General features: G+C 46.5%; 1 protein-coding gene across 2 annotated transcripts; it reads right to left on the bottom strand.

Moving 5' to 3' along the window:
- Positions 1–12,636: 12,636 nt before the first annotated feature.
- LOC135905880 (uncharacterized) lies at positions 12,637–106,063 on the bottom strand. Of its 2 annotated transcripts, none has more exons than XM_065436991.1 (11): positions 105,929–106,063; positions 93,973–94,227; positions 92,493–92,700; positions 86,832–86,938; positions 81,199–81,401; positions 79,293–79,467; positions 69,218–69,389; positions 62,216–62,316; positions 49,510–49,651; positions 39,371–39,637; positions 12,637–13,512 (listed from the first exon to the last, which is right to left on the bottom strand). In XM_065436991.1, the coding sequence occupies exons 2-11, from the start codon at positions 94,105–94,107 to the stop codon at positions 13,364–13,366; spliced, it is 1,659 nt and encodes a 552-aa protein (XP_065293063.1). In that variant the 5' UTR covers positions 94,108–94,227; positions 105,929–106,063; the 3' UTR covers positions 12,637–13,363. The 2 variants fall into 2 exon arrangements, with proteins under 2 accessions (XP_065293063.1, XP_070384847.1); XM_070528746.1 differs by lacking the exon at positions 105,929–106,063 and adding an exon at positions 105,744–105,853.
- Between the last annotated feature and the right edge of the window lie 12,259 nt (positions 106,064–118,322).

Genomic DNA, 118,322 nt, shown 5'->3' with positions numbered 1-118,322 from the left:
CCTGACGACTGGTTCATTTGATCGCGTGAGCCGTGCTGCTCAGCAGCATCCGTAGCGCCATCTAGCCCCTGATTGGCAAGTGCATAGAGTAACTCTCTGCGTGCACCCTTCCAGCATTCCTCCCTTGCGTGAAGATGCCACCGCACCAAGCCACACTCGCATGCTTTCCCTCGCACCTACAGCATGCGGCAAGCAGCCGCGATCTTGTCGCACGTCGACTTTATGGAAACGACACGGCGGCAGTGAGGAGAGAGTTTCGCTTGGAGTGTCGCTAATAACAAAAAAGTCGCAGTTTTACCTGAAAAACGAAACATCGATTGTGATAGCAAGTTAGTAGATAGCTATAAAAATTAAGGATTGTAGTCTTACCGGTCGTATAAACTTGGAAACATTCGCTTACTAACTAGATAAACAAGCACGGTGTCACGCGTGCGCAGGTAAACATGAACACATCTCTCTCCATGGCTGCGGAAACTCGCTGTCGAAACGCCGAAGTGAGGAATCGCGGCAGCAGCAGCGAGCAAATTTGCCTTCGCGAACCTCTCGTTTCAACGCGAATGAAATGTCGAAACCACAGCGCACACGATGCTACTGGCTCTACCTGCACTCCGCAAAGCTCGAAGACCGCTTTGAAGATAAGGCCCGCGCGGGCGCGCAATTTGGCACGTCGCAGATCCCTTTAAAGATAGGGCGCCAGCATGGCCGCGCCATAGGCCGCAGCCGTCGGAGAAGAACGCCCCATCTCCCTTGCTTCACCCTCGTGCCTCCCGCGCAGCAGAAGAGGGAGCGCTTGCGAGCTGCCCCTCGCACGCTTTCGCTTGCAAGTACAGCACACGGCGCGCGGGGACGACTTTATCGCCCTAGGACTTTATATGGAAGCTAACGGTGTCAACGACGGCAGTTGTGCGCCTGGAGTGTCCGCTTAATTGCTAGAGCAATTGCTAGAGTACAAGTAGACGTAGAAGGGGCGGGACGGACGTCTCTCTGTCGCGGACACCTTATGCCATGCCACCGCCAAGTGCCATCTAAATTAGCTTCTGCGCCTTCCGACAGATACCGTCGAGTTCCCGAGTTACTGTAAGGTCGGCGATATATCGAATGGTAATGCAAACCATAGAATTAGAACTGTCAAAGTAGATGGAGAAGAATGATATTGTCCGGGAACTACATAATGGGCTCATACCAGGCAGACGCTTAGTGCATATTTTTGTACGAACTCAGTGCAGAGAGCTTACAATAGATCAGAATAGACCACTATCGAGAGAATTTCTAGATATTAAGGTAGCCTACGGCATTGTTATGGTATATTCTCAAGCGCTGATGCATGGATGGCGATATTGTGGAGCTGCTGAGAGAGCTATATAGGGACAACAGATTGCAATTTTTATGGGAAGTCCAGAAATGCAATGAAGTGGTGGAAATCTTCCAGTGGCGTAAAGCAGCGTCTGCTCTGTCTCTCATTTTCCCTCTTTATATTAACGTAATAGAAAGACGACTGGAAAACAGTGAATTAGGATTTGGTTTATTTTACATTCGCCTTTGGCAATGGGTGCAACAGAAGGTCATTAGACTGATGTATTCGGACGACATAGTGACAGCAGGCAATACAGGAGATTTACAGACACTTGCATATATGTGTGGCAACGCAGTAACAGATCTAGGCCTTAAGTTTGGCACAGACAAATTGGCAATTATGATCTTTAAGGACGTGACAAGTCATAACGTGGTGCCACTTCAACAGCGTCATGCTCATAGTGAAGCAATGTAATTAGCTAGACCTATGCATAAATGAAGGAAATACCCAGACACCACTAACATAATCTGAAAACAAAGGGGAAGCGGAAAGAAGCAGCAATAAAACATGGAGCGCTTTGGTGATACACAAAATAGGAGATGGTGCACGTTATCTGGCAGAGGAATAATGCTTCCAGCGCTAACGTTCGCAAATGCCATTCTGTGCTTAAAAGCGAATATCTTGTCGGGGATATCGAAGTTGGCGAAAGATCGGTAGGCCGGTTGGCTTCGGGAGCGCGTGGTAAAATCAGTAATGAGGCTGTGCACGGTGACATGGTTTGGACCTCTTTTGAAGTTGAAGTGCAGAGCAAGATTAGATTTGAAGTTAGACTCAAGAACATGGGTGTGAATAAATGAGTGGCCAAATTGCACAGGTGCCTATTCCTGAAAAGCTTCGACGCAATATTGAGGAAGAGGTCCAGAAAGTTGGCAAACAAGTAAAGCTTAATTGAAAACATAAATAGACAATCAGCAGTCATCAAAAAGAAAATGATAGAGAGAAATAGAGACAACGAATTGGACGAAAAGTTTGCGAACAAAAAAGACGGAGATTTAAACTGGGAAGAAAAAAATTGAAGCTATTTTTTACAGTAACGCAAATGGCAGTGCCTTGCTACTTGAGGCTTGAGCTGGTTGCCTAAAATCAAGAACATACCGGAGCAAATATTGGCAACAAGATGACGCGTGTGTCTTCTGCAGCGAAAATCCGAAGACCACTCATCGCATCGTAATGGAATGCGAAAGTATTACACCAGTGAGATCCGTAGGTAAAAGAAACCTTCAAGAAGCAATTGGACTTAGAGTGGAAGGAAGCATGAACAGGTCAGCAGTCGAGGTAAGGAAGATACCTTTAGAGTATTCGTGGAAAAAACCGGGGATAGATTGATACAGTCATACAGTCAGAAGGCAGATAGCGAAGTTTTAAGAAAGGCAAACAGATGGAGATGTTTGCAAAAATAGTAGAATGAAAATGTATGAAATGTATAAAATGCCAGATACACTCAAGTAGGCTGGGTAACTATTTGGCGCTGCTCCGTTTCAGAGCTGATGCAAAAAAAAAAAACAACTCATCAATACTGGTTTTCTTTATGCTTCCAAAGGGAGCAAATTTGCGCCGAGCTTTTTCCTTCGCCGCTTACGCCACTACTTGTTGAGCGTCATCACATGGTCTAAAATGTCAAATGTTCCGCCACGCTGTAAAGAAGCGAACTTAATGGACGCGACGCCGTCTTTTCGATACCTTCAAATCCTCAACATCGCCTTCCGCCGCTTCCGTATTACGCGTGACATTACGTGCAATGTCATGAATGAGATACGTGCCATGAATGAGATGTAATGACATTAATGAGATGTATGTCATGAGATGAGGAATCGCGTGCATGCATACATGAAACGCAGAGATTACGTTTATTACATACATGAACGACATAGCATACATTACATGTCATTTTATCATGTCATGAATGATACGCACCTATGGCGTGTCATGACAGTGACATGCCTCCATATGGTATTACTTGTCAAGATATGAACATTAATAACATTTGCATTACATTACGTGCATGAAAAGAAATTATACACACTCACTAAATCGTTTGCGTTGCACATGGTCCAAACGTTTACCCGTTTGAGAGTGTTTTCTTTGTTTGCTCCAAAAGCGAACCAAGCCATGTCAAGGTTATACCCAAAGATGTTAAAAGCGGCATAAAAATTTCTTTTCCGGTGCACCATAGACTCACAAGGCGCACGCATTGATTGTACGACTTTCCTCCGCTGTAGCATTCACTTTGCGGTAAGCCTGTGGGAACATTGTATGTACATACGAAGACTGCGTGCTCTTCGCGTACGAAGCGTACGAAGCGTGCTCTTCGCGTACGAAGTGCACGCTACAAATTTTCGGGCATGCTGGTGGCTTCCGTTCCATTAGGGCTTCATGCACTTAAACAAGTGCTAAACACATGGCTGATCAATGAGTTAGCGGTAAGAGGGAAAATAGAAGAATTCCGGATCAAGCTACAGAGCAGGTATTCGGCTCTAACCCAGAAAGAGGACCTTAGTGTCGAAGATATGCACGATAATCTTATGAGCACTATTAAGGAGTGTGCAATAGAAGTGGGCGGTAACTTCGTTAGACAGGATGCCAGTAAGCTATCGCAGGAGGCGAAAGATCTGATCATAAAACGTTAATGTATGAATGCCTCTAACCCTAAAGCTAGAATAGAACTCGCAGAGCTTTCCAAGTTAATCAACAAGCGTAAGACAGCTGACATAAGAAAGTATAATATAGATAGAATTGAACATGCTCTCAGGAACGGAGGAAGCCCAAAAGCAGTGAAGAAGAAACTAGGAATTGGCAAGCATCAGATGTATGCTTTAAGAGACAAAGCCGGCAATATCATTGATAGTATGCATGAGATAGTTCAAGTGGCTGAGGAGTTCTATAGACATTTATAGCGTACCAGTGGCACTGACGACGATAATGGAAGAGAGAATAGTCTAGAAGAATTGGAAATCCCACAAGTAACGCCGGAAGAAGTAAAGAAAGCCTTGGGAGCCATGCAAAGGGGGAAGGCAGCTGGGGAGGATCAGGTCAGAAATGATTTGTTGTAGGATGGTGGGCAGATTGTTCTAGAAAAACTGGCCACCCTGTATACGCGATGCCTCATGACTTCGAGCGTACCGGAAACTTGGAAGAACGCTAACATAATCCTAATCCATAAGAAAGGGGACGGGAAAGACTTGAAAAATTATAGACCGATCAGCTTACTGTCCGTTGCCTACAAAGTATTTACTAAGGTGATCGCAAATATAATCAGGAACACTTCATACTTCTGTCAAACAATGGACCAGGCAGGATTCCGTAAAGGCTACTCAACAATAGACCATATTCACACTATCAATAAGGTGATAGAGAAATGTGCGGAATACAACCAACCCTTATATATAGCTTTCATTGCTTACGAGAAAGCGTTTAATTCAGTCGAAACCTAATCAGTCATGGATGGATTACGGAATCAGGGTGTAGATGAGCCGTATCTAAAAATACTGAAAGAGATATATAGCGGCGCCACGGCCACCGTAGTCCTCCATAAAGAAAGCAACAATATCCCAATAAAGAAAGGCGTCAGGCAGGGAGATACGATCTCTCCAATGCTATTAACAGCGTGTTTACAGGAGGTATTCAGAGACCTTGATTGGGAAGAATTGGGGATAAGAGTTAATGGAGCATACCTTAGTAACTGGCAATTCGCTGATGATATTGCCTTGCTTAGTAACTCAGGGGACCAACTGCAATGCACGCTCACTGACCTAAAGAGGCAAAGCCGAAGGGTGGGTCTAAAAATTAATCTGCAGAAAACTAAAGTAATCCTTAACAGTCTCGGAAGAGAACAGCAGTTTACGGTAGGTAGTGAGGCACTGGAAGTGGTAAGGGAATACACCTACTTAGGACAGGTAGTGACTGGGGATCCGGATCATGAGACTGAAATAATCAGAAGAATAAGAATGTGCTGGGTGCGTTTGGCAGGCATTCTGAGATCATGAACAGCAAGTTGCCATTATCCCTCAAGAGAAAAGTTTATAACAGCTGTGTCTTACCAGTACTCACGTACGGGGCAGAAACCTGGAGGCTTACGAAAAGAGTTTTACTTAAATTGAGGACGACGCAACGAGCTATCGAAAGAAGAATGATAGGTGTAACGTTCAGGGTTAAGAAAAGAGCAGATTGGGTGAGGGAACAAACGCGAGTTAATGATATCTTAGTTGAGATCAAGAAAACGAAATGGGCATGGGCAGGACACGTAATGAGGAGGGAAGATAACCGATGGTCATTAAGAGTTACGGAATGGATTCCAAGGGAAGGAAGCGTAGCAGGGGGCGGCAGAAAGTTAGGTGGGCGGATGAGAATTGGAAGTTTGCAGGGACAACGTGGCCACAATTAGTACGTGACTGGGGTAGGTGGAGAAGTATGGGAGAGCCCCTTGCCCTGCAGTGGGCATAACCAGGCTGATGATGATGATGCTGATGATGATGATGATTTAAATATATAAAGGATCAGAAGAAAACCGCTTGGCACAAGACAGCGATGTCGGGGGACCTGTAAATTTCGGTATGAGAGAAAAGTGCGCAGCACCACCATAAACTGAGTAGTTGAATTGTCGCATCTCTTTGTGATGGTATGTAATGTAATAAGAACATACTCATGAGTCAGCGGCTATAAATGCGTTCCGTGAAGTGATGCAAGTGATTATACTTACACTAGGCTCCGTTTATCAAGACAAAAGCTGCACTTTTCAAGCAGAAATGTCTTCACTATATGAAACCGAAAATTGTATGCATAGTTGATTTAATCATATTGCTTTGATACCCTAAACCGGGCACGGTGCCATTTTGACAGAGCCATTGAGCTATTAGTCATTGGCATAAGTTAATTTATATTGATGTCCTTTACAGGTACTACCGAAGAGCCGATTTGGGAGGCAGCAGCCACGGAGCACCTTCCTATTCCAACCAGAGGATGGGCATCCCGGCTACAGTTCTAAGGCGCGCACAGCTTTCGCTCATAACGTCATTCCCACAAATTAGAACTTATTTGAAGAGCGAAACTGCTTGTTCCTTTGTTAAAAAGATTATTTCCTTATAACATGTTTTCACAATTGAATAATAAAGACAGCAGTTTCAGTTGCTGCCAGAATGAATAATCGCATCCGTATTAATATGCATGCAGATAATATGGTGTTTTCATTACTTATTTATCATCGTCTCACTCTACAAGTACTACCGAAGGGCCAATGGTGGAATCCTCATCAACAGGTGCCAGCTACATGTAGAGCCGGGGCAGTCCGGGCTACAGAAAGGTGCAAAAGGCTTTCCTTCGTATCTTTAATGCGACTAATAGGCGCTAACTTGAATACACAAACTGCTCAATCGTATGCTGTAGATTGTGGAAAAGTTCCCATTACGAAACGAAGCTTTGAAAGGTTTTTTCCCAAATAAACAAAAAGCATGGGCAAAGCATAACAGGCAATTCTTTAACATCTAAATTTGATAATACTACAAGTGTAGTAAACCCAATGCCCTGTGAAATTCTTCCACTCAACTCATGTTCCTTTTCTCCTCAAAATGCTCTCTATGTGGCTGTGATGATGCTGTCTCCTGGGCTTGCAAAGCTACCCTGTAGCAAGAGCGATGTGTTGTCTTTCCTTAACTTTGAGCAAGCGTGTTTACGTGGAACATGGAGTGCTTGTTTCAAGAAGTACCGTAGCTAATTCATGGCACACGTACCCACGCTGCAACAATTCCTGACGAAGTGTGCCTCTAGTTGACCGGTGCTTTCCCGTCTCCTACTGATTTTCGGTTTTTGCCACGTTTATCTACGGGACATTGGTTTCCCGCTGGCAGTGAAGAAAGTGGACACTGCCCGGCTTTCTCCAGATCCGGCCTCGCATTCTGCGGTCCCATCGCAGAAGCGTAGCTGAGCAATGAATCATACGGCCCGTGATAGCACGGAACACTACACGGTCAGTGGAGAAGACTCCGAAGACGGCTTCGAATCCCTTAGAAGCCGTAAAGTGAAGCTGAGGAGCCTCAGGACATATTCGCCTTCAAGTACTTCCACAGTACAGAATACGAGCCATCCCCGGGGCCCCCGCCATACTATTCATGCAGGTGGTTCCCTCGGGAAATCTGTGCCATCTGAATAGGTAAGCTGTCTCCACGCTCCTTGAAAGATTAGTACTAAATGAGATAACCGACATAAGAATGAACAATCGCAAGAATATACTTGCCGTAAATGTCGTGCATTCGACCGCTTTTGACATCTTGCATAGAGTAACCGATTTCAACAGGATCAGAGTGCGCTCTCACATTCCACTCGACAAGGATACAGCGACAGGTGTAATCTACGACGTAGGTGTTGCAATATCGAAAGAAGACTTGCCTATCCTAGTCAAGACAGCCACTCCTGATGCTACCATCATGCAGTTATGTCGGATCGGCAATTTACGGTGTGCGAATATAGTCTTCAAGGGCGACACCATACCATCTAATACCAAGGGGGGCCATTTTAGGTACCTCGTAAATCCAGTCATTCCGAAACCTCTGCAATGCCACAAGTGCTTTCAGTTGGATCACGTCAGAGGTGTTTCTAATAACACAACAGTACGTGCAAGCTGCGCTGAGTCCCACACCAAGGAATCCTGGCAAACAACTGTATTTAAGTGCAGGAACTGTAAAGGATCGCGTGAATCCATGTCGAAAAATTGCCCCCGAAATAAGAAGCAATGGAGTATGCTTCAGGAGATGATAAGGTGAGGCCGTACGCACTGGAAAGCAGACGATTCTGTTATAAAAACCACGCTCCCGCCACCAGCGCCGATGTTCGCCAAAGAACGCGAAAGGCCCCCCACAGAGCCAACCTAGTGCAGTGGCGTAATCACTTCGAAGTGGGGTAGCCCTTGCACGAGTCCAGATACAAAGTTATGAATGACAAAACAGCCCAAAAAAGTGCTATGACGTTGTCTTTTCAGCACTGCCAAATGAACGCCCACCTGCTTAGCTTGAGCGGCGTATAGCACCTTCATCGAAGGTGCCTCTTGCTTCCGACAAGTTGCCTGAACAGGATGTGCAGATGGTTATATTGCTGAAGTCGCTAATTTCTGCGATTCGCACACTTTTGGGAAATGCAGAAACTTCAACTACTCTATGTGCTTCACAAGTACTGGATGCTCTCGCTCCTGTGCTTGAAAGCTTGCTTTAGAAACATGGCTCCCTCACTTGTGCCGAAGCGACCTTTTCAAGAAGTCAAGAATGCCTCACTTCTTCAGTGGAATGCGAGAGGCCTGAAATCACGTTTTTCCTATTTTTGTCAATTTGTGTAAGTAAATCGGTTCTCGATATTAGTCATCTGTCAAACAAACGTGGAAAACATCCTCAGACTATCCCGATACGAAACTTTTGTTTCCGCTACGTCTGAGCAAAGCGGCACGGTCCTCGTTTATGCTCGCAAAGAGCTCCCCTACGTGGCCCAGGCCTTGCCTCCCCGTGACTACAACTCGTGCCTGCGCCTTAGAATAATGAAGAAGAGGCTTTCCTTCACGCTCGTCGCAGGCTACATTTCCAGATCAAGTCGTTTAGACTGCAGGTTTGAAAATGTTTTGACGCCGACCTCCAGTCCACGGATAATCACAGGCGATATTAATGCTCCTCACCCAATTTCGGGAAGTACAAGAACCAATTTGAGAGGCAGGACTATTGTATCTTTGGCTTCTGGCTGACGTCTGCCTGACCTCTGCCTTTTGAACGATGGCAGCCCAACAATCTTGAAAGGGTCGTCGTACAGCAGCTGCCTAGGTCTGACTTTTGTATCAGAATGCCTTACTTCGAGCATATACTGCTTTAATAATTTGTAAACATTTGGAGGTGACTATATTCCTGCTTACGTTGCCAGTAAAGCTCTAAGCAGTATGTCCTCCCCTATGGTGTCTTGCGCAATTGGTTGGCCAACATTTGAAGCCTATGTGAACGCCAAATGCAAGGGCGGTTCTTTTCACTCACAAGCGTCGCATTCTGAACTTCTTGTCATGCCGATGCGGAAGGAGCAAGCATTAGTGAATGCTGCTCGAAGCCACAGACTATAAACGAGTGTTAACTTCCGTCGCGGTAAGCCTTGCGGAAGGCGGAGCTTTACATGATAATTCGGAGAACAAAGGCACTGGTTTGTAAAGTCTGCCGAATTCCAATGACCCAGTGTAAGCTCGCTTACTAGCGCACAGTGCTTTCACGCTGCATCTATCCCTGCTCAAAAAAAATTTGTGCGTAAGCTACGTAAGCACGCTGTCTCAAGATATGTGGCTGAACGAGCCAACCAAGACGTCATTCCGTTATCGAGTACGGCATACCCTATAGTTTGCCGTAAACCCGAAAAATTATCTTGCCTTGTATACACATTTACACAGTTTACGAATCGACGTCACCTAACCAAACTTTTTTGCCTCATGTGAGAAAAAAGGACATCTTCCAAACTTGCCGTACTCATGTAAAAATTCCAACTCAGGTAAATTCATGGTATTATGTTTCATGGAAAAGTAAAATTATCAATAAATTTTAGCGTCATTATTCTCATTGATACCATTACTATTATCTGTCCCACCCCCCTTACCCCCATATTTCATTGTTCTACAGCGCGCTTCTTCATCAATTCCCTTTGAGGAATAGAAATCAATCAATCTATCTATATTTTTTACGAAATCGAACACAAGATGGGTATAAGTAAACATTCGGAGGTCCCGAAGTAACAAATGTCGGGGGGACCTCCTAAGAAGACATGAAAAGGGGATCGTAGGATCGTGGCAAACAGTGAGTCATGTCATATGTTATACAAATTCTACGTCATCATCGGGAAGAAACGGTAAGAGAGAAAAAAAAATCTATTGAAATATCACAAGTATAATCACACAGCTAAAAACAAGAAAAATAATTGAAGAAATCTTAAAAATTACTCGCAGGAATTCAAACGAGAATAAATGGCACGTAAAACTAACAACGAGAAGTATCAATTATAGGCTAGATTCAGTGACTTGGTAATTGAACAGCACAATGGATAATGGTAAAGCAGGACAAAATCTAATTAATTCTAGGTTCGTTAAATTATACTATGAGTCAGATAAAGTGTTCATGATATGCTCCTTCGTTCTACGCTTGAATGATAATAATGTAGATGACTTCATGTCAGATGGTATCGAATTCCAAACAGAAATGCCTGAAAACGCGATGGTAAATTTCCCATAATTAGTTCTTCTTTTTGGAAGGAGAAGATTGAGTTGCGCTGAAAATATTGTGTTGTTTTAATTGATGAGGCTAGAGCGAGTAAAACGTCGAATATTAAACTCAGTATATATAAGACGAAAGATAAGTAGTGACAGCTTATGATTGAATGGCATGCGTAAAGGTAAAACATTTAGGGAACGGAATATGGGCGCAGAGGGAGATGTGTGTAATTGGAATGCAATTAATCTTAATGCCTCCTTTTGCAAAACTTTTAGCTGATGTTGAGTGGCATATGTATTACCCCAAGATGACCGGTAGTATGAGAGATGACTGTGTATGTACGCATAATATAAAGACATGAGAATGGTTTGCTGAAAGGAAGAGCCGAGGTTTTATGATGATGCGAATACGAAATGCGATTTTTTTAATACCCGCCGTGGTTACTTTGCTCAGTGGCTATGGTGTTGGGCTGCTGAGCACGAGGTCGCGGGATCGAATCCCGGCCACGGCGGCCGCATTTCAATGGGGGCGAAATGCGAAAACACCCGTGTACTTAGATTTACGTGCACGTTAAAGAACCCCAGGTGGTCGAAATTTCCGGAGTCCCCTACTACGGCGTGCCTCATAATCAGAAAGTGGTTTGAGCACGTAAAACCCCATAATTTAATTTTTAATTTTTTGAATAACTGATTGAATATGGCACTGGAACTTTAAGTTCTCATCTAGAACTACACCAAGAAATTTAGTAGACGCGGATCTTGCAATTACATTATTATTTAGAGGCACTACAATGGAGTCAATGTGCAAAGATTTTGAAGAATGGAATACCATAAACGTTCTCTTAAATGGGTTAATGGTTAGCTTGTTTTTTACACACCATGAATGAACATTCGCTAGGTCAGTGTTAAGTTTATCCTGCAATGTGAATAAATTTTTATCAGATGCGAAAATAGTGGTGCTATCAGCATAATGAAGGCAGCGCGTATGTGTTAATATTTCTGGCAAGTCATTATTGAATATGAGAAATAAATGTGGCCCAAGTATTGATCGTTGGGGGACGCCTGTATTTATAGCTTTTGAAGAGAAGACACCATTAACTTCGACTATATATGGTCGGTCTATTACGTAGTTGCGAAATAATTGTAAAGGCAGGCCAGAAATGCCATAAGATTCAAGTTTAATTAAAAGAATATGATGGTTAATTGTATCACACGCCTTAAAGAGAGCACCGACTAAGAGACCTTGATCGATGGCTAATTTAATCCTCTCAGCAAAAATATTTAGCGCTAACTAAGTTGAAGAATTGTCACGAAAACCAAACTGATCAGAAGTTAAAAGATTAAATTTTGATAAGTGTTTAGTTAAGTGATTGTGTATTAGTTTTCCGATCACCGTTCTAAAGAAAGATAAAATGCAGATAGGTCGGTAATTACTCATGCACTTACGGTCACCTTACTTTAAAAACTGGGATTACTTTACCTGTCTTGAGGCGATTAGGAAAGATGCCATCTATAAATATTCTGCTTGCTATATGTCCTAGCGCAGGTGAGACAGAAGGTTAGACAGAAGCCTAATGGTTGAGGCGCGTATCAAGTCGAGGCCTAGACCGGTTGTTTTAAGAGAACTGATGACATTACATACTTCTAGCGATGTTGTGGGGAACAGGTACAGAGAATCAGGACAGCGCGGAAAACTAAGCAACGTTGAATCAGGCTGACTACCGTCTGCAATATTAAATGGTCACTGAAAACATTAGCTATGTCTTGACGGTCAGTAATATTAGCAGAATCGTGGTTCACACACGATATGTGATCTTTAGTTGTACTAATGTTTAAGAATTCTTTATTAACTTGCCAGTTTCGTCTGGTATCAATTCCATTTTTTCTTATTTTATTTTAGTAGTAGTTACGATTTGCATTTTTTTTACAGTAGCTGTTAGAACATTTGAATGTGTAGAAGCGCAGCCGCAACGCATTATTGAAAGGCTGGACTTTAAGTTTCTTACGAAGATTATCTCTTTTTTTTATTGGACCCTAATAAAGAATCACTAATCCAAGGCTTCCTTGGCGAGCTAAACCATCGCGTCACAGTAGTGTTACTTGTCCATAAGGTAGAGAATTCGGATAGTGCCATTATCTGGGATGATAGTCATGGTTTGACAGCGTATGGGGTGTTATTGTGCAGAGCAAGCTGACTGATGTGATTTGATTGCAGATTCTCGTGATTTCTGCTTACATAGAGCCTTCACTTTAGGAGTACTTGAAAAATGGCCTTCGTGGGCGAGAGTAAAAGTGTTCTTAACGCACAGTTCGCATAAACTTTTTCTACTCACCGCGGATGCTTAGCATCAATTTAACTGCATTTTTTCCTTAAGTTCAGATATTTTTTGTAGGCTTAGTATGCTTGTGCGTTTGGAGAACATGAGTGCGCGTGAGATAGGGAAAGGGCTAGCCTCAGTTCCTAACGGTGTCTTGAGATTGCCGGCTCTCCAATGTTGCTTACCTTCCCGTGTATCTACAGTTAATAAACAAACAACAAACCGAGTATGTGCTTTACATCAACAACTATTATGGACAAGTATCCTTACAGAAATAACAAACGGGGCTTCCTTAGATACCTTGAACACACTTAAGACAGGCCAATCATGTTTTTTTTTTAATATTGTAGTCCCACTTTTTAATGATGCTCGTTGTATTTACTTGGGCATATTGTTGGGAGGGGAGGGGGTGCGCTTCTGTACTGCTAAGGCTTCTTCACTGCCGTGTATGCAGTACACGCCGTATACGAGTGATAGCGGGATTTTTCATTTAAGCTCGTTCTTCACTGCTTGGCCAAATTTACGCAAGTAAGAATTCTTTAGGTCTTTTCGCCGGTCTTTACCGCTCCCGGTATGAGGGATGCTCTCCAGGAACTCTACACCCCCATGGAGGTGCTTGTGGTGGGACAGCTTCCCTGAAAAAAGAAAAAGAAAGAATTCGTTGCTGAGTGCAAACGGCGCAGAAAAGTTCTATTTTTCAAGCAGTGCATCGTTAGGCTCGTTATTTACTGTCTTGGAGGTTAAATAGATTGTCAAAGACATAATCGTGCAATGTAGTTGCCGCAAGCACTTATGCACTCGTTCATAGCTCATTTTTGTCCTCTAAGCAATAGAATAGATATATTGAAAGAAAAGTTTAATGAAATAAAATACGACGAAGTTGGGCAGAAGTATATTCCTTTGGAGAGTTACCTTTTAGTGCAGAAAGATGAAGAGGGAAAGAAAAAGCCGCATAACTGATGACAACGTCGAGAGAAGGAAGATGCAAAAAACAGTGGACATGGTGACTCAAAGCCTACAGTGCGGACCCGTACTGTTTAGAAAGTCTATTAAGGCCTGGACGTTCTGAAAACGGAATCTGCCATAACGCCAAGGGCCCGATATCACTTTCTCAGATAAAAGTTGGCTGTCGTGGAGAACAGGATCATGAATCAATATGGTGCGTGTGGTTATTTTTAATTCAAAAGTTTTTCGTTAATGACAGGACAACTCCGGAAGTCTGTACAGAAAGTTGCGTTTTCGCCCATTCGTTTCAGTACAGCCACTCAGACCTACCTGCACAAGCAGCTAGCAGCTTACTGCCTACCGCCAAATTCATCACATCTCAACAAAGCTGCATTGACAAGTCTCACTTTGTAGCTCCCTCTACTGTACGGTGTTCCTCGTAGCCCATTCTGCAGTTTCGGGACGGCAGACCTCACAATTGAAGTTACCTAGGCATTCTGTGTGACTTTTCTACATACGCGTGTTTAGCTGAAATGAAATTGATTTCATACTTTCTGCAGATCCCAGCATAGTGCAGGATGTAGAAATGATAGGAAGGGTAAAGTGCAGTGATCATAGGTTAGTGAGGGCTAGGATTCACCTCAATTTGAACAGAGAAATAGTGATATTGCTCACCAAGAAACAGGTCAACTTAGAGGCAGTAAGGGTAAAAGCAGACAAATTTAGGCTGGCACATGCAAACAAACATGCAGCCTTAGAACAGAGAGATGATGATGATGACATAGAGGTAATGAATGAAACTGTAACGAGGCTGGCTTCAGAGGCAGCACTCGAAGTGGGAGGCAAGACACTAAGGCAACCAGTAGGCAAGCTCCCCCAAGTAACAAAGAACCTAATAAAGAAACGACAAAAAATGAAAGTGTCCAACTCAAGACATAAGATAGAATTCGCGGAACTGTCAAAACTGATCAACAAGGCGAAAATAAGTGATATATATTCGAAATTATAGCATGAGAAAAACTGAAGAAGCCGTAAAAAATGAAAGCAGCCTGAAATCAGCTAGAAGGAAACTTAGCATAGGACAAACCAAGATCTATGCATGCATTGAAGGATAAGCAGGATAATGTCATCAGTAGTATCGAAGGTATAATAAAAGCAGCGGAAAAATTCCATATTGACGTATACAGTACCCAGAGTACTCAGGAGTACTCCATTCGAAAACAATTGTGAACAGCATACAGAAACTCCTCCTATAACTAGAGATGAGGTCACAAGGGCCCTACAAGACATGAAATGGGAAAAAGCGGCAGGAGACGACGGAATAACAGTCGATTTAATCAAAGATGGTGAAGACGTAATGCTAGAAAAACTGGCGGCTCTCTATACGAAGTGTCTATTGACTGAAAGGGTCCCGGAAAACTGCAACAATGCAAACATTTTAATAATACACAAAAAAGGATACGTTAAAGAACTGAAAAATTAGAGGCCATTAGCTTACTCCCAGTATTATATAAAATATTTAACAAAATATTCTCCAATAGAATGAGGGCAACACTGGACTTTAGTCAACCAAGGGAACAGGCTGGCTTCAGGAAGGGATACTCTACAATGGATCACATCCATGTCATTAATCAGTTTATCGAGAAATCGGCAGAGTAAAATAAGCCTCTCTATACGGCTTTCATAGATTACGAAAATGCATTTGATTCAGTAGAGATACCAGCAGTCATAGATGCATTGCGCAATCAAGGAGTACAGACCGCTTAAGTCAATTCCCTGGAAAATATCTACAGAGATTCCACTGCCACCTTAATTCTACACCAGAAAAGTAGGAAGATAGCTATAAAGAAATGGGTCAGACAAGGAGACAGAATCTCTGCAATGCTGTTCACTGCGTGCTTGGAAGAAGTATTCAAGCTATTAAACCGGGAAGGTTTAGAAGTAATTATCGACGGCGAATATCTCAGCAACCTCCGGTTTGCCGATGACCTTGTTCTATTCAGCAGCACTGCATATGAGTTAGAACAAATGACTGAGGACCTTAACAGGGAGAGTGTAAGAGTGGGGTTGAAGATTAATGGGCAGAAGACAAAGAAAATGATGAATAATCGCGCAAGGGAACAAGGGTTCAGGATCGCAAGTCAGCCTGTAGAGTCTGCAAGGTGTACGTTTACCTTGGTCAACTAATCGCATGCGGCAGACATCGTGAGCTCCTGACTGGAAGCTTACCGTTATCATTGAAAAGGAAGGTATACAATCAGTGCATTTTACTGGTGCTGACATATTGAGCAAAACTGGGAGACTGACAAAGAAGCTTGAGAACAAGTTAGGGGCCGCACAAAGAGCGATAGAACGAAGAATGCTAGGCATAACTTTAACAGACCGAAAGAGAGCGGTTTCGATCAGAGAGCTAACGGGTATAGACGATATTCTAATTGACATTAGGAGAAAAACTGGCGTTGGGCAGGTCATGTAATGCTCAGATTAGATAACCGTTTGACCATTATGGTGACTGAATGGGTGCCAAGAGAAGGGAAGCGCAGTTGAGGACGGCTGAAGACTAGGTGGGGCAATGAAATTAGGAAATTCGCGGCCGCTAGTTCGAATCGGTTGGCCCAGGGCAGGGGTAATTGGAGATTGCAGGGAGAGGCCTTCGTCCTGGGAGGCAGTGGACATAAAATAGGGTGATGCAGATGATGTCGATCCACTCAGAAAGAAACTCTGTCGTCAATGACATTGCGCATCAGCCGCTCCGACTTGGAACGTTTTAGACACTGTGATGACAAGCTGAGGGAGCGCACATGTTAGGAAACATTAGCAAATTTTGGGATTTGTCTTCTAACAATAATCGCCATGTATCTTTCGCGGCTTTTCCTTTCTTTAAGGGGGTATGGTAGGGTGCATGAAGTATCTTGGTTTCAGCTTTATATCTCAACAACTGTTCTATATATTAGCGTGAAATTCTGCACGCTCAAGAGCAATAGCGTTGGCCTTAATTGGTGTAATTTTTTACTGCAGGCCTTTTTTATTTTTTGTGTAGTTGAGAACCAAACTTTAAGCTATGATGGAAAATAAAATGTACCTTTTCTCAGAAACAAAAAACAGCATGACCGTGAAATCTCGCACAATAATTCTGTATAATAGTGGGTTTAGCTGGAACCTTTAAAAAATGCTTTGCTAAGTTTACGTCACAAGAAAAAAATATTGCCGTCACAAGTCTCGTACTGTGGAGGGTCTTTCTAATAATCGTTTCTTTTTTTAGTTATAACTGAGTGATTTTTTCACACATTTAGGTTCAGATTACTTGCAAGGGATGTGAGTATATTATGGGAAAATTTCAGCGTAATGGGCTGAGTAGTTTTCCAGAAAAGGTACATCAAGTTCTGAAAATCTTGAAAAAAGTGATTTTGAGAAAAATGCATTTTTATGTTTGCACCTGCACTACAACCGCTCAACATGCTCCAGCAGAGTACAGAAATTTTCTGGCTTTTTTGGTGTGTTCCCCAAAGTCTTTCTTCATGTTTACGTAAACGTAAACATGAAGTAAACATATTTACGTAAACACTGAAAAAATGACGGAAAACAACATGTAAGCCAACCCTCGCGTCTGTCACGTTTAAATACCAGGCGGCGCGCCTTTTGGCCCCATTTTTAAATGGCTTAGAGCGCTCCTACGCGCTCGCCGCTGCACTGTTTTGCTCCCCACAGTGTGTATTATTTTTTATTGATGAAATCAAAAAATCAGTTTTTTGGTCGATTTGCCCTACTATACCCCCTTAAAACGGCCCTCCCTGTAAAAGCACCGGGCGGCCGTCGTAAGGCAAGCAGCGCTCCAAACGCCGGCAGTGAGAACACTGGCATGTGACGCTGATGACGGGGCAAAGGCGCTGAGTGCACCCATGGTACTTATAGTAATCTTGCATTGCGGTTTTCAAGGCCTGAGCAACTGGAAACGCTTTCTCGTGCATCTGATGTCGAGGAAGGTTGCCGCTTGCATGAAGCAAGTCACATAGTACATGACATCAAGGGGTATAATTAAGAAAACGAGTGCTAATTGAGTTGAAAGTGCACTCCACAAACCAAGCTCCACGCGACAAGCTACGATGTGGAGGTAGATGTAAGTAACAACTTCTGTGTTACTACTCCTCCTATAATTTGTTTTTCACTGTAAGCGATAACACTGTCTCCTAAAAATAAATAAAAAAAAATGAATGAACGTGCCGCACTCCTTTTTCTTTTTTTGCACTGCTTCGCCGATTGCTCATGTTGTTCCTAGATTGTAATTTATTTATTTATTATTTATTAATACTGTCAACCCTCATAGAGGGTCATAACAGAGAGGACAATACAATTACATACATCAAATGTGTACAATGCAAATGTACGTAAAGTAGCTCAACACATGTCAATTCACAGTGAATAAGATGTTCACTTGAATGATGTTCAGCACACTTCTGACCTCTATCAAAGTACTTACAATGAACATCAAGTCGCACATATCACTTGGCACTTCAAAGCTAAATTGGAAACTCCCGTAAATACGCCTCAGCAGCATTTTCAAAGTTGGTGGCATCTTTTAGGCTAACAATAGCGTTTGGCAATTGGTTCCACATTTCTATTGCATCCGGGAAAAAAGAGTATCGAAATGTATCTGTGTTGGTACGGTACGGCTTTACGACATAGTCATGGTTAGTTCGCGGGTTTCTTTTGCCTGGAGCGTGTAGATATTTGAGCTTATCAATCTTAAGTTGACCCTGCATTATTTGATAAAGCATCTTCAGCCTACATTTCTTTCTACGCACTTCAAGGAGATCCAAGTTGCAACGTTGTAACATAAGCGTGACCGATTCCTTCCTTCTTTTCTGCACGTTCTCGTTGCCTGTCCGTTTTTATTTTATTTTCGATGCTTCACTGATCCTAATACTTTCCCAACTATTTTAGTCTTCAGTTCTCGTGTACTTCACACAGCTTGACGCGACGAGCACCGTCAGCGGCGGCCAGTGGACGTGTGAGGTTGGCGTCGCGGCGATTGTAAACATGCCACTCCGCTGGTGTTCGCCGTGGATGCTCAGCACACAGAGTCGTGTACCAGCAGCAGCCAAAGCTGGGGAGCACCAGGAAAAAAAGTGTACCCAATAGGAAAAAGGCTCAGTCTCCGGAAAGATGGCACGTCGCGTGAACGTATTAGCGGCTACACTACACTTACTTGTTTCACCGTGGCGCAACGCGATCTTTAAAGCGTTTGTTTACACGAGTTTTTGATGCGATAAATCTCTTCTTACTTTTTCTAGAAACCGATATGCCAGATAGTCTATTCTCCATTCATGTGCTTGAAAACTGTGACACCAGCTGTCCGATGGCGCAGCTATTAAAAACAAAAACAAAGCGTGAGGAGCAAGGAGATCTCGAGCCAGTACTTTCTTCGTGTGTCCCTACCTACACGGCAATTAATTAGACCCGATTCTTTTTTCCATGTTGCAGACACCTCAGGGGGTCCATTAGGATTGTCAGAAAAAGAAAGGTAATGTTTGGAAGTTCCGCATAGCCCAGTACCATATTTAGTGGTGAGGTCGATGCCTTTTACAATGTACAGGTTACTTCTGCGGTCACACATACTTCTGCGGTCACAGCGTGGCACAAGGCAAGGTAGGTGAAACAATTATTTGGAGTCCTGCAGGCTGTCTCTGTATCAGTATTGTTAGTCTGGTTTCGTGAAAAGTCGATATAATGTGCGAAAGAAGGCAGTCGTTGGCGCAGAAATAGGCATGCCTACAGTTAATGCACTAGCCTGCAATGTTTCAATGCTTTTTTCAGAGCTTGCAGAATAACCTCAACACGGGCTAACCGAATCCTGCGTCACCGAGATCCCTCGAAGACCTTGCTGAAAAGATGGTCAAGCAAAAGCGCATTACCACAGCTGCCATATTATTCGCATCAAGCTGGAATCCTCAGGACGGCCATCGTTTGCTTATCATGAAAACGTTAATTTTCATGAGTTAGGATTTGTTGTGAAGGGCAGCCAACCATGGCTAGGTTGTAGTCCTGATGGAGTAATTGAGTGTCCTCGCTTAGAAACTCAGCTTCTTGAGATAAAATGCCGCTACTCGAAAAGGAGCAGAGAAGTTCCTCGAGGGAAAAAGTCTCGCTCACATTACGACGCCTGTCACCTTAAAACATCCCACGAGTGTATACGTAAGTTCAGGTGGCTCTTTATACGATAGGTCTAAAAGCATGTAAATTCTTAGTGTACGTACACTTCCAAACAGCTACTTCTTATCGTTGTGAATCGCTGTAATCAATTCTTGAGCCTAGACCCCACGATTACCTTGCAACCTGAGCTAAAGGTGACAGGCGGGAAACAACGACAGCAACCTGGGAGATGCAGTTCATTAGACGTTTGCCACGAGGTAAACCACCACATATCCATCAGTGCCTATCCAGAGGTAAGCGCAGCATGGACACCGACTCTTGACGGGTCGACTAAAGGCCACTAACACCACCATTACCTGACAGCCTGAACGAAGGATGAAGGGGGCCCCATCCAAATGCTACCGAACAACCACGGCGACCTTGCATTCGCAGGTTGCTTTCATGCCACATATTTCAAATCATCGAGCATCGGAGGCGGGATTACTGCGGAGTGTTGCGAGCGTGAGCGTGCCATCGCAACAGATCCGACGCCTGTGAGTTGCTGCTAGAGAGTCTTCAGAGTCCCTAGTCGACTCGCCTAGGGAAGACGACGGTATTAAAAGCGGAGACTTTTCGAGCAGTGGGACAACAGAGGGTCCTGACATAAACTCGGAGTTTCACTTGCTCTTGCATGGAGTGGGCGTCCGTAACTGGAGCAGTGTAACTAAGCCAATAAATCCTTTTTCCTTCATCCCTACGACCTGACGTAGCAGTCGATGAGCTTCGTGGATTTTTTGCCCTCAACGGCACCTTAAGCCGCAACAAACTGGTTCACAGCGGTGAGATCAAGAAGGCAGTCCTCACGATTTGGGATCGGCGGACCTGGGAACGTGGCTCCTGGAGACACGACCTTCGCAAGCTTTACGTAAGGTGAGTGCTGGAGCGACTACCTTTTGCCCGACGATAAGAACAGGGTTCTATCGGGCAATTAGCTCGGATTGATCGCCACCCGGTGTGCGGGCAATACAGGGGAAGTTGTAGTCAGCTCTTGAAAAGCATATTACAGAGCTCGGTATGAAGAATAACCATAGGTTGAAGAAGCCAGAAATTACGGTGATTAACGAAATGGGTTTCGATGAGGACGAGCTCACAGAGGCCTCGGAAAATATATGTCGCGCAAAGGAAGAAAAGAAGCGCGAGAGGAAAGGAAGGGAGAAAGAAATAGAGCTTGAGAGGGAACGGAGGAAACGCAGCATGAAATTGAGCTCGCAATGTGGCGCCTCCACAAACGGAAAGCCTGAAAAATACGAGTTTGCGTCAGCCGTACAAAACAGGCGATGACATGGGTCTCTACTTTCGTAATTTTGAACGGATTTGTGAGCAATAATTTCACCAAGACACATGGCCGGAACGGTTGCTGGCGTTGTTGTCGGGAGCAGCCTCGCAAGTCGTTGCGCGACTGAGCGTAGCCGAGTCTGGCACGTACAATTCCGTGAAGTCGAGTTTAAATGCAAAATACGAGCTTTCCACCGAGGAATTTCGGAAGATATTTAGGCAGAAAAGAAAGAAGCCTAATGAAAGCTTCGTGGAATTTGGATGTAGCCTGAAGGATAATTTTGCAGAGCTGGTGAAAGGAGCAGGGGTAGATAACGTCAGTAAACTGTCAGATTTCGTCTGCTTAGAGCAGTTTTACGAGACCCTGCCGGATAACGACCGCCGTTGGGTTAAAGACAGGCAGGAACGTGTTTCTGCAAAGAGCGCAGCACATCTGGCCCATAAGTATGTGGTAAGCTGTGGCTTCAGGTCACAGAGCAGTGCCAGACAGTATTATCAAAAGCCTTCTCCACGGCCACAATCTTACCCTCGAGGGCAGCAAACCACCCAAAAGAAACAGGACGACACTAGTCGCACTTGGCGTGCACGGAAGACATAGCGAAAGCATCTGAAAGGAGTAGAAAGCAACCTACAAATAATTCGGAAGAGTTCGAATCCAGAGTTCAGTTGGCATGTTATTATTGTAGGGAAACGGGTCACTTCTCCCGAACCTGCCCAAACAAAAGGCCAGTATTCGCTTGCATAAACAATCATCAGGGTTACAGCGATCTTCTAAAGCCACACATGACCAATCTAATGGTAAATGGGGCAAGTGTGTAGGGTACTCAGGGACTCCGCGGTCACCATGGACGTCGTCCATCCAAACTATGTGAAAAGTGAAGATTACGCGTCCGAATGCGCATAGATAAGGCAGGCCATGAGCGAAGACTCAGAGCACCTACCTATGGCAAAGGTACAAATTGAGGGAGCTTTCGCAGATATCTGGACAGTGGCAGCAGTTTCTAATGGGATACCGGCATGTTACCATTACCTTTTCTGAAACAGCTGAGAGTCGCTATTAAAAAAGGGGGTGTACATTTGCTGAAGCCCAGGTCATGGCTTGGACGAGGTCCAAAGCACGGAAACTGGCTCAGCAGCTGCGTGACGACGAGGAACAAAGTACAAAAATGGAGCAGGAAACGGCTAGCTCCGGAGACGTAGGAAAGTCGGAGGAGCAAATCTTTCCGATTTTCCCGCAACAATATCAGGAGAAGGGTCACGCCGAGAAGCCGCCATTGGAAAAAAATGAAAGGGCACACGAAAGGAAAAGAAATCAGTTTCCACGGGTCAGTGTTGGCATCTATCACGCATATCTATCAACGGATGCTAGGTGTTGACAGGGAAACGCTACGGGTGGCACAGCAAAATGAATGGACGGTAGCGGTTCTAAACAGAGGAAAAAGTGAAGGTGTGTCGTCGAAAAACATTTCTTTCGAAGTGAGAAAGGGTGTCCTATAACGTAAGTACCAAGATAGGCAAGGGCAGTCTTACGATCAACTGGTGGTGCTGGCTCCGTATTACATGGAGTTGCTGAGCCTTTGTCATGACCACTCCTGGGCAGGACACCCAGGTATAAATAGCACGAAAAAAAGACTGCTGCTGGAATTTTATTGGACGGGTTGTTTCAAAAAAGCGCAGGATTTCGTCCAAACTTATGAGACTTGCAAGAGAGCAGGCAAGTCTAACGAGAAATGGAAAGCACCCATGGTAAAGGTGCCCGTATTTGCATGCCCTTCCACAGAGTTCTGAATTGGGTGGGACCGTTGCCAAAATCGAACGCGGGAATCAGATTCGTGTTCAGCTTATTGCGCCCTGCCACAAACTTTCCTGAGGCGCTTTCCTTAAATGAGGCAACATCGGTCGAGGTATTGGATGCTCTGCTTCCCGTATTTTCACGCCCCGGTTTCCCGGCTTAAATACAATCAGGCCAGGAAACAGCTTTCACGAGCGCACTCACGGCAACGTTTCTCCGGAAATGGGGTATTAGAATTTTGCAGAGCTTGGTCTATCATATTCAAAGCAACAGCGTAGAAAGGTGGCACTCTCTCCTCAAAGAAGTATTGAGAACGGTTTGTCATGAGAGGAAGTGTGACTGGGACTGTTGCCTACCGGGCAGACTCTTTGCGTTGCGCACGGTGCCACACGAGGGAACATGGTTTGCCCCGGTAGAGCTGGTATGTGGCCGAAATCTTCGAGGTCCCCTCAGGCTAGTTCACGAGCTATGGCTGAATGATTGGGTGACCACAAGCGTGTTGGAGTATGATCTGGACCTGACGCAATGGTTACATGAGTCTCATGAGATCGTGAAGTGTAACCTAGAGGCAGCGGAAAACGCTTCAAAGCGATATTACTACAGAAATCTGAGGAAGCGATCATATGAGACTGGCGACAAAGTGATCTTGCGCCAAATCGTCAAAATAAACTGGAAGTCCACTGGGATGGACCCGCCGAGATAATTGAACGCATTTCTAAGGTGAAATACACCGTGAGGTTACCGGGACATAGGCGTGAGGTATGGGTTTCACGTGTAAACTTTATGAAACCCTTCTTAGAGCGAACAACTATTGTTAGCATAGCTATGAATGTTTCAGAGGACGTTCCTCTAGAGTTGCCCAGTTTTCGCGGGAAAACGGACCCTAGTATGAAAGAAGTAATAACGCAGGCTGTTAAAAGGAGGCGCTAGGAACTGAGAAAGTGGAAGATTTGTGGAGCCTTCGTTGGGAATGTGTGGATTGTTTTGGAGAGAAGCTAGGAAGGACTCATTTGATACAACATGACATCGAACTAACAACGGAGGTTCCTTTTAAGTCCAAAGCGTAACGCCTATCCCTGCGGCACCTAAACATAATGAAGGTAGTGCTAAGGGATTTATAGCAACGGGCGTAGGCGAATATGCGGCAGTCACAAGCGTTCGGCCAAGGACAGCAACCACGAGCTCATACCGGTACTGATTGTTCTACTCTTCTTCGTTGCAATCGCCCTCCGCAGAAAAAGGCGCCATCCTGGCGGCTTAAGGCAAAGCGACTACAATTGGGTCGTAGTACGGCCTAATGCGAGAACCGTGGACAAGTTCGCGGCCGCGATGGCGTAGGTCCGTCGATCTACGACGTATCTGATGGAGGACGTTTGCTCCAGGACGCGCTACGGTCCTAGGTATTTTGCGACAAGTTTTGCGGAGAGGCCGGGTGGGGTAGCGGGTACCCGAAGCCATACGAGAGAGCCAGGAGAAAAAGTTGGTGCAGAACTGTCAGCGGGGTTGACGGGATTGCTGCTGCCACTGGTCCTCGGTGAAAAAAGAACGGGCAAGCTGGTGGCATTCCTCGGCATGACGAGCAGCTTCAGATGGAGTACTTTCGGACGCGTCAGGTGTATATGAAAGAATGGTTTCGAGCGTAGTAGAAGGTTCTCGACCATATATGAGAAAGTAAGGGGAAAATCCAGTAGTTGCTTGGGCAGTATTGTACACATACGTCACGAAAGGGAGAACTTGGCCCCAGTTTGAATGATCAGAGGCGACGTATATACATCGAGGGCATATCGCGAAGAGTACGGTTGAAGCACTCGGTCATGTTAGTTTGCGGATGGTACGCTGTACTGCTGTGGTGTACGATTCGGCATTCGTCGAGTAGTGCCTACAAAGCATCGGAAAGAAAGGCGCGGCCTCTATCGCTCAGAAGTTCGCGAGGGGCACCGTGGCGAAGAACGAAATGTCGTAACAGAAACGATGCAATGTCGCGGGCGGTGGCAGTCAGTAGAGCGGCAGTTTCAGCGTAGCGGGTCAAGTGATCCACCGCAACAATTATCCAGCGGTTGCCTGCTGCAGTGGAGGGTAGCGTTCCGTATATGTCTATAACAACACGATCAAAAGGCCGTCTAGGGCACGAGAGAGGTTGTGACGGGTAGACTTGTCCGGGAGGCAATTTTCGGCGTTGGCACTGAGCACAGGAGCGAATGAACTTTCGTATGTAGTTATGCATGCCGCGCCAATAAAATCAGATGCGTAGTCGAGCATAGGTCTTGAAGAGGCCGGCATGCGCGCACTGAGGGTCTGCGTGGAAAGCATCGCAGATAAGGTCACGGAAATGGCGGGGTATCACAAGTAGCCACTTGTGACCGTCAGAGAGGTAATTATGAAGATAAAGAAGGCCGTCGCAAATGCAGAAGTGGGTAGCCTGGCGGTGAAGAGCGCGAGATGGTGAAGAGGTGGATGGATGAGAAAGGATGTTGATGAGAGCACTGATGCAGAAATCCTTGCGCTGCTCCGACGGCATGTTGCGCAGTGCATGAGATGTAAGTGTGCGCTCTAGGGCGGATAGGCAAGCGCAGTTAGCGGAGACCGGTGAGCGAGAAAGGGCGTCAGCGTCAGTGTGTTTTCGGCCGGAACGGTAGAGAACGCGGATGGTAGACAGCCAACAATAGGGGTGATGGTCAGTGACGACATCGAAAGGGTGACCATACAAATAAAAAATTACCGACGATTACGTCACTTCCTAATGCGAAATTTGAGCGCAGCAAATAAGCTGTTTCACCTTTTCGATAGATTGAGGCAAAGAAATCGAGCAACACATGTATGCGCTATCACAGAATTTTTTTTTAGCCTTAGCCTAGATAGCGCTTAGCCTCTGCTTCGGCGACGCGCACTCCTGGATCATCTCGACGGCGGCGACGGTAAGCTTCTGCTTCGGCGGCACGCACCTCTGGATTCTGACGGCGACGGCGCTGGGCCTCTGCTCTGGCAGCTCGTTTAGCAGCAGCAGCAGCAGCAGACGGAGGACTTCCATCGGTCGTCTCGCTCATGGCTCAGAAAGAACTGGCAGATAATTTCGCAGTGGCGAACGGCAGCGGCGATTTCGGCTCGGGCGGTGCACATATACAGATCCGCCGCCACCGATCTGGCTCTCTGATTGCCACCGCACAGGGGTTGCACTGGAGGAGGAGCGAAGAAAGGAATTAAGTTCGAGCCGGCGCTTTGACAACCGGAGACTCGCAGGAAGAGGGGGGAGGGGGGCGGCGTGTACACCCAGCGGCAAACGATGGGGGCAGAAGCGCGCGCAGCAAGCGGACAACACGATAAAGGGAGGAGGGAAGAGATAGCAGCGACTGACTGATGCCGCTGACGCCGATAGTGAGTCAACCCCAGCTGCGGAGTTGGTTTCAGGGACAACGCCGCCGATGCCGACACAAACAATATGATACCCTCGCTTCCGCAGCGCTAAGAACCAGGTCTAGCCGTGGGAAGGTGGTCACGTATTCGTCGACGTGCCGGGGCCTACGTGAAATAACCGGCGCGTCGGCAACTGAAGAGCACCCTATCCGCCACACAAGAACAGGGGGGGGGGGACCCTTTCCTCCTCTTTCTGCATGGCGGCGACGGTGTTCTATGCAGTCACGTTATCTTGACTCTCTAGCGGCGTCAGCGGCATCCAGCGGTATCAGTCGGTCGCTGCTAGCGCTGGGGGGATGAAAGGGGGGCGGAGCTGGTTACGAGGCCGACGACAACGCCGACGACGACGCGAAACCCAGGAACGGACGCCAAAGAGCTGCGCTCTAAAACGGAATTTTCCAAGGGCCCAAATCATGGCTAAACACTCTTTCTCTGTAACATAGTAATTAGCCTGGGCCTTTGTTAAAGTTAGGCTCGCGTAGGCAACGACATATTCATCAAACCCTGCTTTTCGTTGCGCGAGCACGTCGCCGAGTCCGACACCGCTAGCATCGGTATGGACCTCTGTGGGGGCAGCAGGATCGAAGTGGCGGAGGATAGATGGCGAGGTTAGCAGGTGGCATAATTCCGTGAAGTCGTCATCACAGGCGGGCGACCAAGCGGAAAGTTCTTTGTCGCCCCTTAGAAGGGCTGTCAGGGGTGCACTTATGGAAGCGACATTCCGAATGAAACGTCGGAAATAGGAGCATAAACCAAGGAAACTTTGAAGCTCCTTTAACTTTTTTGGTTGTCTAAAGTCGGTGACAGCGCGGAGCTTGGCTGGATCTGGAAGGACGCCATCTCGCAATACAACATGGCCAAGAATAGTGAGCTTTCGGGCGCCGAAACGACATTTTTTAAAGTTTAGTTGAAGTCCCGCGTCAGTAAGGCATTTCAGAACGTACTCGAGACGGCTCAGATGTGTTCGTAAATCAGCGGAAAAGACAACTACGTCATCCAGGTAGCATTGATATGTATTCCATGTGAGGTCGCGGAAAATATTATCCATCAATCTCTAAAAAGTGGCTGGAGCGTTACACAGGCCGAAAGGCATTACAATGAATTCGTACAATCCGTCAGGTGTTTTAAATACTGTTTTAAGTCGATCAGATGGTGCCAAAGGTACTTCCCAGTACCCGGAACGTAAATCCAGCGAAGAAAAGAACTCCGCTCCCTGCAAAGAGTCCAGAGCGTCGTCGATGCGCGGTAGCGGGTAAACGTTTTTGCGCGTTATCTTGTTCAGACGTCGGCAGCCGACGCAGAATCGAATAGTGTCATCATTTTTCTTAACGAGAACAACCGGTGGTGGCTAGAGACTGTTGGAAGGCTGCACAACGCCACGTTTGAGCATGTCAGCAACCTGGTGGTCAATGACATGGCGCTCAGAGGCGGATACTCGGTAAGGGCGTTGCCGTAAAGGTGCATGACTGCCGGTATCAATCTGGTGGAAAACAGTCGATGTGCGACCCAAACCGGAAGCGTGGCTGTCGAAAGAAGCGCAGAACTTCTGCAGAAGAGCGATAAGCTGGCTTTGTTCTGGAGATGACGTTCCATTGTCGATGGAGCAGTGGAAAGCGTCGAGGAGTGACTGATCAAATGCAGGGTCACAAGTAAGTGCACCAAGGTCCGCAGAAGTAGAAACGGCAGAAGCGTGAAAGATGCAAAAAGTGTCGACCGGTTGAACAAGGCCTAGGCATTCACCATGAAATAAAGGTAAAGGGCAGGCCGTGGGATTGTCGACAACCATTTTCGTGACGCCACTGCGAAGAGTAAAGAGAGCAAAGGGCTGTGAAGAACATCAGCGGCGAATAAACACCTCAGAGGGCGTAAAGAGAACAGTGCCACCAGAAATAGCGGGAACGACACAGGCACAAGCAGGGAAGAGCTTGGAGGGACGGAATTGTCTTCGGACACACAAAGTTTCGCACTAGAAGGGCCGTTTTCGATAGTCTCAAGGTCAGGAAGTGCAGTAAGTTCGAGTTCGGCGTGACAACAGTCGATAACGGTGTTATTATTTGCAAGAAAGTCCCAGCCTAATATAATGTCATGGGAACACGAGGGCAGCACGACGAATTCGACGGTATACAGTAGTCCTTGAATGAAGCCGCAAACAGTACAGGTAGCGAGAGGCGTAATATTTTGAGCGTTCGCGGTTCGAAGAGATAAGTCGGAGAGGCGTCGAAACCTTTGGTAGTGTGCAGCAGAGTTCGGCGGAAATTAGGGACACGGCGGCTCCTGTATCTACATGTGCAAGGACGGTGATTCCTTCGACAGGCACTTCAATTACGTTAGCTGGAGAGGTACGAGGAATTGGGCATTGCGACGTGGACGCAGTTCATGCCTCGGCAACTGCGGCTAACAGTTTTCCTGCTCGGTGGACACGGAACGAAGCCGCATCGTAGAAAGCGAGCGACGACGGTGAGATGCTGAGCGGCGGATAGACGCCGTTGGGCGGTCATGGGAAAAGGAAGAGGCAGGAAGACTCGAAGGCGAAGAGGAAAACGGAGCGGGGAAAGGTGGCGCTCGCCGGATTTCCCGAAGAGGAAGCATGCAACGATGGCAATGGCGCGCCACGTGACCAGCACCACCAGAAGCAAAACATATTGGGCGGTCGTCGAAGGTGCGCCACTGGTGGGGGCAAAGTCCGAGTCGTGGTTGAGCAGTCGGATAATGCTCTCGGTCGGGCAGCGGCATAGGATAAAAATGCTGTCGGTCGTGAAGCGGCATAGATGGCGGCAAAAATGTCGGCGGTTGATGCACCGAGGGCGGCAAGAGCGTTTGTGAATGAGGTCGGGAAACTGCTTCAGCGTAAGTGAGAGGTGCAGTGACTGGTGTCTGCTCAGCGGCTGGAGGAACGGCTTGAGACACTTGCTCTTGATTGAAGTCGGGGATCATAGGAGGCAAAGTGGCTGGTGGTTCCAGGACCGAAGATATCAAAAATAGCTGGCGGGCGACCTCTGCGCGAACGAATTCCTGAATTTTTATAAACAGAACAGCATGGTTGACGTCGACTCCAAGGCTTGACAGAGAGTCGGCTGGCGGAGTGGGACGTCGGGTGTGAAGCCTTTGCCTGCGCAACTCGTCGTAACTCTGACACAATTTTAGCACTTCCGCGACAGTGTAAGGACTCTTCGATAATAACATTTGAAACGCGTCTTCCTCAATACTCTTCATTATATGTTTGATCTTCTCCTCCTCTGACATCCACGCGTTCACCCGTTTGCAAAGGTCGACAATGTCCTCAATGTAGCTCATGAAGTTCTCTCTGGTCTCTTGGGATCATGTGCGCAAACGTTGTTCCACACGAAGCTTTCGTACTGCTGGCCGACCGAAAACTTGGGTAAAGCTGGTCTTGAAGACCAAACACGAAGTGAGGTTAGCCGTAAGGTATAATGCGACGTTTCTCAACTTGGTAACATCGCCCCACTGGTTATGGGCACTCACTCGCTCATAAGAGGAGATCCAATCTTCAACGTCTTTGTCAACTGTGCCGGATAAGATAGGGGGATCTCGCTGACGCAAGGCACCGGCACAGATCAAGGTGGCCGACGCCGTTGGAGGAGTTGGAGGAGTGCATGCGTCATCGGGCATGATGGGGGGGGGAGGGGGGTAGAGTGCGACTCTGAAGTTCCAGGGCGGTCAAAACCAAGCACGTCCACCACTTGCTAAGAGATTTATTAGCAACGCGCGCAGGCAAATAGGTAGCAGTCACAAGCGTTCGGCAAAGGACACCGACCACGAGCTCATACCGGTAGCGATGGTGCTGTGGCGCAGGCAGGCTACTCTTCTTTGTTACATACGAATTAAAAAGGTTGCTTCGTCTACGGGTGATTAAGGAAGCACATGGTGAACATTGCTCCCCTCTAATGCTAGTTGAGGTACCAGGGAAAAATCCACGGCCATGCGTGGATTATCGAAAGATAAATACCATCACGAAATACTTATCTACCCCTTCCCAAATATAGAGAAGAGAGTAGAACTCATAAAGAGGGCTGCATTAATTTCAACCCTATGCCCTAGTGAGAGGATATTGGCAGGTCCCTTAACAGAACGAGCCAGTCGCTACGCATCCTTCGTGACCCCTTTAGGGGTTTACGAGCCAGTTACCATGAGCTTTGGCTTGAAGAAATGCCAATCTGTTTTTCAAGGCTTATGGATCAGGTACTTGAAGGACTACAAGAATTTGCGCTGCCCTATATGGATGATGTGGTCGTGTTTTCTATTAACTGGGAGTCTCACTTGCAACATACCCGAATGGTGCTTGAAAGAATCCTAGGAGCGAGCTTGACAATGAAAGCCGAGAAGTATCAGTTCGGCCAGGCTCGTGTCACGTATTTGGGGCATGAAATAGGCCACGGGAAGCCGGAACCTTTGAAAGCCACAGTGGCGGCCATAGTTCACTTTCTGCGGCCCGTAACAAAAAAAAAGGATGTGCGGTCATTTCTAGGAAATAACTGCGTATTGCCAGTACTATATTCTAAATTATTCGGAGCTTGCCAGTCCGCTACCTGACAGCCTCCAGAAGCGTGGATTAGAAGGGGTCACTTGGAGCGCCGATAGGGAACAGGCTTTCCAGAATAAGAAGAAAGCTTTGTCTTCATGGCCTGCACTTGTCTTTCCAGACTTTTGCAGAGAATTCTTTCTCCAATGTCACGCCAGCAACCTTCGCCTAGGTGTCGTCCTTGCCCGACAAGACGAACGCGCAGAAGAGCATCCTAGTTGTACCTCAGTCGAAAACTGACACCACGAGAAGAGACGTTTGGCACCTCGAAGAAAGTGTGTTTGTGCATAGTGTGGGCCATTCAAAAGCTAGGATGCTATATTCAAGGCCCTAAATTCACGGTCGAGAGCGACCATTGCTCTCTTGCATGACTGAATCCAATGTCAAGAAAAAACGGGTGACTACTGAGATGGAGTCTCGTCTTGCAGGAATACAACTTCGAGGTCAATTCTTAGAAAAGGAGCAAGAATAAGAATGGAGATGGTCTGAGCCGGGGATTTTAAGCAACCAACTCAAAGTAATTTTTTTATGAGCTTGTTTTGTGCGTATAGCTAGTGATGTTATTGAGTTAGGCAACCTATTTCTGTCTTGTCGAGAGCTGAACACGACTAGAAATGATCAAGACCGAGAGAGGGGCGAAATAATGTAATGCGATACGGCGATCATACCGTCCGGTAGGCGTGTCGCTCGGGCACGCCGACGAGTGCGTGTGTGTGCCTGTGCATTCCCAAAAGAGGTGGACAGAACGAAGCGAGGGCTGGGCCCTCGAGAAGCCCTTGACATCAGCCATCATTACTAGAACGCTCCCCGAGGCCGTGACCGAACATCGACGCTTCGGGAAACCGGACATCTGCTCACCCTCAGGTCGAATCTCTTGGCGGTGGACGTGTTTGTTACGCCCCAACACCAAAAAGCGCTAAGTGGACTTTCGCCCCAAAGCAACCACCCGCCCATATATTATCACCTATCCAGACGTCAACGCAGCATAGACACCGACTCTAGACGGGTCCCAAGAATGGCTACCACGCCACCATTATCTAGTAGTCTGAGATAATAATGAAAGGGGGAGACAACGACGGCGACCTGGGAGGCGCAGTTAATTAGACGTTTGCCACGAGGCAAACCACCACCCATCCATCAGTGCCTATGCAGAGTTCATCGCAACGTGGACACAGACTCTTGACGAGTCCACAAGAGAGAGCGAGTAAAACTTTATTTAATGTAAATAAAATAAGGCACGATGGTTGGAGCCCCTATTCCAGGGCCCCACTGGCACGAGCGGCTCGCTGGGCTTGGTCCAGAAGAGCCAACTGGCTCTCCCGACCCTCGTCCGCAAGCCATGCCTCCCACTCCCTATTCCTGATTAGTGGATGTTCGTGTAATATGGGACTGTCTATGTGCGGAGGCCTCCTGGGGCACTCCCATGTGATGTGTTTTAGTGTGGGTGTGTCTCTGCACCACGGGCACTCGTCAGTGAACCTCGTGGGGTGTATTCTGTGTAGGTGGTGCAGGTTGGGGTATGTATTCGTCTGAATACGACGCCAGTCCCTCTCCTGTTGGCTGTTTAAATTGGAGTGAGGATGTCCAAAACGTCTCCGCTCCTGCCTTTGCTGTAGGAGGATGTCACGAGAATTCGGTGGAAGGTCGTCGCTAGGCCATGCCGTTGCTCGGACGTTCAAACCTCGAGCAATACAGTCTGCCCTAGCGTTTCCTGCCAGTCGCTCGTGTGCCGGACACCAGACGATAGTGTGGTGCCCCTCTAGTTGAGTGCCTAAAATTTTGATTATTGATTTGGGTGCCGTTTCTTGTAAAAACAGGCGGCAAGCAGCTTGTGAGTCGGTTAATATGACAGCCGAATTGGTTTGGCGCTCGGCGTCCTGAATGGCCAAGGCGAAGGCTGCAGCCTCTGCCACGCATGCCGAGGCGGTTTTGAAGGATGCCGTTGTTATGTTGTTGTTGCATGTAGAGACTATGGTGAAAGTGTCTGAGCTGGCTCGACTGGCATCCGTATAATACACCCCCGGTCCCATGCCTAAACGTTTGTGAAGGGTCTTTGCCCTTGCTCTGCGTCGTCCAGGATGGTACTTGGGGTGCTGGTTTTTGGGAATTGAGGCCACCGCGATGTGCGATTGAACATTCCACAAAAGGCCACAAACTCCACCATTACCTCACAGCCTGAACTAAGAATGAAAGGGGGGCCCCATCCAAGGCAAACAAGGATGGTGACCTTGCATTCGCAGGTTCCTTTCTTGCAACATATTCCAAACTATTGGGCTTCGGAGGCGGGGTTAATGTGGAGCGTTGCGAGCATGGTTGTGGTATCAGAACGGATCCAATGATTGTGACTTGCTGCTGGACAGTCTTCAGATTCTCTATTCGACTCGCCTAGGGAAGATGACGGTAACAAAAGCGGCGACATTTTGAGCAGTGGGACAGAGGGTCCTGGTATGAACTCGGTCGTTTGACTTGCTCCTGCATGAAGTGGACTTCCGTAACTGGATCCGTGTAACTATGCCGAAAAGCCCCTTTTCCTTCATTCCTACAAGCTGACGCATCAGTCGATGGGCTTGGTGGATTTCTTGCCCTAAACGGCACCCTAAGCCGCAACAACGGAGTTGTTCGAAAACAAAGAGTCAACCGTTTAGAGAAATCAATGTCATGCCTTGATGAACTGTAAATATTGGAGATGTACTGCCTGGAGATTCCCATGCTGGATGAATCGCTGTACCGGCAGCATGCGTAGATGTTATTGACCGTGAGATCGAGCGGAGACGCCGCCTGGCGGACACGGGTGTAGCCACGATATAGTCTGAATGGCGCGTTGCGTCGTCTGCTGGCCGCACCTTGTTTGCATGTCCTCGTACGGCTCCCATATCCTCTGAAGTCTGTTTATTCTGTGGTTCCTGCTCAGTCGTAAATGGTGGTCTGCATATTTTGACGATATAGAGACTCATTTGGCTTTGTGTTGTGGCCTATACAATGCAATGAAATCAGTGACTGCACGTGTCGAGATGGCGATGTGTGATTATGGCGCCCTCAGTGTGTAGGAATCATAGAAATTTAAGGTTGCATCGTTATTTACGCACTTCCCCAAAAAAATATTTCGGCAACGCTTTAAACAAATGAAGTGCTCGCTGCAATACCCGGACGCAGCGCTTTAACCTCCCGATTCTTTGTGGCGATCATACCTCAATCTTTGTGATACCGGGAAACATCAACGACGTGGTGGGAGATCAGTCAGCAATGAAAAGAAAGTCTCAAGCGCTCATAAGGTGTGGCAGGATACAATTGATCTTAGGCTTATATTTGCATATTTGTGGTTGAGACTGTGGCTAGTGGTTATGCGACCATTCTTAGCTGTTTCTGGCGCGTCCTTCTGTTATGTGGATATCCCACTACGTAGAAATATAACCTGGCCTCGCAAGTAAATTTTTTCCGCTCTGGTATTTTTCGTATCGGCTATAAAGTGGAAATACGGTATTACGAGATGATAATGTGTAGCATTGCAGTCGCTGGACACACACTCTTAAAAAATAAAGGCTGTAGTAATTACAACCTGGTGCCACACGATTTTCTATCTTTGTATAATGGCAGTTGGTAACGATATAGGTAGCAACATAACTGGCTAAACGAGGTATCCACTGTTACTAATGAGTCTCAGGTACGAATTACAAGCGCAGTTAGGACCACCTAATACAAAGTTCTCCTCATGCATTAGACCAGCTGTGGCGTAGTTCACAGTGGGTCCGATATATACGTTATAGAAAAGAAACTACTGCATCCGGTGCTGCGTTTGTAATTGGCAGTTGAGGCCCATTAGTACCAGTGTCTAGTTTTTTTTCTTTTTATTTTTTTTCCTTTTCTTCTTCTTTCTCCTTTTATTCCCTTTACCCCTTTCTCCAGCACAGGGTAGCCAGCCGGTACTTACACTGGCTAACCTCCCTGTCTTTCCTCTCCTTTGCCTCCTCCTCCTCCTTGTTTAGTCAGTTATGTTACTAACTTTGTCATGACCAACTGCAGTTATACTAAGGTAGCAAACGGTGTCACACTAGTAACTACTACGACCTTTTTTTTAAGATTGCAGGACGCCGTATATCGTCACTGGTGGTTAATATAATGCGCTTTTTAGCGTGGTGTTGTTAGCTTGACAGAGGGTTGGTAGCGGTAAATATCTTCGGAAGTAAAGAAAACAACGAAATAAGGTTGGCTCTTAAAAATATTTTAAAGGTTATTCGCACTATTATCATGCACGCAATCATGTAGAACACTGCTAAAATTCTACATTTTTATTGTTACCGCGAAAAAAAAAGAACTGTGAAGCCACGAGGCGATGCTGCCACTGCGCTGTCAGTGACAGTGCCGAGCCTTGTTTAACTAAACTTAGTAACTATCTTGTGTTTGACGGAGAATCGAAAAAGAAGTGAAAGGTAGTTATGTATGCGTACAAGCGGTGAAGTAGAATCACAATAGCTAGGTACATTAACTTCAATGTATAGGAATACAGGCAACTTTATGACCCGCGCAAGAACAGATGAAAGTTGAGTTCCACAAAAGCAGCGCGAACACAATAGGCCGAACGCAAGCAGAACACCAAGAAAAAGCACCATGGATGTACCGGAACAGTAACTGCATTTTGCGCTCCTAGCGTGTATTTAATTTTCCGGTCGTTTCGTGCAAGAATTGGAGAGTAGAGAGAAATATATGATCAGTTGACTGCACTCAGCGGGTTTTATTACAAACAGCTGGCCCACATCGCTCACAGCGAAGCGGCGAGCGGTACATTTCAGTGCGCGCCACCGAACGGCCACGCACACTAACGCAGCGACGGTGCTACCACCTACAGCCCGTCGCGCGGCCAATAGCACCGGACTCTCCACTACATAATAATTTTAATAGAAAACTCTATACACGACTAGCGCGTCGCGATCCCGATTTCAGACTGCCGCCGTGGCGTGTTTTCGATAGGCAGTGGAGTCGTGGGCGAAGCTTTGCGTATATTATCAACTCCTTAACGACGCGGTCTTCGTATAATTGCCGTGTCAGGGGGGCCTATACATGCCACGCGGCCACTGATAGATCTCGTTTTGCCGCAGCAATGCCGTTGATGTTATTATTGTAGGCAATGCCGCTAATGTGGCCATCATGTATGGCGCATCCACGTGCAGGCACTGATGTTTGTTTGCTCACTATATGAGCACGTAAACAAATATGGGAGAATACTTTATCTATGCTCTGGAAAATAAAAGAGAAAATCACGATGCGGTGTGGGATATAGTCGTGATGATTGACTTGTTCGGACTTCTCTCTGTGACCAATTGTGCCCCTAAAAAGGGGGCAGCTAGAGTTGATCTTGCGCCCCCTTCGTGATCAGTCAGGCTATGCCTGTGAATTTGTTCTTCCTCAAATGGTAAGCGAGAGGAAACTTTGCGTACCCTTCGTGGTGGTACAGTAGCTATAGAGTTCTGCTGCACACGTGCTCGCCATATTGCGATGCAGCCAGAACGGAAAATACGCAGGTGTACTTACATTCGGGTGCAGGTTAAACAAGCCCGACGATCAAAATCATTCCGTAGTCCCTCATTATGAGGTCTCATAGTCATATGTGCAGCTTTGTGTGGTTAAATCTATATGTACCATTGTAATAACTTCTGTTCCTTGCGGTAAAATGCAAAATTACATGGTTCAATGTGAAAGAAATGGTGAAACTATATCATTTCCCTCCTACGTAATATGTGCCTTCGGGAAACAACACAACTACGTGCCCGCCGCCTATGGCGACATCGAATATCTTTCTTTTCTTATTTCACTTTTATGCTTGCATCTTTCTCGCGAAACGCACTGCTAACACGGCACTCGTAAGCAGCGCATGTTTGTTCCTCGCATATTTGAACAACTCGTTGGTTTGTGGCGTGGTCTAACAATGAACATAAGTCACAAACCACTTTCTAATATAGTACTCATGCGCGCTAACAAAAAAAATAGCTAACATAGTATTTCCTTTTGTAGGCTCCGCTCGGCGTATGGAACCGGAAAGGGTAATTCTTTACAAATGGCTACGTGCTAAGCGCACTTGATGTATTTCTCCACCTGCCATACCAAGTTGTTTTGGGGATACTAATGAAACCATGCCTTAAAATCCTGGCGTGATGGCAAGCGTGTTCGCGTAAAGAAGTCACCTTCGCCAGTGCTTCTCGCATATACTCTTCCACACTATGGCCCACAAAAGGTGAAATAATCGCGTCGTATCCGCGACGGGCGCATTTTCTGCATTACAGCTCTCAATGCTACTTGACCTGGATGCTGTCTTCATCGACGTCAACGTGTCAAAACGAACTTTGCATCAGTATACCTTGTACACATGAAAAATTCAGCACTGTGGTACGTGGGCGAAAGACCTCGTGTACGTCTTTTACACTAGCTCACGAATTCCTGAAACAACAGCTAAGAAAAAGGCCCTGTTTCGCCCGAAAAGTGCAGCGTTGATAGCGACACAAAAGTATTAGACAAATACGCGAAGTAAGCTTTGCAGTTATATCCACCGTATGAATTACAGATTACAGTGAATATTTTGTTACTAATTAAATTAGCGAGCACGGTGTTGCGCGCGCGACGAAATACATGAACTGATCTCACTCGATGACCGCAAACATGTTATCCCAACCCTGGCGTGACTAATAGAGCAGGCAGCGGGGACCAAACGCTTCGGTCTACCTGCCGCTTCAACGCATGTTCGAAACTCAGAGTACACAACCCCCGACACTAAGCGCACGGGTAGACAGCAAACATGAAGACATCAGCCAGCCTGGCTCACCCCAGCTTTGTTCACGCCACAGATACCTCCAAGGTAGGCCCTGCTGGCCGAATATGCGCTAAGCCGCGTCATGCGCACCTATTGCCGGGCTGGAATAGGAAACGCGCGTTCTGCTACCACATTGCTTTGTCACGATGCACACTATGAAGGTGAGCGACGTTTCAAGGAAGAATAGTGGCCATTTCTTCTAAGTAGCTCCTTTATTTCGTGAACTTCTTGGAATTGCAACCCACGATTTGACAAACCGTGATCTTTAGTTAAGTTGTTATTTTCTAGGTTTCTTGTTTCATCAATAACTTCTTTAAAACCTAGACAGGTCTTAAAGGTCTATACGGCCCACAAGCCGCCTGAAGTGCACCAATATGTTTTGATGTCTCACAGCCAGACCTCGCAGTTTTTCTTGTCAGATAATCTTGCGCGAACTGCCTTTTGCATCATCGACGCTTGTAATTAAAATTTGAAGCTTTCAAGCACCACAGTCAAAAAACCCCAGGTGGTCGACATTTTCGGAGCCCTCCCCGACGGCGTGCCTCATAATCAGAAAGTGGTTTTGGCACGTAAAACCCCATAATTAAATTTAAATGTTTTTTCAACTACCACACACACTACGCGGAAAATACTCTCGCGATGCCAGTCCATTCCAAGTCATTTTTACTACAACAAGGAAATACGTATATAGGGCCAGAGAACTGAACAGTGTTGTGGCGTAGTGCACTTCCCAGAATTATGGACTGATTTACAAGGCATGCAGCAAACGCACACCAAAAGGCGATCGTCTGGATGTAAGATGAAAACTTGTTACACGCTGCTGACACGGAGCCAGCCACCGGCGAGCGCTTGATGTGAAGCGCCCTAGATGATGTGCACCTGAGCTGTTAATGGCACAGTGCCCATCGTTCGGACGACAGCTACCTCAGTGGCGCGCGTCCATTTGCGGGCTCCCTTACCCTTAGCTATGGTAGCTCGAGACCAAGTTTAGTGTCCGCACTTTGCGCGGTGCGTTTCGTCACTGACTCTCGGCCATCTTCTATTGAATACACCGGCGGTCGTCAAATACCCGAAGTTAAGCTGCATTGTGCGTGGTAAACACATGGGGGAGACCATGTGGGCACTTACTTTTTTTTAAGTGTCAGCGTTGTCTTTTACGTACGGAGATTTATGGCTGTGCGCAATCAATAATGCTGCTTTATTTTACATTGCACCGCTGCGGCAGCGGCGTTTCTCTTCTTAGCTTTCAATATAGTGGCTAGCCGGGCTTGTTGGGAGGAACACATTTTTTTTAAACAGCGCGAATAACGGGACACAGGAAGAGGCACACGACACAGCGCCTGTGTCGTGTGCCTCTTTCTGTGTGCCGTTACTTGCGCTGTTTGCAAAAGAATGTATCTTTTAGGGTGATGGACGTTCTTTTTAATCGCGGCGGGATGGAGAGCAAGCGCATGGAGGACTTGCGGGAGGCGCTTCTTCTGTGTTTCTAGCGTGTTACCAAACATGGGACCAAGCCGTATAGACTTTTTGTCACAGGCATACCCGCGACAAGTTGCTTGAGCCTGTCCGCCTCCCGCTGCTCTTCGACGGGTCCCTCCGGGCGGCGCCGCGGAACAACGAATGCCCTGGCGGCTTCTCCGTACTGCGCATGCGGTACTCCTGCCACAACCACGTGCTGCACTTGAGAATCGGCGGCCAGTAGCTCTTCGATCTCGGCCGGCGGCACCTGCTGGTCCATGCACTTGATCAGCTCCTTGTAGCGGCTGCACACGAAGATGCGGCCGTCGGCCGAGTAGTAGCCCATGTCACCTGCGGCGGTACAGCCCGATGAGAGGTATTGTACCCTGCACTGTCGTGTTCCGACATGCACTCAGTAGGACCTGCTAGGTTTCTACAAATGCCTGCTCCGTCGGGTGACGCTAATTTAAGGAGAAATACGAAATTATTCTTGCACAATCGACATATGTCAGGCTAGATGTGGGATACAATCTTCCCACTCTTCCTTCACGATTTCTTCGACGTGCCGGGAGAGTGCCCGCAAAATATAGAAAGGCTAAGTGTCTTGACAGCAAGCCAGACGGATATCATAGCCTATACTTTCAAAAGTGCATTTATATCTTCAGAACAGTTCACAATATTTGCAAAGAAAAACAAATGGTACAACCCGAAATCAAATTTTACTTGTGGGTCTCATGTCCAAAATTGATTTCCGTTTAATGTAACATGAGCATATATAAAACGTCGTCTGCACATGCATAAGCTGGGCTCATAAGCAATATGCAAGTATTCGATTAAATTTACATCATTTAAATATAGGAATGCTTGAATGCCAGTGTTACATTTCCACAGTCTGCCATAACTAGGGGTCTTGGTATGGTTATTAAGAAAGTAAAAGGTTTAGTTCCTGTCCATGTGTGGTTGTTAATGTGAAAACATGTTAAGCACACTGAGACGAACTATTATGGACAGTGATTACACAAGCGATTCACTTGGGAACGAATACTGTGAAATGCTTTTGCAAACTTTAGTAAGCAAAAGGCAAATAAAGTGCGTGTCAGATTAGTTAGGGAGAGGTGAACGCGTTGCCTCCGATAATTGACTATTGCGAGGGCTAATGCGTGAGCATGATAATATATATTTTTTTATGAACACACTCACTTCAATCATTCCTGGTAACATATACGCTGTGTGCTTCTTGCTGTCGACACAAACTCTGAGGACGGTGGCCTCTCTGCATACACTTCCAAGGCCATAACAAGCAATACTGTAGCGGACGAGGATGGAATTATCTGTATTACACACTTGAAGATAGCGTTGTCTTGACGTGCAATTCCTCAATGTCATGCACATAAAAACACTATGGCGGTACAATAGAAGGGTGCATGACGTTGATGAGGATCACCCAAAACAACACCCATCTGACGATGAAGAATGCGCCACGAATCAGGCGGCTGGTGGAAGACAACGTCGAAAGCATTGACGGCACCAATGCTAACAATGCCCCGCAGGGGCGTCTGCGTAAGCAGCCGTTTGGTGTGTTGCGACACCACGTACCCGAGCACACGGGGGTTGGACCCTCCCGCGTGTAGCCGTGCGCGGCTTAGCCGTGTCCGGGGAAAAGGGGATCCTGGGGGTTGAGCCAATGCCGGGTGTTTGGACCTTTACGGCCCCTCGGCGGCGGCAACACACCTCTTTGGCCTCTGCTTCACGTAGACGGCACCCCCGGACTGACCCACCCGGGGGAAATCGGCAGTCGCCTTTTCCTGTCCCCCTCTCCATCTATAATCTTTCTTCTGCACCTTTCCTTCTCTCCACTCTTTTCCTTATCTTTTTTTTTCTACTCTAATTTCCTGGCGGCGAGGGTTAATCTTGTGTGGCTAACCAGCCTTGGTTACACCATGTACGTTTATAGCAGTGGCGTACAGCTGGCGTTCGCAAGTCTTGAGATACAAGCCTTGTGGCGTCCCCATGTTGGGCTCGGTGGTGGGTGGCTGGCGCTGCTGCCGAAGACAAATACTTTTTATGGCTACTCCATCCATTTCTCTAACTGATCGTCCTCTAAAAAGGGGGCGCAACGAAGCAACCACTCGATTTTACTTCAAGAGCTACGACAACTTTGCAAAGTACCATGTAATCCACAGTGACGGCAGTATAACAGCCAGAAAACTATCTCCCTTCAAAGTTTCGAAGTACCTAAGAGACACATTAGGCCCAGGATTCAAAGCTACAATGATGGCTAGTGGCGACATCCTTCTCGAACTGAACGACAAAGAACAACTTAAAAAGCTTACAGACCTCAAATTCATTGGTGACTTAGCAGTAACTGTCACGGCGCACCGTTCGATGAACAGTGTTCGTGGGGTAATCTCTGATGAAGACATGCTTGATCTTAGTGAGGAAGAATTGCTTGAAGGTTTCGCAGAACAAAATGTGACGAAAGTTCAAAGAATCATGATCCGTCGGAATGACACCGAAATCCCTACAAAACATGTAATCCTTACATTCGGCTCCACCACACTACCAGACTCAGTCGAAGCAGGCTATGTGAAAATCCGTGTGAGGCCCTATATCCCCAATCCTAGACGTTGTTTCAAATGCCAGAGGTTTGGGCACAGCTCTCAGACATGCAGAGGAAAATTAACGTGTGCCAAATGCAGTTCTAACGATCATCCATCAGATAATTGTAATGCTAAATCACACTGCACGAACTGTGAAGGGGATCATCCTGCATTCTCACGATCATGCCCAATCTGGAAAAAGGAGAAAGAAATCATTGCGCTTAAGATAAATGAAAACATCACATTCTCTGAAGCACGAAAGCGACTTACATTTCCTCGCAACGAAAGTTTTGCCGCTGTGACGAGGCAGGGGGCCCTCTCACAACGGCCTAAAGAGCCCGCCCTGGTCACACGCAGTGAACCACGGGGGACTTCTTCTGCCCCCACACAGGCAGCACCCAGTGCTGCCAAATCCAACAACACGCAGACCTTGCTCTCGCAGGGCTGCATTACTGTGCGAAAATCGAGGCCCGAGGCACGACTCTCAGAGCCTCGTGACCCCGCCTCCACCGCCTCTCAGAAGGAGATGGAGGTTGACGCAAGTACATCGGTGCCAGTGGCACCAAAAGACAAGCGCAGCTTGCTTGAGGGACGTAAAAAAGAAAAAAACCCTCGAATAATTCCACCAAAACCTAAATAATATTATCACTCTACACAGAACACTCCCAAAAACACCTTTGTCATAATGGATGTTCAGATATTGCAATGGAATGCCAGGGGCTTTTGCATAACCTAGATGACGTCAAAGAATTGTTATCTACATATAAGCCTAGAGTGTTCTGTGTTCAGGAGACGCACTTAAAATCAAGTGACTCGAACTTTCTAACTCAGTTTGGAATTTTTCGTAAAGACCGTGATGATGGACATGCTGCATCAGGTGGCGTGGCAATAATAATATCAAAGACTGTTGCATGCCAAAATCTCCAACTTAACACGCCTTATGAAGCAGTAGCCGCACGAGCTATTTTGCTTAATAGGCTTCTTACTGTATGCTCTTTGTACATCCCACCAGACAAGAGGCTCGACATTACTGAGTTTGAAAAACTAATAGACCAGCTTCCTGAGCCGTATATTGTGGTTGGTGATTTTAATGCCCATAGTGGACTCTGGGGGGACTCACGCTGTGATACAAGAGGCCGCGTAATTGAAAAATTCCTTCTATCCTCTGCAGCATCCCTGTTTAACAAAAAGTTCCCCACTTATTATAGCATTACGCATAACACCTACTCCTCAATAGATCTGGCGGTTGGCTCTGCAACACTTATGCCATTATATGAACGGAGAGCTCTCACAGACTCCTTTGGAAGTGACCATTTTCCAGTTCTTTTAGAGGCAATACATATGACCCACCTGTGAATCCAAAACAATGGAAACTAAATGCTGCAAACTGGGCAGAATTCAAAGAGCTCGCATGTATATCCCTTGAATCCATAAGGCAGCTTGACATTGAAGAAATGACTGCCTATATAACTCAACACATTATTCATGCCGCGAAACAATCGATACCACAAACCTCTGGTAAAATAGTGAATCCTAAGCCCTGGTGGAATGAAGAGTGCAAGCAAGCACGAAAAGAACAAAACAAAGCCTGGCGTACGTTTTCCAAATATCCAACAGAAGAAAACCTTATAAATTTCAAACGTGCAAAAGCAAACGGAAGACGTATTTGTTGGGAAGCCAAGAGAGATAGTTGGAGAAATTATATCGGCTCAATAAACTCATACAAAGATAGCCAGAAAGTGTACAGTAGGGTTCGAAGGCTGAAGGGGAATACCACACTACCCTTGCCCGTGGTAAATGACACTGCTATTACATTAGAAGGGCAAGCAGATGCTTTGGGCGAACACTTTGAGCACACATCGAGTTGCGCGAACTACACAAAAGCATTCCTAACCTATAAAAAATTAGCTGAGTCAATACCCTTCTCCTTCCGAAAATCCCATAGCGATGGGTACAATTGCCCATTCACGATGCAAGAATTAAAAATAGCTTTGCACAACTGCAAAAACTCTGTGCCAGGATTAGACAGTATTAATTATGAGATGGTCAAGCACCTACCCGAGGAAACACATGAATGCCTCTTATACCTGTTCAATAAAATTTTCTGGAGTGGTCGACTGCCGTCCTGCTGGAAGGAATTTATAGTAGTGCCAATATTAAAGCATGGGAAAGACCCCTCCTATGTACAGAGCTACAGACCTATCGCTCTAACGAGCTGTGTATGTATGGTGTTTGAAAAAATGACAAACCGCCGATTAATGTTCTTTTTGGAATACAATGGAATTCTGGATCCCCACCAAGCCGGTTTTAGACCAGGAAGGTGTACAACAGATAGCCTAGTTCTACTTGAGAGTTATACACGAGACGCATTTGTTCATAAGCAATACTGTCTATCAGTATTTTTTGATCTCGAAAAAGCTTATGACACTACCTGGAGGTATGGCATATTGCAAGACCTCGCGTCGTATGGCGTGTCAGGCAACATGTTTAATATAATAAAAAGCTACCTGTCCGAACGAAAGTACAGAGTAAGGGTGGGAACTGCAGTGTCGAGAGTCTTCGTGGAAGAAAACGGTGTGCGACAAGGAGGAGTGCTCAGCCGCACACTATTCTTAGTTAAAATGAACACACTACAAAAAAACACTCCCACCATTTATATCCTACTCACTCTATGTAGATGATATACAGATAGGTTTTAAATCATGCAATCTGTCCATATGCGAGAGGCAGATTCAGCTGGGAGTGAAGAGGCTTTCAAAATGGGTGGACAAGAATGGCTTTCGCTTTAGTGAAGAAAAGACGACATGCGTGTTATTTTCTCGGAAAAGAGGCATACATCCTGAACCCATTACGATGAACGGGTATGTGCTTAGTGTAAAAAAGGAGCAGAAATTTCTCGGCGTTATATTGGATGATAAGCTCTCGTTTGTGCAACATACAAAAAACATAAAAATGAAATGCTTAAAAACTATGAATATCCTCAAAATTCTTTAGCACCAGTCGTGGGGAACTGACAAGAAATGCTTGCTCTCGCTGGATCGGATCGGATCGGAAAACATTTATTGGGCTCTAGAAAAGAGATCTTCGCGGCTTCAGACGGCGTCTTCCATCTTCTGATGGATTCTTCTGTCTGCAATCACAGGGTTGGTGCCCTAGTCCAAGGCTCCACTGAGTATGGCCAACCCGCGAGCTCGCTCTACTAGGCGCTTTTGGCCGTTCAAGCTTACGCTGGAAAGCATACTCTCCCACTGTTCCGCACTCGGGTTTTTAATTTTATAGATAGTTGGGGACTCAATATTTTGACAGGCCCATGATATGTGGTACAGATCTGGTTTCTCTCCGCACCATGGGCACTTAGCCTCATATTGTGTAGGGAAAATGTTATTCAGAAGGTTTAGATTCGGGAAAGTACCCGTCTGCAGTTGTCGCCATGCAACAGCATCCTGTCTGCTTAGATCCTTATCCGGGGGTGGGTACTTCAGTCTGACCCCTTTATAATAATTTAGTATATCTGAGTAGCCCATGGGTACTGACTGGGGTTCCTCAAGGCTGGATGTGTCGGACGCCCGGTTGGTATGCCCTCGAGCTATCCTATCCGCCTCTTGGTTCCCTGTTATGCCAGTGTGCCCTGGTACCCAGATTATGGTATGGTGAACTTTGTTTCCCGGGTCGCATGAGCAGAGTATATGGCGTGCTTTGCGCCCAATTCTGCCGTTTGTATAATTACGGCATGCTGCTTGAGAGTCTGTCATTATTGTTAGGGACCTGCCAGATCGATAGCCCTCCAGTACTGCCAGAGCCACAGCTGCCTCTTCGGCCTCGACTACCGTGCAGTCCTGTAGTGATGCGCTGGTGATCTCCTTGAGGTCCGAGTTAACCACCGACGCCACTGCTCTGCTGTTGTGTCTTCCGTCTTTGACGAACGTTGCCGCGTCCGTATACCTTGTGTTGTCCTTGTTCGCCAAGGTTCTCTGCACGTATTCCGCTCTTGCCTCTCTACGCGCCTTGTGCAGGTTCCGGTCCATATTCTTGGGTATCGGTGCGACTCGCAGTGTACTGCGATACTTGTCCGGAATGGCCTCGGTACGTTCGATCTCTTGGATCATGTTGCCGCCGCCACATCTTCGCAGGAACACCCTTCCCGTGGGGGTCTGCATCAACCTACGTGCCTGAGAACATAGTAGTGCTTCTCTTAGTTCACTGAAGGTATTGTGCAGTCCCAATGCCAGCAGTTTCTCGGTTGATGTGCGCTGCGGCAGGTGAAGCGCAGTTTTGTACGCCTTTCGCAGTATGGCGTCCGCTTGTTCTTCTTCTTGCTTGATGCATTTGTGGTAGGGAAGGCTATACAGCACTCTGCTAACCACGAGGCTCGTGACTAGCCTAAGTGTGTCGCTCTCCTTGATACCGTGTCTCTTGCTAGATACTCTGTTGATCATACGGGCCACCTGCATGGTGGCAGTCTTCAGCAGTGTCAGAGTATGACTGCACCGTTGATTGGATTGAAGCCACATCCCCAGGATCCGAATGGTGGTCTTCTCCGGAATGCGTTGTCCCGCGAGGTATACGTTGAGGCTGAGCTCATCGCTTGTAGGGACCGTTCGATTTTGTTTGCCTCGCCACACCCTTAGGAGCTCGGACTTCTCCGTCGAGCAGGTGAGGCCCCTGGCCCTAACGTAGGTTTCTACGCAGGTGGCCGCTTTTTGCAGGCACTCTTCTTTTTCGCTGAGCGATCCCCGGCTCACCCATACCGTGATGTCGTCAGCGTAAATGGCGTGCCGTATGCCTTCAAGTTGTTCGAGTTGTCTTGCTAGCCCGATCATTGCGACGTTGAAGAGGATGGGGGAGATGACCGACCCTTGAGGAGTTCCCTTGTTTGGGGTGCGAAACTTCTCTGATCTGACTGCTCCCAGGCCGATTGTTGCTATCCGGATAGAGAGGAAGGCCTTGACGTATCCATGAATCCTTCTGCCACAGTTCAGGCTATCCATTCCTGTGAGTATGGCTTCGTGGCTGACATTGTCGAAGGCTCCTTTAATGTCCAGTGCCATGATGACGTGTTCGCTGTTTCGTGGGACGTTGCTGAGCACCTCCTCCTTGAGCTGGAGGAGCACGTCTTGCGTCGATAATTTAGCGCGGAATCCAAACATGCTGGGGGGGGGGGTACAGCTCGTTGTCCTCCATATAATTTTGTAGCCTCATTGCAACCACCCGCTCGTACAGCTTGCCTAAGCATGACGTGAGAGAGATTGGTCTAAGATTTTCTACTTGCAGTTTTTTGCCAGGTTTTGGAATCATCACTACCTCCGAAGGCTTCCACTCCTCGGGTACTGTTTCCTCCGCCCAGTGCTTGTTGAGATAGTCAGTAAGTTCGACTACCAGCTCATCACAGGTATCGATTACGGGAACATTGTTTACCAATCAGCTTAATGTTCTGTTTTAAAAATTCTGGATCCTGTACATAACCTTGGCATGCGGCTAGCCCTAGGTGCATTCCGTACTAGCCCTGTTCCAAGTTTGCACGTAGAAGCTAATCAGTGGAACCTAGACCGACAACGTAACTACTGTAGTTTTATGTACGCACTTAAGATTAGTTCCAACCGAGAACACCCGTGTTACAAAATGTTGAAGAGCACAGAAACGCAAACCCTCTCTGCAAAGCGGCCATCATTAGCAAAGCCATTTCCACTGAAAGCACTGTCGCTATGTCAAGAAAACAACATATTGCTGTCGGACGTTCACCTGCATAACCCTAATGAGTTAGTAGCACCATGGGAATCAGTCACCATACAATGTGACTTCTCGTTCACCGAAATAAACAAAAAGCATACACCCCAAGAAGCTGTAAAACAACACTTCTTATCACTACAGAGTAAGTACAAGTGTCCAGAATTTTACACTGATGCTTCAAAAACTGCTGAAACAACATCATGTGCTTCAATTGGTCCAGATTTTGTAGCCCATTTAAGATTAAACAAATACACAAGTATCTTCACTGCTGAAGCTCACGCTATACTCCTCGCAGTTAAAGAAATAACAACAAAACAGATCAATCAATCGATAATATACACAGATGGCTTAAGTGTGGTCCGGCCAATACACATTGAAAAACAAAGAAAGAATCCGGTGATAAACACTCTCATCAGCAGCTTAACCTTAGCCTATAAGAGAGGGCTACATATTATAATCTGCTGGGTACCTGGCCATACTAGTATACCTGGTAACGAAGCAGCACACGCAAATGCGGCCTTAGCAGGTCTAAGGCCCCAAATAGATTTAAGTTATGTACCATATACAGATATGAAACCTGTCATTCGAGGAATACTGCGCCACGCATGGCAAGAAGCTTGGGACACAGAAAACAATAACAAACATCACATCATCCAACCCTACATTACCCAAACACCTGTATACCGGCATAGACAGGAGGAAGTAATGATGTCGAGACTGAGTATAGGACACACACATGCAACTCACTCATACTTGCTAACCGGTAATGATCCACCGGTCTGCATTAGATGTGGAAATCAACTCACAGTCATCCACGTTGTTATACAATGCCCTGGCATGGAAGCTACGCGAAAAAAATACTTTCCTGAACTTTGCCGCACCAATTTACCTATGCATCCTGCATTTTTCCTATCGGCTGAGCAGGTGTTCCCCCTCAACCAGCTGTTAAGTTATCTTAATGATGTGAACTTTTTGAAGAATATATCTTACCGCTTTGAAACTCATCTTCTCTACGCTGCCTGAAATCCTACATGATCATCCAAAATTCTCCCAAGAAATGCAAGCCTCATGTTTTTAATTCCTAGGCCTTTACAGCCACCGCAGTACATCACAGGCATTGCAACACGCTATACCCGCTGACAGGTTTATAACATTCTACTGCACCACTAAACATCGTTGCTGGCGCTCTTTGGCCGTTGTAGCCCTCGCGCCATAAATACTAATTAATTAATTAATTAATGCTAACAATGGCGTTACAACAAAACGGCACATAGCTTTTACGTAGTAGCACAGATATTCTCAAGCTGCCAATGCCCCATATACGCACCATTGCAAATTAACAACGCAACAAAAAAAAATCGCAGAAACCGTATACGTGGAACTGCGTCAATATTCTTGCGAAATCAGTTGCAGAAGTTTTGGCTTCACAGTTAATTAATCCCAACCCGGACTTCAAAACGGCTCATCGACCCCGAAAAGCAAGAAGCTTTAAACACGACAACTGCCTTCATCTCCTGTAACTTAAACATTGACTTACATAAACACTGAACTTCTACAGAGATATAAGTACACAGTATAAAAGCTTTCGCAAATGCCACGCTGCCGATACGTTGGGTAGGTTGCTTGGGAGCTGTCGTACAGAATGATAGAAACATAAAATATGACTCTACTGCACAACTTCTCAATATTTATTTCACTGTCCACGAGGTAACTTTAGCAAGATAAAAAAATAAACATAGAGAACAAGAATGATCTTGATTGGGATTTAACAGCGCGGAAGTGATCTGGCTGTTCTGGGCAATTATTAATTCAAACAACTTGTAAAACTGTGGTTATGAAAGTTATAAAAGAAATTGACTGGCACGATAAGAAATAGAAGCACAAAAGACGGCGCACCGGTACGAAGGAAGCCATCTTCGTAGGCGTCAGCCGTTTCTTTCGGTTTGTTCAGGTAGCCCAGAAAAGTACAGGGGCCTTTGATGCAAATTTCTCCTCTCTCCTCAGGTCCCAGAGGCTTTCTGGTGAGCATATCAACAACCTATAAAAAAGGCAACAAAATCAGCTTAACGTACCTTGTATAAGCAGCGAGCGTCATAATAAACTACCCCTTGATTAACAATTTTATGAAAACTTCTTACTGGCCAAACGGCGCTTCGCTTCGCACGGAGTAGCGTGACGTTAAGCGAAAAAAAATAATACAGCTGAAAAAGAAACATATGTATATGTATATATGTAAATGTACATGTATGTGTATGTATGTAAAGCATATGTATGCCACTCCGAGCAACTCTCAACTCGTACCTTAAATAAAGTGAACCTGTTTAAGGGAGTTCGCCCCGACCCCTCACTTTCCATTCTTCAGAAGCCTTCGTGGTCTATTCTGTCATTTCGGAAAAATGCCCAAGTTGTTTCAAAAATACTTCACAGACTGGACAACCTCCGCCATGGGGCGCTACTGCGCCTTGTTAAGAGCTCTCCCTTTGTGTACAATACGTACTTTTCTGTCGTTGCTCGCGGCGCTTGCGCTGTATTTTGAAAGGCAGCGCGGGGACTGGTTGGTGAGCGGCAACGTGTAAACCGCAGTGTCGTTTGAACTAACTGTTGGACGCGTAAAGGCCAGAATACATGGAGCGAATATGCGACGAATAGCCGGCGTTCGACGCCAACGGCGTACGCACGACGCGCGGCGGCGGAGAGAACGTCGTTCGCCGCCGATCTATCTGGCGCAGAAAAGTTCGTCGGGCGTCGACGATACCGGAAGCGGCAAACGAGCGGCGCCCCAAAGCGAGCCAATCAGGTCTCACTATCTGCCCCGACTTCCGACTAGGCTTTCCGCCCACTGTTGCCACAACGCATAGCACCGCCGCTTTCTTTAAACTACATCGGCGCACGAATGTCTCAAACACATAAAAAACACTATAAATCATTTTTAAACAAAATGTTACGCGTTTTTAGAGTGTACTGCAATTCAAAAACGATAATAGCTGTCGTTAAAGTATTTTTTTATGTCATGTGTTTCACTGCAGCGCAATTGCCTCGTCTAGCCACACTGATAACAACGCAGCGACTCGCCGGCGGCGGCCGCCGTGCCTTCGCTCCATGTAGCGCAGCCTGACGAACATACGGCGTCACGCCACGGCAGATTTTCTGCCGCCCGAACTTCGTCGTGTAAGTTCGCTCCATGTGTTCTGGCCATAATACCATTTCACGGCGGGAACATAAAAAAAGGCGAGCGTCCACTGCACTTCTCAGTTAGGCCGTCGAAGACGAATGCAGACAAAGACGCGATCACAAACGCTAACTGCGTTTACCACGTCAGCAACAAGATCTTCTGCAACATAGAGCTTGAGGTATATGTCAATTTACTGCAACCCATACGACACGGTGCTTAGAAATGTGAAAAACGTTTACTGTTAATTTCGTCCCAAGCCATCGGAGCATGTTAATCCTGGTGTGCGCCATTTATTACTCTGACATATGTATGTATATGGAAACGACCACCACACGTGTTAGTCTGTGTGAGCACCACTGCCGTGATGCTTTGTGAAACGCATTTGAAAAGGCTTTGTACACAGCAGCCGTAATTCTCAGTATGTCCAAGGAGCAGAAGCTGTGTAACTTTTTTTGCTTTTTGGCCAGAACTGTCCCGTCCACCAGGAAAATAAATAAATAAACAAATAAGTCAACTTCATCAGTGGAATTTTGTTTTGCTATTTCAACGCTGCGCATGTAAAAGACGCAAAAGATGAGTAGCTCCTACTTCAGACCTGGCGTTTCTCACATGGTTCAAAAGTGCTTAGGTGTCCTTGGTACCAGAACAACATATTTAACAGAATGACAAATGGTCTTGGTTTTGCCGCTGGTCACATGCTATGAGTACTGAAGTTTGCAAGGCGTATGAGAACCCTCCAAATAAGTACTCCAAATAAGTGCTTAATGAGTGGCTAATGAGAAACAATGCACAATTGCCAATTGTGAATACTGTACTGTAATCGTTCTGAAAAATGCGACCGCCTCATGAACTCGCATACCGCGTATACGGATCACGGAGGATTCCCATATTTGCCCTTTCCATCATCTCCTCCTCCCACCCTCATTGACTGGTCACCGCGGTTCAGGTTTCAGGAGACTGCGCTAGACAGTTACTGCGGCCAGCCGCAGTTGTCACTTCCTTCTGTTTCCTTTATTTATCTATCTAAATAAATAAAGATCCAATTAATACCATAACTACCACTTCCCCAATACAGGTTAGCGCATTTGCAGTGTTTCGCAAAAATCGCATTGTGCACACAACCACGCCCGTGTTTCTCCCCGTCTGGTGCTGCATCGCGCATCATCCTGGAAGGGGCCAGCATCCAGCGGACAAGCGCGCACGTACAGCGGCAAGCAGAGGGTGAGCACGCGAGTGCACGGCCACGTGCTACGCTCCGCGGAATGCGGGTGCAGCCAGAGCGGCCGCGCACCTAAGAAAACCCGCGCATGTGCGGTAACCCGGAGGCGTGGCTTTGATTTCTCTGCTACAGTGTTCCGCCACATCAGAGTTGCATGCGGTAAATCGAACTTCGCTCGCAGCACTGTTGCTCTAGAAGGGTCGTAATGCGAAGGCAGCCTTGCGTTTGCGCGTCGCACGGTGGCGGGTCCTGAGCCAATGAGTTGCATCGACCCCAAGAAACTGTTCCCTCTTAAGGGTAAACACTTTAGAACCTTATAACTTCATACTATTCCACACTCCTGACATATAATACGTAACCGTCGATGCAAAGATCGGGCGGTGACCCGCAGCGTTGCTTGAACCGCCCAATGAAACACGCTCCTCATTTACAGGAGGTCACTTTTTAAAGCGAAGCTTTCTTTGCCTCTGCCGCCTGTCTGCCGCTGCTGTCTGGCACACCACGTCGGAGGGGGGGGGGGGGGGGTGATTCAAAGGTGTGTATGCAGGTTTATTCGATTCAGAAAAAGGTGCACAGCACCACAAAAGAAAACGTGCAGGGGGTGCCAGTTATGGTGTGGCCCGCTGCACCCACTCGCTGCAAGGTTCAAGGGTGCACTGCACCGCGGCGACATCTGGCCTTGCACCCCGTTGAGTCAAGCACGGGTTGCAGGGCCCACCGCTGCACCTCGGGAAATCGAAGGCCTAGGTGCAGTACACCGTGAATAGGCGCAGAAGGTGCAGAGAAAGTTGGTTGAATGAAATAGACCTTACATGGGAGGAGTGAAGCAGAGGAAAGGTAACGCGATAAACATGTTTGGAGCCCACCGTGTCGGAGGTGCACAATGCCGTCTGGAGCTCCCTAGCCGTCTCCACGTAGGCCTCTTGACAGCTGTAATTATCCGTCACCCCCCTCAAAAGCATTGCAGACACTGCAGTGCTTCCCTTTCTACTAACGTGTGAGTTCAGAGGGCACATAGATAGAGCTATACAGTGGAGGGAGAAGAGGTGATTTCCATACAAGGGTGGAGGGGAGGTGACGTGAAACGGCAAAGAAGCTCTACTACTATACGACAGAGGTTGCGGGGAAGTAGGATGAGCTTAAGTTCAAGGTACGGTAACGTACGTTCCTGCCATTTCTGAAAAGTAAACACCATGTAAATATGCCAAGTAGACAAATTATGCAGGGTGTGCGGAAGTAGAGCCGCATTAATTGAAGCGCATCGCAGGGCCCAGGTTTACGCTACGTTTACACAACGTAAACACTGTGGAAGCGGTCAACCGTCAAATCAACACTTCTGTGCCCGCCACGGTAGCTTTGCGGCTATGGCAATGCTAGAGATCGCGGATTTGATTCCGAATGCGACAGCCACATTTCGACAGGGCGAAATAGAAAACGCACGTGCACATATACTGCGGGACACGTAAAGAACATCACGTTGTCGAAATTAATCCGGAGTCCGCTATTACGGCGTGCCTCATAATCCGATTGTGGTTTTGGCAAGTACAACCCCATAATGCAAGTTTCATACTTTTGCCAGGATGCGATGTGCCACGTGAGGCAATGTAATGCTTAAACCTCTCGACGTTATGAAATATGGCGCACAACGTAAACACCTCTCCTTGTCTGTTCTGTGTACTACGCAGAAAAACAGCAGTGTTGCACGCAAGGTAATGTTTAATATGAACTCGCCACTCTCGTGTTAGACTAAACGTTGACGAAATGAAGCTTTCGCGGTCAACATGACCGCTAATTATCGTTAATCAAAGAAACCAGCACAGAAAGCTTCGTTTACATCGCTTCCCGCAGCGTGTGGGATGCGCATACTTTATTATTATTTTTTTGCTTTCAAAGCGAATAGAATCGACGATGATGACAGTTTGAAATGCGCAAGCATTTTTTTTTGCCTACCCAAAGAGGAAACCCGTCCGTCCGCCCACCAAGTAAGGCGATCGCTTTCAAGATAGGGCCCGCAGCCGCGTGCGAATTCGCCTTCGTGCTGCCTCTCGCTTCAGCGCGAACTAAGCGGCGAGAACACGACGCACACGAAGCTATCAGCACTCAGCGCAGTGTCCCCATCACAGATCGCTTTCAAGATAGGGCCCGCGCGTATCGCTTTACCAGTAACTAAACGGCGAGAATACAGCGCACACGAGGCTATCAGCACTCTGAGCACTGTGTCTCCGTACGAGATCGCCTTCGAGATAGGGCACGCGCTCCGGCGCCTTACGCAGCCGATACTGGAGTACACTTGATCACGGTTCACAATGGTTCAACGCGGATGGATAAGGCGCTAAAGAGCGGCAACGGCTTATATTTATCGCATCGTCATCAGCGGATTGGGCCTCGCCGTCCACAGCAGTTTGTGTCACTGCAGCGCCGTCGTTTATACTGGTCGGATCAATTTTCGTTACGTTGACAATGACACCGAGCAGCGTGGAGATGAGCAAGTGGCCCAATGCATAAAAATACTTAGACAACTCCCAGAAGAGTTTCTGCGTGTAATTTTTCCTATCTAATTTGTTGAATAGAGGCGAGCAGCACGCAGAAGTGGGAGGGTTTCGGTGGGGCCGAGCTAGCGCAGTAAAAGTAGATAACCTGGGGCGAAATTCACTAAACTACGCCCTTCGTACGCAATGGCTTAGTCGAAATGTTCTTACGCTAAAGGAGCAACCGAATTGGCAGAGCGCTCAAGTCACGGCGTCGTATGAGAACGAGAAGAAGGGAAAGCTCGCCATAAACGACAAGAAAGAGTTGCGGTCTCCTGATATCAAGATGACACATTATACGTCTGGAGTCGAGGCTACGGTCTCATGGCAAATCACTGCGCACACCTCTTCGACAGCTTCCTTGTCCTGGACGTCCTTCCTTGTCACTGGACGGTAACCTGTTACCGTTACATCGTGCTCATATTGTGAATATGATAGAGCAGGCTATCCCTGAGGTGCTTGGTCATTTTTCTATCGCTCTTTTTCCTTAAAACATTTGCTCTTGTTTTTTTTTTCTACGATAATTTAGTGCTCGAAATTTGTTTTGCTTTTTTCGCCTGGCTGGCGGTCCGCCAATGTTATACGCTAAAAGGCCAGAATACATGGAGCGAATATGCGACGAATAGTCGGCGTTCGACGCCCGGCGGCGTACGCGCGACGCGCGGCGGCGGAGAAATCGTCGTTCGCCGCCGATCGAGCTGGCGCAGAAAAGTTCGTCGGGCGTCGGCGATACCGGAAGCGGCAAACAAGCGGCGCCCCATAGCGAGCCAATCAGGTCTCACTATCCGCCCCGACTTCCGACCTGGGGCTCTATTCTGGACATGCATGGCGGCTGCACGGCCGCCATTATCCGCCATGTTTACTCTCTGATTGGCTGTCGAGAGGTCACGTGTTTTGAAATTTGTGCCGGGAAGCGGAAGTATTGCAAAATGTAATTTTGCGTTTTCATCAAGATGACGAAACGTGACGTGGAGCTGCAAATGTTATGGACTAATACATTTTTTTGGTCCTTGGCAGATATATTGTGATGTTAGCGCTTCAAAAAGAATGTGAGCGGTAGCGTGCAGAAGCCAGTGCAATGCATCTGCAATTGCGCGAATATGTGGTGGCGATTCAAGATATGCGCCATGCCAGCTTGCTGATTGGCTGAAGGAATATCTCATGAGGAGCGTCACAGGAAGGGCTGTTTCGTAAACGTCATTTTGACGACGCGTGACGTTTCGCAGGGCCGCCATTGCTGAGATTTTCCGCCATAATTTTTGCTGCGACGAGCCGCGCGAATTATGCTAATGGGAAGCCATATGCAATGGCAGCCGAGAGGAATGCGTATCGCCACATTTTCCCCGTCGTTTGGCGCCACGAAAATCTTTTGTTCATAACGCGTGCTCATAGTATTTGCATCGCTCCCGGGTGGTGTTGGCATTTGTGTTTTGGGCCATCGTTTTTTAAAAGAACGCGTTTATACGAAATAATATTGGTTGAATATAGCAAACTTTCAGCAATGTTGTCCACTTTTCACTGCTGCATTTGTATTGTAATCGAGATTAATGCCTTTTCGCACAATCAGACGTTATGACAACGGCCTCTTTCTAATTTATAAAAAGAAATGTACACAAGGCGGCGCCTTGAAGTTTCCTCCCGCGGTGCGAGAAACCAGCGAAATGAACAAGAGATGGCAGCGCCGGCGCTTGCGTCGCGCTAGTGGTTGTCTCTGGCGCCCGCAACGCTATCGGTGATATTCGGCCGTTTCTAAGCCAGCCGAGTCGGGCTGAGTCACTTGCGTTTCACGAAATAGCGATAACGTGGCCTAGAACGTGCGCGCATCACCACTGGTAGGTCGCGTATGTTGTCTCAAGAAAGAAAACAAGCGCGTTGGCGCCAACATGCGATGACTCATTCCATTTTCCAGGGACACGCATCCGAGGTACTGAAGCAGACGACGGCTTGTACGCAGCAGACGACGGAAGCGAGAAGCGTTTTCGACAGAATAATCATACGCTTTGAGATAGCTGCTTTATTTTTACTGCGGAGGAAAACTGTTTTGCTTTACCGATAACGCTACATTCAGTGCCTTCATTTCAGTTTCTTAGGCGAAACGTCAAGTTGGCGTCACGTTACGTAAGCAAAACCGGGCCACCAGCGCCATTTTGTTTGCGTCGCGCCTACGTCACGCATCGAAGAAAATGGCGGAATGTCCAGAATAGCGCCCCTGGCTTCCCCGCTTGTCCGTGTATCCCGATCCCGCTATATCGTTCACGCTGGTCTCCCGCTTTTCGTGTTCGTGGTATCCAAAGAGGCGCGGCTGGAATTTAACGACAAATTAATTTCGGCTGTTCAGAAGCGTGCCATCCTGTGGGACGCTAAACATTTCTAAACAAATTTCTAAACAAAATTTTACGCGTTTTTAGAGTGTTCCGCAATTCAAAAGCAAGAATAGTTGTCGTTAAAGTTTTTTTTTTGTCATGTGTTTCACTACAGCGCTTTTGCCTCATCTAGCCACACTGATAACAACGCAGCGGCTCACCGGCGGCGGCCGCCGTGTCTTCGCTCCATGTAGCGCAGCCCGACGAACATACGGTGTCGCGCCGCGGCTGATTTTCCGCCGCCCGAACATCGTCGTGAAAGTTCGCTCCATGTATTCTGGCCTAAAGACATCGACATTGTTCTCTCGTCTTCCGGTGGTCTCGTCACCCCACGCATCACCATCAACACAGGGGGGAAGTAAAACCTTCGTCCACAATTGTCACCACTCAGAATAGAACCTGTGTCACTGCAGCAATGTGCATTTGGAAGCCGACCTCTAACCACTGCACTATCGCGTGGCAGCAGCACCGGGCAATTTCAGCTAGGTATTGTGCTCCGCATAGACTGTGAAAACGGTGTCGTCTGTGCATGCGTACCGGAGGCCAGAACTAGGAATCTTGTGGCGGACAAGGATAACATTATGTGCATCGCATAGGAATGCTTGACAAGATGGTGGTGTGTTGACGTGCAACTCTTCGTTGCCATGGTCGTGACAACAGCATGACGGCACAAAAGAGGTGTACATGACAATAATGATGATCAGCCTCAAACATAGCACATACCCGCAATGACCAAGCGGTCGGCGCAAAGACCGTGTAATGCATCGACAATGTCAATGCCAACAACGACGTCGCTATGATAACGCCACCTAATTTGTTACAAAGTGGTTCGAATGATTCAAAGCGCCCCGTCATGTGGTCAATTAGAATCCTTAATTAGGATTCCGGACTTTATATCCTTTTTTCTGCTTGACTTTTTAGCGCTGATTTTAGCCCCACGAATAGACAATTATTCGATTTCTACAGTTGTCACAATAACGAATTATTTATCCTTATATCGCTCACATCAAATATAGCAGTTCCCCCCTTTTACGTAGGTGTAATTTTCTAGTGCCTGCTCACAAACATTATTAGAAGGGTCTGGTTGCCTGGCCGTAAGGGCTTATTTAGGAAAGAAATCTTCTTTCTTCTATCACTGTGCTCCACCTTCGCTTTCAAATTTCGCTACGCTCGCTCACTCGGCTATGACGAGGTATGACGACAAGACACGCCAACGCTTAACGCAGAAAGGGGAGCCTAAAAGCTGCGCTCTAAAAGCCGGGCACAGTGGAATGGTATAGCGAAGTGAACAATGTGAAGCGTGCACGACGCTTAGCGTGCTCACTTAAACGCATCGTATCAGCGAGATCAGCATGTGCGTAGCTGAAATTATGCCGTATCCTGCGCTCACCTGACGGCGCACAGTTGGGCTACGACATTTGTGTAATTAGCAGTCCAAGTGCATATCGCATTGATTGTACTGAAGGACTGAACGAACTTCACATCATGGCCGTGGTACTTGCAGCATTATGTTGAAAAATCGTAAGTTCTTTCATTTATGTCTAACTTCCATTTTATGTACAGGCACAGCGCACGTATCCGCAAACTCCTCAGGCTTCGACTCTACCTCAGTCATAGTTCCGGCGTGACATGTTTTATATACAGAAAAGAAGTGTTGAAATATTTATCGAGAAAGTGGTCAGGCAAGGAGACACAATCTTTACAGTGATATTCGCTGCATGCTTAAAAGAAATTTTCAAGCCGTTAGACTGCGAAAGATTAGGAACGACGATCAAAGGCAAATATCTCAACAACCTTCCGCTCGCCGATGACGTTGTCCTATTCTGCAAAGCTGTGGACACATTGCAACCATTGATTCAAGACCTTAGCAGAGAAAGTGTAAGAGTAGACTGATAAAGGTAATGTTGAGTAGCCTGTCACGCGAAGAAGAATTCATGATATGCAGTCAGCCTCTAGGGTATGTGCAGGAGTAAGTTTATCTTGGTCAAGTAATGACAGGGAACCCTGATCATGAGAACTAAATCTGCAGAAAAATAAAATGGGTCAGAGTGCGTACGACCAGCATTACCAAATAATGACCAGGGGCTCACAGCTGTCATTGAATAGAAAGTGTAGAACCATTCCATACTTCCAGTATTAAAATACCGGACAGATTCCGAGGTTAACAATGAAGCTTAAGAAAAAGTTAAGGATCACTCAAACGAACAATGGAACGAAAAATATTAGGCCTAACGTTAAGCGACAGGAAGAGAGCGGTGTTGAGAGCAAAAAGGGACTGTGGTAGTTGAAACTTAGAGTAAAAATTGGAGCTGGGCAGGCCACGTAATTGTTAGCGTAGATACTCGGTGGTCCATTAGAAATACCGAGCGATCGCTAGTGTAAAGGAAACGCTGTCGAGAACGGCAGAAAATTAAGTGGGGTAATGAAATAAAGAAATTTGCAGGCAGAACTTTGAATCAGCGCAGGTCACGAGTAATTAGAGATCGCTGGGAGAGGCATTCCCTGTGGAGTGAACATAAATGTATGGTGATTACCCTTTGCAACTCAATGTTCCTCTTGAGCCAAAGTTCGCTTCGTACTTCGAGACCACATTCGCATGTTAACAGAAGGGCGTCGGTCAACAGACCACCCCCATTTTGTCCTTATACTATATGTGCAGTGACTGCTCCGAACAAAGCGCGCCAGTGTCGCAAGATCGACTTTGACCGATTGGATCCGAAACCAGCTATAATGTTGAACCGTTATGTGCTTCGTGTACGGTACTGTGCATAATTCTGACGTGAACTTGAACGTGTCTTTTATAGCGATAGCACTTATATGGACATCCCAAGCGCATTTCTGTCACCGCTGTCAGCGTCTGCATAGCCGTAATGTTTGGTATAAAGTCCAAGGGTGATAACATCGTTGGCGCGAGCCGTATACTGCATGTGCCAGTGAGAGTGTGCGAGGGTGAGCCGACGATGGCGACTCAATCTCGCGCGCGCAAGGGAAGAAAGCGGGGAGGAATCATGGTGTCTTCCGACGCGCGCAAGGCACCGGGGGGAGGCAAGGGAGAGAGGGGGGCATACTACTACGACGGCTGCTGAGCATGGCGTGGCAAAACGCGGCTGCATGGGCCCTATCTTGAAAGCACTCTCCGATGAGCACAGAGTCTAGGTGCGCTGAGGGCTCATTGCTTCGTGTGCGCTGTGTTTTCACCGCTTAGTTCACGATGAAGCGAGAGGCAGCACGAAGGTCAATTCGCTCGCTGCTGCTGCCGCGCTTCTTCACTCTAGCGCTTTGACAGCGAGTTTACGCGGTCATCGAGTGAGATGTGTTCATGTTTGCTTGTGTGCGCGTGACATCATGCCTGTTAATTGAGTTACTAAACGACTGTTTACAATTTTACACTGCTCATAAAACTGCTGTTTTTACTTCGTATAGCTGTCTCCTAATTTGCTTTCGCAATCCAGGCTTCGTCTTCCGGGCAAAACTGTTACTTTTCTTTATGAGGCTGTTAAATTTATGGAAACGTTGGCGCTGCGTATTGTGGTGATGTTTACTGATTAGCCTTGAGTTCTATGAAGTGCCAGTTGGGCCTTGACAGACATTGTAGTGAGGTGCTCCATTCTCTGACGTCACCAACCTCTAATTTATTACCGGTCTCCAAAATTTAGGTGTACGCGTGCCTTTGTACGTTTTGCCTCTGTCGGAGTGCCGCCGCCTTGAGTTGGTACGAGGTATATCATCGTTTCTTTATCAGCCGAGGAGAAACTGACAAGCGGTCAATGCTGATACGACGCCAAAGTGATAGGCAGCGAAACTTGCACGTGCAAAGGTTACGAAGGGAAGTTTTCTGTCCTAATTTGGAAGTGTCGATATATAGCCACGGTTTCTTTCTGCGTTTCTCTTTTAGGGCTGCTCGAATAGCTCTCTTTGCACTCGACAGGTATCCTATGCGAAGGTAGCGCGCGTTTTGTCGTCGGTTGGTGCTCGAAGACATCGTGGACCAATACTTCAGACGGTACCGGCTGCCGAGAGAGCTGATATTGAGCCTATTCGCGGCATTAGAAGCGCACCTGCGACCGTGTACAGCATGATCACATACCAATCGGATAAACATACGGGTGCTGGTCGCCTTGTCTTGAGGGCATATAAACGGTTTATTATGGAGCTTTCTTTCTTTCCGTGGCTAGTATGGGAATAAGCACATTCGATCGCTTTGTAATATGGTGGAGCGGGTTGTGGTGATGTTGCTACAAACGGGGTTGGCATCAGAAAACATGGCCGCCAATTGCTCCGCATGAGCGTCATTTTCTGCACCAGACATGTCACCATATGTACATCAGTCCTTTGTCTCGCAGAAATGCGAGAAGAATGCGGGACACTCCCACTGCGATTCTTTTGACGGTGGTGCGATGAACGCGCGAGAGTGGTTGCGCTTCTAGTCGCTGTAGCAGACGCCCGGTAAATGAAGCTGTCGAATAAGGGTGCGTAGTGATTTGCTGTAAGAATATAGCCTCAAGATAGAGATGCATGACGTACGATCATGCTATAATTGACCTTGATTCTTTCATTTCCTGTCGTTTAATTCGAGATTTGCTTCCTCCTCGCTCTCATACGACGCAGTCAGTTAAATGCGCTGCCACTTCGACTGCACCCTAATCTTAGCGTAAGAACATTTTCGCTTAGAAGTAGCGGATGGACAGCGCAGCTTAATCAATTCCGCCCCAGATACATACAAAAAAGTGCCTCGAACTCGGCAAGAAAGCTTCGCTTTAGATTGAAGTGGTGAGTGGAGAAAGATTAGGGCATCCTTTTCTTTGTGAACATCAGCGTCGGTGTTCTGAGACCATGCTGAACCACACCTGACTTTTTTTTGTTCTCTCTCTCTGTTGACCGCTAGCTTCAAAAACAATCGCGTGCAGCTGTTAACGCCAGTTTCGATCTATGCGCTCTCATGATGGAAATTTTTGATGTCCATTTTTTTTTCTTTTTTGAGATTCACGTGCCAAAACGATGACGTCATTACGAGGCACACAGTATTGAGGGACTCCTGAATAATTACGAGCACCTGGTATTCTTTAACGACCCACCAATGCACGGGGCACGGGCGTATTTTGCATTTCGCCACCATCGATATGCGGCCGCCGCGGTGGGGATTTAATGCCACTGCGTCGTGCTTAGTAGCGCAACATCATTGCTGCTAGGCCACCGCGGTGGGTGGCGTCGTATTTCTGCTCGCAGTTGATTCTTATCACAACGTTTTTTTTTTTTTCAGCCCTTCCCGTTTATTCCCTTCTAAATACGAAGCACTCATTTACTTAACTGCCATACTTACTTTAACTTCCATGAATGGCACGGGCTTGCCGAGGCTCTTGAAGTCATGCCCTAGTGGCGACGACATTGTCATGCAGCCCGCCAACTCTGTCATTCCAAACACTGCCGAGAATAGCATCGTGAAAAAAAAAAGAATGCAGTAAGAATTGCGTTTACTGAAGAAAGCTGCTGAGAACAGGCACAACAAGCGGAAACTATTTCATGTTTCTTTAACACCTCTTTAGTATACTGCACAGCCACCTGAATCCATTGCTCGAGCTACTGAAACGTAAAAAGATCCATTTAAACTATACTTAATGCTAAGTTATCTTTCGTAAGGTTGGATCGGTAGTACAGGCCCGCATAACCATTGCTACGGCGACATGCAAAACGATAAAATAAGTAAGAGAGCGTTAGAAACGCTCGTAGCACAAGGGGAGCAGTCTAGTGTACTATACCTGATGTTTTCCGAAATGCGATATTCCTTAGAAAAGTGGTAAAATGTGATAGGTACGTGTTTTATTCGATTTTGTTTTTATCTCAGAGGCGTATATTAACGAGTGTCTTCAGGTAGAAATGTGATTAGTATTAAAGTAAATTACACTAACTAGCTTTTTAATCATTTGTGCGTGCCACTGACGCTGGATGACTTGAAGCACGCCAACCGAGGAGATCAGAACCGTTCCAAGAAATGCATACTATTGACGCTGGTAATTTTAAATGCGTTAGCATTTCTATGCTTACCCAACGAGAAATACCCTCCGTCCGTCCAATCAGGGGATTTCTTTGAAGGTAGTGCCCGTAGCCGCGGGCGAATTCACCACCGCGCTGCCTCCCGCTTCAACGCGAGCTATGCGGCGAGACCACAGAGCACACGAGGCTGTCAGCAGTCGGCGCTATCTGTCGCCATCGCATATCGCTTTCATGATACGGCCTTCACGGCCGCGCCAGATGCAGCCGCCGCCGGAGTACGATCGATTGCGGTTCGTAATGGTTCGAAGCCCATGGATAAGGCGCTAAAGGGCAATAGTTACCTTTATTTGGAAAATGTTTTGTAAAGTCGAAATGAGTATACGTGAGTATTTGTTGGCGTCCCGGTATTTAAGAACACAACTCATTCCTCTTGGGCACTAGACTTGGAATTTAGTATAAGGTACCGATAAGGATGGTGATTTTACGTCACGCAGTTTACGCGTGCGTGTGTCAGTCTCTGCAGACTGCACAACTATGTTGCTTGAACTGTGAAAATCGTAGACTTTAGCATCAATGCGAAGCCTATCCACGGAAAGCCCGAATGGTTTATTCTGCGTTTTTATCGTTCTGGAAGCTTTTCAGGGCTTGTGACGTTGTTCAAGGAAAATCATCGCGTATGTAAAAAGAAGAACCCTTGAGCTTGCGTGAATTTGGCAAAATGTGGGGCGGAAGTCACTAAGCGAGCTTGCGAACAATTTTTGGCACAAGAAAAATCTGACGAAAAAAGCGTATACACAAAGCTGAAGCTGTTCGTAAGATCAGCAAGCTTGCGATGCACGTCGCTGCAATGACGAGCGCTGTAATTGAAAAAAAAAAAGAATGCTTGCATGTAAGGGTAGCACAGCTGAGAACTCCAGTACTTCCACAATAGTAAGCGTAAGTCGATTCACAAAACGTAAACAGCCGTCTCGGATGACGTCTTAAGACGTTTCTACGATAGGGGTGTAGCAGTGTTACGAACATAATTTTGTCTATCTGCGGCGCTCGAGCTAACGCAGGTATGCGTTGGAAAGCGCTGTTGCAGCTGATTCGCCAGAGGCCACAACTGATAGCCGAGAATGGCGCGTGCCAATCTTTGTAGCGCGCTCTGATTTGTCATCTCAAAGTACATTGAGCTGCTATTTTTTTTTTCAATTTTCAATTATAATGAGCGTGCGCTGCTGTGGAGGGCAGTAACTTTTAAGCTGTGCGGCGAACTCCTGCCTAATGTCTGATAAGTTGTGTTTGCGTATGCGCGCAGTAATCGGAAATTCCAGACTCGGCATGACACTCTATTGGATGTTAGCAAATAGAAGTGTCATGTCCGTCTCGGAAAAACGTCAAGTTTGTCATTCATGTGTTCTGACCACTTCCATTGTATTTCTTTTCTAATTTGAGCTTTGCTATTGCTCATAGGGCTGCGGATGACAATTTTTTTCCAGCGCTTTGGAGGTTCTAATTCTCCATGCCAGATGAAACAATGAAAAAAAAAACGCCTAGACGTGTCTAATTATCAAAACTTGTTGCTGTTGCACAAGTCGCGGCACAAATATAGTTTCAACTACATAGGCATGATGTACGCTCATGCTATCAGTTGACCACACTTCTTACATTACTTGTCGTTTTCTCCGAGCTGTACTTACTCCTCGCTAACATACGATGCCGTAAACTAAATGCGCTTCCACTTCGGTTGCACCCTTACCTCAGCGTAAGAACGTTTGGGCTAAGAAATTGCGTACGAACCGCGCAGCCTAATTAATTGCGCCCTTGTTGTTTATCCTTGAAAATGTAAAGTTAGCGATGTTGCGCCTTCGTGTTTCCTTATTGAACTTGTCCAGCCTGTGAACATGCTCTAATTGCGTGCTTGTGAAGGAAATGTCGAGGTTATCAGAAGATAACTTCATAATTTATTTTTCTGATGTTGCCCAATCCTCATTAGGGATGTGTTCTTTATCAAAAAACAGGAGGTTGGACCAACGCATCATACTTAAAAAATCATCACATCTATTGTTAATTATCGACAGCTGGTTCGTTACATCACGTATAGCATCCAGAGCCATAGAGGCTACGGTCGCAGACTCGTCATTGCAATGCTCGCATTAAAAACTAGTAAATAAAATGTTAATCAAGTGAAGAATATTTGTCAAAGAGTGAGTAGCCAAGGAAGCATAATCACAACGGGTAAGTCATATCTTCAAATAAGTTAGTTCTATTGAAACAGTTTACGCGCTATAATATAAAACCGGTTACCACGCTTTCCTTGAAATTAAGACATGTCACTTTAAAGGTCTACATCGGCTGCGGATATAGAAAAATGGATCCTTATATGTGCAATCAATTGGTAATGAATCCGAAGCAATGGAAATCTCAGGATGAGGACTACCGATATTAAATAAATCTGTCTTCAGCAATCAATACATTGCGTGAATGCTACGTTAACATCAATAGTTATCGTGAGAAGGGGTCTGCCGGAATTTTTTAATTGATATATTAGCGCTGACATTGAATTTTCAGTTCAGTTCGGGTTTATTCAACCCGTGTCAGATATTTGGAGCACGGACATAGCTCGAGAAGGTTTGGCCGGGTCCATGCACCATAGCATGGCATAGTGATATAAATTCCATACATGTACAGGAGAAAATCCATATGCAGTAAATCCAAGAAAATTGCAGAAAATTACAAAACAATGAAAATATATGCATAAAGGAAATCCATCAAATATACAAAAATATTGCGAAAAATTCACTGGGTGAGAAACCAATCAAATACAGAAACACAGTAAGTATTTCAACTAAAGGTAAAGCAGTGGAGAATTATACGTATATGCTTCGTAGATCATTCAAGGAGACGAATTCTACATCTGTGCCATTTCCGGGCAACCCATTTAGCAAGGTCGGGAATGGGTACCTTTATATTCGGTTACCGTACAGGTCGTACGGCACTGGTCAACTTCCCTTGTTTCGGTATTACGTGTGTGGTATGTAAGGGGATGTTTCTTTTTTCAACCTAGCCAGTGGTTTTAGCAGGTAATTTTTCTTATTTGCTTCCAACTTTTAGTCGCACAGTAGTCTGAATTTGTAAAACAAAAAATTGTACGTTAAAGACCTTCATTGAACATGTCCTGCGTGTGACTGAAGTAGGTTGCTTTAAGGGGGTTCCGAATCAATCTTCGGGTTTTCCGAAAAAACATATACCCATGGATATTACACGCTGATATGAACGCCTCAGTCAAGTTTTGCCATCGTGCGCGGCGGCGTGTGGAGCTGCAAGCAGAGCGCGACATCTCCTTTCTCTCAAGTGCTCTCTTTTCAACAGAATCCTGCTCCTCACTCTTTTCTGGGCGCTTCATTTCGTAATATAGTAGATTCCCACACGCGTCTGCTATTGGCCAATAGCTACACCAATCAAGAAGGGTGATGAGATCAGTGCGCTGCTGATCAAATATACACAGTTCCTGCTGTCACTGTGTATATTTGCTGATGAAGTTTAATAAAGAGGCTGAAGTAAGCAAGAATGTGTTTTCGAATATCGTTAATAATTACGTACTTGCGGAAGACGCCACCTATGGTGTGCAAACGCTCGGCCGTGGTCACCCGCGCAATGATTAAACTTTTGCCACCCCGCTTATCGGTGTCCGAGCCGTCGGGCCTCGCTTATTTCGACCAGTTTTGAACGCTCAACTAGCCTCGGACCACACGAAACTTGAGGAGGTAAGGCTGCGCGCACGCTTCCCAACGCGGGATCGGTCCGGGCCGCTCCTGGTTAGACGCCTTGGTAGACTTCCTTTCGCATTGAACTATTCCTACCGCTTCAAAAGTGCGCAAGTTAGATGCGGCTAATATCCGTCGGTCTAGCTGGTGAAGGACAAAGCCGGTCCGCACCTCGTTGCACGGTCAGACTGGAGCGTATGAGCGCGAGCACGCACTCAAGCTCTGTCGTGCACAACGCAAACTCTACGCATGCGCTCTACCGTTGCATGTAGCTGTGGCCTGCTGCGTAGCGTAGATGCCACGGCCGCCGCGGGGCACCGCGACGAGTCCACTGGCTAAGCGCACTGCAGGTCGCGGAGGACAGCAGTGTTTAGCTTAAGTTTGGCGCGTCGTATACGCGTCAAAATCGGTACTTGTGTCTATGTTGACAGTCAAAATCAAATTTGAACGGCACTCCACGGTGGCGTTCGGTAGGCGGAGCGTTGTGGGCACGCCCTGCTACGCCCTAGCCTTGGCAGTGGAAGGCATTGAAGGAGCCTTCCACTGAAGGAGCGGAAGGATCGCGAAGTCAATTCTTTTTTGTTTCAGTTTGATTGCCAATAAGTAAAAAAAAATTATGGGGTTTTACATTCCAAAACCACTTTCTGATTATGAGGCATGCCGTAGTGGAGGATGCCGGAAATTTTGCTCACCTAGAGTTATTTAACGCGCACCTAAATCTAAGTACACGGGTGTTTTCGGATTTCGCCTCCATCGAAATGCGGCCGTGGTGACCGTGATTCGATCCCGCGACTTCGTGTTCAGCAGCCCAACACGATAGCCACTGAGCAACCACTGCGGGTATTGCCAATAACTCCACTTCTGCTGAACGCGTTGAAGTACTTTTTGCGGCATAGAATATTTAAAATAGCGTATTTTAGCTTCGAATGGTTTTCTCAATTCCGTTAAAGAGTGGTCCAGGGCCCCTTAGTAACTAGGCGTTTTACGCGCTTCTGAAGTGAAAGAAGTTTCTTTAGTTTTTATGTTGTTGTTCTTCCCCAAACTAGCGCACCAAAATTTAGTATCGATGAAACTGGAGCACTGTACAAACTATTAATAACCGAAACAGGAAACATAAAGCAATCTGAACGCATGAGACCAATTACTTCGTTATCGGCGAAAATTATTGGAGGAAATTATGTCGAGTGACTTAAACTTTTCCGCAGCTATTTCGAAATCACTTCGCACCAGTCGTGGGAGTTGGCAGAATCGGATTCATGGGTGGAAAAATAACGGCCTTAGTATTACTAAAGTTTAACTTTAATCCGTTATTTGTTAGCCACAAGCGAATTCGATGAAGTGTTTCATTTGTGCCACTAGATAGGCACGCAACATCCGAACCGCTAAGAAATAGGCGAGTATCATTAGCGTGTATTTTTTTTTCGCTGTATGATGAATGTTAATAATATCGTTGATGTATAGAGAACGAAAAGAAAAGAAATCAAACCTACTTCTATGTAAAACACCTAAATGAGCGGGCTTTATTGATGAAGAGTGACCATTAATCATGACAGTCTGCCACCGACGCTGTATATATAGTTACGACAAAATAAGTGACGGAGTTTTCCTTCGAATGCCATTGTGCTGCAATTTTTTAAGAACTTTGTTATAATTAATACGCTGGAATGCTTTTTTGTGATCCAGAAAGATGCCAAAGAGCAAGCTCTGACTTTAGACATTTCAAGTATTATTTCTTATTGCGTGAGCAGGGCAAGCTTCGTAGATTTCTTTTTTTTTTTCTGAAGCCGTGCTGGCGAGCAATTAACATAGCGTAGCGATCAGGAAATTCAATTAAATGCGTTCAAATTATTTGTTCAGAGTCTTTTGAAAAGACTTTTAGAATGTAGATTGAACGGCAGTACGCAAGACCATTCTTATCACCATCCTCGTAAACTGCTGTAAGTTTTGCGCATTGCATTTTGCGGCAAATATCGCAAATGAAAGGCAATGAATAATTATATGCTTTAAGCAATGCGCGATCAAGTCAATAACAAATTTCACCAGATTTTTCTGAAGAGCTATCATATCTGTGACTGTGTTGTTATTTAAGCTAGTGTAGGTTGCAATACCTTGCGATTCCGGTACTGGCCGCGGAAACATTGTATGTTACCAGCGTTGCTGCATGTAGGACAGGATGTCGCATCCAGACATTAATTATATTTTAGGAAACAAGTGAATCAATAAATGCGTTTGCTAGTTCAGTCCCCGAAATTTTCACGTTCTCTTTCATTATCTTTCTAATGGGCTCAGTACTTTGGCAAATATCGTATTTAATTTGCAGCACATATCCCCAAAGCGTGGCTGGAATAAGTCTGGCGGTTATAAAGACATTTGTTATTAGCAGCACGAAGTTCTTTAGTGACGTGTGTCTGTATATATATCTTTTAAGCACTCAGCGCATCTAGACATCGAGTTTCAATGAACGTTGCGTCCCACGAGCCCCATGAATTCAGTTAATTATCTATTGCCCTATTTATTCGCTGGTCTGAGCGCCCACTGTACATGATTAATGTTCTTACTACGTAGAAAAATCAGCAGCGTACTTTGTATGATTCCTCTCAAACCGAGCTTCCTGGCGACGCTTTGCAGCCGAGATGAACTCAGTGGGCTCCCTCCAATCATCACTTTTTTGACGCTGCTGGTGTCCACCTGCTCCAGTAGTGGGTGCTGATCCAACTTCCGGATGAATGTGGGAAGTAGCCCCAACATTGTAGGCTGTTGAGTAATGGAAGGAAATAAAGGCAACATGATGAGATACATGCGTAATTGATTACCACACATTTGCATTGCTCGTATCGTCGCAGCTAGTGAACTGTAATAGAATCAATCCGGTTAGCCCATTCCAGTTTTCTCATATATATATATATATATATATATATATATATATATATATATATATATATATATATATATAAACGAGAAGAAAGGGGGTTAACCGAGGGACCCGATATTTATTAGTCATATAATGAGAAGCCAACAAACACTGACACCAAGTACAACATAGGGAATGTGCTTAATAAATGAAATAAAGTAGTGATAAATAATGGAAATTAAAGTGGATGAAAAAACAACTTGCCGCAGGTGGGAACCGAACCCACAACCTTCGCATGTCGCGTGCGATGCTCTACCAATTGAGCTACCGCGGCGGCGTTTCCCCATCCACTTTCTTGGGTATTCATGTGTACTAGTAGAACCCTGGGAGTGTTAGCCAGCGCCCCCACTCACAGACCTTGGCGGCGGACGTGGAACGTCTTTTTTGCCGCAGGCGTCACGAGAACGTGATATTTTCGGGTGAAGGCAACTGGTCAATAAACCCACATATGCTACCTGAAGGCATCAATGTTGCCGGATTCGAGACCCTCGTAATGTAATAAACGAGAAGAAAGGGGGTTAACCGAGGGACCCGATATTTATTAGTCATATAATGAGAAGCCAACAAACACTGACACCAAGTACAACATAGGGCATGTGCTTAATAAATGAAATAAAGTAGTGATAAATAATGGAAATTAAAGTGGATGAAAAAACAACTTGCCGCAGGTGGGAACCGAACCCACCTGCGAAATGCGAAGGTTGTGGGTTTTAATTCATTTACTAAGCACATGCCCAATGTTGTACTTGGTGTCAGTGTTTGTTGGCTTCTCATTATATGACTATAAATATATATATATATATATATATATATATATATATATATATATATATATATATATATATATTGGTGTGTGGGTGTGTTTGTGTGTGTAGGTCGGCTGGACTTCCTTGTGGGGACTTGATACTGAGAGACCGATCAGGGTCTACAAATTTTCTATCGATGCCCATTTTATCTTCCAACGTTCACGACCAGTTGATCGTATCGATAACGAGGGGGCGGGTGTCGCTCTCACCACTCACGAAGCGCAAAACGCGCGAAAAGGAATAGCATCGGAACAGTCATCGCTACAGAATCGCGGTCCGCATAGTTATGCTTATAATGTGTGCCATGCCGTTGGCCATCAGCGTAGCTTTCAATTTCTCATACAGAACGCGAAACACGATCACAATTTTTGCTGTAATATATGTGGCGGCAGTTGAGCAAATCCTGCATTTTGGCAAGGAAAGCATTTCGGCCTGTTTCTCATGATTATTTTATTAACCAACCCTTATGTACTACCCCTCTAATGAGGTTTTTAAGGTAACAAGGTGAAGTGAAGTGAAGAAACGCAGACTGCTTTCCAGTAAGATGTCTATTCGTAGGCCTCGCGTATTTTAGGACATCACGCCACTGCCTGTGCGAGTTCCTTGAACAGCGTTCTACTCTCCATCGGAAAGCCTGGTCAGGTGACGACTAGATAGCTTGGTAGGTGCAGATGTGGCAATAAAAATGGCGTAGTTTGCATCAGGGACACAGCCGCAGTGGGGCGCGTGAAGCGTCTTGCGCGTGCTGCAGACAACGTGATTGCGCAAAGGTACAAAAATGACGTAAATCAGTGCACACATTACATTTATTCCACAATTAGAATGACGGCCCACCTGACCTATGGTACAGGAAGAATATTGCGGTATAATTTTGCAATCGTGCTCGCTTCCTACTTTAGAGGGCCCACTTTTTTTTTGCGAGGGATGTTTGAGCAGTAGGCTAAAAAAAAAAGAACCCCCTACACTCGTGGCGCCCGTGCTCGAGCTGCGGTGCTGGAACCCCCCGCACACTTGAATTGTTGGGGTTCCTGCCCTTGCGCTCTCTATGGAGAAGCACATGTTCCACCGTGGTCAAAGTGGGTCCCGAGTCCCTTCGCGCCGTTTCTCAGCGGTGCGTGTCGAATGCGGGGGCGCGCAGCCGAGCAAGCGTGAAATATTTCCAACGAATTGCGCACTTGTAAGGCCTTATAACTCCTTATGAACACCAGTTTGCGCTTGACAAATTACGCCTACTATGACACAGTGAGCTCTCTCTCAAGAGCGGTCATTCCTGATCTGATGGACAAACGTACCGCCGAGCTACGCCTCGCTGAACGCCGTGCACGAGGCTAAATTTAGCTCCGATTGCGCCATGCGTGGCGTGACAGCGGCGTTGCCTGCGCACGCGATATTTGTATGACCGATTAATGACCCATTTTGTCTATACGCAATCATACTACAGTTAGGCGAGGTGGTGCTGCAGTTGCAAATATAAGGAGAATATAGAGCTACGTGTTTTCGTTACTTGCGGTTAGAGCAAACGACCTTCTCATGACATTTGTCTTAAAAACACTTCGTGTCCCCCCCCAAAAAAAGGAAAGTATTTCCTGGAAAAAAAATGCTTTCCGTAGGCTTAATAGAACTTGACGCGCCAAGCACAAGGCTTAAAACGCCGTACCTCTTCGAGGACCCGGATCTATGATTTAAGCCAAGTTATCCACCGGTAAACGAACAGACGTCCTAGCTCACCGTCTGTTGCACTAGATATATCTAAACCACGTGGCCGGCTTCCCACACTTCACACACGCACACTTTTTTATCCTTTGACATTCCTAACTAGAACGCAAGAAGATGCTTCATTTTGCGCATGTGTATGGAAATGAGATATATGAGTCATATGTATGTTGGAAGTTTAGCAAACAAGCGATATTTCGGATGGCTTGCCTCTGCAGATGTTTGCTGGAACGTAATTCCGCAAGTTAATAGATACCATTAAATTGACACCCCGCTGGTACTACGGCAATTCAAAAGCATTTCAAAGAAACAAACCAACAAGCAAATGTGATTGTTCCACCGATCTGAGTTGCGTAGTGGAAGCAATCACTAGGGGCTGAATTCACAGTTTTTCGGAACGTATTCCCCAAAATTCCTTACGCTTGAATTGTTCGTAAAATTATTACCGATAATTCTGACGCTGGACATACGATTAATGGAATGCAGCTGGAAGGTTCGTAAAAAAAGCTACCGATCTAAAAAGAATCGCACATGGCTGGGAACTTCAAGGTGAGATGTTAACAACAAATACCACACGGACTTGTCAGTGCTGAATATTAAAGGGACACTGAACAAGAATATTCAAGAAAAGCCTTGTTGCTAAATTATATTTTTCGAACGTGAGGAAAATCTCCCTTTCAATAAGCGGAGTTTTGGTGAGCCGGAGATGAAGCAAAGAACGAAAGACGGATGTTCACGAACAAACTACTTTGAAGGTGCCGCGCATCAGCTCCTCGTGACGTCACGGTTTTTGATTGGCGCCCCCTCGGGAATAAAGTCAGAATTTTCTATCCCGGGACAACAACAACGTCAACTGCTGCGGAGCTTCCTGCACTTCGCGCACACTACGCATAATTCATGAAGCTTTACCACGACGATGGAGCATATTTACCGATTCCAATGCAGCCCTGCCATGTTTGCTATCCACTCTACGTCGTGGACTACATTGTGCAGGGAATAAGGCAGCTATATCAACAACTAGCAGAGAACACACGTGACATCTCTTTTCAGTGGCTCCTAGGCCGCTGTGGTATCATGTGCAATGAACATGGCGATGAAGCCGCTAGGAGGGCTCACAAAGATGCCGGGAAGGAACCCATCCCGCTATCAAGAACCGATGCAGCAGCAAAGCTTGGCGCGATACCACACGATCCATGTGGAACATGTGAGGTTTCCTGCACACTTGTCTGCACCGCCTGGACCCATCCCTTCGACTACGCATTCCATCTGGACCATCCCAAATCGAGACAACTGTTCTCTGCCGACTGTGGCTTGGAGTATCATTTACGAATGCATTTGCGTGCCACATCGGAATGGTTAACAATGCAGTCTTTGATAGTTGTGGGCGCGAGAAAACAATGAAACTTATCCTCTGTTATTGTCCTCGGTAAACCTCCCAGATACAGTCACTCGTGAACGGCGTTGGCACACCTCGGCGACAGGCCGCTTTCTGAGCAGACGTTCTTGAAGTGCTGGTTGATGCGGTCTTCACACCAGAAAGCGACGAAGGCACTACTAAAGTTCCGCCGGTGAAGCCAACGTTCTTAGATGTACTCCAGTTTCACAGCTCCGCTCGGCATGTGGCCGAAGTGGTGGTCACGCGAATTAGTGGCGCTGCGATCGCGTCTTTCATCACTTCTACCACTTCTGCTTTCGCTGCAGCTTTCATTGCTGTTTTCATTTCGGTGATGCTGCTTTGTCTGTCGCTACTGTGGTTATGTCGTTGGCGTGGTGTGATGTGCGGCGGTTTCCTCTGGTGAAAAGTTTCACAATGCAGCGCTTCGGCGTCTCAAATAGGAAGAAGTTCCCTATGCAGTTTTGCTTTGCCCGCGGCTGCTCCAGCGGCCAGATGCAATGTGATGCTGGTGGTCACTATTTTTTTTCGCACCTCTACGATGGCAGAGAGTTTTTTTATATGGAAACACATGCTGTACCGAAAGAAAGAATGCCCCACAGATAAGTCCGACGTGTGTGAACGACATGTTGAGGACGACGGTGTATATTTTAATCCTTGAGAACAAATACATATTGATTCCATCGCTGGAAACATGGACGCTTGTTCACGGCGTGATTCCACAACTTAGTTATTCCGGGATTTCACGAACACATCGTGAAGCCAATAAATGTTGTGCACAAGTGAACTTCGCCGACATAGCAAGCTCGAGTGTTGGCAGGTACTTCGGCGGAAGCTTGCAGGGATGCACTTCATGCAGATGGCAAACCAATTGTACTTGGAATGTTGTTGTGCTTGCCTTCGAAATATGCGCTACTGACTATAATCAACAAGCTCACGACAGTGATTTTGCCTTCTGTACTCTGAAAGTTTAATTTATTGAAGATGACGCCATGCAGCAGCGATATGTGAATCGTTTTACATGAAGCAGCTCGTAGGCGGAATATTTTTAGTTATGAAAATTGTTGTGTGTGAAGTGTATCGCACCTAATTTGCGGCATGAAAAGGTACAACAACATCCACAAAATGCTATTTAGAGGCTACACTACCTTTAAAAGCATAATTGAAATCATCCTCAGAGAAGCAGACGGCATGACAATAAGCACAGCCAGGTGTGCATAACATCAAGCCAAAGTAAAACAGCGACATAAAACATCATATGTGCACCCTAAAACGTGCGGTGCAGTATTTGCAAACACTTGTGAACCTTATGTATTGCTGTAGAGGTAACTTCGTTTGAGCAAGCTTCCGAGCACAACCCTCAAGAGACTACAGAAACGTAAGTATGGGCAATAACACGAAGAAAAATGCCTGCAGCTTCAAACGTACTTGATTTTGTACCCGCACAAGGCTCTTCATTCGCAGAGATATGAGGTCGTTCAAAAGAGTCCTGGCATATTCGCCGTTATTGGTCGCGTACAGAATTAAACAATAATTCATCACACCGTAGTGAACCCTGCTTCCGGCAATTTATTCTGAAACACCCCAGTCGTGCTGGAGAAACCATCAGCGAGTGCCTGCATTCGGATGCGAAGATTTGTAATCGTCGACATGAGGGGGGGGGGGGGGGACTAATCAAGTTTATGTGATCATGCGCATTCACTTGACAAAAAAGAAAAAAAAAGAACGATATAAAACGACCGTTTACAGAGCACGTGCATGTGACCCGCCTATAAAAAATGCAAGATTACTTTGAAAAAAGTCGCTCAAGGAGATGAAAGACTTCGCAATGTTCGTTGTCAGTTGTGTTTGTAAAAAATAAAATAATCTTTTGACCCATGAATGTTCAGTCGTCGAATCAGTCCTTGCCACTTCCTGCCGATGAAATTGAACGTACATATTTTTTATGCGTGAGGGACATGTAAAGAGGCAGGCACACATTAGGTTTATTAGACACGGAACAGATGGCGGGTGGTGAAATTCACCGAGCGCATTTAGTTTTGAAATAGGATTCTGTTTGTTTATATTTTATAGCTTATAAAGATACCAATCATCTACAGTTAAACTACTTTAACAATTACATGTACATCTTCGCAAATTACGCATTTTTGTGCAGATAAGGCATTACACTTTTCGCTTGGCAGACAGGTTTTGCTTGGGTATTCGCCAAAGAATGCTTACGCATTAAAATATTGAGAGGCGGTTAGCTTATCGTAATCAGGATTAGCATTTGGTGCACCTTACAATCTCCAGCTGCCCGCAACACGTTCTTAATACCGCTGCAGATTATATACAGGCGCTCGTCTTTATTACACATGGCATGAATACGCACCCAGAAAAAAGCACTGAGCAGACCAGTGTGGCACTTCTGACTAGGACAAGTTGGTTGGAAAACCGCATCGTTGCACCTGGTTGCTTATTTGCGTCCTACAGCTACAGCCTCGATGCGCCAGCCACACGTGAATTTCGAGGTCAGCACAGGTCAATGTCCTTTTTTTTCCATTTACCCTGGCATTGGCATAAAAATTTGAGCGGGCAGCTAAACCACATTCACTAATGAGTAAGCGATACAGGCTAGGGGGGGGGGGGGGGTTTACGACGCATCGCAGCAATCATAATAGACGAAGCACCGTGCGTGAAGAGGGACGCAGCTGCAAGACACATTGACGCAGATACACAGACGCAGTAAAGTCGCTGTTACACCTGCAGCGCTTAAGTGTCGCGAAAGGCAGAGTGCCTGTCTAAACTACATTTACCGACGGACAAGCGGTACAGACCAGTATGGGGCAAACGACGTATCGCAGCAGAAGCAGAGGACGCGTGGCGCGTGACGAAAGACGCGACTGCAGCGCTGGTAGTTCCAGTGACAGCCGCTGCGGCCATGTCGGCTAGTGGGCTCGCATAGGGAGCTGTGAAACTGAAGTATGTCTAAGAAGGTTGGGTCAAGCAACCTATTTGAAGGACCGTGACACTTCCGTGTTTATTTGTGTGTGTTGATGCTGCTGTTCTTCTTTTTATCTTTCTCCTTCTATGTGCGTGCATTTTTTCGTTATCTTTCTGTCTCCCCTTATCCCTTCCCCAGTGCAGGGTAGCAAACTGCATATGTACTGGCTAACCTCCGTGCCAACTATATTATCTATCCCTGTGTTATTGACAAGCAAAACTCTCATTGAATTTCAGAGGAACCAGATTAAACCTTGCGAAATATGGGGACAATTTTTCTGAGTATAAATGACCAAGACATGCGAAAATACTATATTCCATGACCTTACGCTAACTTATCGTGCTACGTATCGGGTGGAAAATTCGAAAAGGTAAATTTTGGATATTATTTTCTCAATTAATAACCGGAAATTACCCACAAAACAAGTAAAACTATTGTTTTGAGTGAACGCTTCGCGAGTGTAATTGTTTCAAGCTTCTCTTTAGTGTCTCTTTGAACGGACCCTGCAGCACTTTATTTTTGGTCTAGACCTTTTCATAGCGCTGAATAAAGGGCAAAATAAATCGCGATAATAAATGCGCACTAGTGTAAGTTACCGGACGCAGACACTTCAATACAGAAGCAAAATGAGAGTTTGCCTCAACTTTAATTATCGTGACTCTAGATCCACAAGGCTTAACGTTCGGTCTTGTTGGTACGGCATTGTAAGATGTAGTGGGCGCTAGTAATAGGTGCTTCCGTTCTGTCCCTGTCATTTCTGATACTTAATACACGTTCTGATATCTGGATCCGCGATTCTTTCTTGCACATAAACAATATTGTGGTGGCCAGTTGCAGCACAGCATCAGTGTTATGTAGGAAAGACTGGACGTTATGGAAAAAGACTGGACTGTTCATGGCACCACTTTCGCAATTGAAATGGCTTTAAAATTTAACTTCATTATATTGTGCACCGTGGATACGATGCCGCACGAACACATGTAGCGCATTAAACTAACATATAACTTCAATAGTTGCCTAGGGCGCTATAACGTAAAACTATTCAAAACTTTTCTATTACAATTCTCCTATCAGCCCTCCACGATTGGTCAAAAACTTTTTTCGACCACCCCCACTTCACCTGTCTGTCACGCGACTTCGCGAAAACCGCGGTAGCTCCCCATCTGATATGATGTGTACACACTGATTATGCATGATTGGACAGAAAAAAGAAAAACAGTTATTTCTGATTCGACCCCTTTTCGCCATTAGCCCTCGGCTCTTGGTAAAAAGTTTTCGGGCTGCACCCACTTCACCTGCCTGTCACTTGACGTCACAAACCCGCACAAACTCACCACGTCAAAGTGACGTGTACGCGATTTAGATGCATTAATATGCCGAACAACACTGAATTTTCTTCGGAATAGCCGCAGGCTGCCCCGTTCCGAAAGGAATAAAAGATGGCTGCCGCCGATCGCTGAGACGCTGGCTACTTGCACCTAGGTGTATTTGCGTATAATAAAACTTCTTGCGTGGCCGTGTAACGTTTTCGAGCCCTTTCGGCACGTTTACCACCTCATTCTACCAACTCTTCTTTGCTGAGGGTCAGTTTTAGCGTCATTCTTAAGCTTCCATTGCATGCCGCCACGATTTTCGACCAGCCACCACAAGCTAAGCAAGGGAAAGCCGACCAATCGCAGACGCCGGCACCACCCTCTTCATCCGGTTATCGACTTTCAGTGCACTGGCTCTGCCCCAGCGGATCCCTCTCCACTTGAGAGTTCTCCTCGCCCCTTGTCAGCCAATTAGATACGACAAGGCGCTCAGTGTAGGCAATGTTATTCGTTTTTCAAGCAAACAAAAATGACCTCCTATGAACGAGGAGAGTGTTTGATTGGTCTGTACAGACAACCCTGTGGGTGACCGCCCGGTGCTTGCGTCGGTGGTTACGCAAATTTGACGTCAGGAGATTGGAATAGAAACATATTAGAATAGTTTTCCAATATAGGGTCCCTAGAGAGCCGTCGTATATGCCCGAAAACACCGAATATCGTAGCATTGCTATTTCTACAACCCAAGAATTGCTTTCTCGGGCGCGTTGCGTGGCCCCCTGGAAGAAGCGTTCTGACTAGTTTTCATACGCTCATCTTTCAGTTTATTTTGACGATATACAAACCTAACGTACCAAATACCCCCAGTTATCTTCAACTATCGAATTTGCGTTATCTCCATGTTTCATTTTGTTACAGCGAAGCTGTATACGTCTACCGTCCAAGGAAATTTTTGTGTCGTTGCGGTAAGCAAAAAACTCCCGATATGTGGGCCGATCCCGAAGATTGTGCAATGCCGGGTCGACCCACAGCGGAGGTGCAGTTCGCCACTAAGGGGCTCACATACACAGCTTCGCTGGTCCTCCTTCTTCACAGAGGGGAAGGGTACTGAGATTTCTTTTTAATTCCAGGCCAAATATGTTTACGGTGCTCGGCGATCAAAAATATTCAGTGTCGTCTCACACAGTGAATGTCAGATGCCACGCTGCGCAGCAACATACTGCTGCGAGAGTGAGTAGGTAAAAAAAAACAAAATAAACATCAGGCCAACCATATCATATCTTATGCACGATCCTGCTCGATTAATAACATCTCGTAACAGTTGACTAGCGAGAACTTGCCTCCCCGATGCCAACCCTAACTCACCCTAGAGCAGCAGCTGATCTACACATACAATTTCTTCGCAATGCAAAGCTTTCGCCTCCTGCCCACGAATGGGGTAATATTTCGTTGAGCTGTGGGGTTTTCAGAGCTCCTTTTCTTTTGTAGAAAATGGTCAGAAACGATCGATAGATGCTGAGAAGATTTCATGCGACATCTACCCTGTATTTTTCAATGGCAGGCAAGATGACATCGAAGTCCCATGTGTGAACGAGAACCACTTCGCAGCCAAGTCCCAGGTAGCAAAAAGCTGACCAGAATCCACCGACATGCATGATCGGTGGTACGGCGAGGTAAACGTCGCCTTTCTCAAGCACAGGAGGGTCGTTCATGTACCTGCAAAGAGCAAATTCAAGCGGGAGCTCAGGCTTCGTCATTTATTACTAGGCTGTGCAGACATTTTCGACGCCTTAGACACTGCGAGATACGTAATGGTCTGCCACGTGGAAGTACTGCGCCCAACCGGTAACGCTTTTGTACGATACGCCAAGGAACACGACCTGTGCCTGGGTCAGACCTGTGCTTTAGGCACGGCTGCACTTCACGAGCCGCTGCTGGGCTAAGCTGTGTCCCCGTTTTCATTAAAGTAAAGAGTGTCAGAAGTAATAATGTGAACGGAGATCCAACTGCCAGTCAAACAGTGCGGCCATACTCGGCTACGGCGTATAACGCAAGGGCTCTATGTAGAACGTGGAATTGGGAGAGACAAACGGCATTTTTTAGCCATAGCCAGATGTTTAGCGTTCTACTACCTGTGCTTAGCGTGAAAGGAAAAATAATAATAGAAAAAAGGCAGATACAAACGTGCGCACACATGATAAGAAAATAAAAATTAAATGTAAAATACAAACAACTACATAAACACGCTTTTGTGAAAGAAGGAACAATAAGCAGAATAACGAAAAAGAAACGTTTCAATAAAAGAGGTATAGGCCAACGGAATAAAATTGCCGCCACTTCCATGAGGCAGGTGCCACGTAAAAAAATTTAGAAAAGGTGAAGTACAGCTTTGAGTAAATGAGGCAGCTTAAAGCATACGTCGCATTTGAGGTTTAAAGAACATATATTTAGCTGGTGGGATCCGGTAGACCGCTTGGAAGCACGTGCCTCCTAATTCTCCATTTCACTTCTATAAGGGCTAACGCGCAATATGATTGATAAAAATAGCTGGAAAAAGAAGCGCTGGTGGGGATGAAAGGATAAATCTTAAAACGAAACAAACAATGCAAGACGCCAAGTCACACTTAAGCACGAAATTTCAAACACAAGCGCATTGCCAGGATATTCAGGCTCTAGGGTCGCACGAAACCCACAAACATCTGGGAAGCACATGAAGCCCTCTTGGCAATGTTCGGGAAGTGCCACGGAAAAACCCTAAAGAGAGTGCGTGATTCACCTTCACTTTAAGTTTGGTGCAGAGTTTCCGCCTCTGCTGCGCATAAAGCGGGCAAGTTAACAGCACATCTGAGATGTCCTCATCTACTGCAATAGAAGCAGAAGATAATTCAGAGCGCCGTTTTATGCAGGCAGTCGGTGGTGAAGGCCATACCTAGCAGAAGTCGAGGAAAGGAACTTTCCGTGTCTCGTTATAAGTTAACCAAACCTCTGAATTTTGGTTCAGGGTCCACTGCGCGCAAAAAAAACATCTTTTCGCCGCACCATCGAGCCATGTCAGCCTTTCCATTGAAGGTTTCCTCGCCGCGATATGTGTTAGGTGGATGATGAGCAGAAGAATAAACACACATGTCCTCGTGTTCGTCGGCCAGTCTCACCATTTTGGTGTGTTTGGTCGTTCACCGGATTAATTCATTGGGGCCCGGAACCTCCTCAACACCATGTACAGGACATGCTGCGCCGTGCACGTATTCAGCGATGGAAAGCGGAATGTGTACACAGCGCAGCATCTCGCGCACATATCTCGCTTTGCGCGTGCGCCATGCACCGCATTATTCGGATACATGCTGCGCGTGTAACCGAACGCAGCTGTACATGAGAGAATGATCGTTTAATCACAGCACACAAGGTCTCCGAGAGGGAATAAAACGTAAGAATTGTTATCTTCCTTACCAGTGAGCTACTACATGGCTTATGAGGTTCCCGTGAGTCAGAACCACACCTTTCGGCAGACCCGTAGAGCCACTGGAGAACAGTATCGCCAACACCGTGCCTGCGCTAATGTTCAAGTTGGTCTCGTGGTCCCCGAGAGGAGTTTGCTTTAGTTCCGATAGATTCCGTGCCCCTTCGCAGGCTCCAGTGGTGAGAAAGAACATCTGCAAAAGTGTGGCAACCATACGAACTGTTTATGCGTGTAACTGCGGCTGCAACAACTAATGCGATCAAGCTCCTTCTTAGGAAAATTAATTGTAACGACCGGCTTAAATTTGCGTATTGCGTTCGAAAACCATTTCGCTTCTAACCTCACTGCCACTAACCAACGGTACTTAAGCGACATCTTGCGATGCCGTTTGCAAGCACGCGCGACTGTATGGCCGCAACCGAGTGTAAGAGGTATTTAATGGCTGACAACATTTTGTGTGAATCAAAGCAGTGGTACTAATTGCTTCCAGATATGGGCGTTCCAATAGCGAAATTGTAGAATCGAACAGAATATCAGTATTCGGGGAAAAGCGCCTTTCAAATATCAAATTGCATATAGAATATTCTCCATCATCAAATACTGTTAAATGAAAAGTTCGGCAATCTGGTGCACGATGACAATATCAATGAAAAAAAGGAACAACACACACCATACGTATGTAGTTGAGTGTATAGTGCTCGTTAAAGTGGCTGAGGCCAATACTAGAGCACCCCGCATCGTTTTGAAGGAATCAATGTGTGGTGAGATTGTCCAAATAATAACTAATCGAGACAGTGAATTCACAGGCTGTCTAAGGCGGGACATGTTTGCTCAAATGCTGGCAACTATTGCGCATATATGACCTGCTCCAAGTGTCCGCTAACGAATTGGATCGTCCACACTGCAACCCCGGCTCTACACCAGTATCATTCAGGCGAGTCTCCATTTGCAAGTGTTTTGTGCCAAAGGCGCTTCAGGGCCGGAAATGTCAAAGGAGAGGGTACGTTAGTGGGGCTTGCTCAAATGCTGCCGTGTGCTCACGATTCTCTGGGGCGCACAGCTCCGACGCCTATTGCGCAGAAAGCCAAAAGCGCGCCAATGGCCAAGGCTCTCACGATACATCTTCAAAGAATTGTCCACATGTGAAAAATGAGATGAAAGTCTTCACCCACATGGTCAGGGATGGTTCATCACACTGGGAGGCTACAGCTAAGGCGCGGTGTCGGTGGTCACATAGCAGATTTCCTAGCAAATGCACTGCTATTGCTAAGGACACACCGCGTCCACTGACTGTCCACGTACTTCTGCAGACGCTGCGCCTGATGACCACAATCACTACGTATCTGTGACTATAAAATGCAAGAACGTCGCGCCCACACTCGTGCGTGCCTACATATTACCTTCGAGCCGATTTAACAACGCCAGACTAAGTGCAGTTTTTACAGTGACACCAGTACCATGGATTATTACCGGTGATTTCAATGCGCATCATCCATTATGGGGAAGCCTAGAGATGGATTGCTCAGAAAGACGTATACTATTGTTCGCGTCGGACCATAAACTCTGCTCCCTAAATGATGGCAGTCCCACTTTTATATGGGGCTTGACTCACAGCACCTGCCCGGGCATAACTTTTGTTTCCAGATACCTCAGTGCCAGTGCGAAATGGTTTTCGGAAAACGAAGTGCATGGTAGTGGCCACGTTCTAACATATGTTAAATGATTTCTCCTGCATCAGTAAATTACCGCTCTACAACACCAAAAACACCACTCTTACAACGATAAGACGTTTGGTAAGCCAGAAAAAGCGCAAACACCAAATACGGGTGGCGACGCCTACTTAAATTCCCGCACCTGGGGGCTGTGACGTCTTGGATTTTGATGGGATCTTCTAGGGCCTACTAATTATATATAGCGGTACAGATCGACTACATTGTGTTCTAAAGGAACGAAATATTACACATGGCAAGTTTCGGGAACCTTTATTCAGCCAACGCGGCACAAATGCGAAAACATACTTTGGAATCCCTGACGTCACGCTGACGTACCGGCGCTGGGGTTTTGGCGCTAAATTCAAATACTGATACTTGGAGCTTCATTTTCTCATCTAATAAACTTATTTTTTTAAATGACTGTGTGCAGGGTTCTCAAACAATGCTTCATTAGTCTAATCTGAGTTATTGTTTCGCTTTAGTGTCCCTTTAAATTCGAAGGCATAGGAAAGTCACACTCTACAACAGTTCTTCAACGCGTCGACTGCCCGATATACACGTTGTTCACGGAGAAAAACTGTCAAACAAATCAGCATTGTTTACGTGGAAACATCGAGGAGCTAATTACTGACACTGTTCAAAAAGCCACAATAGTTTTTAGGTCAATTCCTAAATTTTCTGAATCAGAAGAAGAATTCGAGCGGCTCTGAGCTATACGCGGTCGCACGGAACGACAGTAAAGGCACACCGAGTCCGTCCATGACTAGGCGAGGCGAGAGGCATATAGGGGAAGATCCAGTGTTAGATCAACTTGCTGCAATTCTAAGATAGAACACATTCTGCCATTCCCTTGATCCACATAAACCCCATCACGTATATGGAGAACGGTGCGCGGCCTTCCAATATCGCCGCAACAACGCCAACCCTTCGAGTGTCTGGCTTCGTGCCAAGGTAACCGAAAGATCGACGTAGCGGAGTACTTCTGTATGAAGGTTGCTGGTCAACCGTCCGAGTTCCCTGCACATGCTCCTCATGACGTTCCGATGTAGCGGGGTTCTCGTACGGACAATCTGTTTTCCATCGCGGAGTTGGAAGCAGCGTTGGCAGCATGCAGACATTCTTTATCGCCTGGGCCTGATGGGGTGACATACTCAGCTCTTGGCAACCGCGGTCAAACATCCAGGCATGCTCTTGTGGACATGTACAACAGCATAGAAGAGTGGTTCCTGCTGCATGGAAATACAGTCGCCTTGTACCCCTGCTCAAACTAGACAAATCACCCCTAGACGTGGCGTCTTATCATCTCATTGCTCTGGCCATTTGTCTAGGAAAGGTGATGGAGAAGATGGTGCTGAGACGTCTAGAGTGGTATCTAGAACATTACGAGATATACCCTTACGCTATGGCAGGCTTCCGACGCGGACGCTCTTCTATAGACAATGTGAAATAGATCCTGTCTCGTCTGTTCGGCATGTGGATTATACCGTAGGCAAAGCTTGTCGGAGCTTGGGATTTTTACAACGAAATACACGTGCGTTTCCACAACAAACTCGGGAGCTACTGTATAAATCATATGTAAGATCTGCGCTCGAATACGCATGCCCTGTGTGGGATCCTTCATCAGTAACCAACAAAGAAAAACTAGAAAAAGTTCAGTCCATGGCGGCAAGATATGTACTAGATATAGCAATGTACGACAGGCAGTTTAGTGCAACTAAATCTAAGGCAATGCTAAACTGGCAATCTCTTCAGCACCGAAGAGCGTTGTTTCGACTGAAGCTTTTGCACAGCATATATCACTCACATACTCGAATTCCGCGTGACGTGTACATAAGCCAGCCTCACTACACATCAGCACGCAAAGATCATGAGCAAAAGATAAGAGAATACAAATGTAATACATCGGCCCTTAGCAGCTCGCTTTTCCCAAGGACCATCAGTCAGTGGAACCGACTTCCTTCCTCAATTGTAGGAATTTCTTGTCCTAACAAATTCTTTTCTGCATTAAAAGCAATAGAATCTTTTGATCCCTAAGGCTTGGTAAATATCCCGCGTACGCCTAGCAATCATGACCTATAAACAATCCCAGCTGCAAATGACATTTTCTTTTAGTGCCTCTTTTCTCTTTTTCTCTTTTTTTTCTCTTTTTTTCCACCTTGTCGCACTGTATCTTAATCACTGCATTGTTTTTTTTTTCCAACTTATTATTCGATTTGTTTCTTTTTTTGCTTTTTCATTATGAGTCTCTGTAATCATTGTGCTTTATGTACTTTTTTTTTTCAAATGTGACATGTGGCATCTGCAACGCGCCTCTTTCCGATATGGCTGTGTGCAACTTAGCTGTGTGCTTTTCTTTCTTTGTTTCTTTTTTTGTCGGCCTATAATAATGTGTTGTTGACTTACACAAATTTATGCAAACCTGCAATTTTTATGCTTGTTTTTCATCTGTACCCCCCCACTGTAATGCCTGAATGGGCGCTGTGGGTACCAAATAAACAAATAAATAAATGAATAAATAAAAAAATCGTAAGCAGACTGTCAGTGGCGATGTTCCTGCACGTTAAAGGCACTTATGACAATATAACTCATCGAGCCATCCTGGACGAGTTGGCCGATGTCAGCCAGGGTGGCGTTTTTTCGATGGATATTAAGCTACTTGAAGGACAGGACATTCTTTGCGCAAACAAAGGAAGGTGTGTAATCACACCTACCATGCCGCAACGCAAGGTGGCGACTTGAGCCTCACTGTATTTACCCTAGTGTTCATCGACCTGGTTCATTCCCTTATGCAATCTGTTCACGAGATTGAAACCTCTCCTGGAGTCCTTATGTATCCTATATCTAAAAAAGAAACTGGCCAAGATAATCCATGTCCTCATATCTCTTGCGGGAAAGTCATGGGGTGCGTCTTTGAGGGCTATGCTACAACTCTATAATGCACTGTTCCTGGGTCTCTTACACTAAAGCTTACCTATACTGGGTGGGACCGGTAAGACCACGCAACCTCCGTCAAGCAAGTGTGCAAGTGCAAGCTGTGCGAATATGTCTTGGACGTCCCAGATATGCATCCATGGTAGCAACAACAGCCGTCGCGCATGACCGCCCCATCAATAGGTACAGTGCTCACGGAATGAAACGCGACAGGGAGTATCTAGGAGAGCCCTGCACATGTGCAAAGTACTCGAGAGTACCATGTCATGTCGCTAGGAATCTGGTCACCAAAGGTGACGTGGACTCCTATCTAAGTGCACGCACCATAATTACGTAGATGTGACACAAACTGCTGCCGATAAAAACAAAAGTATGCGCATTAGTTGGCCCTAAATGGACGCGCTTCATTCCGTGAGCACTATATATTCAAGTCGACGCTTTAAGGATGCACATCATGAAATTCTTCTGACTTCCATACAATTATTTCGCCTCGCTTCATGCCGGTCGACTTCGTTCAGCGTTTAGCAGAATTAGTGCCGCCAACCAAGGAATTTACCATCGAACTTCACACCAGCAGCATGACCATCTCTACCGCTGTGGTGCCTGCATCCACTCCAAGCCCTTCTTGTCCTTACCGGTATCAAAAATAAAATGGGGATGTCATCTTTGGCCCTTAAACAAGTCTTGCTTTCATTCCTGCATCAGAAGCACTGCGAACGCACCCACATTTACACGGACGGTCCTCTCTCCTCCAAAAGTTCTGCTGGAGCAGTAGTAATGCACCAGAAATCGGTCACCCTCCCATTCAAGACGTCTCACATCGCATAATCGCATAATTGGTTTTGCCCGAAATATTTTTTTGTGTGGATCCTATTCTTTGTCATCATTCTTCTGATCATTCTTTGTCATTCTATGTTATTGATGTCTATAACATCAATACCAAGCGGATCAACATCAATATCAAGCGTATCAATATTTACCTTCACCGAAGCAATGCCTTCGCAAGCACCCATAATTTTCTTCATGTTTTCAATCTCAAAGAAAACAAACTTCGGTTGGCATTCCATTAACTGGTGACGAGCTTCTCCTGAAAGAAAAAGAAAAGAATAAAACACGTAGAAGTTCACAGCTGCTGATTATCTAAAGCACGCTTCTTTTAAAATGGATAACCATGCACAGATTATAAATGCCAATAATTAGCCCCTGTGGAACATTCTGCAGCTCTACAAAATGTGTTTAATAAGCAAACGTGCCAAAAGGACGAGGGAAAGCCTTTCCTGCGAGTAATGCAGGCGATGTTTCTCGCACAAGAGTGAGCGGCGTCTGCTTTCTCTTACTTCTAAGGTCGAAAAATAACGCAGCAATCAGCTAACCAACCAAAAAATAACGCACAAAAAAAGAAAGAGAGAGAGAAAATGGATCATCCCTATGTAAGTCACAGACACACAGGTGAAGATACGCCGTGCTTCCGCAGTAAACAACGTGCCTATACTTCATCTCACAAGCCGTTTGCATCGTTGTGGAAGCTGCAGGGCTCCTTAGCCAATATGAAGGCGGAATAACCCTCGCGATGTGTTCATCCGCGCCGCGTCGTCTGCTCAGCCCCACAGTAAGAGTGCTAAACGGCGTGCACGCGCAAGTAATAACATATCAAGTATGGCTGCAACATATCATGCGCCAAGCAAAAATACATCGCTCTAATCCCGCCAAGAATCCGGCACTTACGACCGGAACTGTATTCCGCTGCGCAAGGATATTGCCTGTGTAGGCCTCTTACCTACGGGAGTGCTGCAACCAGATCGTGAGATGGAGTATAAGTAAGGTACACACAGGAAAAGTGGGAAAGACGCTCAGAGTTGGCGAGGACACACAGAAAACTAGCTGCTCGAATGCACATACTAAGACCGATGGAACGTTCAGCATCAAACGCTGGGAGGCTTGGCACACATAGCATTTTGTTTCCTGCTATGACACCATAGCAGTGTTTGCCTCTCTATTCTTGACGTTTATGCTATCGCGTGACCATTTCTCGTAAAAAGCGTGAAGAAACTGCCAGAATGGCAAATGTTCTTTGTGCTGATGTCACAGAAAGATTAGAAGACAGCATGATGTCTAAAAAATAATTTGTCTTGAATAAACCGATGAGCCCCGTTTTAATCGCAGTATGCGAAGTTCCGTATGGAGGCTTTTGTGTTCTCTATGAATGCGTCGCAAGTACGTCGCAAATAGGTCGTCAAGCTGTAGCTCCTATTGAGAAGAGGGCTGTCCCATGGCACGTTTTTGGCGACATCCTTGGAAATTGTCTAGGTGTCCTTTTCTTTAATGGGAGCATTTTCGATATGTTGAGGAACTTCGACCTAAGACTAATAAGTTTAGCTTCTACAGCGCGATAATCTTTCAGTTTTCTTGAATTTTTTTTTACTTGCCTGTGCAAAATAGCATAATTCTTGTCCTTGAGCTGGATTATTCGAAGAGGCGGACATTGCTAGCGTGAGATATCGAAACGCAAATTCAACTAGTTAACTTCATCAATTACTTTACGGCACATATTGCAATTTACGAAATGCCAGTGAGCTTGCAAGACGTATTCAATAGAAATGAATTTCCAGGCTGACACCAGTTATATTATTCCCCAAAGTGTGGAACAAAATACATGGGCGTTTCAGTTACTTTCGTGCTTCAATACATGAGCGAAAGGGTTTTGTAAAAATGTAAGTGTGTCAGTAGTGCATTTTTTCCGGCAAATTATGGCACATAGCTCCAAACTGGCATCAATATGGAAATTCACTCCAGGTTGATACGCTTTGCAAACTCACCGGCTACATTTCGTAAATTTCAATGTGTGCCGTACACTTTTATACTCTAAAAAAAGTTTACACCCTTCGGGGTGCATATCTGCCACACAACAACAATCATCATCTGCCTTGCTAGCATTTCCTTTCTTGAAAATGCCACGCCCGCTGCTTTCCTGTCGGCAATGCTATGTCATGCTCATAATGCACAGCGCGTTCATTACTGGGAAGTACCGGGCTCACAGCGTTAAAGAAAGGAAATGCGGACGACAGATGACGCTTATTGCTGTGTGGCAAGATACGGATCAAAGGGTGTAAATTTTCTTACACTCTAATACAAAATTACACTCTATGGGTTCCATCTTGCCACACAACAATAAACCGTCATCTGCCTTGTCCGCATTTCCTTTGTTTAACGCTGCAAGCCCGGTACTTCCCAGTAATGAACGCCATGTGCATTTTGAGCATGACATCGCATTCCCGACAGGAAAGTAGCGGGCGTCGCGTTTTCAAGAAAGGAAACGCAAGCAAGGCAGATGACGATTATTGTTGTGTGACAGATATACATCCCAAAGGGTGTACTTTTTGTCTAATAGTGTAGAGTGTAAGCACAATTACACCCTTTGGGTCGTATCTTGCCACGCAACGATAATCGACATCTGTCTTGTCCGCATTTCCTTTTCTTAACGCTTCGAGCCTGGTACTTCCCAGTAACGAACGGCATGCGCGTTATCAACATGACATAGCATTGCCGACAAGAAAGTAGGGGGCACGGTGTTTTCAAGAAAGGAAACACAAGCAAGACAGATGACGAATATTGTTGTGAGGCGAGATACGGCCCAAAGGGTGTGCATTTGTGTAAGAGTGTAAAGTAACTATTGGAGAAAATAATTAGTGAATGTTTGTTAATTAGTTGAATATGTGCCTCGATTTCTCGTGCAAGTAATGTCCACCTCTCTGAATAATCCAACTTAAGCACCAAAGTCACGGTGTGTGCAACATGCTATTTTTAAAACTTGCGTATAGCTTAAAAATGATCACCCTGTATAACAACGTGGAATAATCTAGCACTTAGCTAGTTTTCTTTTGTGGCAAAGAATGATTGGAGGACCTTTAGGCAATTTTCTATATACCCTATTTTTGCGAGAGAACCATGAAATGCCGTGCATTTTTTAGAGTGCGTGTATTTATTTGCTTTATCAACTGCGAAAACTAACCGACATTGCAGTAATATTAATTTTCGAGGGCAGTAAGAAAAAACAGGAAGGAAGAAAACAATTCGAGGCCACTTAAGCACTTCTTTGGATTCTGAATGCTAAAGCAGTAATGGCCGAATGAACGCTGCTGAGTGGTCCTTCGAGTTCTGAACTCCTCGCGGGCAAGCGAGCGCGTTGAGACGCTTGGCCAGTGCCTCCGACATAGCACAAGACCTCTTTAATTCGATTCGTGACGTCATACCACGTTGCCCGGCTGCCATAAAATGTAATCAGGACGCTCTCGAGTAAGCCGCGTTGATTGTGACGTCAGCGCTTTCGTTACACCGGGCTTGCCAATGGCAAATTCGGTCCATGAAGTCATAAAGCCGAGTGCACAGGCCCCCTATGGAGGCGGTGCTGCTTCAGCCTCGTGGGTGAGACACTCGGCTTCCTAGCGTGGGGTCGCAAGTTTGAAACTCACCACCGCAAGCATTTCAAGTGTATTCGAGCTGATTTTCTATATATGAATTTCTTTTTAGTGATTATCCAGGCGAAGTTAGGACGCAGGCGAGAGCTTGCGCGGACCAGGAACACGCGGGTAACATCGGCTTCCGAGAGCGAGTGACGTCGCGTCGCAGCGCTGTTGCCCCTCTCCCCTCAAACAACACCTGGCGCAGTGGTGAATGAAAGAAGGCGAGAGCAAGTTGAGCGCGAGGAGGATTACGGAGGAGGGTGTGCAGCCGAAGCATGAGGAGGAAAGTGGAGGAAGTAACCTTGAAGCTCCACCAGGTCGCACTCAAGTGGCACTCACCAGGTGGCACTCAATCCGGGGCAGTGGTAGTGTTCCTGTATATGCTCCCGCAGGGAGCAGAGTTGCGCATAGGTCCGCCGTCGAGATCCAGCTCTGCAGCGAAGCCCCTCCTCGCGCGCGCAGGAGCCAAATGCCGCGCGGTGTTCCGCCTTTTTCTCTAGTGGTCGCGAGCTACAAGCGTCAATTGTTCGCAGGCGCTTAGCAAAGGGCACTTCTTAATACAGGTTGCGCTCGAATGAGTCATCCGTGCATTCGGAAGGGGTGGGCTTCCAACCAACCGAAACTTTGTATGTACCTATGTAAACACGCATAAACAACACACACATGAACGTACAAATAGGGGGTAGGACCGCCTTCGATTCCCCAAAATTAAATACTCCCGTGGCTCGAACAGCTCTAAAGTTCGCTCGCAAATGCGCAGTACGTTGCCACAAAAGGCGGTGCAATGATTTTCAGCATGCATATGAAGTTGTCTTATCATTGTCAGAAAGCAAGACATGTTTTAAAGAGTGTTTAAAACTTCACACACGTAAGTGGACACTTAGCGCATTTTGGCTGCCGAAACCAGCCCATTAATGACCGTCGCCAAGAGAGCTATCGCGCCTGCAGTTATGTCAGTGACCGTTAACAGAGCGTCATTTATCACTAACCATCGTTCACAACAGCTGCACGTTTTCGATACATGCGGTGCAGACACAGATTTAAGCGCATTTCAAAATGTTCACATGCGCACATTTTAAGCAAAGCTTACTTTTAGGATTCATTCATACCGCAGACTAATCAGCTATATAGTAGCACCAAATCTGCAAGTAGAAAAATGTTCAAGATGCAAGAGCTTCTAGATCAAATTTATTTCATACAAGGGAATGCATGAATGGCTTCTGGCAGCACGACAAGTGTGCTGGTTCTTGGAACCTTGGGGGCAGTATTCAAAGAAAATGGAAAGGCGAAAAGCTATTAAGAGTAACAACAGGTTATTTTTATTGCACTAATCACATCAAGATGGCAAACTTGCAGAGTATTTATTCACACAGTGCAGACTGGAATCTGACAACACATTTTTGGCATCGTACTGGCACAATACAAGTGCCAGTACGATGTGTTTCGTATCACTTCACCAAGGTCCTTGACTCCACATCGTCGAATACCAAACCTGAAACCCGCAGCTGCTCCTCTCAACGCACGATCGACGGTCCGCTGATTGCAATGGCGATGACACTGACGGAAACGACGAGTTCGCATGAGTCGGCGATGCGCCCGTAAAGTTGGCTTCGCAGCGGCGCGGATCATTTGACGTCATTTTTTGCGCTCGGCCAATAGGTGTGCGAGCGGCGCCGGAAAAGGTATGCGCAACTCTGCTCCCTGCGGGAGCATATACAGGAACACTAGGCAGTGGCGGCGCTGGCTGTGCGGGGGGAAAGTTTAAAAAAAAACACCATAAAAGTCGCCTTCGCTCACAGCATTCGCCACAAGTGTTTCCCGGTAAAGATTACGGCTACATAAGATGCAGTTGCTGGGAAGCGCGAACTCCACGGCCGGTTTATATATCGCGTCGCGGGCTATAGCGGCTCTGCCAGTTGGTGCTGTGACCGGTGCGATGCATCAACATATCGCGAAATGAAAACACGTATACAGCTACGCTCAAATTTCGCACTGGGGAGTATGGGAAACGTCGGTGAACTTTTCATTTCCTTTTCTAATTGTAGTCGAAACTCAATCGACATAGCAGTGGCATCAATTATCGGGGAAGCAAGAAATATAAATAAATAAAGATACGTAACCGTCTATGTGAACCAAGACATGCCCTTAATTATTCCGGACTGCAAATGCCGCAGCACATACCTTCGTTGAGGCTTGTCTTGATCAAAGAAGTGATGCCACCAGCAAAATATGTCCCGCACATGGCGACAACTAGCTCGCAGCTGTTGACGCAGTGGAATGCAACCACGTCACCCTTGCGCAGTCCGCACTTCTCTAGGCCGGCAGCTACCCGGTGGCAGGCGTCCAACAGCTCACCGAAAGTGTACCGCATGTCCAGCCTGACATCGGCCTGTCAAAGGATAGAAAAGTGCCCATGCCGCAGAGACGGGTGACCGTGATTGATAGGGACATCTATAAATTATGTGCGCATTAGATGTGGGTTTCTCTTTTGTGTGCGCATGAGTGTGTGTGTGTGTATACTGATTGTAATTCAAAAGCAACTAGCCCAAATGGATGATTTTTCTTTTCCTCAAGTGTCATAATTTCTCTCTTAAGTGTCATGCGTGGTTCAATGCTTTTTTTTTTTGCTTCAACCCCTCCCCTCCATTAGCACCCCCTACCTTTGCAAAGCAACCTCCATGTCTATTTTTGAGATGAGCTTTCTCACTCTAAACAGAGACGAGGTGCTCTGTGTACCCTCCAGAAACCTCCCAGCTCGGCCGCATATCAAACTCTACTAGGAATAACGAAAATACACACGTAGTAGTCTCATATGTGAAGTGCACTGGAAGTCGTAAGGGAAGGGCAGGTAGTGACTGCGGATCCGGATCATGAGACAGAAATAATCAGAAGAATAAGAATGGGCTGGGGTGCGTTTGGCAGGCATTCTCAGATCATGAACAGCAGGTTGCCATTATCCCTCAAGAGAAAAGTGTATAATAGCTGTGTCTTACCAGTACTCACCTACGGGGCAGAAACCTGGAGGCTTACGAAAAGGGTTCTACTCAAATTGAGGACGACGCAACGAGCTATGGAAAGAAGAATGATAGGTGTAACGTTAAGGGATAAGAAAAGAGCAGATTGGGTGAGGGAACAAACGCGAGTTAATGACATCTTAGTTGAAATCAAGAAAAAGAAATGGGCATGGGCAGGACATGTAATGAGGAGGGAAGATAACCGATGGTCATTAAGGGTTACGGACTGGATTCCAAGGGAAGGGAAGCGTAGCAGGGGACGGCAGAAAGTTAGGTGGGCGGATGAGATTAAGAAGTTTGCAGGGACGGCATGGCCACAATTAGTACATGACCGGGGTTGTTAGAGAAATATGGGAGAGGCCTTTGCCCTGCAGTGGGCGTAACCAGGCTGATGATGATGATGATGATGTGAAGTGCGTGTGCTTTTCGTCGTTGTCCTTGGACGCGTAACGTTAAAGTTGCGACCATTTTACATCGCTACTGCAGTTTACCATGTGCGTGGAATATCGCTAAGCGTTGCAATGAAAACCAACAGTCACATGCGAGCTCACAAATGACAGAAAGAGGAGAGGGATTTCCTGTTTCCATGTTAGTTAAGGGGAGTTACTCGGTGCTAAAATGTGAAATTCTGAAGGTGACGTGCTTACCAGCGCCTTTTGATCTGCATGTTTTCGCCATACATCGCTGAAGAAGGTTCCAAAGTCGACGTCTGGAACGACAGCGTTGGTCGCACGAGTTTTCACCACGTTATCTTCAATGACCGTGGATACGTCTGAGGTCATGTTTTCGATGCTCGACGCAAGTGATTTATGCGACCAGAGGGCTTGCGATGACGTCACCGCTAGTTAGCGTTCCACGTGGCAGAGCGTGCTTTCGTCGGAGAACGAGGCGGCGGGACCCCTCTGGAATGATTCGTTAGAAACCGCCTAAGCTGAGGGGAAGAGCAACAACAACAAAACCGTACACATACTTCCCTTATCTCCCATGAAGCACACCGATAGGGTCAGGAGTCATTGGGAGCAAAACTTTACCTGAGGAGCTCCCGTCTAAATACATAGGAATGAAGAAATATCGGCATCCAATGCATTTAATTTGGTGAAGTTTGTTGTGTACAAACACATGACCGGAGGTCGAGTAACATTTATTGATGTAGATCCCAGTAAAAAAAGGCTATTGAAGCCATTTGGAAATATCAATGGATCCACATGGAAACGGCCATTTCCTGTTGGGCTAAATGTTATCGCCAACAGGACCATTTGGACCAGTTAGAATGACCATTTCGTTCAAATAGAAACACTCGCTTTTAGTTGGGCCAGACTGAGTCTCCAACATAACCGTTTGGGTCAATCTGAATCGCCAAGTGGTTAAATTGGAGTTATGAAAACCATTTAAATAAAATGTAAGTGCGAAAATGTTGAAGTAAAGACCTGTGCGTACGAGAGTTCCAGATTTCTTTTTCTGCGGTTTTATATGCCAGAACCATGACGTGATTATGAGGCACTCACTACTGAGGTATTTCGGATTCTTTTCTATCACCTGGGAAGGTTCTTTAGCTTGTACCCAAGGCATGGTACACGCGGGTTTCTGCATGTCGCCCCCATAGAAATGTGGCCACCTGGGCCTGGATTCAATCCCGTACCCTCATGCTTACACTCTTAAAAAGGTCCCAAAACAATAATCGTCATCTGCCTTGTTTGCGTTTCCTTTCCTGAAACTCGGTGCTCGCTAGTTTCCTGTCGAGAATGCTGCGTCACACTGATAAGGCGCATGCCGTTCGTGACTGGAAAGTTCCGGGCTCGCAGAGTTAAAGGAAATGCGGGCAGCACGGATGACGATTATTGTTGTGGGACAAGATACGCCCCAAAGGGTGTAAATTTTTCTAAGAGTGTAGCAGCACAATGTCAAAGCCTCTACGCCACCAAGACGGGCAATTGACTCAGACAGAAGCACCAGCTAGTCACATTATTCAGAATGATGTCTTCCGAAAAAATAGTTGGCGTTGTTGGCATGTAATGTCACATTAATATGAAGAGAGGCTAGAGTATAGCATTGCCAGGAAGCTTCATGGCATGTGTATTGCAAGAGCACAGTTCGCGGGTTGCTCATATGTTTATTAGCACAGCACAAAAAGAAACAGTGCACACTTAGTCCCCCCGCTTGCAATATTATGAAAAAAAAACTTGTTCATAACGATATTCCTTTGTCTTGCACAGAAAAGGGTTTTCACGAATGAATTTTATGTTTTGTCAGCTGTGCCGTCGATATAAAGGCACTCAAATTCTTCTCGATCGTAATGATCATAAGAGGACTCAGCTCAAGCTATGTTGGCAATCGACCATGGCGGCCGCATTTTGATCAGGACGAAATGCAAAAATACCCGTGTAACTTAGATTTAGGTCCACGTTAAAGAACTCCAGATGGTCAAAACTAATTCGGACCCCCCCCCCCCCCCTACACTCCGTAATCAGATCATGGTTTTGGCACGTAAAACCCCATAATTTTACTTTTTTGTTTATGATTCATGTTTATATTTTCATTATGGTAAAATAATTAAACTGGCGTCAAATTATTCCCTAAATTTACCTCATTACCTACGTAGCACTGTGACGCGTGGCAAGCTGTGGGACCTCCCTCACTCTGATATATTGGAGGGGCTTAAAATGGAACTTGGCTATAAGGCGCAATATGTAGCCCCTGCTACTGAAGTGACTATGCATGTAATTAAGAGTGACACAGCGCCAATTGGAAGAAGATCGTAGGAAAAGCGAAGTACGACGGCAGATTCATTTTATGCCATGCTTTTGCGTCACACCCATTGGAGAGGGAGCTGCGCTTCGCGGTATTGCTTGCTTAATCAGGTTAAGTGAACGAATAATTTGACGGCCAGTTATATGGGTCTACATCGCCATATTCAAACGTAGAAACACGTAATTATACTTGTATGACGATTCCCTTGAACTTTTCAGTGGCAATATGCGTCTGAAGGTTGGCAACTGGGAAGGTAGCTATTGCAATTAGTTTGCCAGTAAAAAATGACTGTTTCTCTTTGCTTGTGCAAGTAACGCACGCGTGGGCAGATAACTCATATGTAGTAATGCAATTAGAGCGACTTTTGTAGGCAATCTTTAAGTGTCTGAAGGAAAAAAAAAAGAAACCGACTATATGAGCACAAACATAAGCGTCCCATGATAATAAAGTTGTGACCTGTACAGCGTATAAGCGTTGCCTGAGATTACACATTGCATCAAATTACAGTAAGGACAATTATACACATCGTACTTCGTCATGCGAAGAATTTAATTACCTGCTTCGCGATCATTTTGACTCACATGGACTACAACGTACGGTTTGGATCTGCATACATTTTTTTGTTTAGGAGGAGCCATTTTGCAACAATCCGTAAAAATTGAATAAGAAAAAAAACTGAGGCATCATTAACTCTATATCTCAGAAAAAGAAAAGAGAATAACACAATTATGTAAACTGGCCCAATAGAGACATCTGAAACGGACAAAATTTCTTTGATATACATAGGTCTGAAATATACCGACAATTTGTGAATGGGAGATTTATCAAACCCTCAAAAACATTGTAACAACTTCACGTAAGCCCTAGGCTCCTATATTAAATCTTTTCCGCTTCAGATGCTTCTGCAGACGCAGCTTACAGGACTGCGTGCGCTATGTTTTCGGCGCAGAGCAACGGATTTATTAACTATATTCGGGCTTCAGTGTATTTTTACTCGTCGATTTTGAACAATAAACATATGAGGCACTAATAAAAATTATCCTGTGAACATTCGCTCGAACCTAAATTTATCTTTTTATTGCAACAGATTTCATTCATATTGTTTCAGTGGTTGTGTGACTAGAGAATTTTGACTCTTTACTAGTAGATAAATTGGAGCCGACCCCACGATATCCCCTTCTCTAAGCGCATCGCTACAGGTTTAAGAAGTTGAGAAAGCCGCTGCTCTACATCGATGTTTATTTTCCAGCGAAGAAGCGGATCTGACCTACAACGATGCGTGGCTTTTAACCTGATGGCGGCACTGGGTGTTTCCGCAATGCTTGGTGAACTTCGTCCTTACCTTTCAGCAAAGATACAAGATATTACTTGGAGTAGCAGGTGTCACGAGGTGTGAGTTATCGGTAATACGCTAAGGTAATAACTAAAATTTACCACATATCTTTTTTACTTGAGAACTTCAGTGCACACGGTGGAAGAGCAGGAGTAAATATCGTAACAGCTGGAGCTATTCGGTATCTACAGAGACTAGCACCACCTTTTAAATATCATTTCCTGAATTGTGCGGCACCACACATTGGACTTCTATATCATATATTCCACAGCTACGTCCATGATTCACTTTGGGACGATATTAAATCTAAAAGAGAAAGAACTAAGGACGAAGTATGATGAACTGGAGATTTAGAATGAAGAGAGGGTGCTCGATCATTTATAATAGATAAGAGAAGTTAAGAATTAGGTACCACTATAGAGACGTATCAGAAGCATATACGCATGTAGGTTAGCATGTAGCCGAATACTTCTACACCGCAAACCTCTCTGTTCTAAAATGAAGAGCTCTCTTTCTCTCTCAAGTCCCGACATGGACAAACCTGCAGTCAGCCAAACAAATACTACAACTAAAATTTTAATTCTTACGGATAAACTGACGACAAGCTACAAAAAAAGTACACACAGACAGTTCTTGGTGCGTGTGTGAAAGAAGAAAGAAACTCGTAGAAAGTATTTTATGACTTTCAGAAAGCGTGTAATCTTCTGGTAGCGCAAGCTTTTAAAATGGCACTTAGGTCTACAATTCTCTGTCAGTTAGGCGTGTGGTGCTCTTTAGAAACGATATGTTCGTCCGAAATCCTGAAGACCAGTCAAGCAGTCAAGCAGTACAGCAAGTACAAATAGAAGACCAACTACCGGTTGTATTACCAAATATTAAGTTAATTATGTTGTATACGGCCTGTTGCCGATATCTTATACGTACGAAATGCTGTGTCGTTAAAAAACGAGGTGGTTGACGCGGCGGGGGAGGGTGCTCCTTTGATTTACGCGGAGTAATAAAGGCTTTCTCAAAGGGTGGCTTTCCTTCTACAACAGCGGGCACGGTTGAAGATGAGGTAGCGTGGCGAGGACAATCTGCAGAAGCTGAGCGTTGGTGGCACTCGTATAAGAAGCATGCCAGACAGGTTTAAGTACGGCAGGGAGACCGTGGGACAGTTTGAGGTGGTAGGCTCACACCTCTACAAGTCACTGCAGCGTCAGCGTAAACAGCCGTGCTCAGGCAGCCAGCCCAAGTGACGTATTACAGCCCAATTTACGCATAAACATTTGTTCGAGCTGGCTTAAACGATGTGCAATCATCGCACTAGTGAAAGAGACACCTAGGGCAATGGCCCGATTGACGTCAGTCACTTCAACAAACCGATTGTTGCACCCTGTTTTTATAGTCGCTGCACTATAGGACGCACCGGAAGCGGCGGTGAGCTACAGGCGACATTATGCTGCATTTGCGAGCCATCATATAAAGTTCTACTACGTAGGAAGTAGCTCATTCACCCGTTGTAACGTTAGTAGAACCGGCCTCTGCAGAATTTTGCGTTGAGACAAAAACATGTCCTTTTCTTTTTAACGCTTGAGCTAAGGAAGTGCAATATAAAGAAGGCGTATATATATGTATATATATATATGTCTAGCAATATCTAGCTTTTTACATTTGGAAAGGAGCTTCCATACTCGCCTTGCACTACGCAGGCCTAGAATGCAACGTCAGGTGGGAGCACTCACTAAATCAGTGATGTTCGAAAAAAGATGTGGTTTTATGCGTCGACGTGCTTTTTGGGAGTTGAGCATTCCTGCTGCACGACACTGTAGCCTGGCGCGTAGTTTTTATGTCCCTCGCACGCACTGCCTTAGTTTTCAAATATTAGAACACGTTTCTAAATCCTTTCACGTTTTAAATAAAAAAGGTCAATAAATATACCATGGAAAGTGGCAAAGTTGGCCACTTCATTTACTGCTGTTTATAGCTGAGATGTGTTAATGACGTTTTCTTATGGTCACATCTGATGTCACACATTGCGAAATATTTGAGACAGCTGCCCGCTGATGGCATGAGTCATACCCATTATCTTTTCAAGCGCTGCAAAATAAGCCGTCTCTTTCAAAAACAGCCGGATAGAAGCCCAGCTCTTTTGTTCGGATAATGGAAACAGATCGAGCACTTCCGTGAGAAAAGTAGAGGTTGCTGGTATGCGCTGAGCATCAATGATAAAGGTAATTTTTTTTCTCCAGCATTAAACCGATACACATCAGAACACCTGTCTGGGAAATGTCGATAAACTTGTCCATCCTCTCGGCATGAGCCGGAAACCAAGTCAGCGCTAAAAAGCGACAGCGACGTGTCGTGCAAGTAAACAAATAAAATTGAAATTATTTATCGGCTCCCTTAGAGAATACCACCAGCCTAGCTCAGCTTAAATTTTTGTGGAGCCATACGTCACGTCGCTCTTGTCTAGAAACGTAGTACATGAATGTTTACCGATTGGTGCAGCCTGCAGATATTCTAATGGTGATGATTTATAAAAATGCATACTGCATGTGTCGGCGGGCTGATGAATAGTCACTTAGCTTGTGTTAACTACTTACGCGCTACCATTGCAAATTTTAGCAATCTATAGGTTATGTAACTTAGAAGGGGGGTGGTTTTCGCTAGTTGGTTTTCCATAATGGTAAGTCGTGCAGCGCGAAGCAGGACATGGGGACACAGGAAATACGAGGCCGAGCGGTCACTGCAAACTGAAATTTTCTTGTTTGGTACAGAAGTTTATATAGAAAAACAGAAGCAAAATATGCGAAACGCCATATAAAACCGACATACCATCATCGCCCACTATTCGCGCCGACGCTGTTTAGAAACGCCAAATCCCTCTCCGATAAGGAAAGGCGTGGCTTACTTATGCATGGTCATCCTTGCTGTGCCATGCTAGCTGCTCAGACAATGATGCGCGTGCGGTCGCCCGTGTGCGTTAAGAGGGGTCGCATTTTCCCCCGAAAGGCGAAGCATCGATTGCGGCAGCAAATTATTACAGAGCTATGCGAAGTAAGGTTAGTAGTTTATTAGCCGTATAAACGTGGAACGTTGGCTTACTAACTGAATTATGAAGCGTGGTGTGAGCACGTACAAGCAAACATGAACACATCACATTCGATGAGCGCGGATAGTCACTGCAAAACGCTGGACGCTGCTGTGAGCAAGTGGGGCAGGAGCACTGGGCTTCTTCGATTTCCAAAACCAGCCAGAGCATCTTCGTTTTTCTCGGCTTGCTCCGCCCACCGCGCTACGCACTTCCGCCGGGCATTCGTTTTGCTCAGGCTGGACGGTTCTGGCCACCCGCGGGCTGCCAGAACCTGCCAGGACGATTTTGGTCTGGCTGCGCTCTGGAAGTTCTCTGGATAGCAGACGACTAAAAGAGGCGACGGGCGCTTGCCGCCATCTTTGAGGGGACTTAACGAATTGCACCGCGGGCGCTTGAGGACTTACATTTACCTCGCTCAGTTAACTGTCTACGGTCGTCCTCGGATTTCTTTACTTCTAGCGTTATCTTTTTAGGTGCAAACGCTCCGTTCCGCATTTCGAAGGGATGTGATACAAGCTGTGGTGAACCGTTTCAAGCTTTTGGGTTTGTAGGTGTGTGTGTCCCTTGAAGGCTTCTTCGCGGCGGTGATCAGCGCGCTGCGCTCTCATGTGTGCATGTTATCTGCATCGTGTTCCACGCAAGTTGTAGACGCTCATTCACACATTGCGGTACATTTTGGGTTCGTATTTCTCTGGTGGCGTTCCCTTTCACATATCTCGCGTATGTATATATCTCCTTTTTCTGCTGTTAGCGAAGGCTTTGCAGCCATAGCCCATGTTCGCTCTGTCTCTCCGTCATATGCTTGGTGGCAGCTCGAAACCGATATGTGTCCGAACTGCAGGCCATTGATGCAAGAATGCACTGGTTGAGTAATAGGCACACGTACATTGGACACACTTAAATTGGTTTATTGCTCTAACGATCGCCACTAATTTTGTTTTTCGTGTGAAACTTTTTGCTGGTCACAGGCGGAGTGCATTTTCACGCGCCAGCCGCGTCCCCAGCTCCTTAGGGCCAAAATGAGGAGCGCCATAAGCCACGACAAACTTTCTGAAATCGAAGCCCAAGCAGGTCGGCATGAAATTTTATGAGTATGAGACGTACCCGATAACCTGCTTTTTCATGTCTTTTGATGACACAACGCCAACTCATCAATGTCGCCGGTGGGCGAAGTGATCGCTGCGAGCAGAGATCCTCGAGCTATCGCTTTCGAGTATACAATCACTTATGCGCGATTTCGCGTCTTGTCATCGGCTGCGTCGGAGGCCATCTGTAGCGCTGAGCGAGATGAGGTTGGCCCAGTGCGCGTCCTGCGCCGAGTCGCGCGAAAGTGATCGTATCCCGAAATGCAACTATATGTTTTCAAGCTGGCAACGCATAAATGGGCCGACTACGCCGAGGGCGCACCGGCCTCGCCGGGCGCTGGCATGCTAGTAGCACGTTTATATTTGGCCAGCTGTCCTGGCGTTCGATTTTGCAAACTTCGGGCAGGTTCGGGTTGTCTTGGTATCCCAGCCCACGTGACTTCATATCCAAACCGTAACTAGCTGGCTGCCAGAACTCCGAAAATCGAAGAGGCCCATTAGCGTGCGAATTGATCTTTCTGGGGTCTATCGCTTCAATGCAGGAGTGGCGATAACACAGCGCACACAAATGTATGAGCCGTCTACAGATGCCGGCCAAGATACGGCGCGCGCGACCGCGCGCGGCGGTGAAAAGTACCCCTCCCCGCGTTCCTGCCTATATGGCGCGCGAGGTAGAGCCGCTATCATACGTTCCCCTTGCGCCTGGTAACGATATGCGCAGTTGTTGCTTGAGCGCCACGCCGCCCTCCTCCCCTTCCTCACTGCCATCCTCCCACAGCCTGAAGCGCGACGACGGCACGTTTGCTATCCGCTTTCTCCTTCGCGCGCGCCAGGTTGAGGCGCGATCGCCAGCTTCCCTCGCGTGCGTTCACTCGCACATACAACATACGACGCGCGGCGACGGTTTTATCGTCGTTGTACTTTATGCGGAACATCACGGCGACGTCGAAGCTTCCCCTGGAGTGTCCATATAATTGGTATCGCAATAAAATTACTTTTGTTTGCGCGAAAGCGCGGGCGCATGCACGAGTTACAATGTAGGATTAATAAATGTTAACTTCCCTACCTCACATTGTTGGCATGCTCTCGCCGGTGATCGTTGAAACATGTGCTAGTCTGGCCCAATAGCAGGCACCACAGCTCAAGAGAATTCTGTACACGACCCTCGCGCGCATACAGCATATTGGTGACCGATATGTGGAATGTCAGTAAGGTATGGGTGGCGACAGCTTCAAAATGACGAACCACTGTAAAAACGAAATTGCAAACGCTTGTGGAGCGTAGAACATATATGAACCAGCTTATCTATATTGTTTTACTGCCATAGAATATACCTTACACGCAACGTAAATTCGGACCTCTTTCATAGTGTAGGGGAGTTTATTTGTTGACGTGTCCACTGAAGAATAAGTCAAAGCGCCGCTCGAATGCGATAAAATACGTAGCATTGCAGTTACTCATATTTTAGATATAGAAAAATTGAAATGTTACCGTTAATGATTGTAGGCCCTGTAACACAAATGCAAAGTCCCATAAGGACTCACTGAACCAACGCCATTTGAAGTAGCAGAAATCGACTTCTGTGGCCGCTTTGCTGCGGTGACGGCAAACCATCGACGGCAGATGTGTGGATCGTCGTTTTATTCTTGTGCTGTGACAAGGGCAATACATTTGGAGTTGACGGCTGATATGGCAGCACAAGTATTTTGCTCGCCCTTAGGCACTTGACAGCACGGCGAGGAATTCATGCCACTGCGCATTCCGACAAAGCGGAAGCATTGTCATTCCACTCCCATTCCACTGCTCTATCAAGCAACTGTGCGCGCTTCACGATGACCTGTGTCCAGGGGCTTTATAACATAAAACTATTCCAATCTGTTTTGATTCCAATGTCCTGACGGCAAATTTACGGAACCATCAACACAAGCATCGGGCGAGGACACGCAGCATTTTTTAAACAGCCCAATCAAACACTGTTCTTTTTATAGGAGTTAAAATTTCATAGCGAATAGGATTCCCAACCTGTAACGGTTGATGCGCCATTTTTAAAATCTTCTTTGATGGCCGTAGCAATTTTGGACTAGCCACCGCATGCTTAATAAGGGGAAGTGGACCAATCGCAGACGCCGGCGCCAGTCTCCCTCATCGGGTTGTCTACTTTCACAGCGCTAGCTCGGCGACACCAAACTCCTCTCTACTATGGCGCGTTCATCACCTCTTGTCACCCAATTAGATAAGAAAATCTGCCAAGGTAGGCTTTAATATTGGCTTTGAAAGTAAAGAAAATGTCCTCCTACATACGAGCAGAGCTTTACATTGGGCTGTTCAAACAACGCTGTAGGTCACCGTAAATTTGACGTCAGCAGATCAAAATGAAATAAGAATGAAACAGTTTTTTGTTATACGGCCGTAAGATTGGCTGCTAATGGCTCTTACGCACATTTATAATGCAAAATATTTTTTAACATAGGCCCGGGTTACTTACTTGACAGCAGCACTCGTATTGTAGGTCACACAGAACACAAGAGTAAATTTTTTTTTGTCACTACGCATCTGCGGCAGGTGTGGTCTGCTACATTTAGCGTGAGCTCAATCTGCACTCACTGGCACACAACATTGGATTTGCATTGCTCAGCAGCTCCGTAATGTCGAAAATGGGCATTTATTTTGTCAATGCGAAGTCAGGTGGTAAGGCTATAATTGCAGTGAATAAAAGCAACCATGTAATATTAGAAGCGCATTCAACCATATCGTCAATTCGCTAACTTATGTAAATATGCATGGCCTTTAGTAGACTGACATGAGGTTTCCGGATGTCCTAAGACTGACTTCTCAAAATTTTTGTGACTCAACCATTACCAATGCTTTGTCTATATTGTTCCTTAGATAAAACTACGACACGGTCGTATTATAGGCCCGTCCCTTCTTCCGAATTCTCTATTATTTCTAAGTGTCAAGGTACCTTTCTAGAAGTTGTCCACTGTTGAAGTATGTTTGCTTCGTTTACTTCAGAAGAAAGCTTGGGGGACAACGTACGCTCTTCCCAAAGCAACATTTGGATTCTGTGACACACTGTACTATAGTGCAATGCGCTGGAATAATTTTGACCCTGTGGCGTTCCCTCACATGCACCCAAATATAGGGATACATAAATGCGACTACTGCTGCCGGGAATTGAACCCGTAACCTCATTCTGAGCAGCAGGACGCCATAACCACTGAGCCAGCGTAGTGGGTGGGTCTTTCTGGGAGAAGCATAGAAGCGACCAGCGTCAAAATAAAACCCCATAGTTACTACTGTGCTCAAGAATAAAGCAAGGGCCCTATTCATCAAGCTTTTTATTAATAAGTGGTATTTTGCAATAGCCAACCGCCATCGCCAATGGCATGCCCAGCCTCTGTATTGGTCCCATTTACACTCGCGGACAATTCTAGCGTAAAAGCATCTAGTGAAAATTGTCCCCCGTCCTTAGCTCTATACCTTGAGCGGTCATTGCCCATTTCGGCTTTTAAGTAAATACACCCTCAGCCGGCATGAAGGAACCATCCACTGATTTTCCAGAGCCTCAAAATTCGGGTAATGTATAAGCACTGCAACCATGCTACATGGATACAAGGATATTGCAATCAAGTCTAATAATTAGGTGCCACGTTTTTAACTAGAGCATAAAAATAATCGCCATGAAGTAACGGAAAGAAATATTGAACATAACGCAGTCAAATGGTCCCCAGAAAGGGTGGCGGATAAGGCTAGCCTGTCTTTCATGTTCAAGTACAAATCTGGAATCTGGTTCCATCCTGTTAAATTGTAAGTAGCCTCACGAAGGCTAGCAACGCGAAGAAACGCAAGACACCCTACCAGAAGTGTGGAGATTCAACGTCGGCAATGATGACGCAATTAAATCTTTATGGAACCCGTCCGCAGTGGTCGTCTGCTAACTCGGTGGTGTTTTCGTCCCTAAATGCTTGGGCACCTTGAAAATTGAATACCCTGGTGACATGCCTGCCATTGCAGGGTATTCCACACAAGGAAATCCTTCGCATGAAATTTTCAGCATTCCGATCAATTTATGTTTCACTTTACCTGGTATTCTTTCTGATAAAAACATCATTATTAAGGCGATGAGAAAACCTTTGTATAACACTGTATAAAATTCATAGAAAAAAATATACATACCTCATAATTTTTTTTTCGCTGTTCTGCCTCGTTTTCATTCACATCATTATTCAAGCTTGGAACGTAAATGACTTGCTCAAAAGTAAAGCCGTTATTCTTGCCGCGTTTGCATCTACTTTATGAATTTCAAAGAAAGTCTAAGTGCAGCATCATACGTAGGTTCACACAAAGAAAACACGACTCACCAGTTAGTGGCGGCAGAGTAGAGATCTCATGCAGCGAACACACTTCACTCTGGCACAATTTGCTGTGTGTTCTCCTTTTCTATCAGACTATCACGTAGGCTGTGGCACTATAACAGACGCTCATGCGCATTTCCTGTCGCAATCCCGAATGCGGTAACAAAAACAAGCAGCAATATGACAGGCCTTCGCGTAGTACTCAATTCGTTATGACGAAATAGCTTTAGCCATGAAACATACAGGAAACGTGAGACCACATGTGTTTAGTATGGGCCCTAGACACTGGGTGCTGCAGCAAGCACTTTAAAAAATCGCTGAAAGAACTGCCTGTTGTAGACAGCAGAATTCTTTCAGAGAGGCGTCACTACACAGACAGCACAATGGAGTCATCCACACAATTATTTCCAGGTGGATAAGCCTTGCAGCCTTACCCGCAAGAATTGGTAAATTGAGATTTGTGCCATAAAGTATTTAGTTTAAAAAACTCAGTAAATTTTTGTAAATAATCGATTATCCGTTTCAATTTTTTTTGTGCAAGTTATGTCCCCCTCTTCGAGTAGACCAGCTCATGAAATAGAATTGTGCTATAGGCCACAGGCAAATTTAAAAAAGTGAGTGGTCGCTAAAACACCCTATACATACGAAGAGCGCACATTTCAGTTTTCTGGCCGCACAGCAGGTTAGTCAATACGTTAAACTGTTCAAAAGAAAAGGAAGCATGACATTAGAGGTGAACAATATTGACCTCAACGGCGATCAAGCATATTTTCACTTTTCAGTGCTTTGTTAACAGGGAAATCACATTTCATGCATTTGATGCAGCGACAGCGGAGGTTGAAAGGCAGTAGCCTATTTCCATTCGTAAGGATGGGGAAACACAAATAGCTTGATAGAGCCATTAGTTAGCTCATCTCCACTAACCAGATGGTCGACTCCGTGAATAAATTGAAGCAAATAAGGTGGACGGGTGTAGTCGTTGCTCATTCAGTCCATACGACCTTGGGCGAGTCAGGTCTGTAATTTGGGATACGGACCCCACCACATTAAATACAATGCACTCTACCATGTCATCTCTTTGGCTTCTGTTTCACATAGACGGCACACACCTCTTTGGCTTCTGCGTCACATAGACGGCACCCCCGGACTGACCCACCCAGGGGAAATGGTGGTGGTGGTAACAACTTTATTAACAATCCGGCAAATTCGTGGCCTGGGCCTAGGCCGCCCCCGAGGAGGTCCGGAGATCCTGTCTCCTCGCCGCCTCACGGGCTTGCTGGATGGCCCATAGTTGATTTTCGAGGTTTGAGCTGCGCAACGCGGCCGTCCATCGCGCCGCAGCTTCATCTGGGGAAACTGCATTTTCTTCGCATATAACGTCACATTCCCAGAAAATGTGTCTAAGAGTTGCGTGAGCCCTGCTGCATAACTTGCAGTTATCATCTGAGTAGACGTCCGAATATATCCTCCTGAGATGGACGGGGTTGGGGAAGGTCTTTGTTTGTAGCTGCCGCCAGTCTACCGCTTGGGCCCTGTCGAGTTTGGGGTTAGGGGGCGGATAAACCCGCCTTGAGTTTTGATAAAATTTTGTAATGTCACAGTATCTGGTCATTCTGTCCCTCTCTGTCCATGCCTCCGTTGGATTTCCAACCCCAAGAGAGGATCCTTCTTCGCGGGCGCGGAACGTGAGACCTCGCGCTACGCGGTGGACCTCCTCGTTGAGGTTGGGTACGGGGGTGTCGGGGGGCGTGTGAGCCGGGAACCATATAATGTGTCGTTCCTCCGTCTCCTCGGAGATCACATAGTTCGCGTTAGCTTTGAGTATAGCCTCAGCCTTCGGCGAAATTCTGCCTTGTGCATAGTTTCTGACCGCCGTCTGCGAGTCACTGATTACGTATCTACAACTGGGGTTAAAGATGGCTAGGGCTATCGCCACCTCTTCCGCTACCTCGGGGTTAAATTAGCAGTTGCATTTCCTGTCTCTCTCAATCTCCAACCTTCGTCTTTTCCTCTTTTTCCACCTTACCTGCCTTCTGCTGGCTTCCCTTTGCTTCCAATTTTTCCAGGCAGCAAAGGTTAACCTTGTGTGAATAGCCAACCTAGGTTATCTTATATTTAGCTATAGTGATAACGTACAGCTGGCGTTTGCAGGACCTGTTTTTACACTTCCTGTAGCGTCCCCTTGTAGGGCTCCACGGTTGGTGCCTAGCGTTATCGCCGAAGACTACACATTCCTCTATGGATAGTTCCCTCTCCCCACTCCGTTATCGCCTTCAAGAAAGAGGGCGCACCGATGAAGTATTCCAGTTTTTTGGTTGGCAAAAAGAATCCTTCCCCCGTTTCCATGTCATTCATTCTGAAATACAGATAAACCCGTTCGAACAATTTCATCTTTCCTTGTTTCCAAGTCATTCACTGAAGTGTTTAGTCTAGGTTATAAGGCATAGAGGATGGCAAGCGCTTATCTCCTCTCGGAGCTCCGCGATTAGAAGCAGTATGAGAAATTGCCAAAACTATGTGTCATTTGGGGAAACCCGAGTAATCGTAACCCCGCACAGTACGATGAACACAACCCGCGGCGTTGTCTCGGACGATGATTGCTGGAGCTCACTGAGGCTGAACTCTTGGAGGCCTTCAGTGAACAGAATGTTATCAATGTCAAACGAATTATGAGGAGTGACAGCAAAGAAATCAAAACCAAGCACCTGATACTCAGATTCGGCTCAAGTGTTCTGCCCGAGTTTATAGAGGCCGGCTACATCAAGCTCCGTGTTAGGCCATATGTGCCAAATCCCCTGAGATGTTTCAAATGCCAATGTTTCGGCCACAGTTCACAGAGCTGCCGTAGCCACCAAACCTGTGCGAAATGCAGTGCCCATTACCATACCTCTGAATCTTGCTAGAACGCTCTCCACTGTGTAAACTCTGAGGGGGAGCACGCCGTGCACTCACGGTCGTGCCCATCCTGGAAAAACTAAAAAGAAATTGTCGCAATCAGAGTGAAAGAAAATATATCTTTCAAGGAGGCAAGTAGGCGGGTGTCATACCTGCCTAGGAGCAGCTTTGCCGATTTGGCGCGTCAGGGGGCATAGCCACAACGGCCTCCGGTGGCTGTCCGGCCCACACACTGTGAGCCGGCGGTGACACCATCCGGTCCCCCGCAGTCTACAGCTTGAGCTGTTCCGCCACCCCATCAGCCTTCGGGCAGGCGGTCTCAAAGGTCTCGTACAACCTGCCGACGCCTCCACGTCAAACACAGCGCTCGGAAGAGCGCGTGTCCAGCGCCTCGCAAGAGGCGATGGACGCAACAACCAGCCAGACGGCGGTATCAGCGCCTAAGGAGCCGCGAGCCTCTCTCGACCCCTCCTAAAAAGATAAAACTCGCGTCACGCCGCCTCCAAAGGGCCCGTGAGCGAATCCTCGTCTCTTAAACACACAGCACACAACAAATTTTCTATAATGGAGACACATACTACACTGGAATGTTAGAGGACTCATTCACAACCTAGACGATATTACAGAATTTCTACACAAGCATCATCCAAAGTTGCTGTATGTTAAGATACACATTTGAAACCCATACACACAATCTTTCTGCGCCAATACACAATCTATCGTAAAGACCGCAACAAGCATAATGCCTCCGGCGGTGTTGCAATAGTTGCAGACAAGTCTGTAGGTTGTCATCAGATAGCCCTTCACACGCCCCTTGAGGCAGCGTCAGTTCGGACAATCCTTTTTAACAAACTGATTGACCGTGTGCGCTATATTTATTTATTTATTTCAGAATACTGCAGGCCAACAGTTATGGCCCATGCAGGAGGGGCTATACAAGGCGTGTAAATACACTGTGACATAAAAAAGAAAAATAAAAAGAAAGAACGGCAGTTTAACAGATTGCCGCTAATAGACAAGCAGAAAAATATATATACACATGTACATATTCATACATATATATACGCATACGCACATATACAGCTCCCATTTACTCAAACAAATGCTCTTCTAGAGCTTTAACAAAATTAGGGGACGGGAAGATGGCCCCTGGAAGACAGTTCCAGTCGGAAACGGTCCTCGGGAAGAAACTGTGTTTGAATGTTTCAGTTCTTGCAAAAATTGGTTCCAGTAAATGACTTCCTGTGTGGTGTGTTCGTCTAGACGATAACTGCTTAAGTTCTGTGGGATGTGAAATACATACATACGGATACGGATGGATACATACCACCTAACTATCATCTGAGAAAAAAACGATTTCTATAACCTAATTAATCAGTTTCTTGACCCGTACATACTCGTAGCTGATTTTAATGCCCGAAGACGATGTGGGGGGATTCGCGATGCGAAGCGAGAGGTACATTGATCGAAAATTTTCTTCTGACCTCTAGTGCATGCCTGTTTAATTAGAAGGAGTCGACCTATTCTAGCAAACAACATAACTCATATTGATCGGTAGATCTAGAAATAGGCTCTGCTTCACTTCTGCCTCATCTGGAATGGAATATGATCAACAGTACTTTTGTAAGTGACCACTTCACAATAACTTCAAGCTTAATAACGCAGCATGACAACTATCCCCCTGTTCCCATTTGGAAGTTAACATCGGCTGATTGGGACCATGTTAAAGAATCAACTGATTTAACGCCCAACTTTATAAGCAATATTAGTATAGATGATGATGCCGCATATTTTACGGTTTTTATTTTTGATGCTGCTGAAAAGTTTATCCCGCAAACGAATGGTGGTTCACTTAAAAGACGTGTTCCCTGGTGGAGTGAGGACTGTAGAGTTGCGCGAAAGAGGCAGAATAAGACATGGGACATATTACGCAGATCGCCGAGCACATAAAATCTCATTGAATTTAAACGCATAAAATCGCACGGAAGGCGGATACGACGTCAGGCGAAAGGAGAAAGTTGGGAGAGGTTACTTTAGGCTATAAGTTCGCACACACAGGAGGCGAACGTTTGGAATGGCGTAAGAAGGTTAAAAGGGCAGCAAATAAATCCGTTGCCTCTGATGAACGACCGAGCGAATACCTTAAAACAGCAGGCACACTTGCTTGGGGAGCACTTTGAACGTGTGTCAAGCTAAATCCCCTATTCTCAATCCTTCCTTAAACATAAACAATTAGAAGAACGTAAGTCAATCATATGTAAATGGGGACAGAATGAACCGAATAACCGTCCTTTCAGTATCGCCGGGTTGAGGGCTGCCTTGCACACATGCAAGAGCTCTGACATACAGAGTCATGTACGACATGATCAGAAACTTACATACAGGCACACAAGTTACACTAATCCGACTTTTCAACACTATTTGGGCTGCGGGATACGTTCCATCCACATGGAAAGAAGCGATTGTGCTTCCTGTTCTGAAGCAGGGTAAAGACCAGTCCTTGGCGGCAAGTTATCGTCCGATAGCTCTTACTAATTGTCTGTGAAAAGTTTTTGAAGAAATGAATTATCGCAGGCTCATACTTTTCCTTGAACTCAACAATATGCTCGATCTCTATCAGTGTCGCTTCAGAGAAGGGCGGTCGACAACCGAACATCTTGCGTGCATTGAAGGATATATCCGCGATGCATTTGTACATAAAAAGTCTTTCCTGTCAATACTGCTCGATATGGAGCAGGCGTATGACGCAACAAGGCATTACGGGATCTTGCGAGACTTGTCGGGAATGGGAACCTGTGGAAATATGCTGAAGATAATTCAGGGTGTCTACCAAGTTGACATTTCCAAATTGCCTGAGTTTTCCAGGTTTTCCCTGAATGCCTTTGCAAAATTCCCTGAGTGATGCAGAACGATGTTTCATTTCAAGACGAGCTGAAAACATATCGCCCGATGCTGTTACTCTCTAGTAAGCATAAGAAAAAAAGAATAAAAAAACGACTTGATTTAGTTTGAATACTAAGGTGTAGTGTCTATGTTATTTAGAAAGAGAATAGAAGGGAGGGGTTAGTAAAATGCACAGCAAATAAAATGTATTGGAAAAAAATTGCAAATCGAGTCGGACATTCTCCAATACTAATAAAAAAGGAGATGCATACAAAAGCAAATATTTTCGAATATGAGCTATTGCTATCAACTCATAGCAAGCTCAGTGGCATGAGGCCCGAACTTTGTCACTATTGAGATTCTCTCTCAACAGCTCGTAAGTCAACCTCAACTGTCCTGACATACTCTCTGCCCGCGCACAATGCCTCAGTGTTCTGTTTCACTGCTTTAAAAAGTTTATTTTGGTTTGGATGAGGGACACTTGCATCTCGGTATCAACCACCACTCTGATTTTTGAGCTCAAGCTCCTTCAAAACGGCGGCAGTAGGCTTCTTTTCCCGTTAATTCCTGAATGCGTAGGTCCTTTCTGTTCTTGTACTCCTTCCGCCACTCGTTCGCCCCACGGACCCTTTGAAGCAGCTTCTTGGTCAGTTGCATAGTCCACGTCCGAGTTTTCGAACTCCTTAGGGGCCGCGAAAACGTCCGAAATATCGGCCTGTTGGAAAAAAATAAATGCATGTCTAAAGGTGTTTCTTTGGCAGAGCTCGGAGCAGCGCAACATGGACGCGCAGGGCAGTCACAGCTTCCAAACACGAGAGCCGTTGCTGAGCAGGAGCGCTCGACCCACTAGCGTTTAGAGCCAGTAGCGCTGAACCCACTAGCGTCTCTCTTCGCTACAATCACCCCCCGGGAGAGAGAAGGCAGCCGTCCGGCAACCTAACAGCTCGTCACGATGAGCGGGTTGTAGTAACGCTTTAAACGGTCGACATGGACAATGTCTCGTCCACGGCGGCGCATGTCTGAAGATGGCTCAACTGGTTCTATGACATCGTTCACAGGAAATGCGCGTTCGAGAACACGATAAGGGCCTTCATACTTAGGGACCAGTTTTGATGAGAGGCCAGGGGCAGTTAAAGGAACTGAGAGCCACACGAGCGCTCCCGGATCGAAGGTGAACGTGGCAGTGGCGTCACTGCGAGTGCTCCTCTGGCGCTCTTGATTAGCGGAAGTAAAGGCCCGTGCGAGGTCGCGGCACTCTTCTGCATGTCTGACCGGGGCAGAAATAGGCACGCACTCGGATGCATCCGGCCGGTACGGAAGAATGGTGTTGATGGTGTGCGAAGGGTGTCGACCATACAGCAAGAAATAGGGTGAAGATCCAGTGGTGCTCTGCGTAGTGGTATTATACGCGTAGGTGACGAATGCCAGAACGGCGTCCCAGTTAGTGTGGTCGGAGGCAACGTACATTGAAAGCATGTCGCCGAGCGTACGGTTGAAGCGTTCTCTGAGGCCATTCGTTTGAGGGTGGTACGCCGTAGTCGGACGATGAGCAACGTGGCACTCTTTGAGAATCGCTTCAACTACTTCCGACAGGAAGACGCGTCCGCGATCGTTGAGCAGTTCTTGAGGTGGACCATGCCGCAGGATGAATCGGCGAAGCAGAAATGATGCAAGATCGCGCGCTGTAGCTGCTGGGAGAGTGGCGGTTTCAGCGTATCATGTAAGGTGATCTACTGCCACAATGGCCCAGCGGTTACCAGCCGACGTCAGGGGAAGTGGCCCATACAAAACAATGCCAACGCGCCCGAACGGCCGGGTAGGGCAGAGTAGAGGCTGCAGACCAGCTGGCGAGAGGTGGGGTGAAGATTTTCGGCGCTGGCAGTCGGGGCATGAGCGAACGAACTTTTGAATGTAGTTGTACATTCCTCGCCAGTAGTAGCGTCGTCGGAGGCGCTGGTAGGTTTTGAAAAGTCCCGAGTGAGCACACTGTAGATCAGAGTGGAACGATGCGCAGATTTCCGAACGCAGGCTTCGAGGTACAGCTAATAACCACTGGCGGCCGTCAGAGGTGTAATTGCGTCGGTGAAGCAGGTCGTCGCGAATGGCGAAATGGCGAGCTTGACGGCGCAATGCACGAGTGGTTGGCGGCGATGACGGATCAGCAAGGTAGTCTTTGATGGAGGCAATCCAGGGGTCGTTGCGCTGCTCAGAAGCGATGGTCCCAATGTCGACGGAAGAAACGTCAAGCTGGGATATTGCGCAGCAGGCATTGTCGTCTGGCAAGGGAGAACGTTAGAGGGTGTCAGCATCAGCATGCTGGCGTCCGTTGCGGTACAGTACGCGGATATCGTAATCCTGTAAGCGAAGCGCCCAGTGGGCGAGACGGCCTGAAGGATGCTTAAATGACGACAGCCAGCATAGTGCATGGTGGTCCGTGACAACATCAAATTGTAGGCCATACAAATAGGGCCGGAACTTGGTAAGCGCCCAGATGATCACCAGGCATTCTTTTTCCGCGACGGTGTAATTGGTCTCGGCTTTAGTAAGCATACGGCTTGCATATGCCACAACATATTCAGGAAACCCTTCTTTGCGCTGCGCTAGGACAGCGCCGAGGCCAACACCGCTTGCATCTGTGTGTACCTCAATAGGGGCCGTTGGGTCGTAGTGGCGCAAAATGAGAAGAGTCGTCAGCGAACGACGGAGCTTAGTGAACGCCTCGTCGCACTTGGACGACCACGAATGGAGAGGTCCGTTGCTGCCAAGGAGCTTCACCAGGGGCGATATGACGGCGGCGAAATTGCGAATGAAGCGCCTGAAGTAGGAACACAAACCTACAAAACTGCGCAGTTCTTTGCTAACGTCGGTTTAGGAAATTCAGCTACGGCACGAAGTTTGTCTGGATCGGGGAGGATTCCATACTCCGAGACGACGTAACCTAGTATCGTGAGCTGCCGCGCTGCAAATCGGCACTTCTTTAGGTTCAGTTGGAGGCCAGCGTTTGCTAAACACGTCGAAACACGCTATAGGCGTTGAAGGTGCGTGGTGAAGTCAGAGGCAAAAACAACAACGTCGTCGAGATAACATAAGCACGTGTGCCAGTTCAAACCGCGGAGAACTGTGTCCATCATGCGTTCAAAGGTTGCTGGCGCATTACAAAGTTCAAACGGCATGACGTTAAATTCGTATAAGTCGTCGGGTGTGACAAAGCCTGTCTTCGGCCTATCGACGTCATCCATGGGAACTTGCCAATAGCCGGAGCGTAAATCTAGAGATGAAAAGAATTCTGCTCCTTGTAGGCTATCGATGGCGTCATCGATTCGCGGCAGCGGGTATACATCTGTGCGAGTAATCTTGTTCAGGCGCCGATAGTCTACACAGAACTGTACCGAGCCTTCTTTTTTCGTAACAAGGACGACAAGGGATGCCCATGGACTGTTAGGGTCGGATCACTTCGCCGCGAAGCATATCGTCCACTTGCTCATTAATCACACGGCGTTCTGTGGCAGAGACGCGATATGGTCGTTGCTGCAATGGCGGTTGGGAGCCAGTGTCAGTATGGTGCGTGACAGCAGCCGCCCGGGCCAGGGAAGGTTGCCCGACATCAAAAGAAGAACGAAATTCTTCTAGGATGCGCAGAAGCTGCGAACGCTGAGGTGGGGTGAGGCCATCGGCAATAGATGAATCGAACACACCTGTGGGCAAAGGGTCCCAAGCAGAGAGAGAACCGAGCGTGTTGTAACTGGCGCAGGACGTGTCTTCGGGAATATCCGTAATTTGTACGGCGTCGATCACTTCCACGTGGCCAAGACATTCGCCTTGAAGCAGCATCACAGGGTATGAGAAGGGGTTACAGACAAAAATAGCTGTGGAGCCCTGTTTGACGTTAACAGTCGCAAAAGGCAGCAGCAGACCTTTTCGAGTATAAAAGTTGCCCAACGGAGAAAGTAGCGCGATAGCGTCAAAGAGGCTGCTGCAATGCATTGATACAATCACTCACGAGTTGGGAGGAACGTTTGTCTCGTGCCTGACGAGTAGTTTGTTCGGAAAAGAAGCATTATCGGCAAGAGTCATATCTGAGATCGGCGACAGTTCTAGTTCGGCCTGTGCGAAATGAATGACGGCATCGTGGCGGGCGAGAAAGTCCCACCCCAGGATAACTTCGTGGGAGCACGAGGAAATCACAATAAATTCGACGGCGTATACAACGTCCTCGATGAGAACACGAACGGTGCATGCCGCAATCGGGTGAATACGCTGTGCGCCTGCTGTTCGGTGGGCGAGTCCAGCAATGGGCGTCGTAACCTTTTGAAGGAAGCGACGAAGCTTTGCGTCCATAACTGATACAGCGGCTCCGGTATCCACGAGGGCATATGTGCGCACACCGTCAACTAACACGTCTATCACATTGGTCGGGCTACGTTGAGGACTTCTGCGTTTCGACGGGGTCGCAGCCCTTGCCTCATGGACTGCGACGATTAGTTTTCCTCATCCCGAGCTTCGGGACGAGGCCGCATCGGTGCTGGGGAGCGTCGGCGTGGAGAAGTTGAGCGGCGGATGTCGGCGGACCGGCGGAATGGTGGTGACGCAGCCCGAGATTCGTCGTCGTAATAAGGGCGCGGAGAACCCGCCATAGAACTTGGCCCATATGGTGTAGCGCTAGGCGACTGCTCGCGACTACAGTGGCGTGCGACGGGGCCTGCATAGCCGCACGCAACACATATCGGTCAATTGTCCGCTGTACGCCACCGAGTCATTGCGGCAGGTCCCATCCATGTGGAAGGTACGCGTTGGACGTGGCGGCTGGTGAAGTGATAGCATAGCAGGCTGTTGTCGGGGCATAGCGAGTACTTCGGCGTACGTGAGAGGTCCCCGTTGAGGGAGTTGTTGAGGCTGGGTGACGACTTCCGCGTAGCTGAGTGGCACAGCTGTCGGGATCTGTTGGGGCCTGGCCATGACTTCGGCGTAGCTGTGAGGCGCAGCCGCAGGAACACGCTGGTGGCGCCCAGGCAAAACCGCGTGCAGTTCTTGCGCTATGACGCGGCGAAGCGGAGGCGCAAAACTTGACGTAGGCGCATGTACCGACTGCGGCTGTGCAAAATCCATCAATGAGAGTTGCCGGGCAAATTCCTCTCGGACGAACGCCTTCATTTCTGCGAGCAACCCTGCCTGGTTGGACATGGCAGCCAAACCAGCCAGGTGTTCATTACGCGGTAGAGATCGACGGGTCAGTGACCGCTGCCTGCGGAGTTCTTCATAGCTTTGACACATTGTGACAATTTCAGCCACAGAGCGTGGACTTTTGGCCAGCAACATGTTAAAGGCGTCGTCTTCTATGCCCTTCAGGATGTTTCGGATTCGATCAGACTCCGCCATGCTCGAATCGACTTTCCTGCATATGTTCAGGACATCTTCGATATAGCTGGTGAATGTTTCGCCTGGCTATTGACCTCGTTCTCGCAAACGTTGCTCAGCACGCAGCTTGCGAACAGCAGGGCCACCAAATACATCGGCGAGGGAAGTCTTAAATTCCGACCATGTCTGGAACTCTGCTTGATGGTTGTTATACGACAGGCTGGCCACTACAGCGAGGTAGAACAGAACATGGCTCAGTTTGGCGCTTCGTCCCACTTGTTATGGTCGCCTACCCTGTCGTACGCCGTGAGCCATTAGTCCACGTCAGTGTCGTCCGCTCCAGCGTAGATAGGAGGGTCGCGATGACGAGGCACCCCGGCACACGCACTGGGTGCAGGAGGAGGCGTTTGCTGGGAGGCGTCTTGGGGCATGGTAGATGGTAGGGTACGGGACCGGAGTTCCAGGATGATCGTCTCAGGGTACCCCGCACACTCCACCAATTCTAAAGGTGTTTATTTGGCAGAGCTCGGAGCAGCGCAACGTCGACGGGCAGGGCAGTCACAGCTTCCAAACACGAGAGCCGTTGCTGAGCAGGAGCGCTCGACCCACTAGCGTTTAGAGCCAGTAGCGCTGAACCCACTAGCGTCTCTCTTCGCTACACATGTCATATACTGCCCTTAAGGGCTCAAACCGCCGCAGGCGCATTCGAAAACGCGCTGAAGGCCTGTTGGTACATGTATTAGGCATATCGGTGCTCGTACTGTGACAGGAAAACCGGGTGCGCGCGTGTATAATGAAGGAATACATACTCTGGCCCGTGGCAATGGGGAACCAGCTCTGGATACGTGGCGCGTCGAAAAGAGTGCGTTGCACGCCGGCCTGGTGACGAAACACGGCATATCCCAGCCGCTGGACCAGACGACACACACGTGCGCGGCCGTATTATAGTTCGTATCTTTCCGTTTTCGCGCCGCTTCAAGTGGACAGTTTTCGTAAAGAAGCTAGCGCCATCAAGTGAAGAAATGACGAAGGAAGCTTTTTAAGCTTTATATATTTTTCACAGTGTGTCGCGGCGAGCACGTGTGTTTCTTTAATGGTTGCGCGTGTGCCATTGCCATGCGTGCGGGGCAGCCTGCCTCGCAAATCTAGCAGCTATGGCTCCGGTCGTGCTGCGCTATGGTTTCAGAAGTATTAGTTGGCCTGAAGACTTTCCATATTTCTCTGGCTAGACATAAAAAATTCTGATGTTACTTCGCCACAGCAGTCA

The sequence above is a fragment of the Dermacentor albipictus genome, unplaced genomic scaffold, assembly GCF_038994185.2.
Source record: "Dermacentor albipictus isolate Rhodes 1998 colony unplaced genomic scaffold, USDA_Dalb.pri_finalv2 scaffold_14, whole genome shotgun sequence".
In the NCBI taxonomy this organism is placed as follows: domain Eukaryota; kingdom Metazoa; phylum Arthropoda; class Arachnida; order Ixodida; family Ixodidae; genus Dermacentor; species Dermacentor albipictus.
Note: the sequence above shows the minus strand (reverse complement) of the source record. Positions and strands in the feature narration are given on the sequence as shown.

What these genes read in the sequence shown, in the direction of transcription:
- LOC135905880 (XM_065436991.1), bottom strand. Translation starts at nt 94,107, where the DNA reads ATGACCTCAGACGTATCCACGGTCATTGAAGATAACGTGGTGAAAACT. An exon ending in CTGCCATTGAAAAATACAGG is followed by an intron (nt 69,390 to 79,292) that starts GTAGATGTCGCA and finishes ATTACTCAACAG; the next exon opens with CCTACAATGTTGGGGCTACT. An exon ending in TGCCATTCATGGAAGTTAAA is followed by an intron (nt 49,652 to 62,215) that starts GTAAGTATGGCA and finishes CCTTTTTTATAG; the next exon opens with GTTGTTGATATGCTCACCAG.